This window comes from Miscanthus floridulus, chromosome 6 (genome assembly GCF_019320115.1).
Source record: "Miscanthus floridulus cultivar M001 chromosome 6, ASM1932011v1, whole genome shotgun sequence".
Classification (NCBI taxonomy): Eukaryota; Viridiplantae; Streptophyta; class Magnoliopsida; order Poales; family Poaceae; genus Miscanthus; species Miscanthus floridulus.
In genome coordinates, this window is record NC_089585.1 from 142,813,896 (window position 1) to 142,955,789 (window position 141,894).

The 141,894-nt window shown below is 43.8% G+C and overlaps 10 protein-coding genes, 1 long non-coding RNA gene and 1 pseudogene across 24 annotated transcripts in view; 6 read left to right on the forward strand and 6 right to left on the reverse strand.

Moving 5' to 3' along the window:
* Positions 1 to 29,765: 29,765 nt before the first annotated feature.
* LOC136457206 (fructose-bisphosphate aldolase-lysine N-methyltransferase, chloroplastic) lies at positions 29,766 to 36,017 on the forward strand. 7 transcript variants are annotated; one of them, XM_066457252.1, is made up of 15 exons: positions 29,766 to 30,015; positions 30,134 to 30,243; positions 30,423 to 30,486; positions 30,579 to 30,689; positions 30,774 to 30,833; positions 31,147 to 31,405; positions 31,703 to 31,743; positions 31,838 to 31,918; positions 32,031 to 32,066; positions 32,228 to 32,311; positions 33,761 to 33,891; positions 34,419 to 34,507; positions 34,641 to 34,789; positions 35,697 to 35,828; positions 35,871 to 35,982. In XM_066457252.1, the coding sequence occupies exons 1-15, from the start codon at positions 29,893 to 29,895 to the stop codon at positions 35,886 to 35,888; spliced, it is 1,488 nt and encodes a 495-aa protein (XP_066313349.1). In that variant the 5' UTR covers positions 29,766 to 29,892; the 3' UTR covers positions 35,889 to 35,982. The 7 variants fall into 7 exon arrangements, with proteins under 7 accessions (XP_066313349.1, XP_066313351.1, XP_066313350.1 ...); XM_066457254.1 differs by lacking the exon at positions 35,871 to 35,982 and having other exon boundaries at positions 31,147 to 31,254; positions 31,336 to 31,405; positions 35,697 to 35,867; XM_066457253.1 differs by lacking the exon at positions 35,697 to 35,828 and having other exon boundaries at positions 35,904 to 36,017.
* Positions 36,018 to 36,165: 148 nt separating this feature from the next.
* On the forward strand, positions 36,166 to 39,724 carry LOC136457205 (protein NETWORKED 2D-like). Its single transcript, XM_066457250.1, has 2 exons — positions 36,166 to 36,298; positions 36,746 to 39,724. Exons 1-2 carry the CDS (start codon positions 36,205 to 36,207, stop codon positions 39,562 to 39,564), a joined length of 2,913 nt encoding a protein of 970 aa, XP_066313347.1. The 5' UTR covers positions 36,166 to 36,204; the 3' UTR covers positions 39,565 to 39,724.
* Positions 39,725 to 40,415: 691 nt separating this feature from the next.
* On the reverse strand, positions 40,416 to 43,453 carry LOC136460000 (2-methoxy-6-polyprenyl-1,4-benzoquinol methylase, mitochondrial). 2 transcript variants are annotated; one of them, XM_066459851.1, is made up of 8 exons: positions 43,005 to 43,453; positions 42,811 to 42,937; positions 42,653 to 42,714; positions 42,155 to 42,310; positions 41,924 to 42,068; positions 41,552 to 41,623; positions 40,920 to 41,028; positions 40,416 to 40,715 (listed from the first exon to the last, which is right to left on the reverse strand). In XM_066459851.1, exons 1-8 carry the CDS (start codon positions 43,429 to 43,431, stop codon positions 40,614 to 40,616), a joined length of 1,200 nt encoding a protein of 399 aa, XP_066315948.1. In that variant the 5' UTR covers positions 43,432 to 43,453; the 3' UTR covers positions 40,416 to 40,613. The 2 variants fall into 2 exon arrangements, with proteins under 2 accessions (XP_066315948.1, XP_066315949.1); XM_066459852.1 differs by lacking the exon at positions 40,920 to 41,028.
* A 2,731-nt stretch (positions 43,454 to 46,184) lies between these two features.
* Positions 46,185 to 47,692, reverse strand: LOC136460001 (GATA transcription factor 17-like). Its single transcript, XM_066459853.1, has 2 exons — positions 47,204 to 47,692; positions 46,185 to 47,042 (listed from the first exon to the last, which is right to left on the reverse strand). The coding sequence occupies exons 1-2, from the start codon at positions 47,390 to 47,392 to the stop codon at positions 46,572 to 46,574; spliced, it is 660 nt and encodes a 219-aa protein (XP_066315950.1). The 5' UTR covers positions 47,393 to 47,692; the 3' UTR covers positions 46,185 to 46,571.
* Positions 47,693 to 48,110: 418 nt separating this feature from the next.
* On the reverse strand, positions 48,111 to 53,232 carry LOC136457207 (probable LRR receptor-like serine/threonine-protein kinase At1g67720). 6 transcript variants are annotated; one of them, XM_066457262.1, is made up of 13 exons: positions 52,986 to 53,232; positions 52,779 to 52,902; positions 52,545 to 52,687; positions 51,611 to 52,404; positions 51,194 to 51,326; positions 50,994 to 51,065; positions 50,820 to 50,888; positions 50,634 to 50,705; positions 50,246 to 50,314; positions 49,923 to 50,092; positions 49,316 to 49,735; positions 48,980 to 49,232; positions 48,111 to 48,842 (listed from the first exon to the last, which is right to left on the reverse strand). In XM_066457262.1, exons 2-13 carry the CDS (start codon positions 52,791 to 52,793, stop codon positions 48,308 to 48,310), a joined length of 2,745 nt encoding a protein of 914 aa, XP_066313359.1. In that variant the 5' UTR covers positions 52,794 to 52,902; positions 52,986 to 53,232; the 3' UTR covers positions 48,111 to 48,307. The 6 variants fall into 6 exon arrangements, with proteins under 6 accessions (XP_066313359.1, XP_066313358.1, XP_066313356.1 ...); XM_066457261.1 differs by having other exon boundaries at positions 52,779 to 53,232; XM_066457259.1 differs by having other exon boundaries at positions 50,820 to 50,885; positions 51,611 to 52,687; positions 52,779 to 53,232.
* Positions 53,233 to 62,600: 9,368 nt separating this feature from the next.
* LOC136457209 (PWWP domain-containing protein 5-like) lies at positions 62,601 to 65,963 on the reverse strand. 2 transcript variants are annotated; one of them, XM_066457264.1, is made up of 3 exons: positions 65,827 to 65,963; positions 62,994 to 65,723; positions 62,601 to 62,895 (listed from the first exon to the last, which is right to left on the reverse strand). In XM_066457264.1, the coding sequence occupies exon 2, from the start codon at positions 65,717 to 65,719 to the stop codon at positions 63,014 to 63,016; it is 2,706 nt and encodes a 901-aa protein (XP_066313361.1). In that variant the 5' UTR covers positions 65,720 to 65,723; positions 65,827 to 65,963; the 3' UTR covers positions 62,601 to 62,895; positions 62,994 to 63,013. The 2 variants fall into 2 exon arrangements, with proteins under 2 accessions (XP_066313361.1, XP_066313363.1); XM_066457266.1 differs by lacking the exon at positions 65,827 to 65,963 and having other exon boundaries at positions 62,994 to 65,819.
* A 10,356-nt stretch (positions 65,964 to 76,319) lies between these two features.
* On the forward strand, positions 76,320 to 77,677 carry LOC136460002 (probable serine/threonine-protein kinase PBL25). The gene has a single exon (XM_066459854.1). It carries the CDS (start codon positions 76,407 to 76,409, stop codon positions 77,586 to 77,588), a length of 1,182 nt encoding a protein of 393 aa, XP_066315951.1. The 5' UTR covers positions 76,320 to 76,406; the 3' UTR covers positions 77,589 to 77,677.
* Positions 77,678 to 78,238: 561 nt separating this feature from the next.
* LOC136457211 (tetraspanin-6-like) lies at positions 78,239 to 81,033 on the forward strand. Its single transcript, XM_066457268.1, has 3 exons — positions 78,239 to 79,685; positions 79,919 to 80,241; positions 80,797 to 81,033. The coding sequence occupies exons 1-3, from the start codon at positions 79,167 to 79,169 to the stop codon at positions 80,834 to 80,836; spliced, it is 882 nt and encodes a 293-aa protein (XP_066313365.1). The 5' UTR covers positions 78,239 to 79,166; the 3' UTR covers positions 80,837 to 81,033.
* A 695-nt stretch (positions 81,034 to 81,728) lies between these two features.
* Positions 81,729 to 86,387, forward strand: LOC136457210 (dnaJ protein P58IPK homolog B). Its single transcript, XM_066457267.1, has 9 exons — positions 81,729 to 81,955; positions 82,374 to 82,539; positions 83,243 to 83,444; positions 83,518 to 83,678; positions 83,761 to 83,854; positions 83,931 to 84,143; positions 84,748 to 84,828; positions 85,346 to 85,564; positions 85,972 to 86,387. Exons 1-9 carry the CDS (start codon positions 81,865 to 81,867, stop codon positions 86,158 to 86,160), a joined length of 1,416 nt encoding a protein of 471 aa, XP_066313364.1. The 5' UTR covers positions 81,729 to 81,864; the 3' UTR covers positions 86,161 to 86,387.
* A 2,863-nt stretch (positions 86,388 to 89,250) lies between these two features.
* On the reverse strand, positions 89,251 to 96,547 carry LOC136461404 (uncharacterized; annotated as a pseudogene).
* Positions 96,548 to 112,390: 15,843 nt separating this feature from the next.
* Positions 112,391 to 113,209, reverse strand: LOC136460003 (transcription factor MYB77-like). The gene has a single exon (XM_066459855.1). It carries the CDS (start codon positions 113,207 to 113,209, stop codon positions 112,391 to 112,393), a length of 819 nt encoding a protein of 272 aa, XP_066315952.1.
* Positions 113,210 to 139,861: 26,652 nt separating this feature from the next.
* The window catches only part of LOC136460004 (uncharacterized), a 6,017-nt gene continuing 3,984 nt past the window's right edge, over positions 139,862 to 141,894 (forward strand). Inside the window, exon 1 of the long non-coding RNA XR_010760294.1 lies at positions 139,862 to 140,049. This is a non-coding gene — a long non-coding RNA (uncharacterized lncRNA). The remainder of the gene's footprint in view (positions 140,050 to 141,894) is intronic.

Below are 141,894 nucleotides of genomic sequence, written 5' to 3' on the forward strand. Positions count from 1 at the left end.
CTCTTAACATATCCTCCAAAATAGCATTCACTCATTCAGTCTGACCATCTGTCTGAGGATGATAAGCGGTACTACGAATCAAACTAGTTCCTAAGCCTTTGTGTAAATGTTCCCAAAAGTGAGCCATGAACTATGAGCCTCTATCAGATACTACGGTCTTTGGTATACCATGCAACCTCATAATTTCTGCGATATACTTCTCGGCATATTGAGGTGGTCGATAATCTGTTTTGACCGGCAAGAAATGAGCGGTCTTGGTAAGACGGTCCATAATTACCCAAATCGAATCATGTCCTTTTTGAGTAGTGGGCAAACCCATGATAAAATCCATACTTATATCGTCCCACTTACAACTAGGGATGGACAAGGGTTGCAACATACTGGCAGGTTTCATGTGAATGGCTTTCACTCAACAACATGTGTCACATCTGACAACATATGCTGTAATTTCTTTCTTCATTTTGGTCCACCAATAACGAGATCTTAGTTCTTGATACATCTTACTACTTCTAGGATGGATAGATAGCTTAGAAAGGTGAGCTTCATCCATGAGTTTATTCCTAAGCTCTCGATCCTTGGGAACCACAAGACGGTCGTCAAACCACAACATGCCCTATTCATCCACTTTAAAGTGTTGAGACGGCTTTTCTTTTATTTTCTCTTTGATGTGGAATATCCCCTTGTCGGTTTTCTGGCCTTCTATTATCTTACTCTCCAAAGAGCAACTAATCTGAATACTATGTAACACAGCAGGATGCATTAGATCGAACCCATCTTCAAGTAATGGCTACACATTCAAGTAATGTGACTTTCTGCTCAAAGCATCTGCCACTACATTGGCTTTTCCAGGATGATACTGCACATTCAAGTTGTAATCCTTCATCAATTCCAACCATCTGCGCTGTCTCATGTTTAGCTCTGGTTGGGTAAAGATATACTTAAGACTCTTGTGATCCGTGAAAATATTGCACACATTACTAAGTAGATAATGTCTCCAAATTTTTAGGGCGTGCACAACTGCAGCAAGTTCAAGATCATGTGTTGGATAGTTGACCTCGTGCTTTCTCAATTGACGTGATGCATAAGCAATGACTCTCCTTTCTTGCATAAGAACACAGCCCAATCCAGTCTTCGATGCGTCGCAAAACACATCAAATGGTTTCTCGATATCTGGTTGTGCTAGAACAGGAGCAGTGGTCAACAATTTCCACAAAGTGTGGAAAGCTGCTTCACACTCCTCTGTCCACACAAACTTGTGATCCTTCTATAGGAGACTTGTCATCGGTTTTGCAATCTTCGAAAAGTCTGGTATAAAGCGACGGTAATAACCCGCTAGTCCTATGAAACTTCTAATCTCAGGAACTATGGTCGGTGCTTTCCAATTCATAACTTCTTGCACCTTACTTGGATCGACTGAAACCCCATTCTCTGACAGAATGTGACCAAGGAAAGGAACTTCCTTCAATCAGAATTCGCATTTGCTAAACTTAGTATACAGTTGATGATCCCTAAGTCTGGTCAAGACAGTTCTCAGATGCTCTTCATGATCTTTCTCGTTCTCGGAGTACACCAGAATGTCATTGATGAACACTACCACAAACTTATCCAATTCTAGCATGAAAACTGTATTCATCAAAAACATAAAGTATGCAGGAGCATTTGTCAAGCCAAAGGACATGACAAGATACTCATACAACCCGTATCTGGTGGAAAATGCAGTTTTCGGTATATCCTGTGGCCTAATCTTGATCTGATGATAACCGGATCTCAAATCTATTTTTGAGAACACCTTGGCCTTGGCTAATTGGTCAAACAGAACATCAATATGAGGCAAGGGATACTTATTCTTGATGGTCACAGTGTTGAGTGGCCTGTAATCTACGCACATTCTCAATGTGCCCTCTTTCTTCTTCTTCACAAATAAGGCGGGACATCCCCTTTCAGACTTGCTTGGCCGAATAAACCCCTTTTTTGATAAATCTTCTAATTGCTTCTTCAGCTCAGCTAGTTCATCTGGAGGCATTCGATAGGGTCTCCTTGAAATCGGAGCTGTTCCAGGGACTAACTCAATTCCAAACTCAATCTCCCTATTCGGCGGAAGACCAGGTAGCTCATCCGGGAATACATCCGGAAATTCACACACTACTGGAATCTGATGAATAGGAATGACTGTCGTAGCACATGTAACACTTATAAGGTCTGTTCTCTGAGGCAATGGTACTTGGAAAGTACCCTCACCCAGGGGATCCTTAAGGGTCAGTACTCGACTTCCAGTATCTATGACTACTCCCTAATCCTTCATCCAATTTATCCCTATAATGACATCCAAAACTAATCCAGGCATAACTATCAAGTTCACTCGGAACTTCCTGCTACCTAATTTAAGGGTTGCCCTTCGAACCATCCGGTTGGTCAAAACATCAGCCCCTGCTGAACTTATACGGTACCCATAACCCAATTCTGTGCATAGTTGTCCATGTTTCTGTGCAAATGCTTGACTCATAAAAGAATGCGATGATCCAGAATCAAATAGAACAACTGCAGGGTTTTTGTTGATAGGAAACTTACCAGCAGTGACGGGCTCTCCCTCTGGAATTTCATCCACTGTCGTACTATGCACTCTAGCATTATAAGTCTGCTGCTTCTTCTTGGGTGGGTATGGACAAAACCTCGAAAAATGGCTGGGTTGATCACAGTTATAGCAGGGTCCTCTTACTGTCCTGGCAGATCCCATAGCTCCCTTAGAACTGCCTTGTACCGTAGTTGCGGCTGCTTTGTTGGGCTGTACTGCCATCTTGTAGGGCTTCTGGGGTCCACAGAAATTCTGACTTCTTTGCTGAGGTGGCCTGAACCTAGCGCCCGATGCCGATGGGCGATATGGAGGACGACCTCCCATAGTTGCTCTAGCTTGGGACGGACCACCTTCAAGGGCTCTCTTGTGTGTCTTGGCTGCGGTGCTGACGTTGTTATTCTTCTCCTGCTTTAGACAGTCACTGATGAAGTCATTGAATCTGACGTGGTTGTTGGTACCAACATGCTTCATCATTTTTGGATTGAGTCCCCTCTTAAAACTGGCTATTCTTTTAGCATCTGTGTCAACCATGTCGGGAGCATAGCGACACAAGTTGTTGAAGGCATGCAGGTATTGCGTCACAGTTTTGGTGCCCTGGTTCAACACCAGAAACTCTCCCAACTTCATCTCGGTCAGCCCAGGTGGAATATAGACTCCATGGAAGGCCTCAGCAAACTCTCTCCAAGAAATCTGAGCATTTGGAGGGAAGGTGGTGCGATGGTGCTTCCACCACATTCCCGCTGGTCCTTGCAATTGAAGTGCAGTATACTCCGTTTTCAGCACCTCAGTCATCCTCAACACACGGAATTTATCTTCCATCGTGTTGATCCATTCCTCAACATCGAGTGGCTCTGTTGCTTCCTTGAATACTGGCGGCCTGGTGTCCATGAAATCTTTGAAGCTGCTATATTGGTTCACTCCCATGCCACCACCTTGATTGTTACCACGTTGAACGTTGTTGGCGATGGTGCGCAGAAAATCCTCCATGTTCTTCTGGGATTGTTCCACGTTGCGCTGACTCCCGAGCAGCTGTGCGAGGAACATCTCGGGGGTAAACGAGGGAGGAGGTGGCAAATGCGGTTCATGGGGAGGTTCATTGTTGTTGCCGTGGTTTCCACCACCACCACCACCGGTCCCCGCACCGTTAGCACCGGTCTTAGTGGCCTCATATGTGGTTCGGCGAGTGTTTGTCATCTGCATATTTCAGCAACAAGTAATGATTGAGTGAAGCTGTAATAATTGCGAGTGAAGGAAAAATTATGCCGTACTAAATTTATTGGAGAGAATAAATTCATACAATAAAACAGAGGCACAACAATTGCATCTCAATTAAAACAACATCACTTAATCAAATTACTTTAAACGGTAAACATCGCGTCCATACAACCAATTTGCCAGCATACATACACTGGACTTTTATGCGTTCAGATATCGCATTCGAAAATCAAGTTCCAACCACATGCCAAGTCTCATACGTTCGAAGCAACATACAATAGGTTACATGCCAACAAAAGAAAGGTCATCGCGACAGGACCTAGATACTAGCGCAAGGCAACTAGCCTACTCCTCGGAGCCATCGTCGGGATCAGAGATGTCACCATCGCCTCCAGGTGAAACTACAGGCTCGTCCTGGTTGTCGTCGTCGATGTCCATGCCAGCGGTGTCTGGTGGAGCATATGGGCCAACCCCATTGTAGAGCATGTGAAACTACTTGTGCAGGTTGCCGTTGTATTCCTCTAGCTCATCGACCCTCTGCAACAGAAGGTCCCTCTCGTCCTAGGCTTCATTCCTTTCCTGAACCAACTATCCAATCATACAGTCTGCATTGTTGTTGGCTTGAGTCAATGTATGCACCCATTGCATAGCTCTATCACCTCTCTCAACCGCCTGATCTCGCTATAAGTTCATATCAGCCAACTGCTCCTGCAAACTAGCTATAGCACGTGCCTGTCTCTTCTTCTGCTTTCTACCCTTGAGCTTATCCTCACCACGCAAGCCAGTCAAAGTCCAGTAGGTACTCTCAAGACCCTCATACGCTCTGATGGCGGCGAACATAGCACTCATTACCTGGTTGTCGCTAGCCTGTCCTTCAGCTGGACCTCTGACCAATGCACTTCCCTGAGGCTGAACCCAAATGGCATCACAAGGATCATCCCTAGGAAAAGTGCCAGCTAGAGCTGCTGCAAGCTCACTAGGAAATCTGCTCATAATGTCCCTGATGACATGGAAGGCTGCTCCCTCTACACCCTTAGCTGGAGGGCGACCCTCAAACTCCAAATGCCATCCATCCCAATCTGGAGCATCACCGAGAGCAAGAACCGTGATCTCCACCACTGCGAGTCCATCCTCTGCTAACTGGCTCTCATTCCAAGAGTACACCGGCTCTTGACCCTCTGGGTACCCCACATCATGGAGCACTCTCCAAAGCAAAGTCGGCATGCCAAACTCGCTCAAGAAGGTGTCCGTGGTGCGGTGCTTCCTCAGGGCCAACGGACGTCGAGGTGCTCTTCCTTCGGTGGACTTATGGGCGGTCTACTTCATGCGGGCCATCTATAGCAAAAGTTCTTTCATTACCTCAGGGAAACATATTTTTGGTGATACAACTTTTATCAAAATAAGATAATCAATTTATAAGGGGAGGAATGCATGACATGAATGAAATGCACAAGTAATATGATGTATGTATGTGCCGTACGTTCTCACAAACTTAGGAATAAATAATTTCTAACGACGAATTCGATGGCATACAAACGATCTCTCAAATACGTAGCTAATACGTTCTACACGATAGCATTGTTATGTACATGCAGAAGATTCATTTCAGCCCAATTCCTAATAAATGCATAAAAGCAGTAAAATTTTATCTACATGCTCTACACAAATCTCCAGATACGTGTACAACGGTAGTAACTACCCGAACCATCGTCCTATTGACGGCATCGCCTCAACAGACGGAAGACCCATACATGAGATACCTTTGTAAAACACGCGTAGAACATGTAATTACTCCAACATCATATAAGCATTCACCCTAGATCGGCGGTGTATCCGATCATGCTCTCACAACTCACACTTACCGAGGCGTAGAGGCAAATGATCCATACATTACCACTTAAACAAGTGGCACTCATACAATAGCACGCCGTATGAGCGACGAAAGAGAAATATGATGCAAGAACCCCAAGTCAGTACTTAATTAAGCCACCTAAAGTCCTTAACTGGGCATAAAGGATATGATCACTGGCACACTTTATATTTTGAAAATCACATTTTCCAAATGCCTTTTTGTTTTAAATACACTTATGAACAGTAACATGCTAAACCATGCTCTGATGCCAGCTGTAACAGAACTGACCAATTATACGAAATTAAGTAAGAAAATCATCCGCCAGAGCAGATGATTTAGCAAACTTAAACCCGTATAACCCGGTAGTCCATGAAATCATGAAGGATTTCAAACCAACTTCCATTCCAGCCAAGATCGTAATAAGTTTAGCGGTCACCATCACAAATTACATAAAAGTTTGCAATCTTAGATACATCAGAGTTTCAACATAGTTATTACAAAACCAGTTCGAATAAAAGTAGCGGAAGTCATTTGTTCAAACCACACACACACTCACGCGGAGTTTAAATATAGTGCCAGCGAATGATCATCTCCAACAAAAGCATTAGACGAGACGTAAGGAATGACCATGCCCATGGTCCTAAGCATCACCCATCATAGGATAAAGGCAGTTGATACAGTAGCCGTAATACATCTGCCCATCTACAACAAGTGGGAATAAAACCCTGAATACGAGAAGGTACTCAGCTAGACTTACCCGACATAACCGAAAATAAATGTAAGGCATGCGTTCAACATGACTCGAGGCCCAACAACGGTCGGTCCTTAATCGACACAGACGGAAACACTACAGTCCAAAACTCTGCAAGTCTCCGTCCAGTCTCAACTTCATTTAACACTTAGTTATACCATGACTTCATAGTCATCCAAGCAGATCCAGGTAACCCCTATAGCTCGCAGGTGACAGGGAATCACCTGACTTCTACTGGTCTAAGCCATCTAAGCATTGACTCGACTACGGATACCCGGGTAACAAGGATATAGTATAACAAAGGTAGACAAGGTATAATGCAGCAACGGTTGCAAACAACTCCTGAACATAATGCATCAATTAAAGTAAAGCATTTAATTAAATCATTGCAAACCGAGAGAAAAATGCTCCGGGGCTTGCCTCTCTTGAAGGAGCTCGGACGGTGATCGGGGCACTCCGGAAGTTCCTCAACGTCCTCCTCGTCGGCTTCTGGCACTTCCTGCAGCTGCACCTCGAACTGCTCCTCGGGCTCCTCAGGTATGACGACTGGGTTCTCGGTTTGCGATCCTGTATGATGCAATGTGTATAAGTGCTTATGCAATCGGTGCATCGGATGAGATGAATACAATGAATATGTTTGAATGCAAGGTAGTCAACATCATCCAAGAAAATATACTACAAGCACATGTCATCTACTACATTCTCTTCTACTACTAATATGTTAAGTCAACACATCTTATTAAATGCTTCAAAGATACACCAAAGCGAACATTATTAACTAACTTGCATTTAAGAGGATTATTTTATTTCATTTTAAACTAGGGCTACAACAGCAACCTATATTTCTGGTGCTTATAAAAATCTAAGAAAATTACAGTAGCATAGTACTACTCTAAGTAGACTACCATAAAATTTTCATGGCATTTGGATAAGTAAAATAGTCTACACAAAAATGACAAGGCATAAGTGCTTAAAAATGCATAAATAGGAAACCTTAGTTAAAAGTGTCAAGCAACAGATTTCTCATTTTTCCCAGTATCACTCTAGTATAAGAATAACACTCATCAAATTTTACCTTTACTGGATCTCTAGAAAAATTATGAAAATTCACACAAGTATTAATCAATGATAAAAGAAAAATCTATAATTCAAAAACTACACATGCACTAGCTCTGAAATTTTAACTAGAGCTTCTACTAAGCAAGACTAGCATACCCACAAAATTTCATAATTTTTGGACCACAGAAACTCAAGATAAAATTTCAACAAGTTAGCATGCATCTAAAAACACATTTCAAAGTCCTATTTAATTCATCCAAAATTTCTAAAACCTGTGCTCATCTAATATTTTTATTAAATACTAGACATTACCAGGAACTCAACAAAATTGGAACCATAACATTTGGATCTACCAAACTTGATTTACACATTTTTGAATCATGCACACAAATCTGTGAAAAACAAATAACAAAACAAAAAGGAAAACCTAATCAGCTACTGGGCCAGCCCGGTCGGATTAGGCGGCCCACGACTGCGCGCGCACACAGCCCAGAATGGCGCAGCCCAGCTCCGGTTCCCTCGTAGCAGCGGTGGCTGACAAAAGGGGCCCGCACGTCAGCGACCGAAAAGCAGAGCACGGTGACGAATGGCACGGAAACGACGCCATCTCGTCGACGGCGATTTCTCCGGTGGAACCGAGGGCGACGATGTGCCCACCTCGGCCTCCTGCATCCATAGCACTCCTAAAACTAGACTCTAGTGGACTCCAGGGACGTCGGCCATGGCCCACGGTGGCTCGGCCATGGCGCACGGTGGTGCTCCGGCGAACCCCGGCGGTTGGTGGCCATACAAGGCGCGCGTAAGCTTTCGGTGAACAAGATGGACCTTCCTACGCTATGGCTAACGGCTATGGTGAAGCGATCAGGCGGGACCACGTGAGATCACCGGCGGCGACCATGGCGGCCATGCCATGGTGGTGCATGGTTCGGCAATGCCGCTCACCTACAGCTTGGCTGGCTTCGTGAGGGCGCTGACGAGGTCCGTGAGGCGATGGTGGAGCTACAGGTTGGATGGTGGTGGCTGTGGCACCGCAGCGAGCTCGAGCGAGCTCGGTGGAGCTGATGGCGTCGGCGGTGCGCTGCGGCTGTGAATGGGGAAGGCAACGGAGGGGTGAATGAGGGCAGAGCGCGTGCGGAGGGTAGCAGGGCGCGCTCCTCTTCAAGCTAGCCAGCACGCTGCATGGTCAGGGCGAGCCGAGCGCGTGGTGGACACGCGGCGGCCGCCATCTGACCTTGGTCGGCCATGAACGGTCTGAATCCGAAACACTGTAGCGCGATTCAAAGAACAAGGAACTGACTGACAGCGCCAAATGGTGATGCTCTATCTCCTAATCCGTTGATCGTTAGCGAAAGAAATCAAAACAAAAGTTGTACACCTACATGCCAGCTACAAAACTCATTTAGAGATCAATGTCTAATTCGCAAAGGACAGAGAGTAAAATCATGCCAAAGTCGTGTTCAGGAAACTGAAAAATGGAGTTTGTACTTAGAAAATTTCTAAGTGTTGAACCCAACCCAATTTCTGACTTGTGGGACCATTTAGAGCATGTTGTGCACATTTTCATGACTTGGTCACAAAATAACTTTTGTTCCTTATATAATTTGCTACAACTTTGATTTAGGCTGCTCAGACATGCAAACATTCTAAGTGGTACTTTTTGAACAGTCAAACCAAAGAGTCCTAGGGTCAAAACAAGTCAACCCATAACTTGGAAACTTAATTAGGCAAAATGATCAACATGAACATTGTTCCTAATGACTTTCTAAGCATAGCTAAGATGTTTAACAATATATTTAGCCATACCACACATTGGTCATACAATAATCAAGCACTGAATGTACTGAAACGATGAAAAACAATTGAAATGATACTTTTGTTTCATAGTCATGTTTCACATGTTTCATGATCTTGTTGCATTACAATAACTAGCTAGGTTCCACTAAAGTGAGTTGCACATGTTGCACTTGGGTGTTGCACACTCTTTAATTCACAAAAACAACACTCATGAAATATACAGTACGTTGCAATGTTTCAATAACATGTTTCATGTGATATATGCTCATGAATGGATGAATGATGCTCATGTTCATGAAATGCAAGTGCAATTAGGCAAGACTAACACCAGGGGTGTTATAGGTTTATAGGGTTGTTTGCCAACTTAATGGCACTTTCATTGTCACACAAAAGGGAAATCTTGGTTAACTCACATCCGAAGTCCTTAAAGGTTTGCTTCATCTAAAGTAGTTGGGCACAGCATACATCGACCGCCGCATACTTAGCTTCAGCGATGGACAAAGCAACAGAGTTATGCTTCTTAGAGCTTCAAGACACCAAAGACCTACCAATAAATTGGCAAGTTTCGGTAGTACTCTTTTGATTTACTTTGCACTCGGCATAGTTCGAATCAGAATAGCCAAGTAACTCAAAAGTGGAGCCCTTAGGATACCACAAGCCAAGATTAGAAGTGTGCACTAAATACCGAAAAATTCTCTTAATGGCCATCAAATGACATTCTTTTGGATTAGCTTAAAATCTTGCACACATGCACACACTAAGCATGATATTGAGCCTTGATGCACAAAGGTAAAGGAGGGATCCAATCATGGAGCAATATACCTTTTGATCGATGTCCTTTTCTCCTTGATCAAGGTCAAGATGTCCATTGGTTGGCATAGGCGTCTTGATGGGCTTGGCTTTGTCCATGTCAAACTTCTTCAATATGTCATTGGTGTACTTGGTTTGACTTATGAACGTGCCATCCTTGAGTTTCTTGATTTGGAATCCTAGAAAGAACTTCAACTCACCCATCATGGACATCTCGAACCTATTCGTCATGATCCTACTAAATTCCTCACAAAAAGCCACATTAGTACTACAAAAATATTATGTCATCGACATATATTTGGCAAACAAAGATATCATTATTGACTTTGTGAGTAAATAGAGTAGCATCGGCCTTTTCCTATCTTAAACCCTTGTTTGAGCCCATAGAGCGCCTTGTCGAGCTTGTAGACGTGGTTGTGATACTTAGGGTTTTCAAAGCCTGGTGGTTGTTGTACATACACCAACTCGGATAGAGGGCTGTTGAGAAATGCACTCTTCATGTCCATTTAATATAGCTTGAAATCATGATGAGCAGCATAGGCAAGTAGAATATGAATTGATTCTAGCCTAGCCACCAGTGCATAGGTCTCTCCAAAATCCAAGCCTTCAATTTGAGTGAATTCTTGAGCCACCAACCTTGCCTTGTTCCTTGTCACCACACTATGCTCATCTTGCTTGTTGTAGAAGACCCACTTGGTTCCAATTATATTTTGCTTGGGCCTTTCCACCAAGGACTAGACTTCATTCTGAGTGAAGTTGTTCAACTCCTCTTACATGACTATCATCCAATCCAGATCATCAAGTGCATCCTCCACCCTATGAGGTTCCAAAGGAGAAACAAACGAGTAATGTTCATAAAAACTTGCTAAACGGGAACATGTAGTTACCTCTCATCGAATGCTCTCTAATATGTTATCAACGGGATGATCCCATTAAATATATTGATGCACTCTAGGATGTGGCACTTGAGTTGATCTTTGGGTGGGGCTATCATCTTCATCATCATCATTGTCATGATCGATTGGAGGATCAAAACCATGAGCTTGTGGAGGGTTGTCTTCACTTCTTTCTTCATTGTTGAGTTAGGGTTGAGCTTGCTCATTGTTGGCACCATCTCCATGAGAATGACCTTGTGCCTCATGTGATCTTCCATCTTGATTATTTCTTGTTGTGGAAGCTTCACCATGTTCATTGGATGAAACATGATGAATGGTAGGATCGTGATCAATATGCACTCCATGGTCTTCATCTTCGTCTTCGATGGGCTTTACTTCACCGATGGCAAGTTTCTTGATCGCTTGATGTGGAGCTTTCTCATTACCTACAATCTCAACATTGACTTACTCCTTTTGAGAGTCGTCGGTTTCATCAAAAGTCACGTCTACCGCGATTTCAATCAAACTGGTGGTTTTATTGAAAACACGATATCCATGTTTGTTAGTACCATAACCAAGCATGAAACCTTCATCAACCTTTGGTGCAAACTTCAAGCTTTTAGATTTCTTGTTAAGTGGGAAACACTTGGATCCAAAAAACTCTAAAGTAGTGCACCTTAGGCTTTTTACCGGTTAGAAATTCGTAGGCGGTCTTTTCACTTTTCTTGTGAAGATACAAGCGGTTGATAGCATGACACGCCATGTTGACCGCTTCTGCCCAATAGTTGATTGGAGTCTTGTACTCATCCAACATTGCTCTTGCGGCTTCTTTGAGCGTTCGGTTCTTCCTCTCCACAATATCATTTTGTTGTGGAGTGTATGGAACCGAAAACTCATGCTTGATTCCTTCTTCATCAAGAAATTCTTCAATATTGGTGTTATTGAACTCCATCCCATTGTCACTTCTAACTCTCTTGATCTTGACATCAAACTCATTTTGGGCTCTTCTTACAAATTTCTTAAAGATGCCTTGGACTTCACTCTTGTAACGCAAAAAGAATACCCAGGTGAAACGAGAATAGTCATCAACAATTATAAAACCATATTTATTACCACCAATGCTTATATAAGCGATGGGTCCAAATATGTCCATGTGAAACAACTCCAATGGCCTTTCGGTTGTCACAACATTCTTGACGGGATGTTTAGCTCCAACTTGTTTTCTCGCTTGGCATGCACTGCAAATCCTATCTTTCTCAAAAGAAACATTTGTTAATCCAAGGATGTGTTCACCTTTTTGAAGTTTGGCCAAGTTCCTCATTCTAACATGGGCAAGTCGGCGATGCCATAACCAACCCATGCTAGATTTTGCCATTAAACAAGTCTTGGAATTTACTCTATTTGATGTGAAGTCAACTAAATAGAGTTTCCTTTTAAGTGACCCATAAATGCAATAGAGGAATCCTCCCTTCTATAGACTTCCACATTCTTATCCATAAAGAGACAATTGTAACCCATCTCACAAAGTTGTGAAACGGATAACAAATTGTATCTCAACGAATTCACAAATAAAACATTAGAAATAGAGTTGTCATTTGAGATAGCAATTTTATCCAAACCGAGTACTTCTCCTTTTCCATTGTCATCGAATACAATGTTTCCACTTTGATCATGACTAGGTTGGAATGATGTGAACATGTCATTCTCTCCGGTCATATGATTGGTGCATCCACTATCCACCACCCAACTTGTTTCACCGGAAGAATATTCCTACAAAGATAATTAAGCTTTTGTTTTAGGTACCCAAAAAGATTTGGGTCCTAAAGAGTTAGTCACATAAAATTTGGATACCCAAACACTTTTCATGATCTCCTTCCTCTTTTGGGCACCAACATACTTTACCACAATCTTGCCATCCTTGCCCCAACAACACATGTAGTCACTCGCATATCACCGTGGAAATGGTGCTTGTGGCTTGGGGGCCTCGGATTGCTTCGTCTTGATTGTCTAGTCACTTATAGGTGGAGTCTTGGGAATGTAGACCTTTGAAAGGTCCTAATGGCTAGAGGGGGGGGTGAATAGCCTAATAAAATTTCTATAATAACACTTAACAAAGTAGTTAGACAATTATAAGGCGAAGCAAGTATTGCGCGAGCATACTCAAAAAGCAAGCCACCTACCATAATTCTAGGTTATATAGTATCTATTCACACAATAGCTATGATGCTACTCTATGTTAGTGTGCTCTCAAAAGCTAACTAAAGAGCCACACCAACCAACCAAGCAAGCTCTTACAACTAGGTACACTAAAGAGCTTGACAACTAGTTTGCGGTAATGTAATGAGAGTGATTAAGAAGGTTATACCACCGTATAGATGAAGGAACCAATCAATCACAAGGATGAATAACAATAAAGATCAATTACCTCGGAATCAATGATAAACACAATGATTTTTACAGAGGTTCACTTGCTTGCCGGCAAGCTAATCCTCGTTGTGATGATTCACTCACTTGGAGGTTCACGCGCTAATTGGCTTCACACACCAAACCCTCAATAGGGTGCCGCACAACCAACACAAGATGAGGATCATACAAACCACGAGCAATCCACTAGAGTACCTTTTGGCTACCGGGGAAAGGTCAAGAACCCCTCATAATCACCATGATCGGAGCCGGAGACAATCACCACTCTCTGCTCAATGATCCTTACTGCTCCAAGCCATCTAGGTGGCAGCAACCACCAAGAGTAACAAGCGAAATCCACAGCGAAACACGAACACCAAGTGCCTCTAGATGCAATCACTCAAGCAATGCACTTGGATTCTCTCCCAATCTCACAAAGATGATGAATCAATGATGGAGATGAGTGGAAGGGCTTTGGTTAAGCTCACAAGGTTGCTATGTTAATGAAAATGACCAAAGATGTGAGCTTCAACTGGCCATGGGGCTTAAATAGATGTCCCCACGAAATAGAGCCGTTGTACCCCTTCACTGGGCACAACTCGGGCTAACCGGACGCTCCGGTCAGTTGACTGGACGCTGAGCCCCCAGCGTCCGGTCGCTCACAGTCAGCCACATGTCCTGAATTCAACGGTCATCAGTCTTGACCGGACGTTTTGCCTGAGTTGACCGGACGCTGAACACCAGCGTCCGGTCGTTTACAGTAAGGTTCCAAAACTGATTTTTGCCGACCAGATGCGTCCGGTCATGCTCAACCGGACCCTGCCAGCGTCCGATCACACTATGACTACTTACTATGTTGATCAACAACACAATCGGACGCAGCCCTTTAGCATCCAGTCGCTGAGCGACCCAGCATCCGTTCAGTTGACCGACCCCAGCATCTTTGCGACCAACTCTATTTCATCTCTAACTTCTTTACCCTTGCTCAAATGTGCCAACCACCAAGTGTATCACCTTGTGCACATGTGTTAGCATATTTTCACAAACATTTTCAAGGGTGTTAGTTCTCCACTAGATCCTAAATGCATATGCAATGAGTTAGAGCATCTAGTGGCACTTTGATAACCGCATTTCGATACGAGTTTCACCCCATCTTAATAGTACGGCTATCAAACCTAAATGTGATCACACTCTCTAAGTGTCTTGATCACCAAAATAAAATAGCTCCTATGGTTTATACCTTTGCCTTGAGCTTTTTAGTTTTTCTCTTTCTTCTTTCCAAGTCCAAGCACTTGATCATCACTATGGCATCATTTTCATCATGCTATGATCTTTGTTTGCTTCGTAACTTGGAGTGTGCTACCTATCTCATGATCACTTGATAAACTATGTTAGCACTTAGGGTTTCATCAATTCACCAAAATCAAACTAGAGCTTTCACATGAAACATTGTAAAGCGCCACTGGATATAATCGCACACAAAGTAAGTACTAGCTACATTTATATATATATATATATATATATATATATATATATATATATATAATTCAATTAACATCATGCATGTTTTCAATTCACCGGATCTTTTTTCTCGTAAAAGTGGTTTCTGAGGCAAGAACAGGGGATCAACTACTGCGGATACTATATTTGCGAGTTCATCATGGCATACTAAAAAAGAACTCCTGAAAAGATCCTCAAAGTACGTTATATAAATATATTTATATATTCATAATTTCTTTTATTGCTCATATATATAAGTAATCACGTGACCAACACATATATATGTATATTAATACTTTTCCTTTAACTTTTATTGAAGACTCTATGGTTAAAGAAAAAAGTCATACGACATGACCAACTGAAAGTAATTCAAGAGATCATAGCAGAATTTCTTAATGACCAGGTCTTAAACCCCGCAGGCGAGTTCTACAATGACATGAACGAAACCTGGAAGCAAAACTAGATGGAGTGAATTTGTTATCCCAAAGATATGATAGAATATACAATACAAGCTTTATTTGTAATATATATATACATATTATATGTACATAAAATAACGTACAATATATGTATATGCATGTAATATATACGTTAGTTTCATACTTTAGTTTGTACAAAATGTTCGAACATTATATTAGAATATGTATATTATTAGCAGCGTAGAATGCGTATTCGAAAACCTATTCAAAAACCAAAATGAATCATTAATTAAAAATAGAAACAAAAAAAAGAAAAAAAAAGAAAATCTTTAGTCCCTGTTAGTAATACCAACCGGGGCTAAAGGGCCGACCCACGTAGTCAGGCCGGGAGATCTCTTTAGTCCCGGTTGGTATTGGATCTTTAGTTCCGGATTCATGCTCCCGGTTGAAAAACCAGGACTGAAGGGTTTTTTCAATCGGGAGTACAACTTATTTCTGTACCAGTGCATGCAGATGTAGTACGGTCGCTGGCCATCACCGCCGACGGCAACACAACGGTCTCCGCCTCACCAGATGGCTCCGCCCGTGTGTTTGACATCTCCATGTTCAAGTGAAGGAAACTAGGACGGAGTAGATGTTTGCTGTGTCTGTGTATGGCTATGGCTTCACTAGTACAGAGACGGGCTTTACTCCCGATGGGGAACCCCCTCTAGTCCCGGTTCCCCACCCGGGAGCAAGCATCCGGGACTAAAGGGGGGGGTCCTTTAGTCCCGGGTGAGGAACCGGGACTAAAGGAGGACCTTTAGTCCCAGTGGGTAACACCAACCGGGACTAAAGGTGCCTCCTGACATGCCACGATGGCCGGCACCTTTAGTCCCGGTTGGTAATACGAACCGGGACTAAAGGTTTTTTTCTTTTTTCTTTTCTTTTCATTTTTTTGTTTTCTTTTCAAAATAGGTTTTCGAAGTCGTATTGTACGCTGCTAATTATACATTTATACGCGCATATAGTATGTTTCGGTTCAAGCACAATGAACGTATTAAATCACACAATTCAAGCATAGAAATATATATATATATATATATATATGCATGCATGCATCATATATATATTTACATGCATGCATGCATATGTGTATTTTACATTATATTATTTCATGTGCATATATTACAAAAGATTGCATTATAGTTGTTGTGACATAACAAGTTTCTTCTCATCCTCTAGCTTGGCTTCAATGGCAGTGTTGGGTCGAAGTAGAACTCGCCCTTGGAATCGATGACCTGCTCATTAAAAAATCCGGCTATAGACTCTTGAATTGCTTTGATTTGGTCTTGCCGTATGACCTTTTCCTCCAACCATCGAGTCTACAGGTTTGAATTAAAGGAAAATAAATTAATATATGTACATATATATATATAAAGACATAGTAACACAATCAATAATAATAATTAAATAAATATATAGTGTATTTTTAACGTACTTTGAGTCTCTCTGTAGGAGTTCTTTGGGAGAGCACCTTGATAAACTTGCAAACATAGTAACCACAGTAGTTGTTCCCCTGTTCCTGCCTCAGACACCACTTTACGAGAAAAAGATTTGTCATCCAATCTGGTGATCCGGTGAAAGCTATATGTTTAATTAATAAAGATGATGCGATTCAGGGGACTTACTTTCAATGGGATTACATTCAGTGGCGCTTTGCATTTTTCCATGTGTTGCTTCTCAATAAAGGTTTTCCAAACACTGCCCAATAAAAAATTTGCCACGTCATCAGATATAGTTAATCATCATGTTTGTGTGTATATATAGTTGCTAGAGATCCCGAAATTACCTCTGGATAATATCTATTATATCTTGGTAGTCTTGTTGTGGTTTTCTCATCGAGTCATAGATTATCAAGTGACTTTTCACCAGATCGATGTCCATCAATATCCAGTGATTGCTGCATGTGTTTATAGGATATAACGCATAACACTCATTAATTAACTAGAATCAACATATGAGCCATTAAGGCTATGATCGACATGATTAACACTCACTTGAAGTTATAGGGAAAGAGTATATCCTTCTTGTGGTGTTGGTTCACTAAGAAGTTCATGAGATTACTCTCTGACTCAGACTTCCAATTAGTCATTGGAGTAATTGGGTCTTTGAATACTATATGGGGATCAACAAAACCAATTTCATTGCAGCCTTCCTTTCTGAGCTCTGTCATTGTAAATCTGCATATATATAGTACTTGTTAGGATAATTTATATGCATATACACACATATGATGAGTTTAATAATAGATCAAAAGAATTATTACTTACAGGCAATAGCAGCTAATGATAACTTTGTCCAGAGAGGTCAGGTGGCATAGTTGATGAAATTCTGCAAAGTCAACATACATAACATCATCGCCACGGAACCAATGTTCGTCTCTAATTCTGACACCAACACAGAAGTCTCCACTGGTAGACGCCTGCATGTACCACTTGTTTAGCAGGTACATTTGCATCCCTAGATCAGATAAGGCTTGAGGGTTGTATAGACTCTGGCCTAGTACAAATTTTTTCTTCCAAATATCAACCTCCGCCGCACTCTCAATGTTTCCATCACCAAACATCTGGTAAAGGTCGAGACCAGTCTCATCAAGAAATTCACCAAGGTGATCCAAATCGACATCCGGAGGTATGTTTGCCTGATGCATTAATCCTAAATTCGAACCATATTCATTACCAACAACTAGCGGGGGGATTGATTGGTGCGCTTGTTGTCCGAGTTGGGCAACTCCTTTCCCTGCCCGCTTCTTTTTCTGTGCCGCCTCAATTGACTTGGTGAGAGTGCGGTCATAGTCTGATAACGTTGATTTGGACGGCTTACGAGATTCCCGCTGTTGTTGCTGGTAAGAAGTCACCTTTTTTCTTAAAATATCCGGAGCTACGAAGAAGTACGGTTTCTCTGGGTTTCTCCTTGCTTCTTGATTCATTTTAAGTTTGTCATAGAATCTAGACATGTCTTTTTTATATGCATCAGTACCTTCTTCCTTCTCTTCAGATATTATTTTGGGAATAGCCCTTGGTTTCACGGTGGCTTTCTTTGCAGGCGGAGACTGGTTCTTCGTTTGAGGGGCTGGCCTCTTGCTAGGCTTCTTGATAGGCGGGGGCGGGGGAGGCGTTGGAGACCTCCTTGGAGGTGTTGGCAGCGGCGTTGGAGACCTCCTTGGAGGTGGAGGCTGTGGCGTTGGAGACCTCCTTGGAGAGGGTGTGGATGCAGCCTCGTCTTCCAACACAATGTCATCGTACAGAGCACTATGATGATCTGGTGATTGAACAATTGGATTTAGGTTGGGGGAGGATCTGCTACAAAAAAAGGAATGACATATTATTATGAGCAGATTGTTAATTATTTAAGCCAATACAAATTAATGATGTAGTGTTTTCATCCGCACGTACCTATGGTGAGGTAGTTTAGGAGGAGGTGGAGCCGACATCCCTGGAATGATGATGTAGCGCTTGCGCCATAGAATGAATGTCTTCTCCGCTTCTCCTAGAGTCTTCTCGCCATCACCTCCAGGAATGTCAAGAGGCAAATCACTAAAACCTTTTTCAGCTTTATCTACCGAGATGGTGGCATATCCTTCTTGGATTATATTCCCATGAATCCTTGGTGTCTTGGTTCGGTCGATAGGATTAACAAGACCGATAGCCACCTTGATTGTGGAATTCTCCTTCGGAATGTGTAGCTCACACGTTGTACAAGGTTCAGTGACGTCATCCACAGGGAAGCGCAGTCCTGTGTCCCCTTGATTTGGTATATCCGTGGAAGCGCAGCTGCTTTTCAACTGAACAGATTGGCTAATGTTGATTCCTGGCTCTGATGCCTGCTTGCTTGCACTCACTGCTATTTGCACTTGCCTTTTGATTTCCTCCTGCATTCTCGCTTCAAGGTTTTTTTCCCGCTCCTGTGCTTCACGCACGGCTTCCTCCAACCTCTGGAGCCGTTGTGCCTCTTCTTCCTTCTTTCTCTGGCGACTTCTGTAGGAAGGTCTGTCCTGAGGGAATCCATGCTCCCACGAGACACTTCCTTTGCCTCTAGTTCGGCCACCATGTTCAATAGTCCCGATGGCATATGTCAGCTCATCCTTCTCTCTGTTGGGCCTGAACGCACCACTAGCAGTAGCTCTCTGAGCATAAAACAATCTTTCTGCTGCTTCTTGCAGTCTTGCGCCATAAACGCACTTCCCTGTCTCCTGGTCTAGTGTTCCCCCATGAGCGAAAAACCAATTCTTTGCACGTTCTCCCCACTCGAGTGATTCTGGTCTGATACCCTTGGCAAGAAGGTCTGCTTCCATTTTGTTCCACTTCTTAATGGCAGTCGGGTAGCCACCTGATCCCAAGGTATGGTGGTATGTCTTCTGTTGGGCATTATGTTGGTTCTTTATCACCCGACTCACACCCTCTTCCGAAGTCTTGTACTGTACAAACTCATCCCAATAGGGCCTCTGCTTTGAGATCGGGCCTGGGACAGTAAAATCTGGTGCTATGTTCTTCTTGACATACGTAGTGTATAGGTGTTTCTTCCAAGTCTGAAACTGGGTGGCCATCTTCTTCATTGCCCAATCCCTAACTCGCTCCTTCAATTCATCACCATCTATTATATCATCATAATCATCTGTTTGGAGCGTGAAATGTACCAAGACATCATTCCAAATTAACGCCTTGTCACGATCGGAGACAAAACTGATATGAGGAGCATTGGTCTTCTTCTTCCATTCACGGGTACTAATCGGGAGCCGGTCCCGTACAAGGTAACCACAGTGGTGCACAAATTTCATTTTATTCGGCCCCCCCCCGGTTCTCCTGTATCCACATTGAACTCCGAGATGATGAAGCGACCCTCCAATGGCTTTTTGGGACCTCGAACATTTTTACTCTTCGTTGTAGTTGTTGATGTTGATCCAGAGGGCTACAAAACATAAACATTATTTTTAATGTCATGAGCACACATAAGACATATGATAATATATATATATAGCTAATAATAAAAAATATATACTTGGCCAATATGTTGTTGCTCATTTTGTTCAAGAGCTAAGTACTGACTCCCGTCATCTACATCCTCTTGCACGTTATTTTTAGCACCATCATCGCCGGCAACTTGAGTGCCAGTGTTGATCAAATTCATCATCAACTCCTCCTCATCCATATTTCTCGGGTCGGCCATCTAGCTTCAAAAAACAAAACCAATATATAGTACGTCAAATCTTTGCTTATTACATGCGTAAAATCTACAAACAATATGCATTATTAAATCTTGCCCCTCGATCACGGACGCAATTCGCCACACTAGGACGAACTACGTCGGTACTAGGGCGAATTAGGGCACGAGAAAGGGCGGTGTGACAAGAGTGGCGGTGCTCCACTCCGCCGTATATATGTCTGTACACATGGGTGAACGAGGGCGGCGGTGCTCCGCCGTATACATAGAAACGCATGGACGAAATGCATATGAATACAAATGACGTATATATACGTGTCGACGCGGTGGCCGATGTGCTGACGACGACGATGTGAGGCGGGCCGGCGTGCTGACGACGACGACGACGTGAGGCGGGCCGGGGCGGTGTCGGTGCGTGATGTTGTGATCCTATGTACCATGTGATCAACCATGTAGTCATTCATCATATGAGAAAATTCTATGTTAATAATATAAGTATAAGTCATTATGAAATGTAAGTATATGTGTCTTATTGCTCATATAACCATTACTATTTCCGAAATGATAAGAATTTATTTTCTTCTTCTACAGGCGATCTCTGATGCTATGATATAAAGTTTGAAGATAGTCTTCCCAGAAAAAAATATGTAATGCTCATATTACTTTAGCAACATTAATATATTATATCTGTATATTCAAAGTTCACAAATGAAGAAACATGTGATATTTTTGATAAACTAAAAAACGCTTAGTTTACAAACTGGGTATCAAAATTGAGTTCCTATTTGACCATTATATATCCTACAACAAATCCTTCAAAAAAAAAAGACCCTACATGAATATATTTGGATAAAATTTTGTTAACAAACATTGATCTATGAAGATAGAAAAAATTCTTCTATTGAAACTGCATCTTGAAATAATGGCATATCATATAGTGATGAATATATGGCGGTTGATGGGCTGGATCATTAGCGGATGGTTCGTAGCGTTGTTTCCAAATAATATATAGCGTGTTTATTATACAAGCCATGGATTTACATCGATCTAATTAATTTCTAAAGTAATTTCATTGGTGATCCTAAATTATACTTGTCATTTAGAGTTCCAAATATTCAAAACTTGCCTTAAGATATGTTTTTATTTAAAATCATTTAGAGTTCCAAATATTCATTTTTAGTTTCTAGATTTTGTGATTCAAAATTTGGAATTTTCAATCGACCTCGACCGTTGACATGGCTTACACCAAAGTTGTAGTTTTCGACGTGATCTATAACTCGGCAGTGGAGGGCTCGGACGAATGTACAAAGAGATCGACGAATATATCACCTCGAAGCTCGGCAGTGTACGTACTGGAGGGCCTCGGGCCGGCGCGGTGGGGCAACGCGCGGTGGAGGGCCTCGGGCGCGGAGGAGGGCGCGGTGGAGAGCCACGGGCAAGCGCGGAGGAGGGGCACGGGCGCGCGCGGTGGAGGCCGCACGAGGAAGAAGACGGCGGCGCCGGTGTCACGGAAGACGAACGGACGCGGCGCGAGGAAGAAGAGGGCGGCGGTGTTCGACGAGGAAGAAGACGAGCGGATCGATCTGCCAGGCGCTGGAGGTTATATAGCAGAGGAGAATTACTCCCGGTGCGTATTACCAACCGGGAGTAAAGGTACCTTTACTCCCGGTGCGTGTTACCAACCGGGAGTAAAGGTATACCTTTACTCCCGGTTGGTAACACGCACCGAGAGTAAAGGATTTTTTTGGCGGGCCACGAAACTGCAGCCCACCTTTACTCCCGGGTGGGCTTCCCACCCGGGAGTAAAGGTGGCCTGCAGTTTCGTTTCCCGCCTGTTTTAAGCAATAGTCTTGTTAAATACAATAGAAATGCAATAGTTTTTATTAAATACATAGTAAATTAAATAAAAGGCATAAAATTATTTTGTTAAAAATATGAATTTTATTTTTGTTTATTGCACATAGGAAAAATCGATAACCTAACTTTTTTATTTTTTGTTAGAATTATAAAACATAATGTAACTAATATTTATTATTTCGTTAATGCAAAAATGTAGTGTTTAATTAAAATTATTAAAATTATTGGTTTTGGACAGGAAATTTGTTTTCACATCATTTTAACGTTAATATTTTAATATTTCATCACTCAGTATCCTAATTTACCTTTTTGAGAGAGAAATCCCACCAAATCAAACATTGATTTAATTTGAAACATGACATAATAAACATCTGAATTCACAATTATTACATAATATCTCAAACACACACTATATTAAATCACTATATCATCAAGTGGGCACAGCAGTGAACTTCTTCTTTACGTATGTCCCTTGGTTATGATCGCTTCGTAACCATGGAGTGTCCTCATCATTTACCAAGATGCTAGGGTCTTTGTTCACTTTGAAGGGCGGAATTCGGTCATCCTTTTCATATTCTTCTGACATGTCCGACTTGTCCTCAATTCCCACGATGACTCTTTTCCCTAAAAGAACTATGTGGCGCTTTGGCTCTTTGGTTGAGTCATTATCGTTTTTCCCTCTTTTTGGTTTGGTAGACATATCATTGACATAGAACACCTGATTCACATCCTTGGCAAGGACGAATGGTTCGTCTTTGTACCCAATATTACTAAGGTCTACTGTTGTCATTCCATACTCGTTGTCTACTGTTACCCCGCCTTCGGTCACCTTGACCCATTGGCACTTGAACAATGGGATCTTCAAAGTAGGTGCATATTCTAGTTCTCATATTTCATCTATGCGTCCATAATATGTCTGCTTATTCCCATTCGGGTCTATGGCATCTATGCGGACACCACTGTTTTGGTTGGTACTCCTTTTATCTTGGGCTACTGTGTAGAATATGTTCCCATTTATCTCGTACCCTTTGTATGTGACGATATGCCATGATGGTTGCATAGCCAATAAATACAGTTGCTCATGGATGCTCTCATCACCTTGACATTTTTTTCGCAACCAACCGCCGAAAGTTTCTATGTGCTTATGCGTAATCCAAGCTTCAGTCTTCCCTGGAAACTCGGATCGTAAGAGATCCTTGTGTGTCTCAATATACGGATCTACCAAAGAGGAGTTCTGTAGAACTGTGTAGTGCGCTTTATTGAAATAATCATCATCCGTACCAATATATGTTTTCCTCCCTAGTGTCCCCTTTCCGCTTAGTCTCCCCTCATGTCTCGATTCAGGAACACCAATCGAGTCAAGGTCGGGAATAAAGTCAACACAGAACTCAATGACCTCTTCTGTTCCATAGCCCTTGGCGATGCTTCCTTCTGGGCGAGCACGGTTGTGAACATATTTCTTCAGGACTCCCATGAATCTCTCTAAGGGGAACATGTTGTGTAGGAACACAGGACCGAGAGTGAAAATCTCCTTGACTAGGTGAACTAGGAGGTGTGTCATAATATCAAAGAAGGAAGGAGGGAACACTAACTCAAAGCTGACGAGACATTGAACCACATCATTCTGTAGTTTAGCTAGATCAGTTGGATCAATTGCCTTCTGAGAAATTGCATTGAGGAATGCACATAGCTTTACGGTGGCTAGACGTACATTTGGAGGTAGAATTCCTCTTAATGCAACTGGAAGTAATTGCGTCATGAGAACGTGACAGTCATGGGACTTTAAGTTACAGAATTTCTTCTCTGGCACATTTATAATACCCTTTATATTCGAGGAGAATCCAGATGGTACCTTGATGTTGTTTAAGCATTCAAACATGATTTCCTTCTCCTCTTTGCTTAGAGTGTAGCTAGCAGGACGTAAGTAATGGCGTCCATCATCTGTCTTCTCTGGATGCAGGTTGTCTCTTTCTCTCAAACAACACAGGTCCTGTCGTGCTTCAAATGTGTCCTTAGGCTTTCCATACACACCCATAAAGCCTAGCAGGTTCACACAAAGATTCTTCGTCAGGTGCATCACGTCGATCGAGCTATGGACCTCCAGGACTTGCCAATAGGGTAGGTCCCAAAATATGGACTTTTTCTTCCACATGGGTGCGTGACCGTTAGCGTCTTTCGGAATAGGTTGGCTTCCATGTCCTTTTCCAAAGACGACTTTCACATCATTGACCATATCGAGTACATCCTCACCGGTTCGGTTGCGAGGCTTGGTCAGGTGGTCTGCTTTCCCTTTAAAATGCTTACCTTTCTTTCTTACGGGGTGATTTGCAGGAAGAAATCGACGATGGCCAAGGTACACGACCTTTCGACATTTTTTCAAGAATACACCTCTAATATCACCGAAGCAGTGTGTGCATGCATTATATCCCTTGTTTGACTGTCCTGAAAGATTACTTAGAGCAGGCCAATCATTGATTGTTACGAACAACAATGCTCGCAGATCAAAGTGTTCCTGTTTGTACTCATCCCACACACGTACACCTTCTTTATTCCACAAAATGAGAAGTTCATCAATAAGTGGTCTCAGGTACACATCGATGTCATTGCCAGGTTGCTTCGGGCCTTGGATGAGCACAGGCATCATAATGAACTTCCGCTTCATGCATAACCAAGGAGGAATGTTGTAGATACTTAGAGTAACAGGCCAAGTGCTATGACTACTGTTCTGCTCTCCAAAAGGATTGATACCATCTGTACTTAAAGCAAACCTTAAGTTTCTTGCGTCATTTGCAAACTCCGGGAATTCTCTGTCGATTGCTCTCCACTGGGACCCATCAGCAGGGTGTCTCAACATATTGTCTACCTTACGGTCTTCTTTGTGCCATCGTAACAATTTTGCATGTTCTTTATTTCTGAACAGACGTTTCAAGCGTGGTATTATAGGAGCATACCACATAACCTTGGCAGGGATTTTCTTATGCGGACGTTCGCCCTCAACATCACCAGGGTCATCTCGCCTGATCTTATACCGCGACGCATGGCATACCGGGCATGCATCCAATTTCTCGTACTCTTTGCCACGGTATAGGATGCAGTCATTAGGACATGCATGTATCTTCTCTATTTCTAGCCCCATAGGACAGACAACTTGTTTTGCTTCGTAGGTAGTGGCGGGCAATTCATTGTACTTCGGAAGCATCTTCTTTTGGATTTTTAGTAACTCTCCAAATCCCTTGTCAGATACACCATTCTTTGCCTTCCATTGCAGCAATTCTAGTGTGGTTCCCAACTTTTTCTGCCCTGCATCACAAGTTGGGTACAACAATTTCTTGTGATCTTCTAGCATCCGCTCGAACTTGATCTTCTCCTTTTCACTTTCACATTCTCTTTGTGCATCACGAATGACCTGACAAAGATCATCAGCCGGCTCATCTTCTGCGGCTACCTCTTCTTCAGCTTCTCCCATTGCAGTATCATTGAAGCACGCACCATCAGGAATAATATCATTGTCGTCCCATTGTTCTTCTTCATCTTCTTCCATTACAACACCGGTTTCTCCGTGCTTTGTCCAACAAATATAGTTTGGCATGAAACCCGACTTGAACAAGTGTGAATGAAGAGTCCTTGAGCAAGGATATTCCACCGTATTCTTACATATGGCACATGGGCAGCACATGAAACCATCGCGTTTGTTTGTCTCGGCCGCACGTAATAAAGAATGCACGCCGTCAATGAACTCTTGTGAGCGGCGATCAGCATTATACATCCAATGACGGCTCATCTGCATTACATGACATAAATATCATATTAAAACCTAGATCATAATTAATTATTTATACAACATACGTGCCACCACAAAAGATACAAATTTATGAAAGCATCGCTACAATGTAGATAATCCCAACTACCACTAAAAGAACTAAAGCTAAAATACATTTCAGGAGCACAAGGATTTCGCGACCAATCTCAACTAAAACAGACAGATCCCCCGATTGTGCAACATCTTTGGGCTTCTTCGGCTGGATCACTGCCTCATTAGCCGCCGTATCTGCCTGTTGTGCAAGATATTTTTGCACGAGTTCAACATACTCTTCCTCCCAGTAGAAGCCTGAACATCGTCCACTGCCATCCCACTGAAATTAAAACAAAAAATTAGAACTTTAATCACAACCATCATAAAAATAGGTATAAATTAACCATAATCATTAAATACGATAAAATAACTCACATTGCGATCCGGACACTTGTAGAAGATACGATCCTTGTTGGGACCCTCCTTCTTCACTCGGTACTCCATCACAATCTTCGTCTCATCACGACACTTGCCGCATGGAATGAGAGGAAGGCCCGGCCTAAGTCGCTTTGGAAACCCATGAGAGGCCGAGGACCCGGAAGCAGTTGCCATCTACTCTCTATACTCATTTTTTAATACACTATAAATTTCTTCTTTTATAAACAAATAAAATTAACAAACTATAAAATTATCTAGATCTCTAAACAATGATATTTTTAATGGTCATTGTGTTCTCGTCTTTTACTGCGGCAGGTAAGTAATTCATATGATATTTCTGCAAATTAACAGAAGAATGGGAATGTACACACATAACAGACTACTACGACGATATCGGGACATGTGAATAAATAACCATCCGTACTAGTTGACCTTGCTTACGTGATCATCTCGGCGAGCATTTCTCCACCGGACAGCACCGTACTTGGTCAAGGAAGAGCTCCGATTCTATGAGGAAGGGAACACGGTCTCCCACGACCGTTGTCGCTCTCCCTCGTAGAATCAAAGCTCCTCCTTGATGTCCGTTACCGCTCGACAGAGAACATGCTTGCCGAGCTGAACACGGTCCGCAAGTTCAACTAGTACGGATTTTCTATAATTTTCTAACTATTTTCTAAGTTTTTATTTATATATACTACGTTTAGGTACGGTGATTGACAGACTACTATGACGATATCGGGACATGTGAATAAATAACCATCCGTACTAGTTGACCTTGCTTACGTGATCAGCTCGGCGAGGATTTCTCCACCGGACGGCACCGTACTTGGTCAAGGAAGAGCTCCGATTCTACGAGGAAGGGAACACGGTCTTCCACGACCGTTATCGCTCTCCCTCGTAGAATCAAAGCTCCTCCTTAACGTCCGTTACCGCTCGGCAGAGAACATCCTCGCCGACCTGAACACGGTCCGCAAGTTCAACTAGTAAGGATTTGCTATAATTTTCTAACTATTTTCTAACTTTATATTTATATATACTTTAACCTTCTTTCATGTAAATATGCAAGCTTAAAGTGATTTTGAGCTCAAATTGCTTACAAATGAAAAAAAACCACAATAAAGAACCATAAATATATATAGTGAATAAAATGGCATAAGAAAATGGTAAAAAATGAGAGTATGAGATTGGTAACCTTTACAACTGAAGAATCGACGGAGGAATCGAAGAATGGATGGAGGAACAATGGAAGGAGGGAGGAAGCAAGAACACTACTGCAGTGAGCTTCAAAATGTGCTGAGCTCGGGTTCAGGGAGGAAGGAGGAGACGGCCGATTTATAAAGGGAGAACATTTAGTCCCGGTTGATAGATCCAACCGGGACTAAAGGTAACTTTCCAACCCCGGGCGCAGCCACGGCCCGGGAGTAGACCTTTACTCCCGGTTGGAGCCACCAACCGGGAGTAAAAGTATACCTTTAGTCCCGGTTGGTGGCTCCAACCGGGACTAAAGGTCCCTGCAACCTCTGTCTGGCGCAGTAGCCGTTGGGCAGGGACCTTTAGTCCCGGTTGGAGCCACCAACCGGGACTAAAGGTATTTCTAGTCCCGGGGGCAAAAAATTCCGGGACTAGAGCCCATTTTGGTCGAGGATCAAAGATCTGTTCTCTACTAGTGCTTGTTTGTGGTGCATTATTGATGATGGCATGTCATCATCACGGTAATATGACTCTACTCGTAGTAGTTGAACAAAGAATGTATTTGGAGGATATTCCTTCTCTACTTGATTTCTCTTTTCTCTTCCGGGTTTTTCCCTTTGGAGAGAAGGAATCTGTTGTGATGATAGTCATAGAGGTCAGCCGGGAATTCTGTCTCAAAATAATATTAATAAGTATATCTTTGGCCTAGTTAGTTTATAAAACATAGTTTGATACTCCCTTCATTCCAAATTATAAGTCGCTTTGACTTTTTTAGTATATCTATTTTATTATGTATCTAGAATTCTAGATAAAACGTAGATCTAAATACGTAGTAAAATGGACGTACCAGAAAAATCAAATCAACTAATAATTTGGAACGGAAGAAGTATCTTCTAAGCTAAACTTTGACCATTTATATATTTTGTATATATTATATTCCCTCTAAAAAGAATGAAGCATAGTGCCAAAGAATTTTTAGTTTGACTAAGTTTATAAAAAAAAAATTATCATCATTTATTATACAAATGAGTATCATTAAATTCATCTTGAAATATATTTATAATATAGCTATTTTGATGGGCATCATATCATGTGCAAACCAATCAATTTGTGTAAACTTGGAAACTACCAATCAGGATCACTAGATGCTGATCCAATGGATGAGATGAGGGGGCTTAAGTGCAAAAAAAAGGCCACTGGTGGGGGGGCTTAAGCGCAAAAAAATCCCAACTCCCACCCTATCCATTAGATCAGAATCTAGTGGTCCTGATTGGTAGTTTTTAAGTTTACACAATTTGGTTGGTTTGCATCTGATACGTTGCCTGTCATAAAATTCAGAACTATGTTTTACTTAATCAGTTTCAAATTGTAAGTCATTTTTGTATATACATAGTTTGCATAATTACATTATATATATGTGGACATAATATGTGTGCGCGCGTGTGTGATCTATGTAGCAAAAATATGTGCCTAAAAAAACCAGAACCAATGGACCATAAATACAATTGATTAAACTCTTAATATTTGGTTATGGACAGAATCATAATTGCATCCTTTTTAGGACAAGTGGTATTGTTTATGTATTATAAACTTATGATTATTGGATATCATATTTAATTATAAATCTAACATTATCAAATTTGTAGCACAACTTATTATTTTTAACTTAATTATTGATTAATAAAGATTATAAATTTTAATTTTTGATATATGTTTTTTTAGGGGAAATTTTTTATATATGTAAACGTCTTATCTTATCCTGGCTGTAATATAGTGTATTTTAGGAATTTTAAGATATATTAAGAGAGAACATAAAATACGCATGTATCTTATTTTATTTTTTAATTAGACGCTATTATCAACGTGATTAATGATGATTGGTTGACGAATGGAAAACATTTAATATAAAATTAGTTTTTTGTCGAATAGAATGCATTATATAAATTTTGAACGTTAGAATGCATGTTACAGGACGGAAGGAGCAGAGTATATTCAATTTGAGACTTGAGAGCCCAACAGCATACCACTCCTGGCCTATTTTGTAGAAGAAGAGTAGAGCAGATTATTCCCCACGACCCCACCCAATCTCCGCTCCGCTCGCCCTTGGCTGCTCTTTGAAATTTCACTCACACAGGCACTTCTAGAGACTAGAAGGTTCCTGATGGCGGCGGGAACCAGCTTGTTGCGCGGCGTCGCGTCTCGCCTTGGCGGGGCTGTGGTGGGTGTCCCTCGTCGTCTCCTTCCCCGCTCTGCCGCCGTCTCCAGGTCGAGGTCCCAGTCCCAGGTGAACTGAGCTGTCGAGCCACTAGCGTTTCTAATCCCCCCATTCCAATTTCCACCCGATGCGATTTGATTCATCTCCTCATTGCTCATGTAGTATTTCTTACAATTGGATTTCACAGGCCACTAGTCTCGAGGATGACCACTGCAGTGCCTTCCTACATTGGCTGCAGACGAAGGCAGGGACTCGCATTTCATCGGTACTAGCTGTTGCAACCTCGTCCTTCGGAAGGTCAGGCCTGCCTCTAAACAAGTTGCCTATTTATCTTTTTTTTTTATTACCTGTCTGTAAGGACCAGTCCTTGTTCGTTATACGGAGTTTTTGCAGTTTGCTTCCCGGTTATTCTCATTTGTCTAGTACAAATCAATCTCTGAAAGCACTGGTCTCTGAATCAGACCTTCTCTTTTCAGGTCGTTAGTTGCATTGGAGCCCATAAAAGAGGGGGACTGTATATTGGAAGTACCTTACAGTGTTGTAAGTTCCTTAACAGTTCCACTGTCCTAAGGATGCCTTGCTAATCTAAGAGCTTATTTTTAGTCGATACTTATTTTTCTCACACTGTGCAGCAACTTACTGAAGATAAACTTCCCCAAGAAGTTTGTATGCTACTTGACAACCTTGTTGGAGATACAGCAAAGGTTGCTGTGCTCCTCATGATGGAGCAACACTTGGGACATGTAACTCGCGAAATCATTCTCATGCATTATCTTTTAAAATAAATGGAAATGACGAAGGGAAACATACCATCTTTTCTCTTCTAGGAATCTGGATGGGAGTCATATATCAAGTCTCTTCCTTGCAAGGATGAGATGCATAACATGGTATGCATGTACATTGCAAAATGCTACGCATTGCTATTGTAAAGGGTTTACTAAATTTTTAGAGGGAAAAAATTGATATTTTAGGCTGCAGTATGTAACTATTGACATTGTAACACAAGTGTGCTAGGACTTTGTTACTCAGCGTTTTCTAGTTGATTTGTAAAACTATAGGTTTGGCTGAACTTTTTAAGACTATTATAGTTGGTTATCTTGGTATTCAAATCTTTCGAGGTTTATATCCTTGTTAGGTTTCAGGACAATAGAGCTACAGTTTCATTGTTAAATGTACTATTTATTTTTCTTGTTTGTTCAGATTTTCTGGGATCTAAATGAGCTTCATATGGTCCGAAATAGCTCAGTTTATAATGAAGCCATTGAACAAAGGGAACACGCTAAGAAGGAGCTTTCAGCAGCGAAGCCAGTTCATACTCTTCGTCCCTCCCTCTTTCTTGCCTATCCTTTTCCATTAGCCTGCTTACTGATGTCTTTTCCAATATGCAAGGTTCTTGAACGTTTCCCGCATCTGTTTGGAGAAATAAAACTGGAGAATTTCATGCATGCTTCTGCATTAGGTATACCATCAGATGCAGCCTGATTCTTTTATCTTTGTTGCTTAGTGCATGCATTTTGATTATATTCCTTACATAGTTACACCACTCAGCATTGTAATTAAATGTTGTTTTAGCATCCCAAGTTTCAACATGTTGAATAGTAGGCGCATGTTTCTCACCGACACAGTTGGTTTTTTTTATTAACCCTCCCTCCCTCCCTCTCCAGGTGTTTGCTTTGTGTAGTAGGAGTGATTTACCTCATTTTGAAAGTGGGTCCTCTCTGTGTGATTGAAATTGTGATTTTCATGCCACTTGCAGTATCATCTCGAGCTTGGCGTACTTCAAGAGGTGTATCATTGGTACAATTTTTTCTCGTTTATTACATTATGTATTAGCTTGAATGCAGTGCATGCATTGTTCTACACATTTCACCAACCTGAAAATATCATGTAGATTCCATTTGCAGATTTTCTTAACCATGACGGTCTTTCTAATTCTATATTACTATATGACGAGCAGAAAGATGTTTCTGAGGTACTCGCATGTGGTTCATCAGTTAATTGCGTATTTGTGATTATGAAGGCATTTTTTAGAAACTGAGTTATGGAAATGATATTATAAATTCTTATTCTTCTGTTACTTTCAGGTCATTGCTGACAGGAATTATGCTGTTGGTGAACAGGTATTTCTTGGTGCCTTGATATGTTTTCTTTTTCCCAATTTACTTGGCAGTTCAGGAATTGGATCTTTATCATTTGCACAGAATGTCTCTGGGAATGGAGGCAACCAACTTGTTTGTGTGTGTGTGTTATTCTGAGAGCTCTGGAATCTTTATATTTGCAGGTTATGATAAGATACGGGAAATATTCTAATGCTGCACTAGCGCTTAACTTTGGATTCACACTTTCCAGTAATATATATGACCAGGTGACTTCATATGGAAAAATAAATGTTCAAATTTCTAAGAAAGCTTATTTATGTACAGCAATGTTGTGACTAGTGTTCAAACAAGTAATGGTGAAACTGGTACGGATGACTTCCCGATCAAAATAGGACTACATCAAGGGTCAGCTTTGAGCCCTTATCTATTTGCTTTGGTCATGGATGAGGTCACAAGGGACATAAGTTGGGTGGTAGTAAATAGGAAACTGTGAAGTTGTGGCAGCAGACTCTAGAGTTGAAAGGTTTTATATTTAGCATAACTAAATCCGAGTATATGAGGTGTGACAGCACTCTACACATGGGGATGGAGATGTTAGTCTGTATTTTTCTTTCTCGAACATGCAGGAGAGCTACAGCTATTTATCTAAGAAACCCCATGAGCCCCAGCCATCCCCCATAGATGAAGCTCCTCACTAGTCTGTAAGATCGAATAGTGACCAAGAAGGATATCTTTTGTTTCTTTGGCATCGATGGGGATATAGATGAAGATAGTATTGCTAGCCATAAAATTAAAGGGGGGTGGATGAAATGGCGCCAAGCACTTGACAGTCTCCACTGCAAATGTTAAGGTCTGCAGAATGGCAATTAGACGCGCAATGTTGTACATGTTGGCCTACTGCCTACTAAAAGGCAATGCATAGATTTGTGATGATACAAGAATGGAGCGAGTCCAACGCAATGATATACATTATAGGCTAGGGCCTAGGGGTAGCACCAATTGAAGAAAAGCTTGCTCAACAACTGTTGAGATGGTTTCAACATGTCCAGTGGAGCCCTCCAGAGGCACAAGTGCATAGTTGAATCGCAAGGCACGACAATAGTGTAAGGAGAGGTAGGGTCGTCCAATCTTGACATGGAAGGAGGCAGTAAAAAAAGGACTTAAGAGGATGTGATACACCTAGAGAACTGTCCTTGGATAGGAGCGCATGGAATAAGTTCTTCACATTACATGCCTGAACCATGAACATGCTTTAGGTCCCATAATAATATTGCTAGTATTGATGCCATATATATATATATATATATATATACATATACATATATCTATATGTATGTTATTTTCGTGTCTTGGATTTTCCCCTGTTTATTAGTGACTCATGTTGGGTTTCGACTCTAGCCTACACAATCCCAACTTTTTGGGACTAAAAGGGACATATGGATCCTATGTTGAGAAACAACTTTAGTTATTAAATAAAACATCTTAAGTTTTAAACCCAACATGAGCCAACTTCTTAAATTCTTGTATATAAGAAAGTAAGAAAACTTGTGTATCTGAACTGGCATTAGTGATTAAATGATGGAGATAACTATGTTGAAAATAAAGTTTTAAATAATTGTCTCTTCTAATTGACCAAGAAAACATGTGTTTGTCAATGCATATTGATTCTTCAGAGATCACTCCATGATATTTGGTACTTAATATGTATTGTTCAGGCACATACTCGTGTAGACATTCCATACGAAGATCCTTTTCATTGGAAGAAGCTTGATATATGGGAAAGGCATCATGGTCCAAAATATGAAGACATGTTCTGTTGTAGCTATAATAAAACTTTTGTTATAAAGTATGTGGTTGGGAATTTATCCACAATTATATGGGTCCATCCTTAAATAATTTGCTCAATTCTATTAGCTAGATTTAGTAAAGTGGATACCAAGAAATGTTTAATTATTTATGTAAAAATAATCTTCAAATTGGCTATAAAGGTATACTTTTCAGATAGCACATAAATTATAGAAGCCGGTGCTTCTACCTATTGTACAGTAAGCAATCTAACTACTTTTACAAATTGGCTTTCCTAAGTCCCTGTATTAGTTAATGATATGTATGATGACCATCAGATAGAGTTTCACTTGTTTTTTGTTTGGAAGAAACATAGAGTTTAAGGTTAAGTGAACTTTTAAAATAGCAAACTAGATATTGTCTTCTGAAAAATATATGATGCTATTTCTTTTTAACTTTTCAAATACTAATTCTTTTTGGAATGCAATATAACATTTGAAATGTCAAGCAATAACAAGTTCTGCAATAGCTTCTCAGTACAATAAGAACATTGCCTGCTGTGTTGCTTAACACGAAGAATGGAAACAGGGAGGTCAAATTCTGTGGAGGGAAAGGGGTGGGAGTTCCCCAGATCTTGCGTGCATTTTTCCGAGTTTTCCATGCTACGTCACTTGAAGGTTCTATTCTGTTGCCATAATTGGTATTTGTTTCACTTTAGTTTCTTCTTTCTAACAATTTCCCTTCAGAGTTCCTAATTACAGTGCTGATCAATGAGACAATGACATGATAAGAACCTCTTCACTTCTTCAGAATTAGAAGAGATGTCCACAGAAGCTGCTAGAGATGATGGTCGACTTGCCAGACGCCCTTTGGGAAATAAAGAGAGAGAAATCCATGCTCACCGCATGTTGCTCTTGCACCTGGATGATGAGATTCAGAGCTATCTTACAGCTATTGAGGTGAGGCTACTAATAGTACCTCGGAATCCTGTCTCCCCATTGTAGGGTGTTTGGAAGATGATTGTATTGATTACAGTCTGGTATTTATACACGTAAATGTACTTAGCTAGGCATCTTACCAGTTACCACAGCTATCTAGTTTACCAAGTACAAGTAGCACTAAGCCCGCTATAAACAAGGACAGTTTCGAGGGAACAGGTCAGAGGCTGTTATAGAGAAATGTTCGCTGACATCCAAACATAACTGAGAGTCCAGAATGTCATACACATCAGCGTTTGCATTCTGTACGGGGCCTACACTGCGGGACATGTATGCAGATGCTCCCACTATTTATCCAAAAATAGCAACTGATGTCAGAGAACATGCAGAAGAATGCAGTCTTTTATTTGGCAAAGCCAAATACGGAACATAGCATGTACTTTCCAAGTATAGAGTAGTAAGTCAAAGTTATTCATGACGTCATCCTGAAAAATAAATTTAAGACTGCGCTTATGAAGATCTAACTGGTTCAAACCCGCAACTAAAACATTTTAAATATCACATGATTTTGCCAGATTCACAGGTAAGAAATATTAGCCGTTGATTATTTTGTAACACACTAGCATGCTTAGATGTTTGAAGTGACCTGTACTTGCAGATAGTGTCGCTTGGCTGAAACATATCACCGAGGGTGTTTCTAGGCATTTGATATTGCTAACATATATGAGATCTCAACATATATAATGTCTAAACATGCCGCCTGTAGTTAAATCTTCTGCTTGAATTAAGATGAGCGTGTAAGTGAGGTGTATGCAGTATGCATGCATACTCTAACCATGTGGGGTTTGGAGGCGAATCAATTTTAAGTCCATGATTTTACATATTTTCCCGCTAGTAATCTGGTCCTGATTTCCTTTTTCTTTTGCAGCACCTTGAAATTGCTAATGACCCTGAATCTAGGAGTGTGCATCCTTTTCGAAAGGACATGGCTAAAGATATACTTGTTGGCGAGCTCCGTGTTTTGCAAAGTGCTCGTGCATGGGTTGCGTCTTATTGCGAGACTTTAAGAATTTCATAACGCTCTTATCTACAGGGCAATGTCACTTTAAGAATTTCATAACGCTCTTATCTACAGGGCAATGTCTCTTCAAGAGGTGTGGGAAGGAAAGTCCTGATATATGAGTTTGCTTGCGCTTCTGCTGTGTTGTGTTCTCCTTTCCTTTAACCTCTCACCATATTTGCTATTTTTAGCGACTGCTGTGTATCTGCAATGAAAGGACTTGGCTATCAGCCTCACGATGACCTGTCCCCCCTCCTCCTTTCTTGCTCTCTTTGTCTCCAGCCTCTCTTCTTTCGCATGGTAATTATCATGTCAAGAAAAGATTAATGCCGCTAGATTGGATCTTGGACAAGGTGAAGGAAGAGGAAGAGACAGGATGCTGCAGCGGGCAGCGAGTAATGCATATTCATGGTGGTGGGCAAGCCACATCCGCACCAAACAGTCAAAATGGCTCGACAACCACCTCCAAGGTAATCATTTATTGTTTCATCTTGTGTATTACTTTTCATGTTAAGGAATCAGATCAATCTTGTGGATTCTTCAACCATGATTCATGAACTGTATGTGTTTCCTATCTGTGTGATTCTTGCTTTTGGAGTACGCGCATTTATCATTTCAGAATAGTATGTAGAATGTCTCCAAATTAGTAATGCATCTGTCCATGATGCCAACTTACATCCCTATTTATGTCTTCATTCCTTGCCTGTCCTTGTGTTACAAGTCTGTTAGCAGATTTGAGGATGGGTGGTTAGATGAGCAGCAACTGACCTCCAGTTGTAATTCTCCTGCTTTGCCCCAGATATGAATATTCTAAATCTATCAGCACTTGTTTCGAAATTAGAGTATCGACTTCTAATCTCTGTAAAACAATATATATATTTTTGCACCTAACAACTAGTCTTGGTACTTATTTGCAGATATGGAACACAGGGTCAAGTGCATGCTCTTGCTCCTTGGGGAGGAGGCCGATTCCTTTTCAAAGAGGGCAGAGATGTACTACAAGAGGCGACCTGAGGTGATCACTCAGGTGGAAGAAGTATATCGAGCATACAGGGCTCTGGCTGACCGGTATGACATCATGTCAGGGGAGCTACACAAAGCAAATCACACCATTGCCACAGCCTTTCCTGACCAGGTCCAGTATGCAATGCTGGAAGAGGAGGATGATAACATCCCAAAGGCGTTCACCCCAGTTGATCCACGCAAAATCCACAAGTCAACTGTTGATGGATTGATGAAGAAAAAGAAAGGAGAGCATCCTGGGTCAATGGTTGGAGGAGCAAAGAATAGTACCTCAGCTCCAATCAATAAGGAGAATGCACGGGAAGAGATCAGCAGGCTACAGAAAGCTATATTGGCCATGCAGACTGAGAAAGAATTTATCAAAAGCTCCTATGAGAGCGGCATTGCAAAGTACTGGGATCTTGAGAAGGAAATCAATGACATGCAGGAACAAGTTTGTCACTTTCAAGATAAGTTTGATGAAAGCGCGGTGATTGAAGATGATGAAGCCAGAGCCTTGATGACAGCAACTGCCCTCAAGTCCTGTGAAGACACTATTGTCAAACTGCAAGAACAGCGGAAGGCATCTGCGGGGCAAGCAGTGGGAGAATCGGAAAGAGTCAAGGTTTTCAGAGAGAAGCTCCAGGCTATAATGAACAAACATGGCAAATCTCTACCGGATTCTCTGGATTTTTCTGAGAAAAACACTCGAAAGAACCATGGCGCGGAAATGGAGAATGTGTGCCATGTCAAACAAGGTGCAATAGACATGGAGTCTATAATTGACAAGATCAAGGAACACTTTGAGAGGGACTGCAACATCTCCATGGCAGAAGTTACAGAGAGGATAGATGAAATTGTCAACAAAGTTGTTGACTTGGACCTCATGGTTTCATCACAAACCTCCCAGATTGAGCGACTTTGTCAGGAAAACAATGAGCTGGAGAATTCCCTGCAAAACCTGGAGGACGAGAATACTGAGCTGGCCAGTGGATCAAGTGAATTGATCGAGAAGCTTAGGCAAGCAGAAGAGGAGCTTGTCAGAGCTCAGGCTCTCGAAAGCTCCTTCCACAAAGATGAAAGCACAATCCGTTCCAATTTCATAGAAGCAATAAGCAGATTCCATGATTTATCAGAGTTGTTGCTATCACCGGTTTGCGAGGACCACACGGATTCTGCATCTGCTGCACACACGTCCCATGAAGGACCACGAGTTGAGTCTATAGAGCCATCATCAAATGAGTGCTGTGACATGGAGAAGGTGGGGCTTCAAATTGCTGAACCCCACGCAGGCAATGCTAGGCCAGCGTCTGGTGTTGGCAAGCTGGATGATCCTAATGATGCACTTGTGGCAGCCAACGATGAATCATCAGGTAGCACTAAATGCAGTGAGCAACAATTAGACGTTGGCCAGGACAAAATTTCACGTGAGAGGGGTTCATTGGTACGGCTTCGTCACATTTCTTCAGATAACCTTGGAGGTTGCGATGAACAGGAAGAGATGAACAAGGAAGGTTTATCGTCTTCTGCTGATGCCGTTACTAACATGATGAAGCTGAAGGAGAGGCTCACAGATAGTCTAGACGATAAGGAGAAGGTCTTCTTAGGTGAGTACACCTCACTCCTTGAGGACTACAAGGACGCAAAGAGGAAGCTTGCAGAAATGGAGGAAAAGAACCAGGATTGCCTGAATGAAATCCTGAAACTCCGTGAAGAAATCACAAGCTCTGCAGGGGATGGAGGCAGTGAGGGTTCATGCAAGAGGAGCTCTAGTAGCTTCTCTCGCCGGGGTCACAGGAGGACCCCAAGCTATTCGTCTATCCATCAGAGGAGACCAAGCGTTTCGTCCATTTCAAGGTTGATAAGGATGGGCTCGGCCATCCAAGAAGGTGGTGAACCAGCAGGGAGTGGCAAGCCAAGTGATGCCGCTGCTGAGCAAGGGGGCATTAGCCTGGAGGACCTGAGGCTGCCGCCTATCGCCGAGGCAGAGAATGCCTCGCCTCTTGAAGAGAAGTTCAGAAGGGACATTGACACGCTCTTGGATGAGAACCTCGAGTTCTGGATGAAATTCAGCTCGTCGTTGCAGCGGGTGCAGGAGTTCCAGAACAAGTACGACGGCCTGCAGAGGAAGCTGCAGCATATAAACAACGAAGATGGCAAGCAGGACGGGGCGACGGAGAAGCAGCTGAGGGCCTTCAAGACGGAGCTGCAGGTGTGGTCGGAGCAGAACGCGATGCTGCGAGGGGAGCTGCAGTGCAGGTTCACGTCGCTGTGCGACATACAGGAGGAGATCACGGCTGCGCTGGACACGGAGGCAGAGGCGGCGGCGGATGAGGCTCAGTTCACGTCGTACCAGGCCGCCAAGTTCCAGGGGGAGGTCCTCAACATGCAACAGGAGAACAACAGGGTGTCAGACGAGCTCCAGGCGGGACTGGACCACATCAAGGGTCTCCAGGCGGAGGTGGAGCAGGCGCTGGCCAAGCTGCACAGGAGCTTCAGCCTGCCGCCCCAGCCAGCAGGGGCAGGGGCCGGAGCCGAGGACGACGACTCCAGCTCGCCTGCCCATGGTGGCAGCAACCTTGGGCACGTGCCGTCCAACAAGTCTAAGGCGGTGCCATTGCAGTCGTTCCTCTTCCCGGCCAAGCCCAAGAAGACGTCTCTGCTGGCCCGTGTCACGCCGGTGCTCCCGAAGCAGCCGGTGGATATGAAGTTTCTTGCCAAGTTGCCAAGGTAGCAAGCATGCTCTTGCTCTGTTAGATACATCTTTGGTGGTGAGTCAGATCAGATGCTAAGAAATGTATGTAATTTCCCGAGTACGAGACAATCGAGCTGTTCCTTTTTTGTTTCCCCTTCCCTCTACCTTCGAGGTCAATGGAGCTGGAATGTTTCCTTCATTCATTTGTGTGCAGATTCTGGTCTACTTGCTTGGACAAATACGTATAGCAAAATCAAAGTTCACTTTTAGCTTTGTGATAGTGTTTTTTTAGAAAAATGTATTGATGTCTACAAGTTCAAATAAATTCTCTATCAGAATATATTGCAGGAAGTATCTAATCTAATAAAACTAATTTGATGTTCTAGATGTTTTCACGTTTTCAAAAAAAGAAACTTTTCAAATTAAGGAGTCTGGCTTAAAAGCCAAAATGAACTATAATTTGGAACATAAGGATTATAATAATATTCTAAAAAAAGGATTATAATAATATAATGTGGCTACCGACGGATTCTGAGTCCTCATATGCTGCGGGCCTGTTCTGGTTTTTGCAGCCATTGACGCTACTGCTCAGCAGCTACGTCTCACAAATCACTATGCTAACAGCCAACAACAGCTGCTTGTCTAACATATTATAGAATTTATTTGAAAAAATATTAACAAATACTAATTATAAAATTTATTTATGGGGTGCTTGGTTTGAAGAATGGGATAGTCCATCTTCCCACTCCTCACCTTTTTTTGTTTAGTTTGTGGGATGGAATGGGTTGACCCATCACCACCTCATACCACATGAGCTAACGATTAGTATATACACGAAAACTAGATTGATTCTACCAAAATGGGATGAACTCATGATGTACCACCTCATGAAACATGAAGTGATTCCATAAACAAAAACACCATTAGAAAACGAAGTAGGCGGCATCTAGCTATCGTTCGTTACATTTTGAAGAACCACCCTCTGCGAAATCAAATGCACGTTGGACGTCGCATGATTCAGCTTACACTATTTTTAGGAGGAGCACGCATGATGCAAAACATCCGTCCTCATTCAGCTCATTATTACTCTACAACTTCAGTCCAGAATGAATGGCAACTACACCACCCACGAGGTTCTCATATTCCACCCTCTGGAATCCGGCTTCCTGAATCATCTGAGCAAACTTTTCCTGCAAAGGTACAAGTTTGGTCAGCAAAGATACAATTTCAGTCCAGAACTCACCCGTCTTCTAGCTTAACATCTAACCCAGCAAAAACACTACCAATTAATCTTGCATAAACCCGAAGATTGTTGAGGTAGAAAATCCAAAGAATGTAATCATATGTTCATGTTTGTCGATAACAAAAGTGCTAATAACTCACAGCACCATTACCTGATTTGGAAACCGACGGATGCTCTCAACCAAGTATTGATACGACTGCCTATCACTAGCAACCAGCTCTCCAATAGTCGGAATCACAGAAAACGAGTAAACATCATAGCTGAAAAAAAGGGCAGCAAATTTGAAAGAGAACAGAGAAAGATATTGTAGGATAAAACACTTCTTCTACTTTTTTCACTGCCGACGAGACAAAAGAAAAGCTCATACTGTTCACACAAGGACCTAGGCAAGGGCAACATTAGGAAAAAAAAATCAAGGAACAGAAGAACTACTACATCACTGCAACCCTTTTCCATGACATTAAATAGACAGGAAAAAATGATCACTTTCGTACACCCTTGAACATTGTTTAACACAATGCTACAGGTGGCAATTTGTCAACATTGTAGCCCAGTACTTTGAGGGGTGGTTGCTGCAGCAGCAGCCGCAGCGCTGATGCAGCAATCACTTCCGAGCAGGCTGCGTAACTTTTTGGACACTAACTGTGAGATAGTTGAAAACATTGTAGCCCATGTCTTTTCTTGTTTATCTTTTCTATCTTGCATGAATGAGAATATTAAAGGCATCATCCTGCGTATGAGCTAATCCTATAAAGACAAATAAACATGATTGACGAAACTTACATCTCTTTAAAAACAGGGACATCCACATGACTCAACTCCAAGCATAGAAACCTCCCCCCTCGCTTTAGAACCCTGAAGCAAGATAATTGATGTGACAGCAATAAGATTTTAGAACCATCAACTAAGCAAAAAGATTCTGAAATATGCCAATTGATATGACAGTAATGAAATTTCAGAACCATCAACTAAGCAAACATGGTAGAACATAAAATGCTTAATCCATGATACTGCACATGAAGACGAAAAGCTTAATCAAAGGATACAGCATGAAGAATAGACACAGATATTGAAGTTGAAACAGTGGGGACATCCAGCTCGCGAAATACTTGAAACATGAGGAGTAATAATTGTTAGGTTTCTAAATTAGCCAACCTGTAAGCTTCTGATAGAGCTTTCTCAATGTGCGTCACATTTCTGATCCCAAATGCGATAGTGTAACCATCCATAGATCCATCCTCAAAACTCAGAGCTTCTGCATCTCCTTGTACCCAGCTAAGACAATGTTCTTTGCTATACCCTGGAAATAAAAATCAACTGTTGAACAACATAACCCACACTTGAGATAGAAACAACAAAATATATTAGAAAGTTCATGCTTGAGACCTCTTTCTGCAGCACGCTTTTTCCCAACATTTAGCATATTTGGATTAATGTCACAGACATAAATGTGGGTGTCTTCTTCGGTTTCAGTAAGAGTACCCTGCATAGCTCTGTGACCCACACTCTTAATTCTTTCCAGTACACGAAAAGCAACATCGCCTGAAGTCATAACAATGACATGAACAATCATCGAATTTTTCTTTTTCCTACTACAAATTTCTGCCAGTACAAAAACTCCTGGCAATAGAACCTTTCAACAGAGAGCAGAAAACAAGAAGCATAAACAAGACACATGGTAGCAACTGAAAGGACTATGGTAGCAATGATTAACATTTGCACGAAAATAATGCTGGTCTCTCGGAAGGACTAACTACCAATATATATACTGATTACATAAATAGAGTGAACGGAAGATTATTAAGATAGAATTACTGGTAAAAGTTTGTATTTGTTATTTCTATGGTGCAGCTGAAAACAATGAGGGAAGGGGATAGGTATTACCTGTTCCACCAGCCACATCGAGATGCTTCATCCCCGGAAAGGGGTTCAGCTTGGAAATAAGCCTGAATGAAAAGAAACAGAGTTTGAGTGATAAAGGGAGTTGGTTGGATTGTGAAGATATACCCATAAAGGAAACGGAAAGGGTAAGCAGTAGCAACCTGTCCTTCCACAGCCTATGCAGGCCGACACTCATGAGATCGTTCATGAGGTCGTAGCTGGAAGCCACGCTGCTGAACACGTTGCCAACCAATTTGCTCTTATCCTCTTCGCGCACCTGCTTGTACCCTGATGACCACGAGATTTTATTTTAGGATCTATATAAGCGGGAACAATGGACACGAGCAATGTGTACCGAAGCTGGTGGCGTGGGAGTGGAGGAAGGCTGCTGCCGCCGCCGCGTTTGGGATGCTTGGGGCCTGAACCTGAGAGGGAAGGAGTAGGCGTCGTTGGAGGCTCCAGGACGCTAGCCTCCTTGCGGCCTGCATAGCCATTTCTGATCCTGTATCAGTCGATCGAGTTGAATTGAAGACTCCACCAATCGATCGGATCTGCCGCGGACAGCCTAGGCGGAGCGCGCCGGCCGCGGCTGCCGTCCCGCCGCCCAGCGCCCGCTCCTGGCCCTGCACACGCCGGAGGATCACACACCGTCGGCTACCGCCCGCTAGGGTTTGGAACGGGAGAAGCAGAAGCGATGTGCGGGCGGCCGGACGGCGGGAGGAGAGCGGTGCGCGTCTGCGACAGGGACCGGCTAGAGGAGAAAATTGGGCCATTGGGCCCATGTTGTGCCGTTGGGTAGGGAGAAAATTGGGCCATACAACCCTTTTGGTCTGAACTTCTGAAAACGCTGTCAATTTTGTGTCATCTACTAGTCATCTTCACTTTTCCTACCCCAAAAACAAATATTTGCTTTTCCTAATATAAATATATATACATCTACATGATATACATTACATATTACATATATAAAAAATAGAAAAATAATGGGTGTTCGACTGAATATGAATTTGTCGTCTTGGTCCTTGTTAGCCTAGTCACACCGGTCCTAAAAATGAATGACACACACAAAAACACGCACACGAATAGCGAAATGAGTGTAGCTTATAGCTGGTTAGGGTACTCGTGGCGTAACATACCGACCTAGATTCAAGTCTTTGACTTGATAAGGTGGTGTGCCCTCAAATGCTCTATTTGTCAATCTCGTGATATGTTGACTCAATCTTTTGGAGATAGTCATACGAGTAGAGCGTGCGTGCTTGTTTGACATCTAGCCTAGTTTGAATAGGGTCTACGGTGGCTTATTTTTGTGTTAATGTGAGTTTGTGGGGGGCTTTGCGAGGACTCATCAAGTTAATTTACCTGAACCAGTCTGTCATCCGCCCACGACCGCCCTTCGCTCATCGCCGCCACCTCTAGGTCGTCCTGTGCCAATCGCTCAGCTATCACCATTTACTTGACCAACACCTAAGCAATTGAATTTTTCTCTCTTAATAGTACAGTTATCTACCCTATCAATCGGGTCATTTCTCAACCACTAAACACTTTATGATCAGCAAAACATAAACCTTATTTATATCTTTGGCTCCAACCTTGTCGTGAGCCTTTCCGGCTTGCATCCTTGTCACCTCCTCCATGACATCCTTGTTAGCTCAAAGAGTAAGTAGGTTGGTAGGAGCATGTGGTTTACATGGTGTGTAGAGTGCATCTAAGTCTTTTACCTGAAACGAGGACGAAAGAGTAAATGGGTTGGTTAGGTAAAGCGAGGACGAAAGCGTAAGTAGGTTGGTGGGATTATGTGGTTTGCCTAGTGTGCAAAATGGATCTAAGCCCTTTACTTGAAACAAGGACAAAAGTAAGTGTGATGGTGGGAGTATTAGGTGAAGCAGAATTGTAAATGGGTTGGTGAGAGTATGTTGTTCACTCAATGCGCGGAGTGGATTTGATCATTTTACATGGAACAAGGACTAAAGAGTAAGTGGTTTGGAGATAATATTATGTAAAGAAGACAAAAGCATAAGTGGGTTGATGGGATATATGATTCACTTAATGCACAGAGTGAATCTGAGTTGTTTAGACCCTGGGGTATTATAAAAGTATTGGAGTGGACACGATCATATGCAGGTCATGAAGCGCAAGACACGATATTTTTTGAAACAGTGCAAGACACGATATGAACCATAGAAAACTAAATGAAATTAGTTCACATAAATCACTCCGGAGATATTTAGAAGCCCATTTGTGATTAAGTTATTTTACTTATAATAATTTTGTGCATTGATTATTTTCAAAATACACTCATTCAAAATCCCAGAAAACCTAATTAGACATTTTATGTGAAATTGTTCAGCTAGTACATTAAAAATGCTGAAATATTTTAGCGAAGATTTAAAACAAAAAAACAAAACTACCATGTTTTATTAGTAATATATAAGCAAGGTAAATATTTTTGAATGGTTTTAGAAACACAATTTGGTTTAAGGATAAGGAGAAAGAAAGAAATGGTTTTAGAATACTAGAAGATCCTAGTTTTTTTTTTAAATTATATACCACCGATAAGTTGCGTTGGCCCCGTTCGGCTTAACCCATATCCGGCTTGTTCGGCTTCTTTTTTCAGCGGGAACAATGTTTTTCTCTCAGAACAATTCAACCAGAACAATGTTTTTCAGTCAGTTTCAGCCAAAATTCAGCAAGCCGAACGGAGCCGTTGTTTGTAAATATGATCATCCTACTTGGATGCGGAACCGTTTTTTGGGGCTATAAGAGCCGGCACTATTATCCCCTAAACCTTTTGAACTACGAACACTTGTTTTGCTTTATTACGATTTTGCTTTATTAATTATGATATGTATATAATTTGAGGATTTTGGACTGAATGAAATTATGTCAAAAAGCTAGTTTCGTGGGTGCAGTGAAGTCGAAATCACTGTATTGTATGCCACCTCTTCGCTTGTTGGAACTTTGAAATTATGTAAAAAAGCAGGTTTGGTTGTCTTTGCCACCGCCAGCAGCAGAAGAAATGTTATGCTAGGGACTGTGAAAGTGTGGACTGGGGAATCACGAATCAGAAGCACAGCTACCCCTGTCTGAGGCATCCTGGTAGGGCTCCTGTTTAGGCAAGCACTGTTTGCCACATTCAGTCCCTTCCTTCCTATAACTAGTAAGGAACAGATGAGGATGGAACTTGTCAGCAACAAGGGCATAGCACCATAAGAGGAATGCCAAGAAAGTGCAAGAAGAATTCAGTGGAATTCCACAGCAAGGATATGATACGACGCTGCATTACTGCAGTTGCCAAATCGATGCAAGGTCAACATCAGAAGCAAAACAGCCATGCAAAGGTAACTACCGCCTGCACAAATGACGGAGGCCTCATTGTCCGTTGCAACAAAGAGACGACGTTGCAGCAACTGGAGATTAATTACCAAGTTGATCTGATGCTCTTAGGAGCTAGAACACCAGCATTCCCAGTCAGGTAACATTGCATTGCATAACTGCATTACATTACATTATACTACATTACAGCTGAGCAAGTACATCATCGCAAGATTGAATGGATTATTAGCAGGGGATAAACTTACATTACATTATAGCTGCTAGTACATTACATTATACTACATTACAGCTGAGCAGGTAACATTGTTCAGCTTGGCTACTGCTACTACTAACTTGCCCGAAAAACCTAAGAGAGAGAGATTGATTGATTGATGAGTCAAGAGAGAGATTGATTGACGGGTCTAGCTAGAACTACTACTGATGGATGACCTAGGAGGAAGATAGCGATAGGAAGCAGTGGGGGAAAATGGGGAATGGAATGGAAGGCTACTACTCTGCTTTAGGCTTAGCAGAAGAGGGGGCGGATCTATATTTCCGTCTGCAACGGAAGGAATCAGGAGGGGGAAACGAAACGATCATCATTGCCTCCTCATGAGGCGTAGATGACGCCCGATGAGAGCGCCATAAGGAGGGCGGCGGCCCTCTCCTCCTCGCTCATGCACTTCTTGCGGCGCATCCGGCGGCGCTGCTTGAGCATCACCTCCTTGCCGAACCCCACCACGCGGAGCTCCACGGTGACTTGCTGATCCTTCTTCTTCTTGCTGTCCTCCTTGTCTTTGTCTTTCTTGTTGGTGCTGCTGGCGGCGGCGGCCTTCTTTCTATCCTGCTGCTGTGGATCGGTGGCAGCGGCAGCTGCCTTCTTTCTCAGCTGATGCTGATCCTGTTGTGGATCGGCGGCCGCGGCTGTCTTCTTTCTCAGGTGATGCTGATCCTGCTGCTGCGGATCGGCGGTGGCCTTCTTCTTTGGCTGCTGCTGATCTTGCTGTGAGTCAGCGGCGGCGTCGAGACCGAGCGCCTGCCTCCTCTTGCGGTAGCGGATGCCGCAGGCGTTGCAGAGCGACTGCAGGCAACATCAGCAACAAGGAGAAAACAAACAGATCGCCATGATGAGCCCAGGATTATAAATAAATGAATAGAGCAAAACGAAAGAGTGATTCACCGGCCTGCCGGCCGGCCGACCGGAAGGAAATGCTATGACTGATGGTGGATGAAAAACCAGACCTTGGGTCCCTCGGGTCCTCCGCGCCAGAGCGGCGTCTTGGTGGTGTGGCAGTCGGCGCAGGCCTTGGCCTCGCCTGAGGCGGTGGCGTCGTCGGCGGCCGAGGGGGAAGTATTAGGATTGGGATTGGGATCCGTCTCCATCTCCGTGTCCATCTCCATCTCCATCTCCATCTCCATCTCCATCTCCATGGGTAAACAAAGCAAAGCAGCAGGTGCGACAGATCGATCGCTAATCCGATCCGATCCCGCAACAAAACCTTCTAGGCGGTGCGATCCGCCGGCGATGGATCGCCAATCCGATCCGATCCGCCGGAGAAGCAGCGGCGCGAAGGGGAAAGCGAAATGGGCGGGCGGGGAGAGCAAGGGTTTTAGCTTGAGACGAGACGAGAGTTAGCGGTGGGTGATGGGCGAGCCGCGAGTGCGAAACCAAAGGATAATGCCAGTGACGGCGTTGTCGATGGAACCCTAACGCCGCCTCGGGGCCCCCTCCGCGCTTCCGCTCCTGTGTGAATGGACCAGAATGCCCCCGCTCACCATTAGGCTTGGCACTACGGTTGGAAGCGGCCCGGCCCAGTTATTGCTCACACCCTTTTTTTCTCTCTTTGCTTTTGGGCCGCGGCCCCTCCACAGAATTGCTTAGAAGGAATTTGAGATTGACTGGTCATCAGATTCAGATCGATAATTCTCAAAAAATAAAAAAATCAGATTCAAATTGATGAGATTATTATTATGATAATATATGCTCCTAGTCCTAGTCCTATCCTAAAAAAAAATGCCCCCTGTGTTTTCCTTGGAGTAAGTATTAGTCTATCAGTTTCAAATTATAAGTCGCTTTGACTTTTTTTTTATTCATTACGTATCTAAACATAATATTATATCTAGTAGTAAAATGGATGTACCAAAAATGTTGAAGCGACTTATAATTTAGAACGGAATGAGTACATTTTACACGTACAAACCAAATTGGCCCGGCTGCTGCTACTAACTACAGTAGGAGTACTAGTCAATAATTTCAAATTGCAATCGCCTTTGCCGCTCTCCAAAGTCAACAAGCCAAATGCTCGCTCTGTCTCTACCTAGGATTGGAAGGACGTCACGACCTAGCTATCGCAGCTCCGGGTACTTGAGCTTGCTGACGGCAGAGCCGGAGAAGGAGGTGGAGTCGTCGTCGTCGTCCATGAGCAGCAGGTTGTCCATGACCATGTCGTGCGACCTCATGGTCCCGCCGGACCTCACGCTCGCCGCCGCGGGGGAGAAGGGGCAGCCGAGCCCCCTGTTGCTGTTGGTCGTCTCCGCAGCCGCCGCCCGCTCCAGCGCCATGGCGTCCTGGATCTCCTTGACCACCTCAGGCATGCAGGGCCGCTTCCGGGGCTCCACGTCGATGCACCGAACCGCAGCCTCGGCGATCTTCCAGACGGACTGCACGTCCTGGTACTCGCCCGCCATGGAGATGGAGGGGTCGATGATGGCCTCGATGTCTCCGCTCTCGTAGTAGAACTTGGCCCACGGCCCGATGTTGCGGAAGTGGTCGCCAAAGGCGATGGTGGAGATGGGAGGGCGGCCGGAGATGAGCTCCAGCAGGATGATGCCGAAGCTGTACATGTCGCTCTTCTCAGTCAGCTGCTGAGAGATGTAGTACCTGATATGATTCAGAGATTGGACTGGATTCAGACAGAGCACGTCCTGAACTGAACATCAAGGAAATTAGCTAGAATGAATGAATGAAACATTCAGGCTCAGGGTTTGGATTGGATTCAGAGAGGGATTTCTACTCACTGCGGGTCCAGGTAGCCCAGTGTCCCTCTCACGTTGGTTGACGCGTGAGACTCCTTCCCCTCCGCTGCCAGCAACTTGGAGAGCCCAAAGTCGGACACCTTGGCCCTCATATGCTTGTCCAGAAGGATGTTGCTCGTCTTGATGTCTCTGTGGATGATCGATGGCGTGCATCCAGTGTGGAGATACTCGATCCCTTTCGCAGCATCCTCGGCAATCTCAAGCCGCTTGATCCAACTAATGTGCTTGTCGCGCCCTGCAAGTCAGTCAAATAATGACATTCATATATAAATGGTAGGGAAGCCGATGGAGGAGATATAGATCGTCGAGCTGAGTTACCATGCAGCTGCTCTTTGAGCGTTCCATTGTGCATGAACTCGTACACCAGAATGTTTCTCCCATCCTCATGGCAATAGCCTAGAAACGCCACTAGGTTCCTGTGGTGTATCCTCGAGAGCAAAGCCACCTCGTTTGAGAACTGCTTCTTCCCCTGGTACGAATCGTTGCTAGGCACCTTCACAGCAATCTCCTTTCCATCACTCAGCTTCCCGTAGTACACTATCCCAAACCCCCCTGAACCGATCCTGCTCGCAAACTTGTTGGTCGCCGCTTCAAGCTCACACAGTCTGTAGGGATGAGCCGTCTCGGTGGCGATTCTTCCGCTCGACTGCCTCGTCGTGCTTGGATAATTCTGCAACTTCTTGTTCTGCTCTGCAGGCAGCACCTTCTCTGCAATGACATCGTCGTCATGTGGACCTCCTGCATGCGGACCACCGTGAAGTTGACTTAGTTTTTAACCAACACTAGAGCATGCATCAAAATATGCAAGTTCGGTCGTACTGTATCTATCTATCAATCATAAATAACACCAGAGCGCGCGCTGTCGACAAGAGGAACTGAAGATGCAATCTTCATGCAGAAACAACAAATTAAGCAGTGATCTGACCTTCTGCTGTGGATGAAGAGTCCCTGTTCATGGCTTTGCGTGTCAGCATGTAGCAACATAGGGCAGCTGCAAGTAACAAGGATGCTCCAAGCAGAGCAGATATAATGATGATTACAATTACATGCTTCTTCTCTTGCTTCCCTATTCCAAGATACATGTTCCCAGAGTAGCTGAAAATTTACATATTGTTAGCTGATAGCTAAATTTACTCCATCAATGCAAGAAGAAATTAAACTGCAGTTGCAGTGTGGTGGGAATGGGATTCAGTAACTAGCTTGGAGCAAAACAATTAAATATCATATCAGGGAGAGAATGCTGCGCACTTGAAAATAATGCTTCGACTTAGCAGAGCCCGGGGAATGGATCCAGACAGCTTGTTGTTTTGAAGGTACCTGCATTATTGTATTGGTGAAAAGCTTAATTATTTAGGTAATTAGAAGGCAAATTGGAAGTTTTTTTTACCTACAAATAAATTCAAAGACTGCCTTGGGCTATGTCACATACTAGCTAGTAGTTCCTTGGTAGCATAGCATGAGAAGGATGCTTATTATTATTATTATTATTACAAGTAACATGTATAAATTAAAATGTAAGGAAGTTTATCAAATAAACTAAGGTTCCAAAGTATGTGCACATAAGTTGAGCTTTCTCATTTCAGGTAGGTAGGTACTACGTTCCAATATAATGTTTGACCAGGTAAGGACCACTTACAGCTCGCTCAGTTTTGGCAAGCTGCCAAAGTATGAAGGAACATTTCCGGTCAGTTGGTTGTTCTCGAGATGACTGCATGCATGCATTTTAACGAGGAAAGGTCATGAGAAAAACTTAAAAAATGAACCGGCTAAGCAAATACATGAACCGAACTGAAATTTGTACTACTGTAGCTCCGATCCTCACATGATGGATAGGTTGGAGGAGCCACTGAGATCAGGAATTGGGCCCGTCAACATGTTATTAGCAAGTCCGCTGCAAGGAATTAAAACCCGCAGATTAATATAACCAAGCGTTCGATGGATCATGTATACAACCAACCAACCATGGACTGTAGAACAGAATCGATTGCGAGCTTACATCTCTGCTAAGCATGGCAAAGCCGCTACATCGGGTGGTATGTTCCCTGTCAAGTTCTTTCCTGAAAGATTTCTGATGGATGACAACAGATTACATATCTATATTGTCAGTGGCTCAGATCGAGATGAAGGATTTATATTTATATATATTATTAGGAACAACTGAAAGCTAGCTGAGTCGTTGGTTCGTTAATTACATACATGGAAACAACTCTTGGTTGTGCTTCTGAAGTGCATTTGACCCAAGACCAAGGTGAAGGTAGGCAGGGATCGCCGCCTTCCATTGCCCAATCAGCGAGCGGGTAACGCGACGCCAGGCTTGCCATCACAGGTGCTGCACGCAGTAGTAGGAGTATGGGCAGCAGGAGGGGTATATATTATTAGTGTATATCATTATCATGAGCAGTGGTGCATTTAGCTGCTAGAGTAGAAGTACTTCGTATGTGATAGATGGTGATGGACATGGTGTACCAATGCAAGCAATTAATAATGCAATTCGCAAGGCACAAGTAGCTAGTTTATCAGAGATACTTATATACCATCTGGGTTCTGGGGAGAGAGATGGATGGTTGAACTTGAACTGAACGACAATGCAATATGCACGGCATATATACATACCATCTGGCGAGCCGAGATCGATGTGGATGTACTTGTATATCTCGAAGGCGTTGAGAATAGGCCCCTTGGATGAATCGTTGGTCTTCCTGAAGGCGAAGGAGAGGACGAAGGGCAGCGAGATGTTGAAGAAGCCTGGCTCGTAGAGGCGGTACTTTCCCGGCGCGTTCTCGCCGATGTCCACCGTGGGCTTGCTGACGTCCGGCAGGCCCGGGATGTAGAGCTTGAACTTTCGCGTCTCGGGGACGACGAACTCCTCGATCTCGGCGAAGTAGGAGAAGGCCCAGCCGTTGCCCGGGAAGCCTGGGAGGTCTAGGCGATAGGTGAGCTCGCCGAGGGAGCCGACGACCGCCGTCTGCATCACCTTCTGCGGGGGCCTCTCGCTGGAGGCGACGAAGACGGGCCTGTCGGTGGAGACGTTGACGGTGCCGGCGGCGACGTCCACCAGGTAGTTGGCCCTCCTGACCATGTCGGACTCCCAGATCCTGTCGTAGGGGTCGTCCGGGTACCTGACGGGGTCGGCGGTGGGCGCGCCGAAGTTGATCCTGGCGGAGAGGGCGAGGAAGGCGTCGGCCTCGTAGTCGGTGTAGTAGAGGGAGCCGTTGAGCTGGCGGAGCTCCAGCGTGGAGATGAAGGGCTGGCCCGTGGTGGCGGCGCTGGAGAGGCAGACGCTGAGGGCGGGGTCGGCGGCGAGGACGACGGCCTCCCTGGTGACGACCTTGGCGTCGTCGTAGATGACGATGGTGGACCAGTGGGAGGCCCCCAGGTAGAGGTCGAACTCCGGGAACACGTTGCTGCTGTCGAAGTTGCCGTAGAGGAAGGTGGCGCGGACGAGGTAGCGGGTGCGGGTGCGGACGCGCAGCGTGTAGCAGTGCTTGTTATTATTATTATTATTGGTGGACGGCGACGGCGACGGCGACGAGGGGAAGTAGCGCACCGTGGAGTACTGCGCGCGCTTCTCGGAGGGCACGGAGATGGTGGCCGTCTGCCCGAAGGGGAACCACCCGGCGTCGCCCGTCCACTGCAGGCCCAGCTCGTCCGTGTAGTTGGCGGAGCCGCCGCAGTCGATGCTGACGAAGCCTGTGCTTTGTGTTGTGGTGTCATCAGGTACTCATCTGAACATCTATCTGATTGTATTGTACGTAGTACTGTGTTTTACTACAGTACTCACCAGGCACCTGAGCATCGGAGGCGGTGAAGAAGACGGCGGCGGCGGTGACGAGGACCAAGAGGAAGCAGCAGCAGCCGTAGCAGGAATAGCTGCTTGATGCCATCGTCGTCTGCGCTCTGTGTGCCTGCCGATGAATGAATTGGATTCTATCTCACGCTAAAGCTAATTCAATTGCAATAATTGCATCCCTCTCTCGCACGTCCGTACCATGTATCCTTTCTTGCTTCCCTATTCCTTACAGACGAAGTAATAACTAACCTACAGTACACGGAGAGTGAGTGAGAGACTAGCCGAGAGTGTATAGCGTAGGCCGTAGCAAGCACAAGTGCAGGAGGAGGAGGAGGAGCTGGCTGCCGGTGGACGCTGCCGGTGCCGGTGCCGGCTGCCTCGAGCCCTTAATTCGATTTCGATTTCGATTTCGATGCAAGGAAAGGAAGCAAGGCAAGGGAAAGGAGCTGCGCCTGCACACTGCACACTGCACACAGGCCTGCTCACTCCTGCCTGTCCTAAAAAGCGGCAGTCGGCATCGCATATTCGCGGGCGTCAGTGGGAACGGAACGCAAATAAACGACCCAAAAAATCAAAAGGTTATCACCGTGGACATGGAGGCATGGATTAATTATTTTTTTAGGAAACATGGATTGATTATTATTCGGTCACAGCTGCCCACAGGCGCTGTCACAGCAGAGAGAGAGACAAGGGCCTTGTTTAGATCACCTCCAAATTCTATGTTTTTTCACTCTCTCTCCATCACATTAATTTTTGGACACATGCATGGAGCATTAAATGTAAGTAAAAAAAATAACTAATTATACAGTTTGGTTGTAAATCACGAGACGAATCTTTTGAGCCTAGTTAGTCCATAATCGGACAAAGTTTGTCAAATACAAACAAAACGTGCTACAGTGTTCAGATTACAAAAATTTGCAATCTAAACGAGGCTAAGGTAAAGCAGCAGCGGCTGCTGTTTGGTTCAATTGAATGAATGTTGATGGGACCAAGGTCTTGTTTAGATGCCATCTAAATTCCAAGTTTTTTCACTCTCTCTCCATCGCATTAATTTTTAGCCGCTTACATGAAGTATTAAATGTAGGTAAAAAAATAACTAATTACATAGTTTAGTTGGAAATCACGAGATGAATCTTTTAAGCCTAGTTAGTCCACGATTAGACAATATTTACCAAATAAGACGAAAGTAGTACTATTCATCAGGTTCAAAAAAATTTACAAAGTGAACAAGGCCCAAGCAAGCCAAGCAACAGAAGAACAGAAACAACAGTGCATGGGCTCCTCTGCCTCCCTCCGTCGTACGAGTAGTAGATCTCAACCAGACAACCAGGCCATCTGGCCATGGCCAACAACAAAGGCAAATCCACTGCTGGATTGAGATTGGGATTGGGATTGCACTTGGATGGATCATGGCCACCAATAGCAATACCATTTCTTTTCTTTAGCCGATTCAATTCCTTTTGTGCTGTATGATGCCCATTCACAATTCACATGCATCTCCATGCCCACATTCAACACTGTATATACCTATTATGTATGTATGTATTGATTCAGAGGACAGCTTAAAGTAATAACGCAAACAAAAGCAAGTTGGAATAAAGCCACAGCATGTAAAGCTACATATGACTTGTACTACTACCGCCCTACCACCAAGTCTCCAGTAACAACTCAAGTCCAACCGAACTTTCTTTTATTTGTGTGGGCACGCACGAGCACGGGCACGGCACCAAAGTTGCTCCTCCTCCTGCTATTCCAGAAAGGCCAACACCCGGGCAATGCGATGCACATCCATCCATCCTAGCATCTCATCTTAGTTACTACACACGGCTAGCTTCTTGCAGCAGCCAAAGAAAAGCTACCGCCTGCCTTTTACATACATCCGTCATGCACAATCACTTTGCGCTGCGTCTATACATTGCTTTGCTCTCCCATCCAAGCCACCAGCTCAAATGTATTTATTATAATATTGAAGCTACTTTTACCCGTGGCAGTGCGTGTAGATGCACGAAGGTTCTACGGTCTACTAATACTAATCCGCTGTAAGTTTTATTTGTTGCCAATTTCTAAAGATGCCTATAAACCCTCATCTAGGGAACACTAAGGTCCTTTCACCAAGTCAAAGCCCACTGAGACAGCAACAATAGGTGACACGGAACTCCAACACGTACACCCTCTAGGTCGGGGCAGCCCGAGTAGGCAGATGTGGTTAGGGCAACAGGGGATGTCGCGAGCTCATGCGCGTGTCCTCTGGCGCAAGCTCCCACATGTACCTCAACACAGAGCTCTTGCGTACGAGGGTGGACGGGAGGAGGTGGGTTGCCAACAATTTTTGTCAACAGAGGTGCAACCCATGGTGGTGAAAGGGTCGAGATGGCGACTAGAAGGGGGTGAATAGTTATTTTTAAATTTAATCGCGTCGACTAACCGAAACAAGTGTGAAATTAAGAACTATCGGTCTAGCCAAGACTACACCCCTCTATCTATATTCTCTAACACCTTCCAAAGATACTAATTAAGCAACAAAGGTGCCGGGCTAGCTAGAGCTCACCTAACCAATTCTAGGAGCAAGGTCACACAAACCTATGCCACTAGTACTTTAAGCAACAAAGGAGCTCCTACACATGCTAGTAAGCAAAAGCACAAAGCCAACTAAGCTCACTAGCAATGCTCAATAACAAGGCAACCAATGCCAAATTAGAGAGCGCAATTACTTAGCTACACAAACTAAGCAATATGACTAACAAGGTTACACAAACCAAATTAGCCACGCAAGGGAGCTACTTCTATGCTACACAAGCAAGAAGGTAATTAGCAAGCTACACAGGCTATCTAATTACAAGAGCAACTACAAAAGCTTAATATGTATAAAAGTAATTGCAAGCTTGTGTAACGGGGATGCAAACCAACGGGAAGAACAAGGTTGACACGATGATTTTTCTCTCGAGGTTCACGTGTTTGCCAACACGCTAGTCCCCGTTATGTCGACCGCACACTTGGTGGTTCGGCGACTAATTAGCATCACCCGCTAAGCCCGCACGTCGGGCGCCGCAAGAACCTACCCCTTGAGTGAGGGTAGCTCAATGACACGCTTTACTAAAGTTGCTCTTCGCGGCTCCCGCGGGGCGAGCACAATGCCCCTCACAAGCTCTTCTTCGGAGCGCCGCATAAGCTTCTTGCGGGCTTCGACGGAGACCACCACCAAGCCGTCTAGGAGGTGGCAACCTCCAAGAGTAACAAGCACCACCGGCTTGCAACTCGATCACCTAGTGCCACTCGATGCAACCTCACGATGCAATCACACTAGAATCGCTCGCTCACACAATCGGATGATCGCTATCAAGTATGTGTGAGATGAAGGGCTCTCAAGCACTGCTACACAAGCCACCAAGGCTCTAGTGTGCTCTCTTTTTCTAAGCTCTCGGTCAAAGGCCGACCACGGCTTCTATTTATAACCCCACGAACAAATAGAGCCGTTACCCCTTCACTGGGCGTTTTTCGGGCCAACCGGACGCTGCACCGGACGCGCCGATCGTGCATACCGGACGTGACCGGTAGCTGCCTGACCGCCACATGTCCGACCGTTACCTCCAATGGCTCTCTGACACGACGACCGGACGCTCAGCACGAAACGACCAGACGCTACACCGCTGTGTCCGGTCGAGTCCAGTAAGCCTCCAGGGCCGACCGGACGCGACAGTTAGAAACCGATCGGACGCTGAGCCTCAGCATCCGGTCAAGTACAGTAAGCATCCTCTGATGACCGAACGCAGCCAGCGTCCGATCGACTGTACTGCCGAACATCGCGTTTTCTGATTCACACCGGACGCGTCCGGTGTGGCGACCGAACGTGTTCGATCGCTGAGTATGCCGCCAAATACCGGACGTGTCCGGTCACCATACCGGACGCGTCCGGTCACTCTGTAACCAGCGCGACTCACTCGTTTTCATCACCAACTTCTTCTCCTTTGCAAATGTGCCAACACCACCAAGTGTACACCATCATGTGTATGTGTGTTAGCATTTTCACAATCATTTTTCAAAGGATTAGCCACTCAACTTGCCACGCCACTCGATCCTAGCGGCGATGCAAAGTTAGATCACTCGAGTGGCACTAGATGACCGATATGCAAACAAGTTTGCTCCTCTTGATAGTACGGCCATCTATCCTAAACCCGGTCATAAACTTCTCTACACACCTATGACCAGTGAAATGAAATGCCCTAGGTTATACCTTTGCCTTGCGCATTCCATTCTATCTCCTCCAATGTCGATGCAACACATGCATCAACACGATCAACAATGATATGATCCACTTCATATCATCACGTGATCATATTGGTTCATCGATCTTGACTTCACTTGTTCTTCACCGTTGCCACCGTCCATCGGCGCCAAGTCTTGCTCAAGCTTCACCGCCACGCGGTCCATCACTCCAAAGCCTCCGACTTGCCCTTCACGCTTGCAACCGGTCCATCAAGCCAAGTCTTGTCTTGATCTTCTCCACCTTGATCACATGACTCAATGTCATATCTCATGTGCATTTAAGCTCCTTCATCATCACATGTGTGAGCTTTGCAACATCTCCAAGCCATTTTCACCTTCATGGCATATGTTGCTCACACAGATGTATATGTGGACTAATCACCTGTGTATCTTACATAAACATAATTAGTCCACCTAGGTTGTCACTCAATTACCAAAACCAAACAAGGACCTTTTAGGTGGATGCGCTGCTCATCCTCATCTGAGATGCATCCACCATGGTCGTGTCCCATGCTTTGAGTGGACGACATCTGAGCCTCACTATCGACGGTGGCAAACGATGGGTAATGACGGGTTCATTCTCACCGTGTAACAGGGTCGTTCTCATCTCATCAACCGGAGGCACGAGATCATTCCATCCTAGAAATCTAAATTAGACCTATCTGATCTCCTTTTGTCTCTAAATTAAACACAACCTAAGAACGATTCTCACATAGAATCTAAAGCTAGAAGCGGCTCCCAAACAGTCCGGAGCAGCAAAGCCTCGTCCTCGTTGAGCGGCAAGTTCCTGAATATACAAATCACATTGGTCTTAGTTTTTTCTCCTCCGCACATCAGTATAACTGATGATGATTGATGATAATACATATTTTTTTCATGAACGGTCCTCAAGGCACGTGTTTCATTGAGATGAAGCAAAAGTAGTCACAATACAACAGACTCTGATAAACCAAGGATTACCAGCACAGCCCCGACACTATGAACAAAAGCTAATTTACCAACAAAGGTGAACAACCTAGAACCAACCAGAGTAGCAAGAAAAACAAAGGAGAGGGGACCCTCAGCTTCAACACCTAAACTGAACCTATGAGAACAAATCAATGCTGCCTACAAAGAAGTCAAAACCATGATGGTAAAGCATCCACCCAAGGGAGACAACACGAGCTTCCACAAACAATGGCAGCAAAGCATCTGCCAGAGTAACCATCGCAATCTCAACAGCAAAGTATCTACCGAGACTAGCGTGACATAGGCGACAAAGTATCCGCCAGAGAAGATCAGAAGAGACCAATAGTGGCCAGTCCACCAGGAAAGACACGGTAGCGGCAAAGCATCCGCCACGAAAGCCAAATAACAACAGCAAAGCATCCGCCAAAAGAAAAAACACAAACGACGCTACGGTAGGAGTAGTTCTTTAGCGGCACCCCAAAGGAGGAACATGACGCCCGAGACACCATCGCCGCGGGCACCGTCGGCAAAGAGCTGAACGATGCTTTCGTCTAGAACACCATAGCATCGAGGCCCTGCCCAAGCCTCCCACAGCCACATAAGAGCCAGACGCCCCATATCTGTAGGCCAGAGCCTAGAGTAGCAACAAGTCTCCCGCAGATTGCCTCGACGGCTATGGTACCCATGGCGCACGCGGAGGCCATCGATGGATAGATCCGGCTCCGACTGTGCACGTGGGGAGTAGCCCCAGGCACACCTCAGCAACTTGGCGTACTAGGAACATCTGCAGTAGGCGTAGGGGGAAGTGGCTTCGCGGCACGGCGTGCCTCGCCGTCGAGAAGGACAGCAGGTGGCCAAAGAGCATCAGATCCCGAAAGGTCACCGGATCTAGGGCCTGTTTGGTAGGGCTCCTCCCCGACTCTGGCTCTGGCTCCTTCGAAGGATCTCTGCCAAACGTTTTGTCGGAGGAGCCGTTTTTAGTGAAAAACAGAGGAGCCATAGTCATTTTGGAGGAGCCACGAGGCTCTGGCTCCTTCGGAGGAGCCTCTCAGAAGAAGCCCTACCAAACCCCCCCTAGTGTGTAGGGACATGGATCCGATGTCTCGCTACCCAACGCCGCCGCCGGCCACCACCGGAGCCTAGCTAAGTTTGGTGAAGAGCAGAGAAATAGGAAGGAGAGGAGGAGAGTCACAGCGGCCGGCCCCACCACGGGGCCATCAAGTGCTAGTAATACATATACACTGTAGTGTTAATGGCTCGTTTGGTTGGGGGTAATTGAAAGCAGGGAATGAGAGTTTAGAGATAAGAGTTTAGAAATATTTTGTTTGTTTTGTGGGAATTGGAGTTTTGATGGGAAGAGGAAGGGAAGTTTAGAGGACCAACTCCCACTAATCAATTTTCTAGGGGAGGGGTGGGAATTGGGTGAGAGTTGTGTTCTCAATTAAAGAAAAGTAGATCCTCACCGTTCATCATATTTTGCCTTTTAGTTTCCCCCTCAAAACCCCTGCACCAAACAGGGATATGAACCACACCAAACAGGGGATATGAATTTCCTCTTCAATTCCCTTTCTTAGTTCCCTCCATGAACCAAACAAGGGATTAGGACTAAAAGTCAATTTTCCACCTTAATTCTCTCTATCAACTCCCACTGCTAATTCTCGTGCATCTTCCCACGTACACGTAGTTGCCAAACACACCCTAAGAACCTAAGAAGTAGGCATAATTTTGTAGCTCTTTTCCGGGCCTGGAGGTCTTGGAACCAGCATAAGATCGAGGACCAAGGCATTCAGCCATGGAAGAGCCTGACCTTGGGCTTCTACTATGTGCACAAATAGTCCGTATGCAACAAATGCCCGATGATAAGCCTGCCATGTCTGGAGTGGTCACAGTGCTGATTTTACCCGCTCAGAATACCAATTTTCGACCACAGCAGAACTTGGTCTCCTTCACACGAATATTTCTCAATGCAGGATGCGTGCAACAGTGGCTCACAGCGACGATCTCAGGCCCTGTTTAGATACCACCCAAATTCTAAGTTTTTTCACTCTCTCTCCATCACATCAATTTTTAGCCATTTGCATGGAGTATTAAATGTAGGTAAAAAAAAATAACTAATTACACAGTTTAGTTGGAAATCACGAGATGAATCTTTTGAGCCTAGTTGGTCCACAATTGGACAATATTTATCAAATAAGACGAAAGTGGTACAATTCATCGGATTGAAATTTTTTCGCAATCTAAACGAGGCCTCACTTAACATGCAATATATTCTGCGACTCCATAGTTGTATGGCAACTCTACCACGGTGGCAATGCCGCAATGGTATTATTTAAATTTATTTATGTTATATAAGGCCAAAAATGTTCTGTCTACTAATCTGAAAAAAAGGTACATCTAAGACAAAAAAAATTGCATGACATTTCTCTTAACAATATTCTTGTAGTCCCAAATTACTGCAGGTGCCTTATAATCAGGTACATCCTTCTTCGTGAAAAGAAAAAGTACATCATCATGCACGAGAATGGACTATGCTACAAAGAAGAAATATATAGAATTTCTAACTTTTGGAATAGCCCAGCCTTACAAAAGGAAAGAAAATACCTTTTCATAGAACTTGATAGAATGCTCAAGGATTCTCCCTTGACAGGACCAAGTTTTGTCCACCTGTATTTCCATCCATGATATCATATAAAGATGATTCTGCTGCATCGACAGTAGGAAGGTGACAAGGTGTTGGTGTAATGCTCATCAGGAAAATCTCTTTTCCTTGAGGAATATAAGCAGAAATATTTACTCACAATGCATACAGACTCCTTTATGAATACCCTCAGTTGGTATTGACAATCACATACAATATTTAGGTGCATCAGGAGAGTTAACCCGTAAATGAACAAAGTAACACAACAGGCTTTACATGATAATTCATGCTCTAGCCTCTAGATGCAGTGTTATTTGTGACAAGACAGCAACCTTCTACTTTGCTATATCCAGCAGATATTTACCTTGAGCCCCTATTATTAGAAAGAAATAATAAACTGACGTCAATGATAATATGCTCATGGATCTAGTTCCAGTGGACAATACCTCCTCTATGCATGTAACTAAGTAACATCATGGACCTATGGCATGTTTGTGGATATGTTATTCATGAACTACAAATAGATAAAAGTAGCATATACGGTGAGTTGGTTGTAACTGTTACCTAGAAAATAAATAGTTATGAAGATTTGGGTTTATTGAAAAGAAAAGTTCTTTTTGGGCAGATGTTAGCTGCTTTAAGAGACGCTGAAAATGACCTTACTTTCACTAATGGCTTTGCATGCAGAATTGCAGACAGTGTAAATTCAGGGAAATATAGTAAAATACAGAAAGAACTTTGATACAATCTATTAATTGCATTAATTGTCTAGTTCCCAATCTTGTGAATAGAAATTAGAATGAGAGTTCACCTCGTATGGTACAGTTTTGATACTATGTGCAATATGATAAAACAACAGTAATAGTACAGTTTTTCAAGTTTTTTTTAATCTTATCTGTTTAAGAGTACAGTATAAAATTTTAAGCTGAACATGTTGCAACCACGGAATATCTAAAGCTCCTGTAAAATCAGATAGGAAAAGGAGCATAATTTGGAAGGCTACTTATGAATAATGTTAGAATACAAATCAGAGTGGAAGTCCCATAACGAATTAATTAGTACAGAGCTGATTAATACCATGGCACAAGCCACCGCGACCACTAGTCCACTAACAATATATAGAGATGTGGAACCAACGCCAAATGATTTAGTTTGTACGAAATCAGGCTAAGCAAATTTGAGTTCTTGAAATTTCATGTGAAATCGCACGTGCCATTGATCAATGAATGATAATATAACTAATGTTCATATTACCCATAAATTTGGATATAGCATTGAGTAGGAGAACATATTATTTACTAATTGGAAGCATTGGTTCAGGGTTAACAGATACCTACCTCTGCCCAATTCTAGCGCTCTTGGACCCTAGCTCAGTCATGTCTTCACTTCAAAAGATAACATGTATGTGCATCTCAATCATTTATGTTTCATAGTCCATACAATACAAGCCTGATTCTTAAGTATATCATTTTTTTCCCGAACACTACTCTTCAGTATATCATCAACAAAGATATAATATTATTGAAATATTAGTAACTGATGTCGATACTACAATGGAATCAAAACATGTACCGTTTTCAATATGCTTCTTGGAAAAGGATATATTAGCAAGGTGATAGTGTGAAGTAAAAAATGTACTAGTACTATTCAGTATCTAATGTCCTAGTATTTTTCAATTGGGACAGGGAAAATAAATTTCCAAACTGCAAGAGAAAGATAGATGAACTTGGTACATAATTAATTAAAGAGATCTGTTATATAGATATACTTGTTACTCCGTCTCGATGCATTAAGGTAGATAAAATAAAACTTTGAATATGTGCATGCATTGATAAATATCATGGAATCGGAACCACTCCAGCCTAGCCCAATACACGAACCATCAGTATACAGACTGCCAGACACCAGGTGCTCGCTCAGCACGCACAAACATAATACTACCATGAAGTATAGGATACATCCAATTGCACCCGCATCAAAACCCAGTACTTGGATTATTAAGAAACAGAGTAAACTTTTTAAGTACAAAAACTCATCTTAAAACAAGCATGCTTTTACAACACCTATTGGTTATTGGCAACTCATCTCAACTGATCTGCAGCATAAATGACACTAGAGTGTATGACACCTCCACAACACTGGAAGACAAAGATGCCATTTGCTGTTCCTATGAATGCTCTTAATCCTGCAACAACCTAGCCACCACATAGCACATACAGTAGAGTATACCTTTTTCTCGAACTCCCTAGTCCGGTTTCCCTACAAAAACAAGAGGACGCCATAATGTGCATAAGATAATATACAACAGCTGTCACACTCAAACCCAACTGGGGAAGAGAGGCGAAAGCCATTTTTACCTCACTGGTCATGCAACACTCTATTCGCTCTTTGATGCAACATGGGAAGCTTTATTTCCTGAAGCACTAGCTGGGAAGTCGGTGAGACGAAAGCTCACAAGGGCAGGTCCAAGGGCACTGATCTTCCCAGCACCTGCAAACGCTGCCTCAGCATCCATGCGCCTCTTGAAGATCACCTGAGCAGAGCTGGCACTGTTTGCAACATCTGCCTTGGCTTCATTGACAGGACCGTATTGGCTAAAGATCTTGATTAGGTCACTGCGTGATGGAACAGCACTTGGCCTGCTGAAGTGCAGCACCAGTCCAGATAGAAAGCTATTTTCCATCTCTTCACCAGATTTAGTTCTGGCGTTCGGTTGAGATCCATTTGCAGAAAACAGCTTGGTTTCGTTCCCAAGTTGTTCCCCATTTTCTGTATCTTGGTTGCCTTCACTCCTTGGCTCGTCTGCATTTTCAGCAGTCGCCGATGAATTAACAGGAGGTTTCTTAACCTGAGGTGCCTTCTTGTTTGCTCTTTTCTTACTCTCATCTTTCTTCTTTTTGAGGCTAGATAGCGGCTCCTCCACATTAATGAGAATGTCGGCCCAATAGTCATCCTGCATATGATCAGCAATGGGTTGCTCTGAAGGAGTGGACTCAGTGTTGGTTGCCTTCTCGGGCATCCCCTCATTGACATCAGAACTAGAAAAATTGGAGTTCTTCCTAAAATCGGTAAAGAAGTTAACACTTGTAGGAGCGATTTTCTCTCTCTGCTTAAGACCACATGCTGCTACTGAGAGCTGCCATAGCATTTCTCCACAAGATAGAGACTCCTCACTAATGGCTTCGCTGTTCCCCTGATTCACCTTCACAGGACGTGGAGATTTGTCTTCAGCATTTACTTGCCTGTGCTTAGCCCTACGTGGTTTCGTCTGAGACACTCCACTATTAGCTCTGACAGCAGGTGCTGCCTGTAACATGCTGCTTCCAGCTGCTTTGCTCATCAGTTCTCCAACCTTTGTGGACTTCTTACGAGAGAGAGGCTCTGACTGTGAAGACAAATCCCCCAATGTGTTGAGCTTCTTTCTTTTCCTAGTCACCAATGTATCCTTAGAGTGACGATCAGGATCCTCAGCTTTCTCAGCTGAATCATGCAACAAATGCTTCCCTCGAGTTTTGCCCTTACCACCAGATGCAGAATTAGGCCTGCCTGTCTCTGCCATGAGTTCAGAAAGTTTCTTCTTCTTCCTACCATGCTCCGAGATGGACACTCGCTTGCTTATTGAGTTTTCATTATGCCCTGATCTTCTCTTGCCAGGAGAAGTGAGATCCTCGGCGTTGCTATCTCCAAGTCTATGATACCCATCCTCTGTGATTCTACCCTTCTTGTGTGCAGAGCCTGCTCCATGCCTCTGATTGTTTTCTTTAAGAACAGGGGCATCTTTGCTTTTTCCTGTTAATTCCTCACTTCCATCCTTTGCCAGCCTTTTCAAACCCTCTAAAGCATCTTCCTTCTTGCTCGTGGATCTCAGCATGCGCCCAGATTTTCTCTCGCTCAAAACATCATCTACTGTCTTCTTGTCCAGTGTTCTGCTGTCAGCAACAGGACCAGTTTTGAGTCCATCTAAATGTTTGGAAATGTCGGTTTTCTTCTTCGATGAACTCTTCATGCGCTTTGACCTTTTCCCCTGACTCAATGTATCATCTGCCGCCCCTCCATTGCTGTCTTCATCCATAGCATCTTCATTTCCAGCCTCTGGTAAAGCCTCTCCTTTTCTACGTGAACTCCCAGCACGCCTCGATTTCTTCTCCTTGCTCGGAACATCATCCTCACTCCTCTTGTGCATCCTTTCTCCCTTTGTGTGTGTCATCTCTGTAATCTCCTCAATACCCTCAAACATCACAAACTCAGGGAGGTCCCTTGAACCCCTTGAGCGATTGAACGCCCTCAGCTGTGCTTTGGCGGTGGCAAGGTCAAGAAGATCAGCACCGGCCAGTGGTTTCTTTCCCAGTGCTGAGATGTAGTCAAGAAATGTTTTGCCATGGAAGGCATCCCTTGTGTAGACAGAGTCTACCGCCGCACCATACGCCCCTTGCCGGACACCAGAGTTTTGAACCTCCTGCTTGGTGGCAATGCTGGAACTGAAGCAACCGCACGAGAGTCCAGCCTCTACGCGTCGCCCAACCTCCTGCAGCGTGGAGTCGATGGCGGAGACGAAGCTGGACATAGTGCTCTGGGCGGATAGTCGCCTAAAGTGGGCGTGGAAGGGGAGCAGCGCGGAAGGGTCGCTCCAAGCGAAGGTCCTGTCCCAGAAGTAGGCAACGAGCGGGGCGCCGGCCTTCCGGTGCTGCAGCGCGATCTCGGACGCATCAGCGGCGTCGAACACCTGTCCGGGCCACCAGGGGTGGCTCCGCACCTTACCCCAGACCAGCTCCGGCGGCGCGAAGTCGCGGCCCCCCTCGTCCTCGTCCTGGAAGGCGCAGTTGTATTGCGCGCGCTCGAATTTCTCTTCCCCCGTCGCTGCCTTCTCCTTTTCCTTCTTCTTCCTCTCCTTCACCTTCTCCTTCCGTGGCGGCGGGGGAGGAGGAGGAGGCAGAGGTGGAGGCGGCTGCTTCTTGGGGCGGCTACGGCGAGGACTCGTCAGAAATTCCTTGACTTCCGGGCGCATGACGCGGAGGCGCGCCGGGCGCGTGGAGGTGCTATCCTTGTCAGCGCTCTTGGAAGCTGTTCCTCGCGAATCCGCCATGTAGCTTGGTGAGGACCAAGGAAGAAAAAGGGTTAGGAGGGGAGCTCGCGCCGCTGGAGAAGAAGAAAATGAAGGCGGGGCAAATCTTGCAGAGCTTCACCGCTTACCACGACGCGGAAGAATCGCGGAAGGACGGGAAGGCAGGGTTCGCCGGTGGCGAAGGAGATGGGGAATTTTTTGGAGACTAGTCGAGGAGAAGAGAAACGTGCGTGTGGTGGGGGTGGATTTGGAATTAAGATTTTCGACGAGGGGCTGGTTGCCAAAGTTTATTAGTACACAGTCAAAGCCAAGATTTTTGTTTCAAGTTTTTGTCCATTGTTACCGCTTTTACCCTGCGGTTGTCCTTTATTGCGAAAAGCGCCTTGAGCCTTCACACAAAAATACTTGACTACGTGAGTGCCTTTTGCCTGAAATACCTTGTCGCGCGGCTCATGCGTTTGGTTTTGGAAGAGAAGAGACTAAAAGCATGACATAATAATTAGTCTTAAATGTATTTTTTAACACTTCTCGTCTGGGTACAACTGTAGTATTCATTCATGTACACTCATATTGACCCTACATACTCACACCATACGTACACAAACAAACCTACAACTCAAATCACATCGCGTCCTTCGTGAGATCACCGGATCCATCCATAACTCCGTAGACGACGGACGCGTCGCATTCTCTTTGTGGCTCTACGCGTGAGAGGCAATATAATTTATTGGGGACGTACCCTAGTGAAAGACGCGAGTGCGATTCTTGGAAATCGAACTCGTGCCGGCTGCTCGCACGCCGGCTGTGCTATCCACCCGAGCGCTGCTTGGTTCAAATGTTGAGCTTCGTATATTTAGGACTTCAAACATTAACACCGTGAAATTAGCATTTATGTGATTGACAATTTGATTTCTATAATATTATATCTTATTTATTATTTCTTAATGTCTTTTCTTAATGTTTGGCACCTAAGATGACTATCATATCCTTCCCGCATTTGATCATGTACTCTCTCTATCCTAAAATATGTCTCCATCTCATATTTTAAGGAGTTAACCAATATCAACTCTAATTAAGTTTATATAAAATAGTATTAACATTTGTATCTTCAAGTAGGCTTATATTACAAAAAAATATATGACATAATTAATATAGTGCATTCTGAAATTTTTAAGGCAACTTGAGGCAATCCTCAAATGATGCCTGTACCCATATATTAAACCCAATTAAGGTATTTCTCCTCAAATTATGATTTCCTTTTTTAACAAACTTTGCTAAATCTAGGCATGACACCATGTAGAATGCTCTAAATTTCAGTACAAATTTAGAAGTCACGATGCACTATATTTTGTGATGGAGGGAGTATATGGTTATTAGTATGAAAATCATGCCTATATGTGTCTATAGAAACATGCGATTACATAAGTTGAAATTGTTTGATTTCTAAAAATAAGATATAAAGACTTCTCAAAATGCGAAGAAGAAGTTCTGCAAAATTATGTGGAAGTTCTGCACTAAGCTGATCCGCTGCGAAGTTTTGTTTGTTGTTAAATTTCAAAATTGTTTATTCACTCTCTTCTAGGGGACATCAAGGTCCTTTCAGAGTTGTTGGGCTATGTATTGTGTCGGAGTTTATTAGAAACGCGTCGAGGGGTTCTTTTCTCCCCTAACGCCATATATTTAGCAGATGCCACCCAAGTTTTTTTAAGAAACAGGAGGGGAATCGCCTACTGAACTCATTTTATAAATATTAAGTCTGTACAAAAGAGAAACAAACTATACAAAACTCAAATTGTGTAAGCCAAGCCTGAAGAAGTGGTTTCTTTGAGGGCTTACACTTAAGAACAGAAAGAAAAAACTCATCCCGAAGACTACGCTTCCACTGTCCCAAAAAGACCACCACAGCTCCATCAAAGATGATACTATTCCTCATTGCCCAAATGCACCAAGCTGTCAAGATAACAACATCCATGAAGATGGGCAAACCAAACTGAGCTCGAGCAAACTCTAATATGTCCATGATAGGCAATGAAGTGTCCCAGACAATCCCAACTAAGCTCCAACACCAAGCACCGAAGGGACAATAAAAAAACAAATGATCCAATGTTTCATCCACAGTAGTGTTGCACAGCACACATGAATAACTCTGGAAATGGAAATTCTTTTGGCGTAGGAGGTTTCTTGTATTAAGCTGATCCAGCACTAATAGCCAAAAAGAAAAATATGCCACACAAGTTAGGGATTGAGATTTTCTTAGATTAATCTATCACCAAACAGTTTCATCGAACAATATTTTGTGAAACCCCAACTTGTGAGTTTCATCTTGTTTGCAATTTGAGTTGCCCCTATATTGTTTTTGCTTGTGTTCCTGATTTGCAGGCATCGTGGTGGATCAACCAGGCAGTGCATGGTGGATAAATAAATGAGATATGGTGCTACGATTGTAGGGTTTAGGTCTTTGTGATAAGAAACTAGATCATGTGTGTGTCAATCCTTCACCAAATCAAGAGTTACGTCGACTAGACATAAGATCGGGCACCCCTTTTATTCCCATCCAGTGATAATCAAAACTTTAGGTGTTACCACTAGGTTCACCCCTTTACCCCAGTTTAGCTTGTTCACCTTCATCCCACAGTCCATGAAAACCAAACAAAAATATACCCCTACCTAAACTCGCATCATAGCCTTTGCACAATTTAGTTTCAGAGTTTGCAATTTTGAGTACCTATGGAGGGCGAGGTCTGGTTATTTCCAATTTGAGTTGATCCCTCTGCTGCATCCAATAAACCCTAGCTACCGCCACCAACAATACCTGTAAGAAAAAATGACACCTAGCTAGGGACATTAAATGATTTTGGTGATTGAGTGACAATATGATATATTGGACTAACATTGTCCGTTAGTATAGAATGTTTTAGTTCGATGGATGCAAGGATGGGTTGGACAAAGCGATGGTGAAGATCAAGTGATCAACATCTCAATCAAAGGATTATGAGCTATCACATGAAGGCCCTAGATGACAAGCAAAAAATTATATCAAGTAGAAGAAGGCTGGACAAAAAGATGCAAAGAAATTGAAGCCATTAGAGCTTGAACAAATAGATGGATGAATTGGTCTTGTCTCATGATTTTGGATCTATTCAAATAGATATGATATCAGTTCAAAGTTGTAGAGCTTTTCATTAGCTTTTCAAAGTCCAAGATCATCAAAATCGGAGTTCAGAGAAAAAAGTTACACCCAAAGTACAAAAGTGTGTCGTGATGAAAACTAAGAGGTGGAGAACTCTGGTGCTAAACTCTAATGACCACTAGAAAACTCTGTTGACCACGACTAGTCCACGTGGCACCACCAAAATTATCACAACCTAACGGTCGTTCCAACTTGAACTTTTCAGAAAACACCCCTTGAAACCCGAAACTCCCACCAATTCCTCCCTAACCGCTATATGCCTAAATACGACCTTTATCAACCATGGAACAAAGCCCTGACTCTAGTTTATTAGCTCTCCTTTGGCATTAACGACCTTATCGATTCAATGGAAATATTTGAATCTAGCTCTTACTGGATAAGGACTCCAAATTTGTCTCTCAAACGCTTAATCTCTTCTAAGTCAAACCAAGTCAATTGAGGCCAACCTTGGTCAACTCGGTGGTTGACTTAACCTAATTCCCTAGGATTAACACCCAAGAGGTGGTGTCTTGACCTCCAGCGACTTCTACAACCTTTAAGGGTTATGTTAAAGGCCCCAATATCAATATCTCTTCTCGAAATCCAAGATCCCAAAATTTGTGTCCTACCGGATCGTCCGGTGGTCTGGCAGACCATTCACTAGATCACTCAGTCAGCAGAACTAGTTTAGGTGAGCTGTCCACCTCTCCTATCTCTTGGCCACACTTGTCGAGATTGTGCGTGGGGGAAGGCTGGTGGGCTCCACAGAGTCACTCAACTAGGAGCTTGACCCTTGCGAGGGTCTCCAACGAGGATTAGGGAGAAGCATGAGCTTCTTGATACCTCGGTAAAAATAGGAAGTCGTCAATAAGACTTTGCATTCTCATTTAAGCTTTTGCATTTATATTGTGTACTTAGGTTATGTGATTACTTTCCTAGTGTAACTTGCTAAGCTAGTATATAGGATTGGAACCTAGGTTGCATAACTCTTTTGATGTAGAGATAGCAGCACTTACTAAATCCTCAAGTGCGCATCTTGATAATTTTATTGCATATGTGTTGATAAGGATAATTAGAGGCCAAGTTTAGTTGTATATTTTAGAAATCCTAATTCACCCCTTTTAGGCATCACGGTCCCTTACAATACCCATATATCACCATCAGTTTGCATCTTTTGTGCCCACACAAAACCATGGTCTAGAAGCATTTTCTTACAAAAACCATAACTTTCACATAAAGACTCAAAATTAGGCAAATTTTATATCTACAGAGTACCCAGGAATCATCTTGTGTGGGATATTCAGGTATCTTCCACAATGATCGTTGAAAAAATAGAAAAATAAGGTCATCAGATGATCCTATGCCCCTTAGTGAGGAACGAAGGATGGTCAGGTGTTAACTTTCTCAATAGACTTTTCCAATGGTTAGGACCTCACCCATGGTGATGAGGACATGACACTCATGCATATGACCATGTTTGGCACATGGTATGGAGGGGTAGGAGGCCAACAAGGGTGTCCAAGTCAAGAAAGAGGCCCGAGGCTAATTCGGTTCGAGTCCCCGAGGTGGAGACCCAAAGCAACTCAAGTTCGAGTCTGCCTCGGCCTCCAGGACCAGTTTGCCTTAAACTGGTCACCCAGGACGCATCCGGACTCCGTTTTCAACGATCCACATATGGTTGGAAAGCTAATTTGATAAGGAAGCCAATCCAAGTGGTCTCACATCAAAATCTCTTCAAAATCAATAGAAATCATCAAAACAAATCAGTATCCAGAATCTACCAGGGTGCTACGACACCGTCTTTTGGTCCGTTGGACTGTGTATCGTGTTTGGGCCCATTAGGGGGCACATCTAGGGTAGGCGACGACCCTAAGACCTTTATAATCATACGCCGCTGATGTCATTAGGTTTTGGATTTTGCTTAGATTAATCTATCAAGAACAGTTTCGCCATTCATCGATTTATGAGACCTCAACTTCGTGAGATTAATCATTCATATGCAATTTGATTGCTTTCTTTCTTATTCTTGCTTGTGTTTTTCGTTGCGCAGGCAGGGATTAGCCTTCTTAGCGAGGTCAATCGGATCTGTGTCTCGGTTGATAACCAGAGGAGTTATGGTGCTAAGATTACAGGGTTTGATCTTTTGATCTAAAGCCGGATCGGTGTGTCACTCTCCGCCACAACGATAGTTACCACTACCTGACGGAAGATCGGGACCCTCGTTCCCATTAAGTGGTATCAGAGCTTCAGGTATTACCGTTAGGTTTATCATTACCCTAGTTTTGTTTTGTCTTTGTCCTATAAATCCAAAAAATTGCCCCACAAAATATTTGTGTTAATCTTTGTTTTCTCCCTATCCTATCACCTGTTGTGTCGTTGCAATATTTTAATTTTAGTTTGCTTTATTGAACGGTCGTCCCTCGCGTGTCATCGTGTTGGTTGCGTCTAGATTTTGTTGTGTGAGCTTGGTCAAGTGTCAAGTCTTGTCTTCTAGTGTGGTGATAGTTTGTTCCTTTTCGCCAAATCTTGCATCCCTGTTGGTTGTTATGTGAGCAAATTGAGGGCAAAGAATAAGTCAAGTTGAGAGAGACATATAGTACAAATCTTTATCCTGATCCTTATTTTCATGTTTAAAAAGAATATCTCATCTGGTCTCCAGGGTTGTAGCCGGTGGATTATTCTTGCGCACAGTTAGAAAGAAAGGAAAGCATTAATTGACAGTTATAGTCTCCTTTGGAAATAATATGCACACAAGATTTTCTACTATTGGTTAGTTGTGATCCTTGTTGGACATCTCTTTGGTTTTTCCTTGCGCTAATCCAAAAGGAAAGTTCAAGTCAGGGTGTCCACGCCTAGGCAGTCCTACTACTGATATTACTTTGCTGACCGAGAGTTTAGATCACGCTACAGTGCAGCTTCTTGATATTTTTATTTACAATTATTTTGCAGCACTTTTTTGAGTAAAAAAGAAAGAAAGAGTTAAGGCAAAGAGGTGCAAAAACCAAAAGAAGAAAAAAAAGCCGCACCTAAAAAAAGAGAGAGAAAATATAAAGAAGGAAAGAAAAAGAAAGTGAAAAAAGTTCAAAAGTGCTTGCATCCTTTTTGAGTCCTTGTGCTGAGTTGTATTGTATTGCTTGCTTGAACTAGGTCCAGGACGAGTTTAGGCCAGCGATATAGACTAGCTTAGGACTACTTTTCAATCTTGCAATTTCTGACTTAAATTATTGCTATTCCTTGCTACTATATTTTAAGCCTCCCAAGCTCCACATATATACTTCAGATCAGTATAGAAAATGATCATTGCAATCTCGGTACCACTGCCTCACAGGTATCATAAACCAGCCGCCGGTTGTACTGCCCACTGCTTGCGTTGGTAAGAACTTTGTAAGAGCTTGGTAAGACGCTTTCACTTGCTGTAAAAAGTGACACCACTGCAACCATGTAGTCATTTAATAGGGATAATACTTTTTGTGTTGTCTTTTGCTGTCTTCTAACAATGACAGGTTGTTCGTATCCACCGACTTATGATGGTATAGTGTTGATGAGTACATGGAGTGGGAAATTACCATAGATAACATATTTGCTACTCGCTTTATGTGTCCAAAGAGAAAGGTAAAAAATGCAGCTAGTATTTTGCGACATTCTACTTTATCTTGGTGGGAGTCTTTAGATCCTTCTGATAAACCTCAAACTTGGAATGATATGAAACTCCTTATACGAGAAACCTTTGTTAATCCACTTCCTATTTTGACTTCATATGATGAGGTGCACCATTTAGAGGAAGAGTATGTTGTTATTCCTCTTGTTATGACCAACCTTCTGTAGGATAATGTCCATAAGCGAGAGGATGATATGGAAGAAAATGAGGAGCTCACAACATCATATGCAAATTCAAAACCATCACTTCATAATGCACCTATTACTCCTGCTAAGAACACAGGTAATGCCCATAATGCTACACTCACGGAAGGTTAGAATTATTTTAATATACTAAATTTTTCCATAAACCATGCTATCATAGAGCAATTGTTAGTGGAACCCTCTCTTGATTTATCTCTGTCCCATGATAATTTGCTTGAAGTTCCTTGTGATAAAGATGAATTGGTTGATGATGCTTCAGTTTTACCTGTTTTGGAACCAGTCACTTGTGCTGAAAATAAACATATTATTCATATTGCTACTAAAACTGATGAGTTCGAGCTGTTGTCTTCTTTACATACTTTGGGTTACATTAAATTTGATGTTTTGTGTAACCTAGATTGTTTGGAGGAGAGGCTTTTTAAATATGTTAATTTGCCTTGGTTTTCTAAACACACATATCATGTTATTGGCAAATATAACAACAAGGGACAATATATGATACATCGAGTATACATTCGTAATAATATGAATTCTCTTTTTGTTGTACAAGATTATGATCGTTTAGAGGGCAGCCATAATAATACAAACATTTTCTCATGTTCCTCAAATAAAACAATTTCACTTCTAAGAAGGGGAGCATTGTTGGTTGCTACCTATGTCTGCTAGAACATCTATTCCTGCATTGTCTTTGGTTAGTTCTAATCTTTTGTAGGATAGTGTTGACAAACATCGTGTGCATTCGGATCATGGAGTCTACATGCTTGCTGAAATTTTTATGCGAGATGACATGCTAGAAACTTGGAAACATGGTCATATTCCTTCTCACAATTATTTTAGTTCTCTTTGTCTTCGTAACCCCGTTCTCCTTTATGTTGTGCAGGATCAGTTTCAAGCACAATCGACGTCGAGGGCGGCTTTTCGTCAAGAAGGGGAGGATAATGAGGACATAACACCCATGCATATGACCATGTTTGGCACATGGTATGGAGGGGTAGGAGGCCAGCAAGGGTGTCCAAGTCAAGAAGGACGCCTGAGGCTAATTCGGTTCGAGTCCCCGAGGTGGAGGCCAAAAGCAACTCAAGTTCGAGTCTGCCTCGGTGTCCAGGACCAGTCTACCTTAAACTGGTCACCCAGGACGCATTTAGACTCCGTTTTCGATGATCCACATATGGTTGGAGAGCTAACTTGATAAGGAAGCCAATCCAAGTGGTCTCACGTCAAAAGCTCTTCAGAATCAACGGGAATCGTCGAAACAAGTCAGCATCCAGAATCTGTCAGGGTGCTATGACACCGTCTTTTGATCCGTTGGACCATGTATCGTGTTTGGGCCCATTAGGGGGCGCATCTAGGGTAGGTGACGACCCTAAGACCTTTATAATCATACGTCGCCACTGTCATTAGGTTTTGGGTTTTGCTTAGATTAATCTGTCAATAACAGTTTCGCCGTTCATCGGTTTGTGAGACCCCAACTTCATGAGATTAATCATTCATCTGCAATTTGGTTGCTTTCTTTCTTGTTCTTGCTTGTGTTCTTCGTTGCGCAGGCAGGAATTAGCCTTCTTGGCGAGGTCAACCGGATCCGTGTCTCGGTTGATAACCAGAGGAGTTGTGGTGTTAAGATTGTAGGGTTCGATCTTTCGATCTGAAGCCGGATCGGTCTGTCACTCTCCACCACAACGATAGTTACCACTACCTGACGGAAGATCGGAATCCCCGTTCCCATTAAGTGTGTGTGTGTGTTATTTAGCTCATTATATTATAAGGCTTAGTGAAGAGTTTGAGGGCAGTTCAAAGTCAAGAGGAGTGCTTGTGAGTTGTGAGTGTCTTAGTGTGCATCTCTGTGCTCTTGGCTTGGAGTTTGATCAATTAAAGATCAAATACTTATTACTCTTGGAGTTTATTACTAGCTCCTAGATAGCTCAGTGGAGAACTAGGTGACCTTCTTGGAGGAGTTGATTGTTAAAAGACTCCTAGATTCATGTGAGACCCTCTAATCTGGAGTGGAGAATGGTTACTCCTAGTGGTCCTTGTCCTTGAGCCTTTGTGACTCAAGAGAGTTGAACCCTTAGTGGATGCTCCAACATTGACTAGGGGTTAGTGGCAACTACTATATACAATGGAAAAAATCTAGTTGTCTCTTGTCTAGCTCTCTCGTGTGTTTAATACATTGTGTGAAGCTTTTGTTAGACTTGATTTTGTCTTAGCATGGTACACTAGCTTGGTTTCTTTTCACAAATTCCTAAGGCCTATTTGCTAGTGTGATCTAACTAAGGACATATCTTAGTGTGATGGCCCTAACGATCTACTTTAATTCACTTTTGTAGTAGTAGTTTCAGGGTGGGCTCTTGCTTAGGGATGGAGTAGTTTGTTTAGGTTAAGGTTTGTTGTTTTAATTTTTTTATAGCTTCAATTCATCCTCCACAGTCCCAAACTTGAGGCCATTCAATCCTTACAATTATTGCATTCACTTGGTCATGATTGAGGTAGCCTACTTTATTTTTTTGTAGCCAGGCTTGTTGGGTCTCGGGCTTCGAGGCAATGACAACATTGTCTACAAATTAACCGATATGACACCAATTTAATTATAAATCAATTTTATAGAAAAGAACACTGACATTTATGGCACCGGATATGTATAATATTAGGTCATGTTTGGCATAAGTCATTTTTTTTAAAATAACTTCATGAGCAGCTTTCTCGGTGATTGAGCTATTTTGAAAAAAAACTATTTGGAAAAAAGCTTCACCAACAACTTCATGCATAGCTAAGAGAGAGAAGTGAGAGAGAGAGCTTTAAAAACTACTTTTTTCAGCTTTACCTCTCTCTATTTCTTTGTGAGAGCATAAAAAAGGAGCTTCACTCTATGAGCTATTTTGAAAAAGGGTATTTGAAAAAAAAACAGCTCACAAAAAGTCAACAACTCATGGAGCTGTTGGTGAAACTGTGTCAAACAAGCCTTAAAATATAATTTATGATAAACCTAATATAATACTTATTTGGTATAATAAATAATACTTTTTTTTATAAACTCAGTTAACTTTAAAATGGTTTGATTTAAGAAAAAGCTAAAACATAAGGCGGGAATCATGTCATTGTCCTTGTGAAATACGCTAGGCACAACGAAGTATACTCCATTCCAAAATAAATTAATTCCTAAAATTACCTTAAGTCAAACTATCTTAAGTTAATTAACTTTCTAGAAAAAGATAACAACATCTATGATACCAAATAGTACATAAGTATATTATAAAAATATATTTCGTGATGTATCTAGTGATACTAATTTGGTGTTTAACTTGAGACAACTCTAAAAATATATTATAAAAATATATTGTTTTTTTTATAAAACTTAGCTAATTTAAAATAGTTTAACTTGAGACAACTCTAGAAGTTGATTTAGTTTGGGGCAGAGGCACGCAAAAGCATACAGGGGGATGCATGGTGGACGTACTCTATATTGACCACTGGTATATAGGGGGTTACTAATTTTGGTTTCGCACTGCTATGCCAGTAAACAAGAGATAATGGTAAGCTGCTTAATTTGGTCCGTCAATTAATCTGTTGTCGTCACCAAAACACATGCATGCATGCGTGTGCGCCGGTCAATGCAAATCGCCATACGCCGGTCGTTGCTCCTGTCCTCTCTGATCTTGCGTCTTTGATTAATTAATTTGCTGCATGCGTCGTGGATCGGAGTCGGAGCGGAGGAGGATCATGGTGGGCTGCTTTGCATGCTTCAAGCCAGCGGGTGAGGAAGAGGCGGACGAGGAGGCGCCACTGCCGTCGACGTCGAGGAGGCGCGGCCGTAGCCTGCGATTGTCGTCGTGTTCGTCGTCCAACAAGCGTAACCAAGCGGCCGGTAATAACCCAGCGGCGGCGGCGGCGGCGTCGAGCAGCAACGTCGACAGCAGAGCGCGCGCGTTCACTTACGGCGAGCTCGCGGCGGCGACGGACGACTTCCGGGCGGAGTGCCTGCTGGGGGAGGGCGGTTTCGGGCGCGTGTACCGGGGCCGGCTGGAGAGCGGGCAGGTGGTGGCGGTGAAGCAGCTGGACCGCGAGGGCGCGCAGGGCAACCGCGAGTTCGTGGTGGAGGTGCTGATGCTGAGCCTCCTGCACCACCCCAACCTGGTGAACCTGGTGGGCTACTGCGCCGACGGCGAGCAGCGGCTGCTGGTGTACGAGTACATGGCGCTGGGGTCGCTGGCGGACCACCTGCTGCTGGACAGCAGGGACAACGGCAACGGCAACGCTCCCGAGCGGAAGGCGGAGCAGCGCGCGCTGAGCTGGGAGACGCGCATGCGCGTCGCGCTGGGCGCCGCCCGGGGGCTGGAGTACCTGCACGAGACGGCCAACCCGCCCGTGATCTACCGCGACCTCAAGTCCTCCAACGTCCTCCTCGACGACGCCCTCTGCCCCAAGCTCTCCGACTTCGGGCTCGCCAAGCTGGGCCCCGTCGGCGACCGCTCCCCGCGCGTGATGGGCACCTACGGCTACTGCGCCCCCGAGTACGTGCGCGCCGGCACCCTCACCGTCAAGACCGACGTGTACAGCTTCGGCGTGCTGCTGCTGGAGCTCGTCACCGGGCGGCGCGCCGTGGACTCCACCAGGCCCGCCGCGGAGCAGCTGCTGGTGGCCTGGGCCATGCCCATGCTCCGGGACAGCAAGAGGTACCGCGAGCTGGCCGACCCGCTCCTGCGGGGGGACTTCCCGGAGAGGGACCTGAAGCAGGCCGTGGCCGTGGCCGCCATGTGCCTGCAGGAAGAGGCATCCGCTCGCCCGCTCATGAGCGACGCGGCCATGACGCTGGCATACCTCGCAGAAGCGGCGGCGGCGGCAAGCAGCAATACTACGCCTAGCTAGATGGATATAGAGGATAGAACACGTAGCTAGCTATTTACTAGCCTAGGCAGCAGGCACTAGGCAGGCAGCACGGAATCACGGATTGGCAATGGCATGGATCACTCACTCACTACGTCAATCAAAATTTCTCTCTGTTTAGTACTTAATCCATCACAAATTATAAGACGTTTGACTTTTTTGACACCAAGTTTAACCACTCGTCTTATTCAAAAATATCACTTCTTTTGTCGTGGCTTGGTTTATTAATAAAAGTTCTTCAAGAATGACTTAAATTTAACTATATTTACATAAATTTTTTAAATAAGACGAGTGGTCAAACTTGAGTTTAAAAAAGTCAAACGTCTTATAATTTGGGATGAATGGAGTATGTAAGTACGTACGTAATCTCTACTATGTAGCCTGTTCGTTTGCTCATATCTGGCTTATAAGCCATGACTTATCAGCCAACGAATAATATTTTTCTCTCACACCAAATCAGCCAACAGTACTTTTAGCCATGGCTTATAAACCAAACCAGCCCAGACGAACAGGGCCATGGTACGCAACAAGTCCTTTATCGTCAAATGTTGTGTTTGTGTTGATTAATCAACATGCCATATTGCCATGCATGCCTAGTACACTAGTACTAGCTAGAGTACAATAATCTTGTTCATGGTTACCTACATACTGCGTGCACATGTACAATATATAGTAGTACTATAGCATACCTCAATACATTGAAGGTTGCTTTATTTGTCCAGCTGGAAAAGCTTCTCCATGCATGCATTCCAAAAGAAAACTTGGACCAATCTACTTTATTTACACTAAGGCATGCACTCAAATCAATCAAGCAATACGAAAAGAAGCCTGCCGGTGCAGGGGGCCATTACTTCGTTCTTAACTCCAGATCCTGATCCCGGCTGCCTTAGTGATTAAGAAATCAATCCCCTAAATGCAGGTAGGGCTTCCTTTCTGTTTGAAGTAATTTCACAACTCATGTATGTTCCTGTTTAATTTTCTCTTCGGAGCAGATATATGATGCCTGTTAAACAGTTCAATTCACCATTCAAAAGAGAAAATCATAAATAAGAAATAAAAGGAAACCATCACGGGCGCTGCATGCTGATGTTTCTTACATTTTTTTTTTCAGTCCATCAATTTCATATTAAAGAGTAAAGGCATATAAGGGCATGCAAAGTTAAAAGCATCCAAGGCAGAAAACATGGAAAAAACATTATTATATTGTAGTTCATGATGCATGCCATGCATGTACATGTATATATATTATATATACATATACATATACACACAAGTTAAAGTGTGAGTTGGGATGATGATTAGAAAAGAGAGGGAAAAAGCTGCCGATCGAGCACCTAGATTCACAGCTCACACAGACAGCAGAGGCAGAGGCCCGGGGTTCACGCAAACCACAAAGAAAAGCACCACAATGCAAAGAGAAGGAAGTCAAAAGGAAATAAAGCTTGAAGCCAGCAGGAAAGAAAAAGCTAGCTCTAGCATGATACTCACTCCTAGTATAAGCAAGCCCGCCAGCGCCTTGAAGGTTGCATTTGCATTCGGCACCGAGATCGATCGAGCAAGATGCATTCGCAGCACCCATACTACCCACACCGTCTGAGCAACACAATCATCGGCTACCTCAACCTGGTGACGCTCGTAGCATCCATCCCCATCATTGGTGCAGGGCTGTGGCTGGCGCACGGCTCTGCCGCCACATGCGAATCCGCACTGCAGACACCGCTGCTAGCCATCGGATTCATTGTTCTCCTCATCTCCCTAGCCGGCTTCATCGGCGCATGCTACCATGTGACATGGGCACTGTGGCTGTACCTCCTCGCCATGCTGCTGCTCGTCGTCGCCCTGCTCGGGATCACAGTCTTTGGTTTGGCAGTCACAGCCGGGGGCGGTGGCAGGCAAGTACCTGGCAGGGCGTACCAGGAGTTCCGGATCACAGATTACTCAGCCTGGCTCCAGAGGCATGTCGAGGTTGATCGCTACTGGCGGCCAGCGCTCGCATGCGTTGTCGGGTCCAGAGCCTGCCCCAGGATCGCCACTTGGACTCCCCTCGATTACCTCCAGCATAATCTCACGCCAATACAGGTTTGGTAGTATCTTCTGCTCTGCTACTCTTCTTAATTTCCTGCAGTGTTGAGATTTTAGCAAACTTTCAGTTAGGCAAACTGTTGCTATATATATATACTCTTCTTAATTTCTCGCAGTGTTGAGATAGCAAACTTTCAGTTAGGCAAACTGTTGTTATTCCAATCCAATCCAACCCAACCCAATGTACAGTACTAACAAACCATCCTAACTACTCTTGTGCATGCACGCAGTCTGGATGCTGCAAGCCACCGACATCATGCACATACAACCAAGGCATACCAATTGCGCCGCAAGACGAGGACTGCTATCGGTGGAACAATGCCCCCAGCATTCTGTGTTACCAGTGCGATTCATGCAAAGCTGGAGTGCTGGAGCAGGTGCGCCGAGTCTGGCACAACATCACCATCCTCAACGTCATCATCCTTGTTGTACTCATAGCCATCTACTCGTGTGGGTGCTGTGCTTTCCGCAATGCTCGCCGTGCCGAGTCTGCTGGGTACCCATATGGGGTAAACCGCATGTCCAAGATCAATCCACGATGGGATTACTTCTGGTAATAATATGCTTACGCATGCACGCAGTATAGTATATCTGGATTATTCTTATTCCCACAGTACTGTAGTACTCCTATGTTTGTTTCAGCATTGAAAATCTAAAGTTGATTAGTTGACATTAAAACAAATCAGGGAAGGAACAAGTTGCTCCCTCTGCCTCTTGTGTACGTGTAATAATGTTTCTAGGCTGCAACTTAATTTGACTACCTTTTTTCTACCAAATATATATGTTGGTCTTAGTACTGCAAATTAACAAAGTATTTTTGGTGATGAACATGTCAGAGTAACACCTTCACTTGGTTAACATTTGCTTATACTATTAGGAGCCAAATATAAATTAAGACCAATGAATGAACTAGTAGAGGGCTAAGAAGGAAACAAATGTTTGGGTGCGCAGGTTCTCAGGATAACAACAAATGGCACATATGATGTTCACCAATCAAATGTCGCTACAGACAACACCAATTTCCTTTCAGTCCTGTAGGAAGTGTTTTTTTTTTGGGTCTTATTATTACTCCTACATCTGAGAAGCTCTGCTTGTGATTTTGGTGCAGGTCAAGGTGGTGGAATGGCCATAGAGAGCAGCTATATTAGGGTAGCTAGTGATGATAGTACATATGTTTAAGGTTTCTTTGGATGTGTATCAACTTTGTTTCTAGGAAGAGTTTTCTCTGGTTCCGGATGTTGATGTTATAACGGCTGGCTGTAGATAGGATACTCGGAGGATGATGTGAGATGAATAAAGGGACGCAATGCACAGGAATCCCTTTTATTATCTACTGTGTCTGTGTGCGTGAATACATACATACACGATGGTGGTACTGATGCTAGTCTCCTCCTCCTCCTCCTCTGCCCCTGCCCCTCCGGGGGCCGCACAAATGCATGCACTAGCAGACCAGCAGTAGGGGACATAACATAACCTCTGGATCATTTTTATTCTATCTTGAGATTGAGATGGAAGGCGACGACCGGCGACGTGTGCGTGCGTGCGTGCTCTTTAAGCCCGAACTAAACTGAGATCGGAATCAGAATAGACAGAAAGCGATCCCCTAGATTTGATTTTTGCATCCATCCAAAACGGAAGGGATAAGGGGAGAGAGGCTGGAACAAGGGGCTTCGTACACGTACCATCCATCGCACTCCAATCAGTAGTTCCTTTCCTTTCCTCCTCCGTACTAAACTGCTAATGGCGCACGGCGGCGCGGAAGCGGCGAGGTTTCAGTTGCAGAGAGAGAGGACGGGAGGAGGAGGAGGAGGAGGAGGAGGGACAGGGTCATGGGATTGGGCTGGGCTGGAGTAAGAGCCACGAGGTGGCGGCCCATCTCCGATCCCTACCATTCCTTCCTAAGTTGGAGGAGGATTTCAGCCACTGGCCCAGCCCATGCGTAGCAAAGGGACTCCACGCGTCGCCGCCGTATTGGCCGGGCTACGTGTTCCGTCCCAACGCAGCAACGCTTCGTTTGTCCGTCAGCGCAACTCAGCATCTAGGCAAAGAACGGAACGGAAACCAGGGTGGCTGGGTGGGAGAGCCGGAGACGGAGAGGGAGAGGGAGGGGGAGAGGCCTACACGGCGAGTAGAGGAGGGAGGGAGCGCCACTGCGCCAGAGCTGGAGACAGAGATCATGGTGCGGGCGTGGGGGCGGACGGCGCTGCCTCCGCTCCTCATCCTCGGCCTCCTCCGCCTGCACTTCACCCCGCTGGTCGTCGCCCAAGGTGCACCTCCCTTCCCTGTTCACGCCATCACCCTAGCAGCTTGGTGCTCGTCGATTGGATTGCGTAAAAGAATTCGATTGGATCTTCAACCATCGAATCCTTCCCCTCTTATACTGATTCCATTCCATTGGTTGGTTGGTTGGATCTCGGAGTCAGCGAGACCCAGCACATGCTTATGCCTCTCACTAAATCTTGAGTTGCATCTTGTTCTTCTGTCACCCGCATAATTATACTTATTAGTAGCAGCATCTCATCAGATCAATATGCATGGCAATGGCATGCCGCCTCCCGAACTGGACCACTCACGCCTTTTCTTTGGCCACTGTTAGGCCAGCCATTTTCTGCCCGACTGCCCTGTCTCTCGTTAGGCACAGCACAATTTGAATGAAATATCATTTCCTTTTTTCTGGAATTTCAGAAGGACAAGAAAAAGACCCTGCTACTTTGTTCGCGCAAGCCTCAGAGATGATGAACCTGAGGAAGTATGATGGGGCGCTTGGCCTGCTAAATGCTGTGTTGGAAGTTGACCCAAATCATTCTGAAGCTTACAGGCAGCGTGCATCCGTGCTTCGTCATAAATGCAGGTAAGTTATTCTCTCCGGCTGGTTTGCACTCCATTCTTTGTTTTTTGTGCCACGCTCTTGCTTGACTCCAATGCTAATGGATAGAGTAGTAACGGGTAACATTTTCAACTTCTTTTGTCTTCAAACTTGCAAGTAGCTGATTTTCATTTTGGTTTGGCCTCATAAGCACGAAAAAATGAAGTTTACTCTGTTTAAATTGAAGGCAGATTCTAATCCTAGCGGAACATCATTGCCTCCATATCTGAAAGATGAATCCCATATATGTAGCTATATTATAATATTAAAAGTTGAAAATTTTCTTCCTCCAGATTTTGGCCCATCACACTCGCTCCCGCTTCGTCTATGCCTCCACTCCCCTGGAGTATAAGAGTCCTAGCCGGTTTTACTAAGAGGAGTGTTACGCAATGAATTAGAGATCATAGTCCTGATTGGTTTACTATCCCATCTGTGACCTGAACTCACGACCCGTGCTCATACAAGTTTAGAATAGCTCACGTTCAGCCTTAGTACAGATTCCGATTCTAAGACATATTAGAACATGTGATGCACGCTGTATGTTCTGTTGCTATGTAAGGGCATGTTTAGTTATAAAAAAGAAGGGGAAAGAGAGCATGTCTACCAAAACCCTTGTCATTTTACACATGCTATTCCTTATTCCTTGCATGTGTTATGTTCCACTGTATGCCTTTTTTTTAAAGTCCAGATACAAGGAAGCTGAGAGCGACTATAACAAACACCTGGAGCTGAATCCTGGGTCTGCTTCAGTGGAAAAGGAATTATCCCAGCTTCTTCAGGCTCAAAATTCATTACAATCTGCTTATGGCCAGTTCGATTCTGGTGACTTTTCAAAAGTCGTGGAATACATCAACAAAATTGTGCTCGTCTTTTCTCCAGGTTGCTTAAAGGTGTGATTACGGACAGGAAAATTCCATCTAGTCATTTCTCCTTGGGTTGTGGTACTAAAGATTCAATTTGCAGGCAAAGCTTCTCAAGGCTAAAGCATTGCTAGCACTGAAAGACTACTCAAGCGTTATTTCAGAGACCGGATTCATTCTAAAGGAAGATGAAGACAACTTGGATGCACTGCTATTACGTGGTCGCGCCTACTATTACCTTGCTGATCATGATGTGGCCTCCAGGTAATTTGGAAAAGCATATGCATGTGCTTATACACACCCAAATGCTCCCTAGACTATATTCAAATAATCCTTTTTTGTTTAGGCACTACCAGAAAGGGCTCCGTCTTGATCCAGAGCATTCAGAATTGAAGAAAGCATATTTCGGGTTAAAAAATCTTTTGAAGAAGACTAAGAGTGTGAGTGTCATTCTTCTTATCAATCAATTTGGAGTGTACAGTGTCGTAGTAGTTAAATCATACGGTGTGGATGCAGGCTGAAGATAATTCTGCCAAGGGTAAGCTACGTGTGTCTGTTGAGGACTACAAGACAGCTCTAGCAATGGATCCAGACCATACTGCTTATAATGTACATCTTTATCTTGGGTTGTGTAAAACTCTGGTCAGACTTGGGAGAAGTAAGGAGGCAATCAGCAGCTGTACAGAAGCACTGGGCATAGACAGTGAACTTGTTGATGCACTTACACAGGTAATTTGGCTGCCTGGAATCACACAGATCATCAATGTAAAATTCAGAATGGAAACTCAAACATTTCTAAGACCTGATCTTACATCTTTGACACTAGTTTCTAAAAAAAAATGGATTTCATTCTATTTAGGTACCCCAAGTGTTAACTGACATTGTTATGTGGTGTATAAGACTATGCTGGAATCCATCTAAGACCTGCAAGCTTGTTTCTATGAACCGGCTTAGGACAGCTAGTGTTTATATATTTGTATCAACTGTACACGTAAGGGATAGAGTACTCTCTCCCCAGATAAATCATATTTTCATACTCTATGACCAACCATTAAGATTGGATTCAGTGCTATGAACCAGCTATTGGCGCTTACGAAATACTACAATTGTTCAGCATGTTTAAGATCTTCAGTTTAATATACACTATTAATATGTTTTGAGTCCATAGCTAGATTACATGGATAATGTAATTTATCTTTTCACTAAATGCTATATCAGGAGGTTACATGACAGCACGAAAGTTGAATTTTGTGCTGCACAAGTTTTTGCAAGCATGACATTCTTATCTGTTTCTTGGGATATTTAGCGTCATTTTTCATTACCCTTGCTGCAGAGAGGTGAAGCTAAACTTCTCTCAGAAGATTGGGAAGGAGCGGTTCAGGATCTAAAAGAGGCTGCCCAGAAATCTCCACAGGTAATTATATTTGGTCCGAAAGCGCAGAATTTAGATGGTACACAAACAATAGTTCTTGCATTTTATTCATGTTAGATTTCCCTGACGTTGCCACCCCCAAAACAACACCGGCAGACACACCCACCAATCGTCTCCTACTGGAACCTTCATTGTTTTCAATTTGCATTTATATGATGTCTAGGGTTGCTTTGCAAGCCATTTTTGTTTCCAAATTGCTGTGGATGCTGCAGTACAACGGAAAGCTATTGCTAGTGTAACATAAGGTTGAAAAAGGTGCTGTAGTTTTGTCTAAGACAGAAAAATTATGTATCGGCAGCCATGTAAATTGTTTTAACAAAGTCTTAGGATATAGCACCATAGAAATACCTGATTTTTTTTTTTCAAGTGGCGAACCCGAGTTTCCATTCTCTATTTCTGAACCTGAGAAGTCTATGAACTGATCGTGAATATTTGATGGACCAGGAAGTTTATTTTTGATTTTCTGCTAGCATGATAACTTAACATTTTTAACAACCAGGACATGGGTATCCGTGAAGCACTTATGAGAGCTGAAAAGCATCTTAAGTTGAGCAAAAGAAAAGACTGGTATAAAATTCTTGGTGTTTCAAAGACAGCGTCAGCTGTGGAGATAAAACGTGCCTACAAAAAGCTGGCGTTGCAGTGGCATCCAGATAAAAACGTGGATAACCGGGAAGAAGCAGAAAACATGTTTCGAGAAATTGCTGCTGCTTATGAGGTACGATGGATTGGACTGTTCTCTCTTTAGGAAACCAGAAAACCACTATCTATGCCGGGGGGGGGGGGGGGGGGGGGGGGGCGGGGGCAGTCCCCCACCTGGGATATATCGATGATTGGCTGCTCAATTAGCCATAATGGTTACAAAATACAAAAGGTTTCAATCTGGAAAACAACTACTGAACTAAAAGATTACATTGTGCTAGACAACGCTGAGCACCAAGCTGTGGCGACGTCTCTACTATCCTGCGAGTGCACATTCTATTAACAACATTGCTATATTTAGATGCTAGTTCAGTCTGGCATTACAATCAATCTTGTGGTTTTCTCGCTCTGTGAATGTTGTTTTGCTGGAATGTACTATATGTTATGTGATATGTTTGTCACAAGCTTCCGCTCCATGTTCAGGTGCTTGGTGATGAAGACAAACGTGTAAGGTATGACCGTGGAGAGGATGTGGACGAGATGAATATGGGAGGCGGGGGTGGCTTCAATCCTTTTGGGGGTGGCGGCCAGCAGTACACGTTTCATTTCGATGGTGGGTTCCCCGGCGGCGGCTTCCCTGGGGGTGGAGGCTTTCAGTTCAACTTTGGATAAACTGTGCATGTACGATGACATTTTCTTCAGTTCCACTGGAATTGCTTTAGGAATTCTTAACAGCAGCTGGTAGCTATTCTTAGGCAGGCTGAGAGACTGTTCTTATATATTACAATAACAAGTGTTTTTGGGCACCTACAATTTTTCCTTCATCATTTGCTTCCTGCAACTGCAACTGCTCTCTCTCTCTCTCTCTCATACATCAGTTGAATGGAAATAAAGATACGTTTTTTTTTGGCTGTTGCGACTTTGCGAGGATGTCTTTTGCATTGGTGAACTGCACAAAACACCACATTTCGGAGCCATTTTGTCGCATTGCACCACGTTTAAGTACTTACTAGCATGTGCCCCCGCGCGTTGCGCGGGCAGCTTGGAAAGTAGTCATGATGTGGAAGATATTTTTCATGGTGAAAAAAATGTTGATATCGGTTTGTTTAAGATTTGTATAGGAACTAAGATTCCAGAATCAAGTTCATTAGCCTGTGCATGCGGTTTTACAACTGAACATCGAAGATCTGTTATCATAACTGAAGCAAGGAAACATAATCATGTTTCTTTGTAGTGACAATGTGTCTTTAGACAGAAAAAAGGCATTTGCAGGCGTCAACTAAATGGGGGCAAGCCAGCCAGGTCGCCATTCAAGCATAAGCAGATCTAGAAGTTACGCCGAAGCTGAAATATATATTACATGCAACAACACAAAGAACACCAAGAGGTAAACTGGGGCTGTAGGCTGAAGAGTTGTCATGGGACTATCTGCATGAACATGGTACAGAGCGAGGGTCAGAAGGAAGCATTTGGCCCATTCCAAAGGTGGCAAAGGTGAAGTTTATTAAGAACAGAAACATCATTTTTTGCGTATCGTATAAGCAAGACAAAGTCATGGCATGCTTTGTAAGGCAAACTACTGCGCAGGGCCAACTTTGTCAGTAGGCATCTGTTTGGGATAGGAGTGAAGATATTGTGAGGGTGAGAGTAATTATAAATGACAGACGTATCATGGCTGAACGCTAAACTGAAAATGAGGTGACGTAGGACACCAAATGGAGATCATAGTTACCAAAATGAACTAAGGTGAATAGGATGAGGGTTGGACTGTCCAAAGTGGGTTCATGTTTTGTAGAACCGTGCACCTGACGTGCAAGGGGCATCATAGGAATGTTTATATTAAAGTGAGCAAGGGATATGCACAGAGCAAATATAGCACCTGAAGCTGGGAAAAAACTGAAAAAGTGTACTGTAGTTTTCACCTGAAGATCTGATCCCTGTGTACATATTGAAAACATCTGCTTTAGTTTGCACCTGAAGCTTGGATCCCTGTTTATATGTTGAAAACTAAGTCTAAAACCTGACGGTAAAAGCGCAGGAGGCTGATAAACAGAGTTTCTATTGGTAATATTTTTTTTGGGGGTGAGTGTGATGTGGATTATTACTATCTGATAACAAAAGGCTGGTGTGGTCGCATGAACATTGGAGAGTGGAGACAATAGACTCACATATAGAGGGCATACAACTGGTGTGGCTCTTACTAAGAATGTTTTTGGCGCTATGAAGGACAAAGGGAAATGGCAAGGAAAAATTAATATTGCATATGTGTTTACCAAAAGTTTCACGAATGAATTGTCTGTCGCCTGCACCTGGAGCAGTCGGCTGCTATGTAGGTATGGAGAAGAAGCTGTAAAAAAACACACAAAAAGTTATGGCCAGTGTTTGGAATAGAAGGGCTGCTACTTGGCCCCGTTCGGCTTACCTCACATTCAGCTTGTTTTTTCAGCCGGAACAGTGTTTTTCTCTCACAACAATTCAGCCAGAACAGTGTTTTTCAGCCAGTTTCAGCCAAGATTTAGACCAGCGAACGGGGCTGGTGGAGGAAAATGAGTATGGCGATAATATTTGGGCAAGCTAAGTCTAAGTGTGAGAGGCGAAATTGTTACCTTATAAGCAGGGCGCTTTTTGGTAGCATGGATCATAGCAAAGGGTGTAATACAGAGATGGCACAAAGGTTGTGCATTTTTTACGTGGGTAGTAACACAATAGATTAAAACTGAAACAATAGCACATGCATTAGAGAATAAACAGCTACAGGTGTTTGGTGTTAAAGAAAACCGAGGTTAGTGAGAGGACCTGGCCAATCTGAGTATCATGAGTTGGATATCTCTTCAAAAATTTCCCTGTAGGCAACATTATGGGTACTGTCTTCATATCCAGGGGGTTATTTTCAATGAGGACCCGTAGGCCTCTTGGAGATGTAACACGTGAGAAGGCAACGTACAATTGGCCGTGGGAAAATACAGGGCTTGGCAGGTAAACACCAACTTTACTCAATGTTTGTCCTTGACTTTTATTTATCGTCATGGCATATGAAACACGAACGGGGAACTGGCGCCGTTTAATTTTGAACGGCCACCTAGGGTCTGCTGAAGTAGCCATTATCCTTGGAAAATAGGCCAGTGCTCCTTTTGCTTTGCCTATGGCGAGTAAGCTGTGTAACTATGAGCCTTGTTCCATTACATAAGCCCTTTGTTGCGTCTAGATTTCTAGGAAGCATTATAGGAACGCCAATTTTAAGCTGCAAATGATAGTCTGGTAAGCCGCTCATGCGTATTGTGTAGATAAATTCTGTAGGGTACAAATCTTGCACAGTGCAATAGTTAGCTGAGGAGTCATCAATGCTGTCAGAGCTATAATACAACATCATATCTCTTCAGTAGCAATTTGGCTCATAACCTGAGAATTGATGGCAGAAGCTAGTTCATTGGTTGGAGCCAAGATTGCTCTCTCACATAGGTAATCTGGTAATTCAGACATGTGCGGTGTTGATCCATACACAAAAGAGATCAAACCTGTTAGGTTCCTTTGTTCAGCGGGTAGCAATATGTATTTTGGTATTTGGACCCAGGTAGTATCGTGTTGTTCTACAGGAACGGTATTAGGGGGTTGTACCATCACCAATCGAGAGAAACCATTCAGCAAACTGTTGAAGCTCAGTTTTTTCTTCAGGTGAAAGCGATGAAGCACGGAGCCTCATGTTTTCTGTCAATGGAAGGACAGAGCAGCACTGCCATAAGTAGGAGCGAGTAATCGATGCACTTAGAACTTGATGTTTTTTCCATTGGTAATGACAGGAAGGGTTTGCCTAAAGTCTCCACCAAGGACAACTGTGATGCCACCAAACTGCTTATTTGCTAAAGCCTGATCCCTTGATGACATTATATCTCGAAGTGTTAAATCAAGTGCTTCAAAACAATGTCTATGGTTCACAGGTGCTTCATCCCATATAATGAGTGCAGTTTGTTCTATCAATTCTGATAACTTTGTGTTTTTCTTTATTGTACATATAGAGTGTTCTTCAGTGTTCAATGGAACCTTGAAATGTGAGTGAGGTGTGCGACCACCAGGTAGTAGCAACGCAGCTATGCCGGATGATGCGACCGTCAATGTTTATTTTCCTTGGCTTCTAATGCTATTTAGCAGGGTATTCCATAGAAATGTCTTTCCAGTCCCACCATATACATAAACGAAGAAGGTATGACCACAACTATTTGTAACTGAATGCTCTATAGTGTCATAAATATGCTTCTGGTTTAGATTCAAGCATCGAACCTGGTGAACCACCAATTCTGTTGTAGCATCAGAACCATATGAGAGTTCATCCAGTATGAGCCTATTCTCAGAAATTGATGATGTATCATGATCTGGTTGCGGTAGGTGGAAATGAGCCAATGTATAACTGAAAGTGCATCTAGCCCTTTAGTGTATTTTGGTGGATTGAATGACAACATAATTAAAGGTCTAACAAGTTTGCTAAGTGTTAAACAGAAAATTGAGTCTATTGCATATACTTACGGATTATGGAATGTGAAGTGACTAAAGGTTCAACAAGAAGGCAAACTTGATGATATTCCACATAATGTTCAAATTAAGACCAAAATTATGTATTGTTGTGTTAGAAGATCATGAAAACAATCTAGTTCAAGAAAAGGACAACAATGCAAATGGAGTTGATAAAATAGATTCTATGTTGTGGGATATCATAGTATCATGAGAAAGCAAACATATTTAGCAAATGGCAAAAGAGACATGAGTTGATGATTTTGGATTGGTCTCAATAATGACTTGCTTCATATGAACAAGAAGAATTTGATAGTAGATTAGCTTTGATCAAGGATTAAAGAATGAGTCAAGAATATATAAGTGAAGAAATACCAAGCAAAGGTTAAATGACAAAGGACACAATTCATATTGGATATAAGTCAGTCTCTACATTGGTTTGCTTGTATGGATAAAGATTTAGAAAATCACTTTGCATTGATTTGATCAAGCTAGAGGTATGAAGATATATATATTGAAAAGAGTGTTAGGAATGTCAAGCCAAAATGAAGAGGATATGAGGAACCGTGAATTGGCTTGACCATATTAATGTTTATTCATATATGTGTCAATGTGAATCAAACTGAAGCTTGATTGATCTCAACATTCATATCTTGAAGATATTCAAGCAAAGATCACAATATTGGAGAAATGGTTTTTCAATGGATGCTTAGTATGATGTGACTTGAGTATGGCTTGATAAGGTGAAGATAGCAAGGAAAAAGTTTCGAGGGACTAAGCGGAGGTGAAGGGTAAGCGATGGCTTGAGGACCGAGGTACCATGGCTAAGGTGAAGAAGAGAGTACTTGCATTGAGTCAAGGAACTAATCAAGCTATGAGAAGTCATATTATGTTGAAGATCAAATCATTAGTGGAAGTGACTTGAGGCCATGTATTGAACTCACATGTGTTGAAATGGTTCACGTCACATGCTTAAGGTGAGTTTGCTTAAAGAGATGAGACAAAGGTGATTGCAACCCCTCATGAAGAGATATTGAGAAGAAATGGCATATGAAGACATTGAAGACTCAAGTGGTTAAAATGGTTATATTCTCTTGATATTGAGTATAGGTATGCCGTACTATCAAGAGGGATGCAACACGAATCATTGATAAGTCTCAAGTGCTCAAATTAACCAAACCCAAGTGCTAACATGAGAGAAACATAATGACACAACACTTGCACTCGTTGGTTTTGGGGCTTGTTCTTTGTTAGGTTGGAAAGTCCTCAAACAAACTTTCTGGAAAGTCCAAGATCACCGAAAATGAAGTTCGGAGTAAAAAGTTATGGCTTTTTCCGTATGGTGATCTCTGTTGTCCTGAAGACCCGCGGAGGTTCTACCCGTTTATGCGAAGGCTTTGGGCCATGGAGGTTCCGTGCCCGTGCGCGGAGGTTCTGGGGCTGTAGGTCATAACAGCTAGTTTTTGACCTCCAACGGCTAGTTTTTGTGGGGTGAGTATATATACTCATTCCACGTCTTCTAGCCGTGCTGCTGGCTCTCATTTCACTCCCAACTTATTCCAAGCCATTTGTGAGCTTTCTCTAACCCCTCTCTTTGTGAGAGTGAGTAATTAGTGTGTGATTAAGTGTTAGAGAGCTGATTAGAGCAAATCAAACCTTGAGCACTTGTCGGGTTACGTCAATCATTCGTTGCATATTTGTTACTCTTGGAGGTGAAGCCTCCTAGACGGCTAGGCGTCGTCCGGTGAGCTCCCGTGCTTGTGGTGAGCCGTGAGAAAGTTTGTATTACCCGGAGATCTTAGTGGAACCCTCAAGCTCAACCTCGGTGTTGGACTTGAGAAGAGGATAGGGTTGGAAGAGACCCAAAGCCTTTGTGGCTTCCTCAACAACGTGGACATATGCAAGCCTTGGTGGCGAGCTGAACCACGGAATAAATCGTGTGTATTGTCCCTTATGTTTTGAATTGCATTATTTGCTTTCCACTCGATCTACTTGGTAGTGTGTGTTTGTGAGTGCAGGGATTTCGTTGACTTGCCGATGGACATCTCCAAGCACATCACCAAGAAGTTTGGTTTGAGTTTGATGTCTAGGCGTAGCAGCTGCCGAGTACTCTGTGTTGCCTGGAGGCTCCGCGACATCCCCGGAGGTTCCACGCAGTTTCCCGATGGTTTCACGGTCTGCTAATCCGCTGCAAATTTTATTTGTTGATAATTTTCAGAAATGTCAATTCACCTCCCTCTAGGCGACATCAAGATCCTTTCAATAACCGGCATTTCTAAGCAAGTTGTCTAATTCAAGTAGAACATAGGATCTGATCTGCCTCTAAAGGAGTTGCTTAGGTAGCCCTGGTGTTAGTTGACAAATGCGGTACTTGGTGTCATCTCCCATTATCTGTCCAAATTCATCGAACAACTTTACTGGGTCTGTGAGTTGGCAAAATAGAAGCATCATCACAAACAACTGCCGAAGTTGATATGGGAATGCCCAATGTGCTACATCAGTCATAGCATGGGACCATTTACGGTCATCACCAAGTAAACCTAAAGCTTCACAGGCAGCATGGAAGGTAGGGTATTGATGACCAGCAATGTTTCTTAAATCAGAGTAGCACTGCACGCCTTTCACTATGTGTAGTAGCATATGTAGGTAGAAGGCCTCGCCTTCATTATGGCTGATGTTGGTTATGCGGCCAATCGATCTTTGCACGATTATTGCGACGCTGCTGCAAATATTTGCCATCAGCATGCCATGTCCAATACTCAGGAAATTCTATATATGTAAATTGCCTTGTCTGTGGGTGTGTTTTGTTGGCCTCAAACTAAGCAGTCAATTTGGTTACTGTGTTGCGTGGATTACGAACCACTTCTTCAAGATTGTCGTCTTCAGCATATAGGATGTTGTTCTCAAGCGGAAGGTGGACATGTAGTCGCTCAATAGATGGGTCTGTGCGATGAATGTCAAACTGGAGAAGTCACCAAGCGCTACTATTTCACCAAGTTCGTGCTAGTTTATGAACCTGAGAGTTGTCATACCCTTCTAGAAGGAGGCCAGCCAATCTCTAGTGGCAGCAACTAGAGGCAGTCACACTGTTTAGAGTCTTGACCAGTCTAACAAGACAGGGTAAAGATCCCGCACGCAGGAATGGAGGAGAGTACTCCAGTAGCATAGATCCTCAGTAATATATTTTTGGCTAAGAAAAATATACTAGCTGTTATCAAAACAAGAAACTTCGTAATTAAAAATCAAGCTAGGAGATTAATACACTTAGACATGAAAATGGAAAACAAATCGTGTATTAATTCTTGGGGCTGATTATGTGCATACCGAGATTAATGTAACATTACAAACTAAAGGACCATTTGTTTGGGCACCTGCGTGCTCGGCTCCGGCTCCTTGCCTGTTACTTCCTGTGCAGTCCTGTAGCAACGGAAAAAAAAGGCTTCGGCTCCAGCACTGCCTAGAGAGGAGCCAGAAGAGCTGCCATGAGGGGGCTTCTCCTAGCTCCGCTACAGTTACGCTACCACGGCGGAGCCGAAGCCACGCCAAACACAGCCTAAAACACATCATCATGCTTTTGCACGTAAAGGACACAGTAGTACAAAACTATAGGGCCGGGTTTAGATTAAGGTTAGGAATCAGTATTTGGCATGGTATCACTTTCGTTTGTATTTGATAATTATTGTCCAATCATGATCTAACTAGGCTCAAAAGGTTCGTCTCGTAATTTACAATCAAACTGTGTAATTAATTATTTTTTATCTATATTTAATACTCCATGTATATGTCCAAAAATTTAATGTGATGAAGAGAGAGTGAAAAAACTTGTAATCTAAACCAGGCCAGGATCTAATTTTTACCACCATATGTACTAGTTCAAGCACCAGGGGAGGACTTGTCATCTCCTTCTAGAAGAAGCAACTCACTTGACCGGTCAACAGACCAATGGGAAGCTTGAAGCCCCCTATTATTCTCAGCCCACAGTACAACCGAGAGGGGAGCTAATTAGTAGTCGACAACCACCAGGAGGGAGGACTAGCTAGGACTATAGTAGGAAGTGGAACAAATAGGAGAGGGGAGTCTTGAGGAAGCCAGGAACTAGCCTATAGCTAAAGAGCACCTAGAGAGTAGAACCAAAGCAAGAAAGCGAGGCCGCGTTTAGTTCGGCCGATTTGGCGCCGGCCGAATCACTGTAGCGACACTGTTGCTACAGTGTCGTTTTGTTTTTATTTGGTAATAATTATCCAATCGTTGACTAATTAGGCTTAAAACGTTCGTCTCGCAAAGTACAACCAAACTGTGCAATTAATTTTTGATTTCGTCAACATTTAGTACTCCATACATGTACCGCAAGTTTGATGTGACGGGGAATCTTCTTTTTGCATAGTGCCAAAATTTGGAATTGGGAGGAACTAAACATGGCCCGACTAAACATTGTTCGATGCAAAAATCCATAGACATCAAATCATTCCCTATTTTCTCCATAGCTAAGAAGTAGGGGAGCTGGAGGGGGAGGACGGATCAGTAAAGGAGGAGCCGATAGGCTAATCAAGAGCAACACACGGTGTTACACGAGGATGCTGCAACCATGTTCGTGTGCTCATGGCCTCAATCGAACTCGTCACCAAAGCAAAGGTGACTTCCCAGTTCCTACATAAGCACTGCATTTTAGTTTAAGCGTACACAATAAATATGTGTAGGGCTGAGATGGCGGACCAGAGGAGGTAAATAATCATTTCTAAAATTAATTGCGTCAGCTAACCGAAACAAATACAGAATTAAAACTATCGGTCTCGCCAAGACTACACCCCTCTATCTAAGCTTTCAAGCACCTTATAAAAGTTTCTAATTAAGCAACTAAAGAGCCGGGCTAGTTACAGCTCACCTAACTAATTTTAGAAGTAATGTTACACGAACCTATGCAACTAGTACCAAGCAACGGAGGAGCTCCTACACAAACTAGTGAAGCAAAAACACAAAGCTCCTAAGCTCACTAGCAATGCTCAATAACAAGACAACTAATGCTAAATTAAAGAGTGCAAATTATTTAGCTACACAAACTAAGCAATATAACTAACAATGTTACTAAAACTAAATTAGTTACGAAGGGAGCTACTTCTATACTACACAAGTAAGGAGGTAACTAGCAAGCTACACAAGCTAACTAACTACAAAAGCAACTACACAAGCGCAAGTAAATGAAAGTAAATATAAGCTTGTATAACAGAGATGCAAACTAATGGGAAGACATGGATGACATGGCGATTTTTATCCGAAGGTTCACGTGCTTGCCAACACGCTAGTCCTATTGTGTCGATCATTCACTTGGTGGTTTGGCGGCTAATTGGCACCACACCAAGCCCACATGTTGGGCACCGCAAGAACCCCACGGACCAAGTGAGGGTAGCTCAATGACACGCTCTACTAGTGTTGCTCTTTGTGGCTTCCACTCTGTGAGCACGGTACCCTCACAAATCTTTCTCCGAAGCACCGCACAATCTTGTTGCGTGCTTCCTGATGGATAACTCACCACCAAGCTATCTAGGAGGTGGTAACCTCCAAGAATAACAAGCACCACTGCCTTACAACTCGATTACCTAGTGCCATTTGATGCAACCTCATAATGCAGTCGCACTAGAATCACACTCAGACTTAATTGGATGATCACTATCAAGCGTATGTGAGTTAGAAGGCTCCCAAGCACACCTACACAAACCACCAAGGCTTAAGGGTGCTCAGCGGCTAGCCCAAGGCTGGCCAAGTGCTCTATTTATAACCCCACAAACAAATAGAGCCGTTATCCCTTCACTGGATAAAAGTCGAACTGACCGGATGCGCTAGCAGGCATGATCGGACACGTCTGGTCCTACGTCCGGTCGTTGGTACGCCACCACGTGGCACTAGCCGTTGCTACCAATGGCTAACTCGCTCGCACGCTGCCACTACACTGACCGGGCCCGATGGTGCAACGAATGGACTCGCGAAGCCACAGTGTCTGGTCGAGTCTAGAGAGCTCCTAGAGCCTTTTTTCCACGACCAGACGCGTCCGGTCCTTCACTACTACAGATTGACTTTTCATCATCGAGGGTTTCACTGTCGTAGCGATAAAAGCGTCGATGTGATACTTCTACCATCGGTTGGACCGATAGGGAGGCCTCGTAAGGAATGAAACCGGCTGTAGAAAACCATCAATGCGGCGGTGGTAGTGGGGTTGAATTTCACCATCATTTGGAACGCTGAGCCGACTGGGATAGGCGTTATGGCCGCCGACCCTACACGACCATCTAGTGTACCGATGGCAGTAAATTCAGCATGAGTTATTTCCCCATTTTTCCAACCACCCACAACACAATTGCATCATCATTACTTTCCTATGGAGTATGCCTTGTTGTCCCTAATGGCTCCTCTCTGCTTCTCCATCTTCAAGGTTGGCCTATTTAAGCCGGGGCTAGATGCACCTCTTGGGCTCATTTGACACACTCTTCCTCCTTCAATCTTTTAGAACAAATACAAAATAGATACACTAGGTCACCAATCGACTAAGGTCACCAATCGCCATGGCGCCTTGTGCTACTCTTAGTGTCATTCTTGTTGTCTTTGACAATTGTGACTTCTTAATCTTTTTAACCACTACTAATGTGGCTTTTCATTTGAGTTTCTTGTCCCTTCAATGGCCTTTCTTCTATGTTCCTTTGAAGAGACAAGGAACTCAAAGGAAAGGCCATACTAGCAGTGGTTAAAAAGAGCAAGAAGTCCCAATTGTAACTAGAACGACACTAAGAGTAGCACAAGCGGCCAAACATCATGAGCATGAGGGAGATAGAGGTATTGAGTGTTTTGATAGGTCTTTGTTACTGTACAAGTGTGGAATTGTTGACGGTAGTTAACTACTATTATAAACCATCAACCAAACATGAATAAGGGCATAAATCAATCTCCAACATAGACTTAGGGGTTAAACTAACAGAATTCCATAGGTTTTGGTGAATCCATGTTTCTGCAGGGGTTAATCAGGAAAAGAGCAAGAGAGGACCCACATGTTAGGTGTCGATGTTTGACCACTGATAGCCTACCACGGGGGTACCTAGGGGTAGTATGTTCGGGCTTCAGCGTATGCAGAACTCAACGGTTAACGCAGGATACAGTCGATTTATCCTGGTTCGGGCCCTCGATCGTAGATCGAGTAATAGCCCTACGTCCAGTCGGCATTAGCCTTTTGCGTTGGATTGATTGTAAAGTGTTATGTTGTACAATTGTCGTCTCTCAACCCTGATCTAAGGAGCCCTACCCTCCTTTATATAGTCAGGAGGCCAGAGTCCTAGTCGGTTTACAATGAGAGTTCCTAGTAGGATTACAGAATAATACTACTACTAAGATTATAAGGGAAGAATCATAGTCAGGCTAGTTCTTCTCCCTTTCTTGCGGGGTATCCTGTGGGTCCCGCACCGACAAGCCCCTGAGCACTTCATGGTTGAGTTCTGGAAGCCTTGTCTTGTTCCTTCAAGTCTTGTCGAGCAGAAATAAGCGTCGTCCGAGTGCTTTCTTGAGCGAAACCGTGTAGCGCTTTGTGAGATCTTCGCGTGGTGTGTACCTTTTTTTTGAAGAAAAAAGTACCCCCATTTGGATGTAGCCCCTGAGCCTCTTGCTGTTTGGTACAAGGAGCTTGAGGGTATTTTCTTGAAATCTTCCTGATTCTTCGTTGAAAGGTTTCCCGGCTTCCTTGTTGAAAAGGGCTTTGATTTAGCTGTGTTCGGGTTCTTTTTATCGAAAAGAGCTTGGATATAGCTATGTCTGGGTCCTTTTTATCTTGTGGCCTTGAAGTCATCTATCTTGAAGAAGTGTTCTGAGTGACGTGTGCTTTTTTGAAGAAAAAAGTGCACTCACTGAGTGTGGCCCCCGTGCCTCTTGCTATTTGGAACAAAAAGTTGAAGGGTCTTTAATCTGAGTTGTTCGAAAGAACTATATATTTCTCCTTTTATAGCCCCCGAGCATATATCCGGGTTGTTTTGTTCAGGAAGAACTCGGATGCATAGTCTTGGCGTATTCTCTGGTAGTCTGCCGTTGTCAGATGTGGTTGTATGGTGGTGGTTGAGTGTAAATGCCTTTTGTTCATGGGTTGTACTGTGTTGGTATATTCTTCCGAATATGCTCATCTTCGAGTACTGTTCCCTCTCGCCTGAGTCCTCCATTATTGGGCTCTGTCTTTTTACTGTGTCCTTTGTTAGGCTTATTTCGTTGGTACTCCCAGTCCATGTGCACCGCTCCTTTGATCTATAAATACCCTTCATGGAGTGCTTGTTTTTATCCATTGAACATTCTGTTGAAACCTTCGTAGTTATAAATATGGTAGTTTGCGAAGTGGAGTAGCCCCCAAGCGTGTTTTGTAGTTCCTGTGTGTCTTGTTGTAGCTGGAGGAAGTCTTGTGATAGGGATTAGAGGTAGGCTAATCCCGCAGTAGCATTGTACCAGGATGTATGTGGCGGTAGTTGGAGGAAGTCTTCTGATGTGGGCTTCGTTCCTTCATCTGGCAGTTCTGGGTTGATCCTCATCACCTGTCTTGAGACTGTCCAGTGTAGATCAACACCATATCTAGCATCACATCGATCTTGGGTAGACAGATGCCTACCGACCTTCTCTGCTCCATGTTGTCCCGCCGTGCTGCTGATTTCCGCCTTGGATGCACTGCATCCGTCCTTTGAAGAAAACAGTGTAGCCGATGGCAGTTTGTCCTTCCGAGTAGTAATTTGGGACACGTAGTTGTTCCAGAGCCTAGCCGTGTTCAAGGTTCCTCTTTGCTACTTTGCTTTTCATGGTACCGAGTTCGTTGGGTCTTGTAAAATTTGTAATCTTCTGTTTTTGAAGTCGCTTGTAATGAAAAGAATCTTGTCTCCTAAGTTATCACTTATTTTTCTACTGTAGCCCTAGTTGTTCATGATATTCTCGAGTTCTTTCCATAAGAACCGAGTTCTTATGTTCCTTGTGAGGTAGCCCTTCTTTTCTTCATGGTTAACGGGTTGTTTTTTGCAGTAATCTGATAACTCTATCATAGTGCTGGATGGATAAGTTTGAAATCTGCCCGTTGAATTGTACCGTTGTGTGGATTTGTGCCCTCCGTCATTTTAGCTGTGTCAGTAAATGGACCGTTGCGTTCTCACGTGGTGTTTTAACGGGCCTAGTGGGCCGCCTTTATCGCTGTAAAATCTATTTAAAGACCTTTCATCTTCTTTTTCTTTACTGCCCATCTCTTGCCTTGAAACCCCAGCTCTCAAAAATCCACCGCCGCCATTGCCGCCGCCATCTTAGCGCCGCCGTCCAAGCTTTCTCTTCCTCTAGTTGCCTTTTGCCTCCATTAGTACATGGGTAAGAAGAAGGCCATGAGCAAGTCCTAGGCAACCTTCATGGATGAGGAATCATCACTTTCTGTGATTGAGAATCAGGAGTTCGTGGCCATGAGGGCTGCCTAGAAGTCTTGGCAGGCTCCGACGATGACCGAAGATTCAGCTTCGGGAACTTGTCAGCGATGGTTTGATCCAGAGCAAAGCCATTGCTGAATGGAGAGTTCTAGGCGAGCATCGGGTCCCTGCTCCAGGTCCTGGTGAGATCATTCTTTTTCGTCGTCCTTCATTCGTGCTAGGACTTTGCCTTCCTATCTCCACCTTTTCAAATTCTCGAAGGTTTGTTTTAAGTCTTCAATCAGTGTATCCAGGTTCTTTGTTTTTATAACTACGTCATCCACATATGCTTCTACGTTTTCGCCGATCTGATCATCAAGGCATGTTTGGATGGCTCTTTGGTAAGTGGCTCTAGCATTCTTAAGTCCAAACGACATGGTCCTGTAGCAATAGGCGCCGAACGGAGTGATGAAAGATGTCTTGCTTTGGTCCTGTTCTTTTAATGCGATCTGGTGATATTCGGAATAGCAATCAAGAAAGGATAATATGGTAGATCATGCTATTGAATCAACTATCTGATCAATGCGTGGTAGCCCAAACGGATCCTTTGGGTAGTGCTTGTTGAGATATGTGTAGTCAACACACATGCGCCACTCGTCCGTGTTCTTTTTCTGTATCAGAACTGGATTTGCTAGCCAATCTAGATGGAGAATTTCCCTAATGAATCCAGCTATCATTAGTTTTGTAATTTCCTTTTTAATTGCTACCTTCTTGTCAGGAGAGAATTGTTGTAGTCAGTTGCTTCACAGGCTTGGAGCCTTCATTGACATCAATTCCATGCTCAGCCAACTCTCTTGGGACCCCTGGCATGTCGGCCGGCTTCCAAGCGAAGATATCCTTGTTGTCCCTGAAGAAAGTTGGTGAGTGCGAGTTCCTATTTTGCTGATAGGTGGGCACTGATGGTTGCTGTTTTTGAGGGATCACCGGTGCCTAGGTCAACTTGCTTGACGTCGGCTTCTTTTGGTGGTGCTAGGATGCTTGGTCTTTTAGCCGGTATCTCTAGTTCTTCTTGGCTTATTTATACGGTGATAGTGGCTATTTCTTTTCTTCTATCGTTTACCTATGCCTTTGCTGCAATTTGGATTGCCTGTATGTCACAGTCAAATGCGCGCTTTAAATCACTCCGAAGAGAAAGAACACCGTTAGGCCCTGGCATCTTAAGCAACAGGTACGGATAATGTGGTATTGCCATGAATTTTGCTAGTGCTGGGCGCCCGAGGATTGCGTGATATGATGAATCGAAATCTGCAACTTCAAACTTGATGAACTCTGTACGGTAGTTCGTGGGAGTTCCAAAGGTAACCGGTAGAGTGATTTGTCCAAATGGCATTGCTGCCTTGCTGGGTACTATGCCATAAAAAGGTGTGCTTGTTGGTGTGATCATCCCGATGAGTTGTAGTCCCATCTTCCTTAGAGTTTCTGAAAAATGATGTTGAGTCCTGGCTCCTCTATCGATTAGTACTTTCGTAATAGTCATACTGGCAATGGTTGAATCTAGAACCAATGGGTAATGGCCTATGTTTCCTACTGGTGGTCCATTAGGTCTTCTCTTGAATATTGAATTGGATACTCTAACCAGTTGAGATATCTTGGTGTAGCAGGTTCTGCTGCCATGATGGTTCAGTAACGCTAGTTTTTCTTGATGTTTGCTTCTGGAGTCTGGTACCCCAGCAAAGTCATATTTGATCCAAGTGTCCTTTCAGCTGTTTAGCATGGCGTTGACGTCCTTGTTTCAATTTATTCTTTCTTTCTCTTGCTTGCCTCTGACTCTCAGTCTCACCATCGTGCCCCTAGATAAATGGTGATATGTTGGATTCGGACTCATCTGAAGACCTTACGTCGGGTACTTCTGGGGGGATCAATGGTGATCGAGGACGGCGAATCATGAATACTTCTCTAGTGTGAGTTGTTCTGGCATCGTCGTTGATTTCTGTACTGCTAGAGCTGTTGATAACTTCAGTAGAGGTTTTCGAGGTCATAGATCGAATCTCCTTCTTGGTATGGTAGAGTTGCTGTTGTTCGTATCAGTCGACTAGTTGGGTGCCGTCATCCTCAGGAATGGTGCCTGGCCAGTGAACGATGCAGTCTTGAGATGTTATGGTTAAAACGAGACCTTCCTAGGCTCCTTTTAGTGGCATTCTAAGCACTGGATAGGTGGATCCTTCGCGCCATGTCTGATAGGATGTTGCCATATTATGGAGTCCGAACTGGAAGAGGACCCGACTTCTTTGAAGTATTTTGAGTGTACTCCGAGTAGTATTCTTCAATAGGTTGACGTCGCGTTCTGGAGCTTTGTTAGAAAAGAACTCGGTTTTTCCGAAAGAACTTCAGACAAGACTTCGTCTCAGAAGCAGAACTTGAGTTTGAATCAGATGCATGAAGTCGTGGAATCCTGAGTTGGATTAGGACATGGCTGCGTGAATCTTCTGGCAAGCTGATCTGTTGTTATCATCGAAATAGAATAGCCTTGATGATGATCTAAATCTTCGAGGAGACAACCTTAGAGCTTGCCATCGTCGCCTACCTCATAGATCCATGAACCGAAGATGAAGGTTGATCCCTTTGAGAAGATCATGTTGTCGAGGTCCATCAAGCTCTCAGATGCAAAGTCATCGAAAGCCCCTACCCTGGCGCGCCAGCTGTCGATGTTTGACCACCGATAGCCTGCCACGGGGGTACCTAGGGCAGTATGTTCAGGCTTCAGCATATGTATAACTCGATGGTTAACGTAGGAGACAGTCGATTTATCCTAGTTCGGGCCCTTGATCGTAGATCGAGTAATAGCCCTACAGTCCAGTTGGCATTAGCCTTTTGCGTTGGATTGATTGTAAAGTGTTGTGCATTGTACAATTGTCATCTCTCAACCCCCGATCTAAGGAGCCCTGTCCTCCTTTATATAGTCAGGAGGCTAGAGTCCTAGTCGGTTTACAATGAGAGTTCCTAGTAGGAATTATAGAATACTACTACTACTAAGATTACAGGGGAAAGAATCCTAGTCAGGCTAGTTCTTCTCCCTTCCTTATGGGGTATCCTATGGGTCCCACACCGACATTAGGTTAAAAAGCATATCCTATGTGGGAACCAACATAGGAAGGTTCTAGAGATCATGAGAAGACTCTTCGCCTGAAGCAGGACTCGAACCCCTGATAGGGGGTCAGCCGGCCTGTGGACCCAGGTTGGCTAACTATGGGCCCCACCGCTCAGCCTTCCTGCTTCTACAGTCAGTTCCTCCACTGCCTTAGGGTTTGTATCTACTGCCATTGATCAAGGTCGGTTTGATCCGAGGGCTCTAGTTCATCGCTCTGGCCTATATAAGCAAGCCCCTACCCCCTGGATTCAAGTCATTAAGTCATTTGATCAAGTCATTAGAGCTAGAAGCCCTAGTCTCCTCAGAGCTCTACCATATTCTAGGGCATAGCTACCTAGGCTAGATTTAGAGGGAGGCAAGCTTTGCTTGGATTCCTAGATCATGTCAAGAGCGTGGCTTGGTAAAGCCTTCTGTAACCTCTCTCTTGTATCTTTCTGTATTTATTTGTTAGCTACAATGGATTTGACATTGCTCTATATATTGTCTATGTTCTTGATTATATTGTTTATCATCTACTTTGATTATATGCTTAACATAGCTAGATTATCTTTATATTCAAACACAAGATCATATAGCGCTCACTCTTTGAATTCATGGGTGAGTGGTCGACATGGTGTAAGCATGGTGCTTATACGATGTTTACCTATGGATGCACCCTATATTACAGGCCATGTGGTAGGTCGTGGATGTGACACTCCCATTGAGTCCTTTGTAGTCCACTCCCTGAATATAGGGCAAGTAGGACCCGGTTACGAAGGAATACTTGCTCCATGTCCTGAGCCTTCCTTAGTAATGTCCCTTATGTATAGATATGAAGTTATCTTGCCATGATTGCTAGGTGTAATTGCACTAATCATAGTATGCTTTGACATGTGATTAAGAATGACTTAGGAATATTTCTCTACTCTACCTAAACCATGCTAATGCTATATAATGGAGTACTCTGAGTGAGCTTTATTATTTATGACTTGCCATTTATCATTTATCATCATTATACATTTATCTTATGACTTATCCCTGTTATGACTAGATAGATTGGATATGTGTTTACACCAAAATTTGGGAAAAGAACTGCGGGAAACTCAGTAGGCTTCCAAGATTGTGCCAATCAAGGAATCGATTGAATAAGGATCGATGTCAGCCGATTCAGATACGACTCTAGAATCGGATCTCTTGGGATGATGTCAGCGGATAGCGATGATGAACTACGGTTGGCACCAGGAAACTACATATCGGACTCTAGCAAAAAGAGAAAGATTAGAGTCTAAGTTATCTTAAATTAGGAATGTTTTCGTTTATGCCAAAGATTGTAACGAATCATGCTCGAGTAGCATTCATGTTTAGACTCTGGGTATAAATATCAGACCCCGACTATTATAAAGAACAATCAATCCAAATACAAGTCAATTACTTTTTCTAGCTCTGGCCACCCCTTAGGAGTAGGAGTAGAGTAGATCTCAGCGAGTTCTTCAGCGAGTACGGCTACATCGATCCGATCGACCTCCACTGCTTGTCTGTAAGTACCGTCATGGTTATACCTCTGTTCATATGGCTACATCGATCTGGTCGACCCCCACTTGCGACTCTGGTATAGGCTAGTTATCGACTCTTGTCTAGTTCAAGTATGACCTGTGTGATTCTGCCTCACACCCCACTGCTCGAACTAGATCAAGGTCAAGTTATCGGCACTATCTAAGGGTGGCGTTCCTTCGGATAGATTCATTAAGTTACTGATATTGCTTATTGCTTCCATTATTTATTTAATTACAGCAATATCACTTCGCCTGATTGGGATTGATCTAGATCAGCCTTATATCTTGTTTATCCATCATTTGTTAATCTAAATTTGATCCAATCTGCACTTTAAATGATGAGTTATGTTTTATCGGCTATTTTATATCAATCTTAATCGTGCATAGCGTGCGGTTAAGGCTTGTTGTGTTTTGAGTGGATCTATTGGCTAGCGAAAACAGCTTCATGGCTCGTTATCACGGCCTGTATGATTCTGCCTCACACCCCACTGTTAGCACCATGGAATAGGGATCCTTATTTAGTAGATCTATTCCTGATAAGGCATGACCTTAACTGTACGCTATGCCTGAATCGGCTGTTTTAGCCGATATCGAGTGCTTTCATGAATAGTTCGTATCACGAGACCATTGAAGTAAAGATAGATTGAAAGATGTGTTAGCCCCATGATCTTATTATTGTATTACGGCATGCATGATTATGCCTCATGCCCTACTGATATTAGTAATGAGTTAGGGTCGTTGAGTCTATTGTTGTTTCTACGGCCTACATGATTCTGCCTCATGCCCCACTGATCATAGCGATAGATGAGATCTAATATGTTCATTAGATTTATCTTTATTAAATGGTTAAATGGTGTTGAATTATTTCTTTATATAAAAGGGGTTCGATTACTTGTAATCATTGGCTCAGTATAAACCAATCATTGTCGGCATCTTATTGCCATTGATTAATATTTGCTCAAATAATGACATCTATCTTGTATGATAACCGATTCTTCTTACGCAACTCCACGAGCTTTAATCGATTTATTCTTATGAATATGCTAGAATTGACTATTTAGTCGATCTCCTCTCACATCGGCTCTCAGAGCCACACATTTGGAACTGTCTGGCAACACCAACAAGTTCCGCCCAAAATTACTGATAAACTTTCTCTCCTTGACAATTGCAGGGTCAAATTAACTGGCACGTCTCGGGAGGATTGCGCAGGATTGATTATCCCTGCGCTGAAGCTAGGCGGATCTGCTCCATCGAGCGGACCCTTCCAGCTTGCTGCGTGTGTCCTCGGCACGGAGATGAAAATTCTGTGTCGACACACATTTCTGGCACGCCCGGTGGGACCCCACAATCGTCATGGCGGTTCACAACAACAACGACATCCTTATGCTGCATTATGAAGATCTACCCGATGGGGATAAGGGTGTCATCAGCAAAGCTATGGAAGAGTTTCAGAATAAGAGTTTGTTGTCCTACACCAAAACACATGACAACACAATTGTTCAGAAATTTCCGCTACCAAGAGTTCTACTACACGGGCAGACATATACGAGTAAAGATGAAGATAGGTGTTTCTTTAAGGAAGTTGTAGACAAATCTATTCGTGATGCCATATCAAGTCATAACGAAACTTTCAGTGGACATATTCCACAACGCCATGAGAGAGGCGATTCATGGATTTTCAGTTGATCAAGGTGAACCGGCTTATTACAACATTCTAGGATCCATCGACCTAAGGGACTAATCAAGTCGGTACCAGCCATCAAGAAGCAGCACCAACTGGTAGTAGTGATGTCCAGATAGTCCAGGGTTCATCTGAACAGGCTGAAGGAACTACTACAAATCAGATACAGTACAATCCTAGACCGTCAGTACAGCATGTGCAACAGCCGACAGGGGCAAAGTCAGAACCAGGTGATCAATTTCGGCACATCAGGCCACTGTACTGTCGTCGGTTCAAAAAATAACACCATCAATTCAAAGGATCCGTAGAGATATAGATCCTTATGTCTATAATCAGAGACTTCAAGCAGTAAGCCAGCAAACAATGGTACAATTATCTATGCGCTTGCGGAATACCTTTCTTTTTAATCTTTCTGGTCACATGAAATAATAAGATAACTACTTAGTAGTGATGCTAGGTAGTGCCAACAAACATTTCTAGGTCCATTACTAGGGATGACAACCTGGTTCAAGTAAGCTAGAGGTGTAGGTAATTAATAGGTGGGTACTAAAACAAGTGTCAAGTTAATAAATACCAACATGAATGTAACTGAAGTTATCAATGGAATTGATGTGATTATTGTTACTATGACATTTTTAGTTCTACTAGCGTTTTGTTGTCCTCATGATGAAAATTTTCAGTTGTAGCATTTTCTTGTCCTCCTGATGAAAATTTTCCTCATGTGGCTGTGATGCTAGCTACTATTTAATAACTGAATGGTTGTGATGATTGTTAGTCCATTTTTTTAAGTGTCATAGTATTTGCCTCGGCTACCATATGCCTTCTATATTTCTTATATTGATATTAATTGTGTTTATTAGTGGAGAATGACTTAACTTGTATTAAGAAATTGAAAACATTTAGAAAGGAATCATACTTACGTATCATTATATTGAGGAGAATGAAGAGTTTATCATACAAATCTCCGTCATCCAGGTATATAGTACACATCAACATTGATCTATGTAGATCAACCTACCACCTACCACTAGAGAATGAAACTTCTACCATCGAGGGGTTAACAATAGATGCGGCTATAATATTTTCTCCTGTCGCATAAAAAGTCGAGCCGATTGGATAGGCGTTCTAGACGTTGGCTACCGGCAGTAGTAAATTGAGCGAGTTACGTCCCAACTATCCACAACACAGTTGCATCACCATTCCACTTCTCCATCCTTAAGGTTGCACATTGTTCCTCTCTCCCTAGTTTACGTGAACCATTTCACGCCTCGCGTAGTGCCACACCGCCACCTCCCGCACGGTCGGCGCATTGTTCCTCTCACAATTTGTGTGAACCATTGTATGCCTCGCGCCGCGTCACCGCTAGATCCAAAGGCAAGGGTAATACTTTCGCACTTCACTGATGGATCTTTGTCAGATTATTTTCCTATTTAGTGATCTCATTACTAAAGAAGCTCTCATCCTACTACACAATGATGATCGCAGGCTCTGTGAAATGGAGGCAGCCCCAACCAGAAGAATGCAGTGCTAGCCTCATAGACAATCTCCTTCTCAACATTCTCTGCCACCTCCCCTCCCGCTCCTTGTGCTACAAATGTGTTTGTGGCTCCTAGAACCGCCTCATCTCCAACAACAGTAAGGTGCTACCCTAGACTATGGTTGGCTTCTTCTATGACGGCGAGAAAGGCAAGCAAAACTTCACCAACATCACCGGTGAATGCCCTGACTTATCCTTGTTGCCCTTCCCCATTGACAAACTAGCTGTCTTAGATTGCTGCAATGGCCTCATCCTATGCTTGTGCGTTGAGGCTGCTGGATCCTACTATGTCATCTATAATCTAGCAACTAAGAATTTGTGGGTACTACCACCTAGCATCAATGTTGTTGGTGAGGCACGATTGGGGTTCAATCCGATAGCCTCGTCACACTTCCATGTGATTGAATTTGTGGAGGAGGAGGACGTTGAGTGCCTAGATGTGGAGATCTACTCATCTAAAACTACATCATGGATCTATCAAGAATCTAAATGGGGCTAGGACATTGATGATGTGATACGTTCAAGATCAGCAAGTGTGTTTTTTAACCGTTGTCTACACATTATGGGGTACTCTCAGATACTTATTGTGGATATGGAGGGAAAGACATGGAGGAAAATTCCTAGGCCTTGTGGTACTCTACCCTCCATCCATCAAGCTCAGGGTCACTTGTGTGTATGTACTATTGGTGGTGTTAGTGGTCACAATATGTCCTAGCTTTCAGTCTAGACCTTGAAGGCTTGTGCTACTAATAAATGGATATTAAAGCATATTGTTCAGCACACTGAAGGTGTTTGGAAAGACTAATATAAAATTTGGTTTCATGGATTATGATATGGCCTACACTAGTGATTAGAGTTCACCTAGAATAAAATTTGATTTTATTTGTTGGGACAGAAAGAACAATCATCACGTATGACATGGACCAAAGAAAAATTCATGTCATCCCTACCAGTGTCGACCATAGCTATGGTAGACGTAAAGTCCTATCACGGTTCATGAGCAGACCTTACTTTCTTCCTTATGTTCCCTTGTTTTTGTTCTTGGAGTCATTAGCGGAGTAGTGAATAAAGCTCCATTTGATATATCTCTGTGTCACTGACATGTTCAAATGGACCAATATATGTTGTTTGATTGTCTATGGCCATGTTAATTTCGTCTAGGATGGATGTTGCCATTATTGCAACTAAACTAGTGTGCCATCTTAATTTGTTGTGTTTCCAAATTGGTATATTTCTCTGGCAGTGAACAGTATGTTATGGTGGTGTTACGGCTCCATTCGCCATTTCATATGGTGATTTAGCGTTCATGTGACATTGCCCTACTCTGAGAGGAGGAAGGCCTGCATGCCAATGAAGAAGGAAGAAGCACTATAGTAGTAGAATACTTATATTAATTTCTAATGTTATGGGTACATGGGGAATGCTAATGAGGGCACTCCAAAATACTACACAAAAAAAGACACCTCAAAATCACTACAATGCACCCATGTTATAGAAATCAAATGGTCTACACCGTCTACCCTGCTCCATCGCCCGTGTGACTCACGTGGGTGACCATAGATGTCACGAACCTTGACTGTTGCCTTCCCCGCTCATATCGTATCATATGCTTGAGTATACGTCGTCATGAAGTCTAGTTTTAGATAAGGATGAAATGTGGCAGGGAATTAAAATGTGCCAGCGAATCTGAACCTCATCAGTGTTTCACCCCACTATCACCCATGAATCACGTGGGTGGCTGCGAATGTGATGGACCTTGACTGTTGCCTTCTCTGGTTGTGTCATATCATACGCTGTACATGTCATTGTTAGGTCCTATTTTAGATGAGGATGGAGTGTGGCAGAGAATCAAATGTGCTAGGGAATCTGAACCGCATCGTGTTCACCGCTTCGTCGCCCTGTGAATCGCGTGTGTGGCCGTGGATGTCTTGGACCTTGACTGTTGCCTTCCCCATGTGTGTCTTGAGGTGGGGCTATTTAAGCCAAGGTAGGCTAGTTTGCCATCAGTTGTGCTCATTCCACACATCTTCTTCCTCCAAGAACCGCCTTTAGTTTTAGTGAAAGGAAGCTTTTTAGTCCATCATCCATCTCCATCGCCATGGTGCTCGTTCTTCAACTTCTCTAAGGCGCAGCACCGGCGATGGGATAAGGCCTTGAAGATTGGCTTTCTTCCACGTTTGGGTGCAGCAATGGCTACTTGTCCTCAGTGCTAGTGGAAGTTTTGTGAAGATATATTTTCGTGGAGGAGTCGGACACATGGGCAGGTCTCCTCGTGCTTTCTGCTGCAACCCTTGCCTATGGGGGATGCAAGTGGAAGCTTTGTGAGGTGGGTGTCACGTTGGCTCTCTTCATCGGAGCAGCCTATGACTACGACTCTGTCGTTTCAAACTCCGCTCCATGCCCCTTCTTGGGTGATGTTAGTGGAAGTTTTGCGACAGTCGTAGTCAGTATAGGTTGTTTTATGTACTCGATATGTCTTTGTTATTGTACACCCAGTAGTCTTCGATGTTACTATACACCTCTCGAATGTAACCTACTGGAATTATGAATAAAGATTTACCTTTTTGATGGAATGTTGCCGAATGTGCTCGTGTCACTATTAACTGTATATCGTTTCACTTTTTAACATTTGCATTTTTAGACATTATTTCTTTGATTGTGAGCTACTATGATCGAGGCAACCCATAGCCACCGAGACTCATTGTTCTGCCGCCGCTGTGAGGGCTGTGGAATGTAGCTACAACGTGTGGACGGCGGTGAGCCGGAGGGCTAGCGAGGCGTACTAGCATCACTAGATCTATCCTACAACGTATCGGTCATGAAAACGGAGTCACGCTAGGCTAAGCCTCATGGGTCGATCCCTAGGCAAGGTCTCATGTCGACGGCATATCTCCCATGGCAAATCAATGGAGAAATAAAACAAAAATCAGACACAAGGACGAGGACAAAGGTTTCTATATATATTCAATCAAGAACCTATGGCCTAGGTACAACCTAAGGTCCTTGGCCAGAGTCGTTGATGACATCCTCCATGTTCATGGTGGCCATGATGGCGGTCGCGGTAGGAGCAAAGTCGCTAACCAACTCTGCCCATTCCACTTGACCAGCGTCGTCCAGGAATCCGGGCGCCACCCGGTGGAGGTCTTGGTCGATGCATAGCTACATGGTGACAAGAGAGACACTGGCGCCTTGCTAGATCCCCATGACCACCACACGCTCATGGTCCTCCACCGCAAGTGTCTCACTAGTAAGTCATTAGGCACCGGCTACAGCTCTGCCTCGACGTCGTGCAGACGACGCTTGTTGCGTCGGAGCACGAAATGGCCGTGGTGGAGGCCACGGCTGCTGAGGCCTAGGCATGGCTCACTAGTAAGTCATTGGGCACGATCTTGCTCTTTCACTTCCTACAATGCGATGTCATGTGTTCAGTTGTTGGGTTTTCTTGTCACCGTTTTTTAGGCATCGAGGAGCAGCCCCACGCCGCGCAAGTCGAGCTGGTAGAGTTGCGTCGGGCCAATGATGCCCTTAACCAGGCAGCAGTCACCACCGTCCGTGCAGTGGCGCCTGCGGGGGTGACAGTGGAGGAGCGTCTCCGTGCCTTACTGATGTGGGTCGTCGAGGTGACCAACTACGACATTCGCCAAGGGGCCATAGGGGCCCTCGCCGCCGCCCTAGCTTTGGCATGGGGGTCTACGTGGGCTGGAGCCTGGGTTCCCATCATGGTCCTCCTTTCATGACCGAGAGGACCTCGTCATCTACTTTAGGCCATCTCAGTCCGTGATGGATGTACCGGACATCATTCTTAACGCTCCTCATGAGTAGTTTGGATTGTAATCTGCCTCTGCATCCTGTACAAAACTGTTCATACTACTGTCGGCACAAAAATTTTGTTCCGTGCCGGGCACACGAGCAAGCTAGAAGGGTCCGCTCAATGGAGCTGGAGATCCACCTAGCTTCAACGCAGGGATTATCGATCATGTGCACTCCTCCCAAGATGCGCTAGTCAATTTAACCCTGCAATTGACAAGGAGAGAAAGCTAATCAGTAATTTAAGGTGGAACATGCTGGTGTTGCTAGACAGTCCCGAATGTGTGACTCTAGAGCCGATGTGGAAGAAGATCGACTAAATAGCCAATTCCAGCATACTCATAAGAATAAATCAGTTAAAGCTCATGGAGTTATGGAAGAAAAATCGGTTATCATTCAGGATAAATATCGTTATTTAGATAAATATTAGTCAATGGCAATAGGATGTCAACACTAATCAGTTTATGCTAAGCCAATGACCTGTAAGTAACCGAATCCCCTTTTTATATGAAAATTAAGCCCATCATTATTTAACCTATTTAATAGAGATAAATCTACAAACATATTAGATCTCATCTATCGCTATGACCAGTGGGCCATGAGGCAGAATCATGCGTTCCGTAGAAATCAGCAATAAATTCGACGACCCTAACTTATTACTAATATCAGTAGGGGCATAAGGCAGAATCATGCAGGCCATAATACAATAATAAGATCATGGGGCTAACTCATCTTTCAACCTATCTTTACTTCAACGGTCTCGTGACGTGAACTGCATATGTGAATACACTCAATATCGGCTAAAACAGCCGATTCAGGCATAACTCGTAATTAAGGTCATGCCTTATCAGGAACAGATCTACCAAATAACGATCCTCACTCCACGGTGCTAACAGTGGGGTGTGAGGCAGAATCACAAAGGTCATGATAACGGGCCATGGAACAATTTTTGTTAGCCAATAGATTTATTCAAGACTAGACATGCCTTAACCACATACTATGCACGATCAAGATTGACATAAAACAGCCGATAAAACATAATTCATCGTTTAAGGTACATATTAGATCAGTTTAGATTAATAAACGATGTGTTAAACAGGATATAAGGCCGATCTAGATCAATTCCAATCGAACGAAGTGATATTGCTGTAATTGAATGAATAATAAAAGCAATAAACGAAACAAGTATGGAAGGGAAGGGAGTACACAAGGAATGAAGGAAAAACAAAATACACTTGGCAGAGGAGAAAGGAGGGGAAATGCAAGCAGCAACAAGCAGCAGTAACATGCACAACGGATCACAGATTAACGGTGGTGTCCCTTGGCTTTTGCTGCTGCTGCGGCCATGAGCGAGTAGGCGAGCTGTCCCGTCTGGCGTTGCACCTCCTCCCTGACCATCTGGCGCACCACTTCCAACAGCTGCGCGTTTCCTTCTCCTTCCTGCGGTAGCGTCACCGGCGATGCTTGGCCGTGGCCCTGCTGGCTGTTGCGGCTTTCCTCGTCAGCCGCGGCTCCTGGTTCTGCTGCTGGCAGCGGCAGGCCAAGGCTCAGGGACAGAGACGGCTCGGCCTCGGCGGTAGCGGTCCCTGCAGGCAGAACGCTGCTGTTGCCGCCCCCTAAACCACCAGCAACCACCGCCACTGGCTGCTGCGGACTATGATGATGTTCAGGTTCAGCAGCAGCAGGAGCGACGTCGTCGCTGTCCTGCACCTGCTGAGAGCCGATCGCGACGCACGGGCCAGCAGCAGCTCGGGAGGCCGCCGCTCGGCGCCTGCACCTCCGGAGGTTGGAGTTCCAGTGGTTCTTGATGGAGTTGTCGGTGCGGCCGGGGAGGAGGCGCGCGATGGTGGCCCACTTGTTGCCGTAGCGGGTGTGGGCGGCGAGGATGAGCGCGTCCTCGTGCGGCGTGAAAGGGCGGTGGTGCACGTCGGGGCTGAGCTGGTTGCACCAGCGGAGGCGGCAGGACTTGCCGGAGCGGCCGGGGATGGCGGCGCTGATGAGGCTCCAGCGGTGGGCCCCGTGCTGCTCCACCAGCCTGGTCAGCAGGGCGTCCTCCTCGGGGCTCCACGACCCCTTCTTCACCTCTGCAGCAACACTACTGCTAGCAGGAGCAGGGTTCGTCATCTTCATCGATCGTCTCGGTACTACGTCCCTGCCGCCGGCGGCCTGCCGATCGATCGATCGATCGAGGAAGGAACTGCACCTGTGGCACTGCACGGCCGTCGCCCGTCGTATGTATATATGCAACGTTACGTGCGCTTTTCAATCGGAGAACGAATATAGTACATGTGTGCCATGCCATGTCATGCGTGTGCGCACACGGTCCGTTGCACGCTTCCATGTCTGCATGCACTTTTCAATGAACCAGCCAGCTGCATGTTGGCACCCTTTCACTTTGTTTGTTGCATGGAATGGATCCATCCCTAGCTTTCCATGTCTGAGCTTGCACTGTGATGAACTGATATACATGATCTACTAGACTAGTATCATGCAAGTCAAGACGTGTACGTGAGGGCATTTTGTACGTACCCGCTACAGCTGGGGGCTCGCATACGTGGACGGGTAGGCACGCAAAACATGCTGTGCTAGCTGTGCCTGTGCTAGCCATCTGTCCGGGCCAGGCCATGCAGACGCCAAGCAGCCAGCCTGCCTTAATTTCTTCGATCCGTCGTCGGGATGTAGATGAACTCATCCATCACAAGAAAACAGCTGCAGGGAGGGGATTGATTGGAGATGATGCGCATGTCAAGCGGAAAAGTCCGTCGTTTTAATTTGTTTTATTTATTTATTATACGTTTCCGTTGTTTATTCCACACGCGGCGACAACAAAGCATACGATTGCATCTGCAAAGAGATACTCAGATAACAACCTTTTCGGAGAAAAATGCAAACACTAGCACAAAACAATTTTAGGAGACAACAATTTTATTGACAGAAGGCACGGTCAGAAAATCTTACTGTCTCCAGAAATACCTCATGGTTTTTAGAGACGGATGCCCCATTTACAGAGACATGGAGATTAACAAATACATGCCTTTTAGAGACAGTCCTAGAAATATCCACTTCTATGATAAAAATCTTAATGACGATTCTGAAATCGTCATACAAGATCGCTTTTTATGACGACTTTTTCCGTTTCGTCATGGATCAGTGGTGACGATCCTTCAACCCTCCCTATCTATGACGAAAACCAGCATCGTCACAAAAAATGTCATAGAAGAGAAAAGGTTTTCGTCACAGATCACTCTTGCGACTCATCTGTGATGAATAGGGCTTCGTCATTGAACTAATTACACATCTACGACGAACAATATTCGATCTGTAACGAACGGCTTCATCATAGGTCTCCACACGGTACTTTCTTCATCCGAGTGTACCTGTGGGACATGCAATTACTCATCCGTGATGCTTGCGATTCGTCATAAATGTCTCCTGCTCAATCATATCTCCATGCGACGTGTACCTGTGGGACCCTTCTCCATCCGACGTGTACCTATGGGACTTGCACTTACTCATCCGTGACGCTTACAATTCATCATAAAAGTCTCCACTCAGTCCTTTCTCCGTCCGACGTGTACCTGCGGGACCCGGTGGCTTACGTGTTACGTGTACCTATGGGACCGTTCTCCATCTCCATCTGACCTGTGGGACCCGACGGCTTGCGTGTCACATGTACCTGTGGGACCTGATGGCTCACGTGTCACATGTACCTATGGGACGTTTCTCTATCTCCATCTGACCTGTGGGACTCGACGGCTTGTGTGTCACATGTACCTTTTGTGCCGCCGGGGTCTAATAAATTCAAAAAAAACCCTCAATGCCTGGGAGTTGAACCTAGGACCTGGAGGGAGGAATGCACTGGTCTTTACCATTGCGTTAGATGCCTGGTTGTATTGACATGTCTTTAGAGTCGTTATAGTATTATATCCTCTGTGTGGATGCCCTACATGTTGACCTATATTGGATATTTCTTCTTTAAGTGAAAACAAATCTATGCCCGTTAGACTAGCGGCAGCGGCAGCGGAGGATCCCCGGTGTGCTATGGTGGCTCAGGCAGTCCTTTTGAAGGCTAGGCGGACGGGGCTTGTGAAAGCTCTAGTTTGGTTTTGGTTAATTGATGAAACCCTAAGTGCTAACCTAGTTTATCAAAGTGATTATGAGATAGGTAGCACTACTCCTAAGTGATGAAGCAATGACAAAGATCATGACAATGGTGATGGTATGGTGATGATCAAATGCTTGAACTTGGAAAAGAAGAAAGAGATAAACAAAAGGCTCAAGGCAAAGGTATAAAGTGTAGGAGCCATTTTGTTTTAGTGATCAAGACACTTAGTGAGTGTGATCACATTTAGGATAGATAGCCGTACTATTAAGATGAGTGAAACTCGTATCGAAATGCGGTTATCAAAGTGCCACTAGATGCTCTAACTCATTGCATATGCATTTAGAATCTAGCGGATCACAACACCCTTGAAAATGTTTGTGAAAATATGCTAACACATGTGCACAAGGTGATACACTTGGTGGTTAGCACATTTGAGCAAGGGTGAAGAAGACATAGGAGATGCCAGCGTCGATCAAGTGACCGGACGCTGAATCTGAATGCACCGAACGCTGACTGCCTATGTCCGGTCGCGCTGACCTACGGTACAGTAGCTAGGGTATACCACCGGACGCTGGGCTATGTCCGGTCGAGGTGGACCGGACGCGCCCGGTCGAAGAAAAATGGATTTGGACCCTTACTGTACTCGACCAGACGCTGAGGCTCCAGCGTCCGGTCAGTTTAGCCGGAGCGTCCGGTCAGCACGTAGCCGTTGTGATCTGACGGTTCTATTTTAACTCAGAGTGACACGTGGCATCAATCAGTGGACCGAACGCTGAGTCCAGGGTCCGGTCAGTCTGACCGGAGCATCCGGTCAGAGCGTGTTTTGCCCAGTGAAGGGGTATAACGGCTCTATTTGATGGAGGCTCTATTTATAGCCCCATGGTCGGCTCAAGGGATAACTCTTGCACATTTTCATTGACATAGCAACGTTGTGAGCTTAGCCAAAGCCCTCCCACTCATCTCCATCATTGATCCATCATCATTGTGAGATTGGGAGAGAATCCAAGTGCATTGCTTGAGTGATTGCATCTAGAGGCACTTGGTATTCGTGTTGCACTGCGGATTTCACTTGTTTCTCTTGGTGGTTGCCACCACCTAGACGGTTGGAGCAGCGGTGAAGGATCGGCATGAGTTGGTGATTGTTCGTGACTGCCTTCGGTGATTGTGAGGGGAGTTGTACCTTCCCCGGCGGAGTGCCGAAAGATAACTCTAGTAAATTGCTTGTGTCATTGAGTTACCTCACTTGTGGGTCGGTTCTTGCGGTGTCCTATCATGTGGACAAGGTTTGTGAAACACCTCTTAGCCACCGAACCACCAAGTGTTGGTCGACACAACGGGGACGTAGCGTGTTGGCAAGCACGTGAACCTCGGGAGAAAATCGATTGTCTCTTATCTTTGGCATTCTCCCGGTGATTGGCTATATATTCATCTTGTGATTGGTTCATCCCCTACACGGTGGTATAATCACCCTACTCACTTATTTATATTCTTGCAAACTAGTTGATACAAGCTCTTTAGTGTAATTAGAATTGAGAGCTTGCTTTATTATTTACATTCATCTAGTTGAGCTCTTTAGAGTAGCAAGGTTGAGAGCTCTTAGTGAGTAGTTACATAGCAAGTTTGGGTGCCTAAGTAATCATTGCAACTAGAATTGTTGGATAGGTGGCTTGCAACCCTTGTAGAGCTAGAGCAAGTTTGCATTACGCCTTTTGTTATACTAATCAAATTGCTCTAGTTGATTTGTAGATTTTTAAATAGGTTATTCACCCCCCCCCTCTAGCCATACTAGGACCTTTCAAGTGGTATCGGAGCCGTGGTCACCGTTTAATTAAAGGCTTAACAACCTCAGTGTCAAATTATGGCTCAAGTTGTATTCAACCATATGGGGGGCAAACCACCGTTCTTTGATGGCACATGCTATGGTTATTGGAAGAGAAAGATAAGGATGTATCTCGGTTCAATCAATGATCAAGTATGGGAAGTGACCGAAAATGACTATGCTATCATTGATCCCGATGATCCAACCAATCAAGATAAGATCAACAAGCAATGCAATACAATGGCTCTCAACACCATATACAATGCCATTAATTCCAAGGTGTTTGAGCAAATCAAGGATTGTGATAGAGCAAATGAGGTGTGGAAGAGATTGGAGTAAACATATGAGGGCACACCGGCGGTGAAGAGTGCCAAGTTGTATATCCTCAAGGATAAATTGACAAGCTTCAAAATGAAGGAAGATGAGAGCATTCTAGAGATGTTCCATCGATTGCAAGTCATTGTCAACGACTTGAAGGTATTGGGAGAGAAGATCAAGGATGATGATGTCTCCCATCGATTCTTGATGTGCTTACCTCCAAGATTTGAGATGTTAAGATTGCTCATCATAAGAGGAGGATTGAAGGACATTACCCCCAACCAAGTACTAGGTGATGTCATGACACAAGAGACATACTGTGTGGAAAGGGAGGGGGAGGACAAGGAGGACAAGAAGGAAGTGAAAGCATCTAGGCCCCTAGTTGGATTTCGGTGATTAATGTCAATACAAGATTACTATGACTAACGTGTGTTTTGCAGAGGCAATTGAGTTAGGTCATAGTAATGGTGATCAATTGGGCAATCGAGATGGTCATGCCCCTACGATGGAAATCGTTTTGGTTTTCAAAGGATGGATGACAAGGTTAAGGATAACTAGTTCTAAGTGTCGATTGGAGTTGGAGAGACACTTAGAGTAGTTTAGGACTTTGTTTTTCCTTTGGCCGTACTATTAAGGGGGGTATGAACGGGTAGCTTGACCTAGTTGAGTCTAGTGAGTTAGGTGTGGTGCACACTTGCTAAAACTAGCTCTTGGTAGCTTCTATGAATGCCTAAGATCCTTTGGAGCAAACTTCATTCACATATGATCGAGAGTTGGAAGTGAATGGAGGGTCAAAGGCTGACCGGACGCTGGCCCCGGTGCGACCGAACGCTAGCCGCAGGGTCCGGTCAGTTCATTTGATCAAGCAGACAGTGTTCAGTGTGACCGGACGCTGGATCGGTTAAGTGATCGGACGCTGAAAGGCAGCGTCCGGTCAACTCCAGTAAGGTTCCAAAGAAGGGAATCTGTGACTGGACGCGTCCGGTCAGTAATGACCGGACCCTGAGGGTTCAGCATCTAGTCGAGTCCAGTAAGCATCCAGTGAGGATTTCATGCGACCGAACGCGTCCGGTCAGTGGTGACCGGACCCTGCCAACGTCCGGTCAACACAATTTCACTGGATCGCGGGTTGAACTAACCGAAGCGTCCGGTCACCCCACAGAAGCTCATAACGGTTTGTTTTTCAGGCTATCTTATAAATAGAAGCTCCACTCGTGTGTGGAGCTACTTTTGCTCATTCCAACAGCTGAGAAACACGTTTGTGAGTGCCAAGAAGAGTAAGGTCCTAGTGAGGTGATTGAGATTTGAGAATCCAAGAGAGTAGCCTCATTAGTGAATCAAGAGTAGTCAAGTGTGCATCCATCATCTCATTAGGCTTTGCGAGGTCAAGTGAGAGTTCGTGCTTGTTACTCTTGGTGATCGCCATCACCTGGATGGCTTGGTGGTGATTGGGAGTTTGGTGATCACTCAGCGGAGCTTGTGGGTGACCCAACTCAAGTTGTGAGCGGCTTTGGGTGATTCACCGCGACGGAGTGTCGAAGAATCAACCCGTAAAGAGCACTTGATCCTTGCGCGGATCAAGGGGGAGCTACACCCTTGCGCGGGTGCTCCAACAAGGACTAGTGGGGAGTGGCGACTCTCCGATACCTTGGCAAAACATCACCGCGTTCCTCTCTCTCTTTACTTTGAGCATTTACTTTGAGTATTTACTTTGAGCAATTCAATACTTGTCTTTATATTCTTAGAATTGCTTTGCTAAAGTAAGTTTGGAACATATGTTGTAAGTTCTTTGTGCATTAGTTTGATAGAAACACCTTTTTAGGCACAAGGGGTTAATTGGGCTATCCATAGAATTTGATTATTGCAAGAAAATTTAGAATTAGCCCAATTCACCCCCCCCTCTTGGGCATCTTGATCCTTTCAATTGGTATCAGAGCCTTGTGCTCACGTTTTTAAGCCTAACCGCTTAGAGCAAGATGTCTCACGGGGATGGACCTCCTCCTATCTTTGAGGGAGATGACTTTCCATATTGGAAAATTCGCATGGAAGCATACTTAGAAGCTCTAGACGTTGGTATTCTTAGAGCCACCTCGCAAGGCTTCCCAAAACCTCAAAGCGCTACTAACCTACAAGGCGATGAGGTAAACTATGAAAAATGGAATGTAAAGGCTCGCAACACCATCTTTAGAGGCCTTTGCAAAGATGTGTTCAATCATGTAAGGAACCACAAAGACGCCCATGCACTATGGTCGGACGTTTGTGCACTCCATGAGGGAACCAAGAGTGAGCGTGAGGAACGCTATCATCTTGTGATTAAAAAGCTAAATTCTTTTGAGATGCTTCCCAAAGAAAGTTCTAATGAAATGTATTCTCATTTAAATGTTCTTGTAGAGGAAGTCAATGGGCTTGGACTTACTCAAATGTCACCATCCGATATTGTGAGAAAGATCTTGAGTGTCCTCCCCATTGACAAATATGGGCACATTGTGACCGTGCTACATCAAGGTGATCTTTCTGCCGCTACACCGACACAAATCTTGGGAAAGATCAATGCTCATGAGATGTACATACACATCACACCACAAGATGGCTCATCCTCTACAAAGAAGAAAGAGAAGGACTCAGCATTCAAAGCTAGCCAAGATAAGGTCAAGGCAAGACTTGAGTATGAGAGCTCAAGTGATGAAGATGATGAAGAAAGTCTTGCTCTCATGGTGAAGAAGACCGCCAAGATGCTAAAAAAGCTAAACAAGAGTGGCATCAAGTTTGACGGCAAGAAGAAGAAGTTCTTCACTAGCTCAAGAAGAAAGCCAATCTCTGAGATGGATTGCTACAATTGTGGCGAACTTGGCCATCTAGCTCATCAATGCACAAAGCCCAAGAAAGACAAGTTCAAGAACAAGGGCAAGAAAGATGATTCAAGCAATGAAGATGAAGATGACAAGAAAAAGAACAAGCCATACAAGAAGAGAGATGGTAAAAAGAGGGACTTCTACAAGAAGAAGAAGAGTGGCAAGGCCTACATTGTCGATGATTGGCTCACAGACATTGATTCATCAAGCGGATCATCCGATGATGATACTGACAATGAGAAGGTGGCCGCCATTGCTATTGATCTTGCATCCTCACCGCCACCATCGCCGTCATCCTCTACACACCTATGCCTTATGGCCAAGGGTGAACGCAAGGTAACTAAGAGTGATGATAGTAGTGATGATGAGCAAGCTAGTGATGATGATAGCGATAGCGATGATGATTCACCTACATATGATGATCTTGTCAAAATACTAAGAAAATACACTAAGATCATTAGAAAGAGTAGAGCTACAAATGAAAAACTTGATGCTAAAAATGATTCACTCTTAGCTAAGTGTGATACATTGGAAAAGGCTAATGATGAGCTCAAAGAAACAAATGATTCTATATCATCCAAACTCAAGGAGCTCAAATCTTCTAAGAAAGAGCTTAAAGATAAACATGATAAACTTGAGTGGGTGCACAATGAGCTTATCACTAGTCACAACAAGCTAAAAGATGAATATACAACTCTAAAGATCAATTATGATACTCTTGTTATTGCACAAGAATTCTTACCAAATGAGCCACATGATGCTACTAACCATATTGTTAAGATTGATATAGCTATCTCATGTGATGATTTAATTGATGAGAGCATTGAGCATGGATCTAGTAGCAAAGGCAAGCAAGTGGTTGAGTGCAATGACTATGATGAGTATGTCAAGCTCAAGAGTGATAATGAGAAGCTCATGAAAGATCTTGAAGAGATGAAGAGCAAAAACATCATTATGCTAGAAACTCTTGATCATGACAAAGAGTTGATCCTTGAGAATGAGAAGCTCAAAGAAGAGAACAAGAAGCTCAAGGAAGAGAAGAACAATGAGGTTCTCAAGGAAGAGAACAAGAAGCTCAAGATGGAGAAAGAACATCTCAAGATTGGGTTGAGCAAGTTTGCTAGAGGTAAGCATCTCCAAAGTGAGCTACTCATGAACACCGTCATGAAGATAGATAGGAGTGGCATTGGATATGTGTCAAGTATAGAGAAGAAGAAGGCTCAAGTTCAACAACAATAATCAAAGCCAAAGCCAAAGCCAAAGAGATGCTTTGAGTGTGGACAAGAAGGCCATTTTGCTCATGAGTGTCAAACTCCACCGCCACAACCCTTGCCCAAGCATGCTAGACCCTTTGCTTTCAATGCTCACTACATGCTTAGAAAAGATTCTAGTGGAAAGATGAAAGTCATGTTCTTAGGCCCCCCTAACAAGAGTAGGCCTAAGAAGATTTGGGTGGCTAAGTCACTTGTTGAGAAGGTGAAGGGCCCTCAACAAGTTTGGATCCCTAAAGCTTGAATCTCTTGTGTGTAGGTGAACTACAAGACCGGTGGAAGTCATTGGGTTATTGATAGTGGTTGCACTCAACATATGACCGGTGATCCTCGTATGTTCACCTTACTAGATGAAGAGGTAGATGGACAAGAGAAAATAACATTTGGAGATAATTCAAAGGGCAAGGTTAAAGGATTGGGCAAAGTGGCAATATCAAATGATCATTCCATATCAAATGTGCTCTATGTTGCTTCATTGAGCTTCAACTTGCTATCCATTGGGCAATTGTATGATCTTGGCTTTCAATGCTTGTTCACCGAGAAGGAGGTTGTTGTATCCAAGGTAGATGACAATCAAGTGATATTCAATGGATTTAGATACAACAACTTATATCTAGTTGACTTCACCTCCAAAGATGCAAATTTGAAGACTTGCCTATTCACCAAAACAACACTTGGGTGGCTATGGCATAGAAGACTTGCTCATGTTGGGATGAGCTCACTCAAGAAGCTTATGAAGAATGATTTGGTGAGAGGGTTGAAGGATGTGAAGTTTGAAAAGGACAAGCTTTGTAGTGCATGTCAAGCCAGCAAGCAAGTTGCAAACACTCATCCAACCAAAGCTTTCATGTCAACCACAAGAGTGCTAGAACTCCTACACATGGATTTATTTGGACCAACAACATACAAGAGTTTGGGAGGAAATCTCTATTGTCTTGTGATTGTGGATGACTATTCAAGGTATACATGGGTGTTCTTTCTTCATGACAAATCCAAAGTTGCATCTTGCTTCAAAAAGTTTGCCAAGAGAGCTCAAAATGAATTTGAAGTGAAGCGCAAGAAGATAAGAAGTGACAATGGCAAAGAGTTTGACAACACAAACATAGAAGCCTATTGTGATGAAGTTGGAATCAAACATGAAGTCTCCGCAACTTATACTCCTCAACAAAATGGTGTAGTTGAGAGGAAGAACTAGACTTTGATCACTCTTGCAAGGACAATGCTAGATGAGTATAACACCCTCGAAGCTCTATGGGCGGAAGCAATCAACACCGCATGTTATGCATCCAACCGCCTATTCCTTCAAAAGTTCCTTGGCAAGACACCTTATGAGTTGCTCAATGGGAAGAAGCCGGACGTCTCATTCTTTAGGGTGTTTGGTTGCAAATGCTACATCTACAAGAAGCGGCAACACCTAGGGAAGTTCCAAAGACGTTGTGATATAGGTTTTCTTGTTGGTTACTCATTGAAGTCCAAAGCATATAGAGTATTTAATCATGCCATCGGCTTGGTTGAAGAAACATATGATGTGGAGTTTGATGAATCTAACGGCTCCCAAGGAGCACATGAGAATCTTGATGATGTAGGTGATGAACCATTGAGGGAGGCTATGAAGAATATTCCAGTGGGAGACATCAAGCCAAAAGATGATGAAGATGATGTACAAGTCATTAACCAACCTTCTTCATAAAATGTACCACAAGATGGTGAAAAAGATGGGAGAGTAGAAAATGAAGATACTCATATCTCCCATGAGCAAATGGTGGTACAAGCACAAGATGTTGATGCTCCACAACCTCCTCCTCAAATGGTCAATAGAAGAAATACACCTCTCCTATAAGATCATCCACAAGATCTCATCATAGGGAGTCCATCAAAGGGTGTAATGACTCGATCTGAAAAACTTACTTCATTTATTGCTCATCACTCTTTTGTCTCTTGCTATGAGCCTACCAAGGTTGAAGAAGCTCTTAAAGATCCAGATTGGATCAATGACATGCATGAAGAGTTGGACAACTTCACTTGCAATGAAGTTTGGACTCTTGAAAAGCGACCAAAAGGAGCAAGAGTCATTGAAACAAAGTGGGTGTTTCGCAACAAGCAAGATGATCAAGGTGTTGTTGTGAGGAACAAGGCAAGACTAGTTGTAAAGGGGTTCTCTCAAGTTAAAGGTTTGGATTTTGGAGAGACCTTTGCACCGGTTGCAAGATTAGAAGCCATCTGTATCCTTCTTGCATATGCATCACATCATGAAATGAAACTATATCAAATGGATGTGAAAAGTGCATTTTTAAATGGCTTTATTAATGAACTAGTCTATGTTGATCAACCTCCCGGGTTTGAAGACCCTAGATATCCTAATCATGTTTATAGGTTGTCCAAGGCACTATATGGGCTTAAGCAAGCCCCAAGAGCTTGGTATGAGCGCCTTCGGGACTTCCTCATTGAGAAGGGCTTCACCATTGGGAAGGTCGACACCACACTATTCACCAAGAAGCTTGATGGGCATATCTTCATTTGTCAAGTATATGTTGATGATATCATCTTTGGATCATCAAATGAAGACTCATGCAAAGAATTTGGTGAATTGATGTCGAAGGAGTTCGAGATGTCAATGATTGGTGAGCTTATATTCTTTCTTGGTTTTCAAGTCAAGCAAATGAAAGAAGGCATTTTCATCTCTCAAGAGAAATACACAAAAGATCTTCTCAAGAGATTCAAGATGGATGAATGTAAGCCAATCAAGACACCAATGCCTACAAATGGACATCTTGACCTAGATGAGGGAGGTAACCCGGTTGATCAAACTCTCTACCGTTCTATGATTGGTAGCTTTTATATTTAACTGCATCTAGGCCCAACATCATGTTCAGTGTGTGTATGTGTGCTAGATTTCAAGCTAGTCCTAAGGAAACACATTTAATTGCCGTAAAAAGAATCCTTAGGTATCTTAAGCACACACCAAGCATTGGCCTTTGGTATCCCAAAGAAGCTTTATTTGAATTAATTGGCTATTTCGATTCGGATTACGCCGGATGCAAAGTTGATAGAAAGAGCACATCCGGAGGGTGCCATTTGTTTGGTAGATCACTTATGTCTTGGTCTTCCAAGAAACAAAATAGTGTGGCTTTGTCCACCGCCGAAGCAGAATACATTGCCGCGGGTGCTTGTTGTGCACAAATATTATACATGAAACAAACTTTGCTAGACTATGGTGTAGTTCTAGAAAAGGTACCTCTTTTGTGCGACAATGAAAGTGCGGTAAAACTTGCTAATAATCTGGTTCAACACTCTCGCACCAAGCACATAGATATCTGTCATCACTTTCTAAGAGATCATGTTGCTAAAAATGATATATCACTAGAAGGTGTAAGAACCGAAGATCAATTAGCGGATATCTTCACTAAACCACTAGATGAGGCTACATTTTGTAGATTGCGGAATGAGCTCAATGTACTTGACTTTAGCAACTTCACAAAAATTTGAGCTTGTGTTGTCTCTTGCATTCATTGTAATATGCAACATGTTTAATTTGTGGCAATGCATATAGGGCTTGTCTAACATGGTTAAGATAACCGTCGAAAAGCGTGTGAAGAAGCTTAACCTTGGATCAAACTTGACAAGCAACTAGATTTACTTACAAGTATTGCATATGCATGAATGTTGTTTTGTCGTTTCGTTCCATTTGCCCGCTTGTTGCCTATTTTCTTAAAAAGAATTATAGCCTAAAGCAAAATATTTTGAAAAATATGAGGGTTTGAGAGAGGTCACTCACATCAGTCCCAGTTGGTGTTTATTTAGATCTTATTCATGTTGGGACTTGATTGGGAACAGGCAGCGCAAAGGGACTTTGAAGATTTGCTGGAAAAAGTACACCGGACGCTGCACCGGACGCTGCTGTCCAGCGTCCGGTCAGTTCATAGGAGGTGAACTGCTGCAGAAGGAGTGACCGGACGCTGTGTCTGTGCGTCCGGTTAGGAAGAGATCCAGCGTCCAGTCGTTTGAAGGAGAATCAAGCTGTACTGACCGGACCCTGCCTGCGTCCGATCATGGACCACCGGACGCGTCCGGTCCCGATTCCAGAAGAATTGGACCTCTCTGGAATCAACTGGACGCTGGGTGGTAGCGTCCGGTCGCTACCACCGGAGCGTCCGGTCAGTGGATTTCACGTGGCTTCAGGTCTCTTTTCTCCGTTTCCTTATCTGTCGTGTTTGGGGGATCTATTTAACCACCGCTGTACCCATGTTGCCCCTCATCTCGCCTTGCCCTAGCCCGAGCCACCGCCAGGGTGCCGCCGCTGCTCTCCCGCGCCAACACCGTCGTCCAGCTCGCCATGCCGCCGCAGCCGAGCCCACAGCCGAGCTCCGTGCCCCAGCCACGCACGCCACCGTGCCTTCCCCTGCCTCGCTTGCCTCCGCGCCACCGCAGCCCGCTGCCGAGCCTTGCCACGCGCCTCTTGTGGATCAGTCACGCCGACATCAAGCCCGTGGATCCGACACCTCTAGTCTTCCTGCTGCTCAAGCAAGCGCCCTAGCTCTGTTTCCTCCTTGGTAAGGCCAGATCATTGGTCCAAATTAGATTTGCCTATGAATCTAGATCAACTGCATTGTATTGATTCCCAATCGCATTCAGGGCTTTCGACCTAACCCTAGCTGGTTCCGAGGTTCCCCCCCACGCGACGTCTTTTCTTTTCCCGGATCGGCCGATTTGTCAGGTAGCTTGCCCTACATTGCTTGCTTCCTAGGTTTTTCGCATCTATTAGATATATTGTATTTATTTGTATATCCATCTATTCTATCATGTAGCGTGTCGGTCCCATTGTGGTTCTTATGGCAGTTGGCAGTCAACTCGGAGCCAAGCTCACGAGTAAGGATCGAGGCCAAGCCTCAAGAGTGTCAGTTTGTCTGTTGATCTTCATCAGCGGCAGTTCACCCTCTTGTCAGATCAGATGGCTCGCACCAAGAACGTTGGTGGTGGTCCAGGTGATGATGATCGGAGGCCCCCGCCTCGCCAGCCTGTAGGATCAAAGGGCAAGTCAACAAAGCAGGTGACATCCAAGAAGCGCAAGTACCCCGACGCAGAGACAACGAGAGCAGCAGCTGTTGCAGAGGCCGTAGAGCATGCTGAGAGAGGTGGTGCCCGTAGTGGAGTTGTCATAGTAGATCAGCTGGCACTAGATGCGCAGGGTAGACTGAGGGAGATCGAGCGACTTCATGGTAGTCCACCTAGGACTGTCATGATGGCAGGACATCGTCTGGCCATTGAGGAGCCTCAGCGTCAGGGGGAGTCCCAGCAGGAGGCACAGCAGCAGCCCCCACCAGTAGAGCCTCAGCCAGCCCAGGAGACTCAGGAGGGTCAGCAGACCAAGGAGACCGAGCTGGCACCCTAGCTATGCCGCTCGGGTCATACCAGTGCTATAGTTCCACCGAGGCTAGCTACACAGCGCAGGGGTTCACGCCCTCCGCCTAGACCTTAGGGTCCACCTCCAGTGGTACACCTCGACTTGAGGGCCGCCACAGCCAGATAGGTTCGCCAGCTACGTTTTGTTGAGTTCGACATGTGGTTCCCTCCGAGGAGGGATGAGAGAGCAGCTGAGGGGTTCTACATGCCGCTCCAGGAGGATTTCTATAATGCCTATATCAACAGTGGGGCAGTGTTCAGATCTCAGAGGGTCTGCAGTTTGGAGTCTATTGTGGCAGCAGTTGGAGAGCACATCCGCCCCTACTTGTCATATTTGCTGGGGCTTGCAGATCTGATTGGCCGGACAGGAGTATATGTACCTTCTTGAGTCCGGTAGTTTTATGCTTCACTCTATGTTGATTCGCATCACAACTTCATTCACTTTGCATTCAACGGCAGAGATTACCGGGTGATGAGCTTCAGGGCCCGGGAGATACTGAGGCTACAGGATCAGCCTGTCAAGTTGCATGAGGTATGCTATGGACAGCAGGAGCCTCCTAGGCGTCCTCATGGAGGGTTGGTGCCCCTGACAGATCTGGTGCGACACTGCTTCAAGGAGCCGTTTGGTGAGGGGTCGAGCAGGAACCCTAGTGACTTGACTCCTACAGTGAGAGTGCTAGAGGCCATTATTAGGAGGATACTACTTCCTAGGTTAGGATACAGAGAGGCTCTAACTCGCCTATAGCTTTGGCTCCTGAATGCCCTAATGCAGCAGACCGTGTTCGATATTTGGGACCTCCTTCTATCAGAGATGGAGGATACTATTGCTGAGGGCTTCAAGGGTCATAGGTAGCTTCCATATGCACATTGGATCACATACTTGATGCTTAAGTGTGTGCAAGTTAGGACCCCAGAGATAGTTGCTGAGTACAGGGCTGCCACCATAGAGTTTCCAGCATACAACATGGCACAGAGGATCAGGCATAGCACTCCATAGGCACCTGCTCAGCCCAGCCATCATCTAGATGTTCTAGAGTCAGCAGCTCAGTAGGACGAGATCATTAGAGGCATAGCCACCATAGAGGAGGAGCAGCTCGAGGCCCAGCAGGGGATGACCGAGTCCAGTGATAGCTCAGATGATGACTATCAGCTGATACCTCAAATGCCTCCACGATGACATGATGTAGAGGCCGGCAGTTCCAGCTCAGCACCACCTGCACCGCAGATGGACCCCGCATTGATTGCCATTCTTGAGCGGATGCAGCGGGAGCAGGCACGACAGGCATAGGAGACAGCTGCCAACTTCACGCAGTTTCAGGCTCGTCAGGACGAGTTCCAGCAGCAGCAGTAGCTCCTTCAGCACCAGCAGTTACTTATGCAGCAGTAGCTCATGGGATTCATGCAGCATGTAGTGACAGCACTTGGGGCCCCACAGCCACAGTCTTTGCCCCAGCTTGCTCCACCTGCCACCACTTCGACGACTCTAGCAGTACAGCCCAGTGGGCTTCAGAGTCAGGGACAGCCTCTAGCTCCATTTGCTTCACCTACAGTTCAGGTGTCCTAGTGGTTGTCCTCACCAGTGGTGGCCCCGCAGTTCACACCTTTTCAGACGGGTTTCACTCCAGAGCAGTCTTCCTCGCTGTTTGTGCCTGACACATCAGTCTCCAGGAGTCTTGGAGCATCCTTCAGCGAGTTGACCGGCATGCCTACTCTGCCTCATATGCATACCGCCGGTCCGTCTACAGCAGCTCTAGCTATCATGACTACTCAGAGGCTCCCCTCGTCTGTCACCTCATCAGATCCCACGATAGACATCCTTGCAGCATCATAGGCAGCACCTGCCCCAGCTCAAACCTAGACCGCTTCAGTGACACTTCCTGCCATAGAGGGTCAGTCAGTTCAGAGCTTAGGGTCAGATGATGATGGCGCCCAGTTCCATCTTGCTCCACATACTTCAGTGTTCGACTCATCCGCTGCAGCCCCGCCGATCGACCCTTAGGTTTTGGTGTTTGACGCCAAAGGGGGAGAGGGTTCGAGTATGTAGACTCAGGGGGAGCGAGTTTTAGGGGGAGCTAGTTATCTAGTATTAGTCTATTATATACATTTAGAGTTTTATTTGTGTGATACACTATTACTTATGCATTCGTGTGTTTACTTTCATGCATACTATTATATATATGTGATAGTGTTATCTACGTGATGGTGATATATGAAATGTGTGCTTTCTACTTTGCATTATTTAAAATGTCATATCACTTGTGTAATGCTCATTTGCCCTTGCTTCCGCGTTTATACTTCGAAGCAAATGAGCATTGTTATTTGTACTCATGCTTAATTCATATCCTTTGAGTACATTGTGTTGGCTTGGGTCATATAAGCTTGCCTAACTCTTTTGTTCGTATTGACAAAAGCTTATATGAACCAAGCCCGTCAAAAACCTCACTCTTTTGCATACTCAAGGTGGTATTGTCATCAATAACCAAAAAGGGGGAGATTGAAAGCATCTAGGCCCCTAGTTGGATTTCGGTGATTAATGTCAATACAAGATTACTATGACTAACATGTGTTTTGCAGAGGCAATTGAGTTAGGTCATAGTAATGGTGATCAATTAGGCAATCGAGATGGTCATGCCCCTACGATGGAAATCATTTTGGTTTTCAAAGGATGGACGACAAGGTTAAGGATAACTAGTTCTAAGTGTCGATTGGAGTTGGAGAGACACTTAGAGTAGTTTAGGACTTTGTTTTTCCTTTGGCTGTACTATTAAGGGGGGTATGAACGGGTAGCTTGACCTAGTTGAATCTAGTGAGTTAGGTGTGGTGCACACTTATTAAAACTAGTTCTAGGTAGCTTCTATGAATTCCTAAGATCCTTTGGAGCAAACTTCATTCACATATGATCGAGAGTTGGAAGTGAATGGAGGGTCAAAGGCTGACCGGACGCTGGACCCGATGCGACCGGACGCTGGCCGCAGGGTCCGGTCAGTTCATTTGATCAAGCAGACAACGTTTAGTGTGACCGGACGCTGGATCGGTTAAGTGACCAGACGCTGAAAGGCAGCATCCGGTCGACTCCAGTAAGGTTCCAGAGAAGGGAATCTGTGACCGGATGTGTCCGGTCAGTAATGACCGGACCCTGAGGGTTCAGCGTCTGGTCGAGTCCAGTAAGCATCCAGTGAGGATTTCATGCGACCGGACACGTCCGGTCAGTGGTGACCGGACCCTGCCAGCGTCCGGTCAACACAATTTCATTGGATCGTGGGTTGAACTGACCGAAGCGTCCGGTCAACATGACCGGAGCGTCCGGTCACCTCGTAGAAGCTCATAACGATTTGTTTTTTAGGTTGTCTTATAAATAGAAGCTCCACTCGTGTGTGGAGCTACTTTTGCTCATTCCAACAGCTAAGAAACACGTTTGTGAGTGCCAAGAAGAGCAAGGTCCTAGTGAGGTGATTGAGATTTGAGAATCCAAGAGAGTAGCCTCATTAGTGAATCAAGAGTAGTCAAGTGTGCATCCATCGTCTCATTAGGCTTCGCAAGGTCAAGTGAGAGTTCGTGCTTGTTACTCTTGGTGATCGCCATCACCTGGACGGCTTGGTGGTGATTGGGAGTTTGGTGATCACCCAGCGGAGCTTGTGGGTGACCCAACTCAAGTTGTGAGCGGCTTTGGGTGATTCACCACGACGGAGTGTCGAAGAATCAACCTGTAAAGAGCACTAGATCCTTGCGCGGATCAAGGGGGAGCTACACCCTTGCGCGGATGCTCCAACGAGGACTAGTGGGGAGTGGCGACTCTCCGATACCTCGGCAAAACATCGCCGCGTTCCTCTCTCTCTTTACTTTGAGCATTTACTTTGAGTATTTACTTTGAGCAATTCAATACTTGTCTTTACATTCTTAGAATTGCTTTGCTAAAGTAAGTTTGGAACATAGGTTGTAAGTCCTTTGTGCATTAGTTTGATAGAAACACCTTTTTAGGCACAAGGGGTTAATTGGGCTATCCGTAGAATTTGATTATTGCAAGAAAATTTAGAATTAGCCTAATTCACCCCCCCCCCTCTTGGGCATCTTGATCCTTTCAGGAAGAAGAGGACAAGAAGAAGAAAAGCATAGCATTCAAGTCTAGTTCATCATCATACAAAAACAAGGGCAAGTCCAAGAAAGAATCAAGTAATGATGAAGATCTAAGTGATATTGATGATGAGGCTATGGCTCTCTTTGGGCGCAAGATGGGCAAGTTCATGAAGAAGAAGGGCTATGGTGCAAGAAAGAGAAGAGATCACACAAAGAAGAAAGAGTATGTGAGAAGATGCTATAATTGCAAGAGCCCCGATCATGTAGTAGCAAATTGTCCATACAATAATGACAATGATGAGGATGAGAAGAAGAGGCACAAGGAGGATAAGAAAGAAAAGAAGGAGAAGAAGGAGAAGAGAATGACCTTCCAAAAGAAGAAGAAGGGTGGAGGCTATGTAGTCACTTGGGATAGTGATGGCTCATCGGATAGTGATGACTCTAGTGATGATGGCAAGAAGTCTATCAAGAGAGCACTAGCAAGCATCACCATCAACGACAAGCCCTCCATCTTCGACACTCCATCAACATGCCTCATGGCAAAGCCTACCAAGGTAAAATATGATGAGAGTGATGATGATGAATGCAAAAGTGACTCTTGTAGGAATGATAATGATGATGATGAGGAGGAGGAGGAGGAGTACTCCAAGGAGGAGCTCTTGGACATGTGTGAGCAAGTGCACACTTGCAATGAGATGAAGAGAAAGGAGTGCAAAGAATTGCGCAAGAAAGTAAAATTTCTTGAGCAATCCTTCAACGAGCTCAATGCCACTCATGAGGGGCTAATGGAAGCCCATGAGAAGCTTGGCAAAGCTCACTCTAAGCTTGAGAAGGCTCACTCCTCTCTCATTGAGCAAGTCAAGAAGGAGGAAGCCAAGAAGGAGCAAGTGATAGTAACATGTGATGTGGGACTAACATGTGATCTTATTGATGAATCTTTTCATGAACCCATTATTGTTGCTCCTACTAACACTTCTTGTAGCACAACCTTTACCACTCCACCTATGAATGATACATCACTAATGGTGGAAAATGAAACCCTCAAGAAGGAGGTGAATGAGCTCACTCATGCCTTAGGCAATGCCTATGGTGGAGATGTCCACTTGCTAAAGTGCTTGGGTAGCCAAAGATTTTCTCTCAACAAAGAGGGATTAGGCTATACCCCCAAGAAAGGCAAGGCGGCCTTTGTCACTCCCAAAGCTAGCTTTGTGAAGGGCAATGGTCGGTTTTGCAATAGATGCAAGCAAGTTGGGCATATAGAGCAAAATTGCAAGACTAACAAGAACAAGCTACCTAATGTATCCTCAATCAAATTTGATTCTTGTTACATGCTTTATAAGGGTGCCAATGGTGCGAAGGCTAAGTTCATTGGTACACCAATTGTGGGCCCAAAGAAGAAGGCCATTTGGGTATCAAAGACCTTGGTGACTAACCTACAAGGACCCAAGCAAGTTTGGGTACCTAAAAAGAATTGATCTTCTTTTGTAGGTAAATTATAAAGCCAGAGGAAGGCATTGGGTGCTTGATAGTGGGTGCACACAACACATGACCGGTGATTCAAGAATATTCAATTCAATCAATGAAAGCAAGAGCAATGGGATTGATAGTATCACATTTGGTGACAATGGCAAAGGCAAGGTCAAAGGGCTTGGTAAGATTGCAATATCCAATGATTTGAGCATTTCCAATGTGCTATTAGTAGAGAGCTTGAACTTTAACTTATTGTCGGTAGCTCAATTGTGTGATCTTGGCTTCAAGTGCATATTTGGTGTGGATGATGTAGAGATCATAAGTGTAGATGGCTCTAACTTGATATTCAAAGGATTTAGATATGAGAATCTATACTTAGTTGATTTCAATGCTAGAGAAGCTCAATTGTCAACATATTTGATCATTAAGTCTAGCATGGGTTGGTTATGGCATAGAAGGCTTGGCCATGTTGGAATGAAACAATTGAACAAGTTAATTAAGCATGACTTAGTTAGAGGTTTGAAAGATGTCACATTTGAGAAGGATAAGTTATGTAGTGCATGTCAAGCCGGAAAACAAGTTGGTAACACACATCCTAAGAAGAGCATTATGAGCACATCCAAGGCATTTGAGTTGATGCACATTGACTTGTTTGGACCAACCACATACACTAGCATTGGTGGAAACAAATATGGATTTATGATTGTGGATGATTTCACTAGATACACATGGGTGTTCTTTCTTGTTGATAAGAGTGGTGTGTTTGCAACATTCAAATCATTTGTCAAGGGTATTCACAATGAGTTTGAAACAACCATTAAGAAAGTTAGAAATGACAATAGTAGTGAATTCAAGAACACTAGAATTGATGAGTTATGTGATGAATTTAGAATTAGACATCAATTCTCGGCCAAGTATACTCCTCAATTAAATGGGCTAGTTGAAAGAAAGAATAGAACCTTGATTGATATGGTAAGATCAATGTTGAGTGAGTACAATGTGAGTCATTCATTTTGGGCTAAAGCAATCAACATGGCTTACTACTATAGCAACCGACTCTATTGTCACCCCATGATGGAAAAGACACCTTATGAGCTATTGAATGGAAGAAAGCCCAACATATCATACTTCCGGGTTTTTGGTAGTAAATGCTATATATTGAAGAAAGGCACTAGATTGAGCAAGTTTGAAAAGAAATGTGATGAAGGTTTCTTGCTTGGTTACTCCACTACTAGCAAGGCTTATAGAGTTTAGAATTTGGCTAGTGGCACTCTTGAGGAGGTTCGTGATGTGGAGTTTGATGAAACAAATGGTTCCCAAGAGGAAGATGAGAATCTAGATGATGTAAGAGTCACTCAATTGGTCAATGCAATGAAGAACATGGACATTGGTGAGTTAAGGCCTAGAGAGGTGATTGATATTGAAGATGACAAGAATCAAGTGCTCTCTAATTCAAATGTGCAAGCTAGTGGTTCTCATGATCAAATCCAAGCAAGCACTAGTAATGGCAATGTGCAAGATCAACAAATGGCTAGTTCATCATCTCAACCAAGTGATCAATCAAATGCTAGCAATCAAGTGCAAGTGCTTCAACCAACCAATGTTACAAGAGATCATCCATTGGACACTATCATTGGTGATATTTTAAGAGGTGTGCAAATAAGATCAAGATTGGCCTCATTTTATGAGCATTTCTCATTTGTGTCATCCATTGAACCTAAGAAGATAGATGAAGCTTTGAGGGATGTTGATTGGATCAATGCTATGCATGAAGAGCTAAACAACTTCACAAGAAACCAAGTATGGGACTTAGTTGAGAGGCCTAAGGACCATAATGTAATTGGAACTAAGTGGGTCTTTCGGAACAAGCAAGATCAAGATGGGATAGTAATAAGGAACAAAGCAAGATTAGTGGCTCAAGGTTACACTCAAGTTGAAGGTCTTGACTTTGGAGAAACATATGCCCCGGTTGCAAGGTTGGAAGCAATTAGGATCTTGCTAGCTTATACTTGTGCCCACAACATCAAGTTGTACCAAATGGATGTGAAAAGTGCATTTCTCAATGGGTACATCAATGAGCTTGTGTATGTTGAAAAACCTCCCGGTTTTGAAGATGAAAAGAAACACAACCATGTGTTCAAGTTGAGAAAGGCTTTGTATGAATTGAAACAAGTACCTAGAGCATGGTATGAGAGATTGAGGGATTTCCTACTCTTTAAGGGATTCAAGATGGGAAAGGTTGACACCACTCTCTTCACCAAGAAGCTTGGAAATGACTTGTTTGTAATGCAAATCTATGTTGATGATATCATCTTTGGATCAACAAATCAAGAATTTTGTGAAGAGTTTGGTAAGATGATGGCAAGTGAGTTTGAGATGTCTATGATTGGAGAACTTAGTTACTTCCTTGGTCTTCAAATCAAGCAAATGAAGAATGGCACATTTGTGAGTCAAGGCAAGTATATCAAGGACATGCTCAAGAATTTTGAAATGGATGAGAGTAAAGCTATTAGTACACCAATAGGGACAAGTGGAAGCTTGGATAGTGATGCTAGTGGCAACATGGTGGATCAAAAGATATATCGGTCAATAATTGGAAGCCTACTCTATGTGACCGTATCAAGACCGGATGTGATGTTTAGTGTATGCATATCTGCTAGATTTCAAGCCTCACCAAGAGAAAGTCATTTGAAGGCAACAAAGAGAATATTGAGGTACTTGAAGCATACACAACATGTTGGATTATGGTATCCCAAAGGAGCAAGATTTGAGTTGATTGGATATTCGGATTCCGATTATGCGGGATGCAAAGTTGAGAGAAAGAGCACATCAGGCACATGTCAACTATTGGAAAGATCACTTGTGTCTTGGTCATCAAAGAAGCAAAATAGTGTAGCACTTTCAACCGCCGAAGCGAAGTACATTTCGGCCGGTAGTTGTTGTGCTCAATTACTTTGGATGAAGGCTACCTTGAGTGACTTTGGAATCAAGTTCAAGCAAGTGCCATTGTTATGTGACAATGAAAGTGTCGTAAAGCTCACCAACAACCCAGTTCAACACTCAAGAACAAAGCATATAGATGTCCGTCATCACTTCATAAGAGATCATCAACAAAAGGGGACATTTGCATAGAGAGTGTGGGCACCGAAGATCAACTTGCCGACATATTCACCAAGCCACTTGATGAGAAGAGGTTTTGCAAGCTAAGGAATGAATTGAACATACTTGACTTCTCCAATATGTGTTGATGCACCCCCACTATATGACATGCCTCTCCTTCGAGCAAAGCAAGGTAAAATTGATTGACATGTCATCCATCCATTGCTAAGGACTTGTTTAGTGCATCTAGTCATTCCTATCATGTTCTAGGCTCATTCATGAAAATCAAATGAATTTGATGCTTGTATGATACCACTATTGCTTGTATGTTTGAAATGATCTAGTGGTAGCATATGACAAGTTTGTGGGCTTGAAAACCTAGTGTTTGATCTAGAAAATGAGCTACAAGTGTTTAACTCAACATGGTACAAGATAACCCTTACTTGGAGGTGTGAAGAAGCTTGTTCTTGGATCAAACCGAGTTAAATATCTTTTGCAAGTAATCTAAATTGAACCAAATTAGGAAAATAATCCTTATTTCACATGGTTTCACTCCAACCTATCTATAATTTGAGCTCACCTTTTGTGCTAATTGTTGACAAAGGGGGAGAGAAACAAAGATATGAGTGATATGGGAGAGATATGATAAAGGAAAGGGATCAATTAAAATTTTGAGCACACAAGTAGGGGGAGCAAGCTCATAAACTTGTATGATGCATTTGAATGAACATTTCATATATTTGCTTGCATGGTACAAGTTCTTATATTTGATGAAATGAAAAACTAGCATGCATAGGCTAAAGTAATTAGACTTATGTTCATTCTATAGAAACTAGACCCTTGCTTTTAATGTTGATCTCATGGGGTATTCTAGTTTTTGTGTATGTCTAGTTACTAATGGTGCTAAGGATGGTATATTGGTGCACTCCGATTGGTATCACGCTTCAAAGGTCCATCTCTTATACCTTAGCATCATTTGGTAGAAATTGACTCCTATATTTCCTATCTAAGCATATGTGCAAAGCTACAATCCAAACTCTTAGCACATATGTAGGGGGAGCAATTGCTACCATTTGGAGTTCATGAAACTTGTCCATATCCTTTACACATGGTAAATATGCTTGGGCAAGCAACATAGATTCAAATGAACTTAAATTCATATCTTTGTGTAAGGGTTGTCATCAATTACCAAAAAGGGGAAGATTGAAAGCTCTAGTTTGGTTTTGGTTAATTGATGAAACCCTAAGTGCTAACCTAGTTTATCAAAGTGATTATGAGATAGGTAGCACTACTCCAAGTGATGAAGCAATGACAAAGATCATGACAATGGTGATGGCATGGTGATGATCAAATGCTTGAACTTGGAAAAGAAGAAAGAGATAAACAAAAGGCTCAAGGCAAAGGTATAAAATGTAGGAGCCATTTTGTTTTAGTGATCAAGACACTTAGTGAGTGTGATCACATTTAGGATAGATAGCCGTACTATTAAGAGGAGTGAAACTCGTATCGAAATGCGGTTATCAAAGTGCCACTAGATGCTCTAACTCATTGCATATGCATTTAGAATCTAGCGAATCACTAACACCCTTGAAAATGTTTGTGAAAATATGCTAACACATGTGCACAAGGTGATACACTTGATGGTTAGCACATTTGAGCAAGGGTGAAGAAGACAGAGGAGATGCCAGCATTGATCAAGTGACCGGACGCTGGATCTGAATGCACCGGACGCTGACTGCCTGCGTCCGATCGCGCTGACCTGCGGTACAGTAGCTAGGGTATACCACTTGACGCTGGGCTGTGTCCGGTCGAGGTGGACCGAACGTGTCCGGTCGAAGAAAAATGGATTTGGACCCTTACTGTACTCGACCAGACGCTGAGGCTCCAGCGTCCGGTCAGTTTAGCCGGAGCGTCCGGTCAGCACGTAGCCGTTGTGATCTGACGGTTCTGTTTTAACTCAGAGTGACACGTGGCATCAATCAGTGGACCGGACGCTGAGTCCAGGGTCCGGTCAGTCTGACCGGAGCGTCCGGTCAGAGCGCGTTTTGCCCAGTGAAGGGGTATAACGGCTCTATTTGATGGAGGCTCTATTTATAGCCCCATGGCCAGGTCAAGGGATAACTCTTGCACATTTTCATTGACATAGCAACCTTGTGAGCTTAGCCAAAGCCCTCCCACTCATCTCCATCATTGATCCATCATCATTATGAGATTGGGAGAGAATCCAAGTGCATTGCTTGAGTGATTGCATCTAGAGGCACTTGGTATTCATGTTGCGCTGCGGATTTCGCTTGTTTCTCTTGGTGGTTTCCACCACCTAGACGGTTGGAGCAGCGGTGAAGGATCGGCACGAGTTGATGATTGTTCGTGGCCGCCTTCGGTGATTGTGAGGGGAGTTGTACCTTCCCTGGCGGAGTGCCGAAAGGTAACTCTAGTAAATTGCTCGTGTCATTGAGTTACCTCACTTGTGGGTCAGTTCTTGCGGTGTCCTATCGTGTGGATAAGGTTTGTGAAACACCTCTTAGCCACCGAACCACCAAGTGTTGGTCGACACAATGGGGACATAGCGTGTTGGCAAGCACGTGAACCTCGGGAGAAAATCGATTGTCTCTTGTCTTTGGCATTCTTCCGATGATTGGCTATATATTCATCTTGTGATTGGTTCATCCCCTACACGGCAGTATAATCACCCTACTCACTTATTTACATTCTTGCAAACTAGTTGATACAAGCTCTTTAGTGTAATTAGAATTGAGAGCTTGCTTTATTATTTACATTCATCTAGTTGAGCTCTTTAGAGTAGCAAGGTTGAGAGCTCTTAGTGAGTAGTTACATAGCAAGTTTGGGTGCCTAAGTAATCATTGCAACTAGAATTGTTGGATAGATGGCTTGCAACCCTTGTAGAGCTAGAGCAAGTTTGCATTACGTCTTTTGTCATACTAATCAAATTGCTCTAGTTGATTTGTAGATTTTTAAATAGGCTATTCACCCCCTCCCCCTCTAGCCATTCTAGGACCTTTCAGCTTGCCAGTGGAGCGCGGCGGCATTGGCGCCCGTGTCCGTTGTGTGTCGCGACAGAGACGACAAATCCGATCCGCAGGTCTCCTTTCTTGCCTTTTCTCGTTCGCTTCACTGTTTTGGTCCTTACTTGAACATGAGGTATACAAGAAATATTCTAGCGTTAGAGATCTGGTTAGGGCAATGATATGATGATGAAAAGAACTAGGAGGTGGCACTGGTTGGTTTTCTGCATATGTTCAGTTTTGTTACTGTAAATGCCTGTGTGCAACTATGCATGTTAATTATCAAGTGCTTGCTTGATTATACCTATCTGTCGAGGCAAACAAATAGGCACATTGCTTCTGTCTTCAAAACTGTTGTAATTGTCGTCCTCTTAATCTTTGTCTGTCTCCTATGGAAGAAGCTCTGATTCTAAGTGTGATGGATAGACTTGATTTAGCTAGAATTATGAAAGCCCTAGTTTGGTTTTGGCTAATTGATAAAACCTAAGTGTACTAACCATTGTCATTAAGTGATGAATATGAGATAGGTTGGTACACATCAAGTGGTGGAGCTAGATGATGGTCATGGTGATGGAGGTGACTAAAAGATAATATTCAAGTGCTCCAACTTGGAAAAGAAGAAAGAGAAAATAAAATGGGCTCAAGGCAAAGATATATTCTATAGAGCCATTTTGTTTTGCCACTCAAGACACCTAGTGGGTGTGAGTGGATTTAGGATAGATAACTGTACTATAAAGAGAGAAAAAATTTAATTGCAATGGTTATCTAGTGCCACTAAGTGTGAGTCTCATTTGCATATCTTTGCGCTTAGTGACGTGGTGAGGTGCATGAGAAAACTCTAAAAATTATTTGTGGAAAGCTATCTCAAGTTCCAAAATTTGTTCTAGAACTTGTGTTAGAGATAGCATCTTGAAAGGGTTTAAGTGGAGTATTTTAATAAATAAAAAAGGGGTTAAGGAGCTAATTGGGCTACTGCTGCGGTTTTTGGCCCAAGAAGAGAAAGGAAGAGGCGCAACTCAGCCTGCTGCAGTGGATGACGCGCGACTGCAGGCTTCGGAACGACGACGTCCTGTTAGCGGGTTCTATTGTGCTTAGCGGAGCTCTTCGTTGTGCTTTGCGGGGCTCTTCGTTCGTTAGCACGTGGGAGACCGAGGGAGTAGTTCCTTCTGCACGTTTGACCGATGCGGTCTGCTGAATGGCGTGGGAGGCACGGGAGCTCCCTTCCGTCCGTTGCCCGCTGCCCGTTGGGAGCGCCCGTGGCCTGGCTGGTTCGGGGAGTTAAGACCGAGCCTTCCTCTTTCCTTTTCCTCTCTCTGGAACTACGAACTCTCTCCTGCATCTGAGATCTAGAAACAGAGAACAAGCTCTCTCCTTCTCTCACGTCCGAGGCTTTGTGCTCCATTCAAGTGAGACATCGAGCTGATCTTGAGAGCTTCAAGAACATCTCCTCCCTCTCCTCTCTGTGCTCATTTGAGAGAGGATTGAGGGAAATCCCGGTGTATCATTTTGAGGTTGCATATTTGATGACACTAGGTGATTCTTGTGATCGTGGATTTTCTATTATTCTTGTGATTGTCGTCACCTAGACGGTTGATGATTTATTGATTGATGAGATGATTTGGTGATTGTATCCGCCCACAATCAATGATTTATTTGTGAGGGGTTCTTGGGCTTATTCTCCGGTGGAGCACCAAAAGCCACTCTAGTAGATTGCTTTTGTCATTGAGTTACCTCACTTGTGGGTAGGTTTTTACGGCGTCTATTTGTTGGGCTAGGTTTGTGAAACACCAAGTAGCCGTCGAACCACCAAGTGTTGGTCGACACAATGAGGACTAGCGTGCCGGCAAGCACATGAACCCCAGGAGAAAAATCTTAGCGTCTATTGTGATTGAAATTCTCCCAGTGATTAATTGGCATTCATATTATGATTGGTCCATTTCTCTACACGACGGTATAATCACCCTGCTCACTCTTTATATTCATTACAAACTAGTTGTCAAGCTCTTTAGTGTAGTTAATCTTTGAGAGTTTGTTAGTTTGGTTAGTGGGGCTCTTTAGTCAGTCTTTGAGAGCTCACTAACTTAGAGAGTAGCAGCATAGCCTTTGTTTGATCTAGAGATTTTAATTAACTAGAATTGTTGAGATAGGTGGCTTACAATCCTTTGTAGAGCTAGAGCAAAAAGCTTTGCTTTCTAATTAACTAATTAATTGCTCTAATATTTTGTAGAAATTTTTATTAGGCTATTCATCCTCCCTCTAACCATTTAGGACCTTTCAAGTGGTATCGGAGCCGTGGTCACCGTTTAATCAAGGCTTAACATCCTTCGGTGTAAAAAACGGCTCAAATGGTGTTCAACCATGTTTGGGACAAACCACCGCATTTTGATGGCACATGCTATGACTATTGGAAGAGAAAAATAAAAATGTATTTAGGTACAATCAATGACAAGGTGTGGGATGTGATCGAGAGTGATTTTGTAATTCTTAATCCCACCAATCCAACCCCAAGAGAGTTAGAGAACAAGCAATGCAACACCATGGCTCTAAACACCATCTATAATGCAATTGATTCAAAGGTGTTTGAGCAAATCAAAGATTTTAAAAGAGCAAGTGAAGTTTGAAAAAGATTCGAGGAAACATATGAGGGCACACCAGCGATCAAGAGTACTAAATTGTATATTCTCAAAGATAAGTTGACAAGCTTTAAAATGAAGAATGATGAGAGTTGTCGGGTTCATAAACCCAGGGTCCCTCGCGGACCGGCTTCCCTGCAAAGGCTCGACCCAAGCAGACAGCATACAACTCATGGGCCCGCCCAAATACCAGAGCGACAGGCTAGAGGAGTGATCCAATCTCCGACCGAAAGGCTAGGCCAAGGAGGAACAACGCCCGTTTTTGGACTCTAGCCCACCTCTCCGACCCGAGCGCCCGCTTCGGTCTCTAGCCCGCCTCCGGACAGCCTCTCCGACCGGAAGGCCTAGCCAAAAGTGTAACACCCTAGGTGTTTGGCTTCCATTTAATTGCATTTCATTTCATAAACATGTGCATCATCTATGTCATCATTCCATTTATAACTGAAACATTGCATTGCAACATATGAGTGAATTGCTTGTTTTAGTGCTTTATCACATGTGATCGTTAGAAGTGGTATACCAACTTGGTAAAGTGGTTGATCATGGTCTATTTACACCTAACTACACTTAGGTTACTTGTTGGAACATTGTTCATGTAGATCAAAATGACCAAATTACCCTCAAGTGAAAGTTTGACTAGAATTGACCCTAGAAGTCTCACTGTTTGACTGATTTTAAAGTCCAACTTAGAGAATTTGCATGGCTGTGCACTCTTTACAAAAGTTGTAGCAAATTTATTACGGAA

Bases quoted from the DNA above. Each gene is read 5' to 3' on its own strand.
- LOC136457205 (XM_066457250.1), top strand. From the start codon at position 36,205: ATGCTGCAGCGGGCAGCGAGTAATGCATATTCATGGTGGTGGGCAAGC. The intron at 36,299-36,745 runs GTAATCATTTAT...ACTTATTTGCAG, and splicing joins GCTCGACAACCACCTCCAAG to ATATGGAACACAGGGTCAAG.
- LOC136457211 (XM_066457268.1), top strand. From the start codon at position 79,167: ATGCATTCGCAGCACCCATACTACCCACACCGTCTGAGCAACACAATC. The intron at 79,686-79,918 runs GTTTGGTAGTAT...GCATGCACGCAG, and splicing joins ATAATCTCACGCCAATACAG to TCTGGATGCTGCAAGCCACC. The intron at 80,242-80,796 runs GTAATAATATGC...ATTTTGGTGCAG, and splicing joins CCACGATGGGATTACTTCTG to GTCAAGGTGGTGGAATGGCC.
- LOC136457206 (XM_066457252.1), top strand. From the start codon at position 29,893: ATGGCGGCGGGAACCAGCTTGTTGCGCGGCGTCGCGTCTCGCCTTGGC. The intron at 31,744-31,837 runs GTACAATTTTTT...AATATCATGTAG, and splicing joins CTTCAAGAGGTGTATCATTG to ATTCCATTTGCAGATTTTCT. The intron at 33,892-34,418 runs GTATGTGGTTGG...GAATGGAAACAG, and splicing joins AATAAAACTTTTGTTATAAA to GGAGGTCAAATTCTGTGGAG.
- LOC136457210 (XM_066457267.1), top strand. From the start codon at position 81,865: ATGGTGCGGGCGTGGGGGCGGACGGCGCTGCCTCCGCTCCTCATCCTC. The intron at 81,956-82,373 runs GTGCACCTCCCT...CTGGAATTTCAG, and splicing joins CCCGCTGGTCGTCGCCCAAG to AAGGACAAGAAAAAGACCCT. The intron at 83,855-83,930 runs GTGAGTGTCATT...GTGTGGATGCAG, and splicing joins TTTTGAAGAAGACTAAGAGT to GCTGAAGATAATTCTGCCAA.
- LOC136460003 (XM_066459855.1), bottom strand. From the start codon at position 113,209: ATGACGAACCCTGCTCCTGCTAGCAGTAGTGTTGCTGCAGAGGTGAAG.
- LOC136460002 (XM_066459854.1), top strand. From the start codon at position 76,407: ATGCGTCGTGGATCGGAGTCGGAGCGGAGGAGGATCATGGTGGGCTGC.
- LOC136460001 (XM_066459853.1), bottom strand. From the start codon at position 47,392: ATGGAGATGGAGATGGAGATGGAGATGGAGATGGAGATGGACACGGAG. The intron at 47,043-47,203 runs GTCTGGTTTTTC...TGTTGCCTGCAG, and splicing joins GAGGACCCGAGGGACCCAAG to TCGCTCTGCAACGCCTGCGG.
- LOC136460000 (XM_066459851.1), bottom strand. From the start codon at position 43,431: ATGGGCCCAATGGCCCAATTTTCTCCTCTAGCCGGTCCCTGTCGCAGA. The intron at 42,938-43,004 runs GTACACATTGCT...CGTGGTCATCAG, and splicing joins CTCCCACGCCACCAGCTTCG to GGTACAAGCAGGTGCGCGAA. The intron at 41,624-41,923 runs GTTGGCTAATTT...ATCTTGCTTCAG, and splicing joins GCTCTATCAGAAGCTTACAG to GGTTCTAAAGCGAGGGGGGA.
- LOC136457207 (XM_066457258.1), bottom strand. From the start codon at position 52,881: ATGGCATCAAGCAGCTATTCCTGCTACGGCTGCTGCTGCTTCCTCTTG. The intron at 51,066-51,193 runs GTATGTAATTAA...GTCATCCATCAG, and splicing joins CAACCAAGAGTTGTTTCCAT to AAATCTTTCAGGAAAGAACT. The intron at 48,843-48,979 runs GTGAGTAGAAAT...GAATCATATCAG, and splicing joins CTGGGCTACCTGGACCCGCA to GTACTACATCTCTCAGCAGC.
- LOC136457209 (XM_066457264.1), bottom strand. From the start codon at position 65,719: ATGGCGGATTCGCGAGGAACAGCTTCCAAGAGCGCTGACAAGGATAGC.